This window comes from Meles meles, chromosome 2, assembly GCF_922984935.1.
Source record: "Meles meles chromosome 2, mMelMel3.1 paternal haplotype, whole genome shotgun sequence".
Classification (NCBI taxonomy): Eukaryota; Metazoa; Chordata; class Mammalia; order Carnivora; family Mustelidae; genus Meles; species Meles meles.
This window is the reverse complement of record NC_060067.1, coordinates 166614614-166757720: the sequence shown is the minus strand read 5'-3', so window position 1 is coordinate 166757720 and position 143107 is coordinate 166614614. Positions and strand designations below refer to the sequence as shown.

General features: G+C 52.6%; 1 protein-coding gene across 2 annotated transcripts; it reads right to left on the bottom strand.

Annotated features, from left to right (window-relative positions):
• Positions 1-58034: 58034 nt before the first annotated feature.
• On the bottom strand, positions 58035-142213 carry GFRA2 (GDNF family receptor alpha 2). 2 transcript variants are annotated; one of them, XM_045985348.1, is made up of 9 exons: positions 141466-142213; positions 136006-136320; positions 129798-129881; positions 109751-110105; positions 72419-72528; positions 71742-71882; positions 69696-69868; positions 60342-60395; positions 58035-59208 (listed from the first exon to the last, which is right to left on the bottom strand). In XM_045985348.1, the coding sequence occupies exons 1-9, from the start codon at positions 141503-141505 to the stop codon at positions 59182-59184; spliced, it is 1299 nt and encodes a 432-aa protein (XP_045841304.1). In that variant the 5' UTR covers positions 141506-142213; the 3' UTR covers positions 58035-59181. The 2 variants fall into 2 exon arrangements, with proteins under 2 accessions (XP_045841304.1, XP_045841295.1); XM_045985339.1 differs by having other exon boundaries at positions 58035-59476; positions 141466-142209.
• Between the last annotated feature and the right edge of the window lie 894 nt (positions 142214-143107).

Below are 143107 nucleotides of genomic sequence, written 5' to 3'. Positions count from 1 at the left end.
TGGATAATTGAAGAAAGTTTAATGAGAGTGCTGTTTTAAAATATATGGGAAAGGTTTCCAGAAAGCCACAAGGGATAATGTGTACCACTACCCTAGGCCTGAGCTAGTGGAAAGAGACAGTGGAAAAGCCAGAGAGCATATCACTGTAGGGAAAGGTCCATCTAACAAGAGCTGTGGCAACCAGAAGCAACCCTGCAGGAAAAGAGAGCGAGGAATGCGTACTCCCAGCATCCTCCTCTTCCTGTCCTCTGATCTTCTGTTGGTTCCTTCTGTTGGCTAAACCCAACCTGAAGTCAAAGGGAAGGGAGTCCAGGGAGGTCAGCCTCCCAGAGGACAGAGCAGGAAGAGGTGGCAGCAGAAGGACAGAGGGACCACAAGAAAACAGCCAGCCCAGGGCCCAGTATGCAGGCCTCATGAGTGGTAAGTATTCAGGAAGTCAGAATAGTTGGAGAAGAGGGCTTTCTGGAGGAGGCAGGACTAGGCCTGGGTCCTGGAGGATGAGCAGGCTTTGGGGAGACAAGGAGGGATGACCCTTCAACTTGGACAGCAGAGTCAAGGGCAGATGGCCTGAGCAAAGTCAACCAGGGGGAGATGGGCGGGCCCTCAGGGGCAGGGTTGCCCTGATAAACCTCTGTAGGGACCTTAAAGTCTTTCCTCCTTCACCATCTCTAAGAAATTCCAGCCTTCCTTCCTCAAAAGGCTGGACTTCCGTGAGTTCCCTTAAAAAAGGCAAGGCCTTGGAAGGCCGAGAGCAAAGAGAGAAGCTGATGTTTGATATTCCCACGGTGAGGTCTGAGAGATGGCAAAGCAAGCACATGCTTCATGGTCTTCATTGTACAGAAAGGCAAATGGTTCTTGTCTCTAAGTATAGCCCAGGAGAAAAAAGGTAATAACTACAAGAGTTCTGAGTAAGAATATGGCGTCTTGCATGAGGACTTTACATATATTAGCTCATGTGACTATCTCAACAGATCGGGGAGGAAAAGTTGGGGACAGAGGTAAGAAACACAAGGACAATGAAGACCAAATACGGGCCAGACACTCTACACAATACCGTCCACTTCACAGGTCTGTCATCCCATGACTCCCATCATGCAGAGAAGGAGACTAAAGAGCAAAGGGGCTCAGTGATTTGTCCAAGGTCAGGGCGACCTTAAGTGAGCTGGGACTGAGACCCAACTTCTGATTCTAAATCTCTATATGTTTTCTGCCCTCTGGAAATAATGAGAAGATAATGCAAATCAGCATCAGATGAGACCCCAGACACGTCTGCTTTACGACAGGACAGAGGACTCGGTAATTAAGGCGTTAATTGTTACAGTGTTGGGGAGGATTTGGGCTGCAGGTAACAGGTTCTGGAGTTCAGACAACGGTAGCTAGAACACGTGAGAGGAGGTCTCATAACTAGATGCACCCAATCAGGTTTCCATGGAGACCTAACTCCGTTTCTTGGGAGCCCTCATCCACCCTCTTGCACAGGCCATAACAGAACGCTCCCACCACCCCCTAGGTCCAGGGCTCACAATCAAAATTTCCATCCCATGCAGTCACTGTCCTCACACAAAATTTTGAGAGCACAGGAGGATATGCTGGGTTTAAATTTAGAGTCTGTGAGCCCTGCCAGCCAAGCCCTGCCCGCTGACGGACTGCAATGGTAAGTAAGCTCCAGCTTACAGCCAGTATGGACGGGGCAAAGAGACAGGCATCCTACCAAAGTTAGCCCAACATCTTCTCTTAGTTATGAAGAAGAATGCTCATTAGGATGGACTTTTATTTGTAACATCTTTGGTTTGAAAATGCAGGTCATCATTTCTTATCTAGGCTGTGTTTGTAAAAGAAAAGCACCAGATGGGAAAGGGTCAGTCAGTGTTCCTGATGGATTCACAACTGAATTAGCCAATATGGTTTGTTTGAGCCCAGCTGATTTGGTATTTAAATGGGGTGGGGGGAGGTGGTGAGGGCGGCAAGAGAAAAGAAACCATGGATCAAAGGAGCTCCTACAAGTGCAGGGAAGGTGCAGCAAAGCTGCAGAGTAGATGGGCGGGAGGGGACGATCTTCCATGTCTCTGAATCCTGACCTGTGCACCTCAGGGTCACTGGGGGAGCCTGGCACAGTACCTACATCTGGACCCTGCCCTCAGGGGCTCTAATTTCATGGTCTGCGATGAGGCCAGACATAGTTTTTTGTTTTGTTTTGTTTATTAAGATTTTATTTATTTGTTTGACAGACAGATCACAAGTAGGCAGAGAGGCAGGCAGAGAGACAGGAGGAAGCAGGCTCCCCACTGAGCAGAGAGCCTGATGCGGAGCTTGATCCCAGGACCCTGAGCTCATGCCCTGAGCCAAAGGCAGAGGCTTAACCCACTGAGCCACCCAGGTGCCCCCAGATGTAGTTTTTAAAAGCACTTCATGTGCAACCAGAGTTAGAGAACACTGATATAAATCCAATTCCACTCTCTCTGAACTCCTCACCTCCTTTTCCCTTCTTCCCCATACCTAGGGTCCAAGGGCACACATCCCTACAATCAAGCAGCCTTAGAATCACTGCTCTCAGACTGGTGTGGTGACCAACTGTCCCAGTTTCAAACCGGAAGTTCAGCCACCTGGCAGAGCCCTCAGAGCCAGCAAACTTAGAGTCTGGTCAGCTGACTTCCAGGGTTACCAGCTCACCTGATTGCGACAAATCTCCACCCCCTGGACCTGGAGCTCGGAGACTGCCTTCCTCCTCCATCTTCCCTGTTCAGCCCGGGACTCACAGACCAAGGACCCCAGGGCCCACCACTCCCCTTTTGGCCTCCGGTTCTGGTCCTGGACCCCGGGAACTGCCCAGCCCTCCTGCTGCCCTAGCCTGGAAAGCCTCACACATTTGAAAATGGACGGGTATGCTGAGTGTCCTCCGGTTGGCGGCCCCCGGGCTGATCTGCCCCATATCTGAAATGGCACCCTTGGTGCTAATGTGTTCCTTCCTGTGGTCCTGGGGCTCTAAATCCAGGAGCCATTTACTAAGCAATGTTCGTATTTATTTGTGAAATTATATGGACCTTTATAGCACACTTACAAAGACAAATAAATCCCTGCTCGCATGGCCCAATTTGTTGTTCTAACCTGACACTTTCGTGTCATAATCACCTTTCTCTCAGCTGGTTATGGCCAAGGCTGTTAGGGATTTATTAGGAGCATTTTATAATGTGCTTTACAAGATGTTGTTTGAGGCTGTGGCTTTGTTTATGGGAGAGAGAGCGAGGAAGGGAAGGATGGAGGCAAGGGGGCGGAGAGAAGGGAGAGAAGGAAAGAACGATGAGAGCAGGTAACAAGCTTTTGTGCATCGGGAAGCGTCATCCAGGGGTGAGTTTAATGGGAACTCTCTCTTTCCACCCCCCACACCCTGCCCCCACCCCTCCTCACCCACCACTTGAAAAACTTTGATCTCTCACTTCTGCAATATTATTGATCTTCAGAGGTGGGGGAAAAAACAGCCAGACATCAAGGAGATTTTAAGATAAGACTGGGGATGGTGGGACCTGCTTTATAGCCACTGAAATATCAGCAAGTTTTGCTGGAAATGAACTTTCCCCCCTCCAGCTCTTTCTACCAAAGGAAGAGAAAGCGAATGGGAGGCCACCTTTGCCATGGTCTTCCCAGTGCTTTCTGAGGGCTGGAAATGGCTCCCCTGGTGGCTTACTTTTGCTGAAGATGGTCAGGGAACCCAAATGGAGAGTTTCAGAATTCCCGACAAACATTTACAGGGGGCCTTGAACTGCAGAGCAGAGACAGGCAAGTCATGGTTGGCACCTCTCAGAAGCTCCCCCTACGAGCAAGAATAGGGTGTTTGCAAGCTACGTAGAGCTCCACGTCATGGGTGCTTTTAGAGACTTGCGCCAAAAACTCCAGGAGCCAAAGAGGGGGTAGCAGTTTTGTGGGTCACAGATAAGCATAAGGGCTTCATGCACCTTTGAGCGAGGTGTTACAAGAAGACTAAAGCTTTCTAGAGAGGGACAGGCTTTCCATCAGACTTCCAGGTGCGGAGGACAGAACAAACATTTGAAGGTAGCCACCCATCCATACCCCCTTGTTCAGCACTGCCAGGGGCCGGGTCCTTCCGAGCAGCCAGACGACCACAGGAGCAACGCCAAGAGGGGCCCTGCCGCCATGCCTCTCATGGAGCCGCAGTCCAGCAGCATTTTGCTGAGGCCCAGAGCCAGCCAGGGGAAGACATGAGAAGATCCGGTGAACGCGTGGGCCTGTCAGAGAAGCCTCTGCACCACAGGGGTTCCCAACAAGACTGGAAAGGTGGCCTGATCACCATGGTAAGCTGTGTGTTATATTCTAAGTGGGAAAAAAAGATGTGACTCATTCTGTGTTTTTAAAAGATCCTTGACCTAGTGCCAGTGGACATGCCCAGCACCCACACCTCAGTTTCTAATACAGCTCTCCACTCCAAGGACTCCAGGTCTCCTGGAGACATGGCTGGTTCTAGGGCTGGGTCAGGGAAAGTACTGGATTAGCCCACAGCAGGAAGTAGCCGCAGAAGGTAAGGAGGTGCTCAAAATAACAGACATGGGGACAAGTCATATGGACACAGGAGCCCACCTGAAGGAGCATCCAAAGGCCAAAGCTGGAACAATTTGAGCAGCAAATAAGTAACATAGTATTGAATTAAAATAAATGCCTGAGATTCCACACTAGCATATAAATGATGAATCAATCAGCAAATGAATGAATAATTGAGGAAGAAGAGACAAATCTCCTATATAGAAATCCCAGTGATGTCTGTTGAGGCTCTCCCGTCCAGGAGACAGGTTCAATCCTCCTCCCCACCTGCTTGCCCCCTGCTCTCAGTAAGTCACTTCCAAAGAGAGGAGAGAAGGAAGGAGCCACATGAATGAAGGTTTGCCCCAGCAGGTGACAGGTCCATGCCTCCTGGTAGCCGTAACACTGACAGCACATGGTCCCGGGCCCTTCACCCCTGTGGCCATCCTCCCCAAACCCTAACTCCTACCTCAGCATGAGGGAAACACCAGATAAACCCAAACTGAAGGGCCTTCGACAAAAGAACCAACCAGTACTCCTCAAAACTGCCAAGTCGTCACCAACAAGCAGGGTCCGAGAAACCATCCCAGCTCAGAAGGGCTAAGGAGACATGATGACTCCATGTCCTGTGGGACCCCGGATGGGACCCTGACACACACACAAAGGACACAGGGAAAAACTAGTGAAATCTGAGTGAAGGACACAGCTCAATTAACAGCAAGGTGCCCACCTGGGTTCCTTAGATGCAACAAACGTGTCCTGGTAATGGAAGATAGCAACAGTAGCAAATCCGAGTGGGGGTGAGGGGATCTGTGCTATCTTTGTAACTTCTCCATAAAACAATTGTACCTTTTTGATTTTTTATAGATTTGATTTATTTACTTGAGAGAGAGAGAGAGTTAGCACGGGGGGAGGAGGGACAGAGGGAGAGGGAGAAGCAGGCTCTCCACTGAGCAAGGAGCCCAACTCCGGACCCAATCCCAGGATCCTGGGACCATGACCTGAGCCGAAGGCAGACACTTCACCAGGCCACCAGGCGCTGCCCACTGTACAGCTTTAAAAATGTAAATATCCTTTGCTGTGTGCTGATGAAGCTGAGGGGAAGCAGGACAACCATTCCGAGGGCTGAGGTGACAGTGAGGATGGAGACAGGCGACCGGCTGCCTGTCTGGGTGTGTTCTGGAAGCAGCGGCAGCAGGACTGGCTGACAGACTGAGTGTGGAGAGTGGGAGAAAGCGGGATCGTGGAGAACTATTTAACTGACTGGGACAAGGCATCAGAGGATACAGACAGGAGACAGGAATCCAATGTTGGAGATGCTTGTGGAACAGCTAAATTGAGGCGTCAAGTAGGCGCCTGAATGTTGAGACCTGGGGCTCAGAGGGTGGTACTGAAGATACAATGACCTACCAGCATCCATTTTGTATTTAAGGTGCTAGAAAATGGCGCATCCCTCCAGCAAATACTCTCTGAGCACCTACTGTTTAGCAGGTCCTGTTCCAGGCACCAGAGCTCTAGCAATGAGCCTAGCAAGCTAAGAGGAAGCTGCCATGTCAGGCTGCAGAGCCACAAAGAGAACAGAGTAAGAGGAAAAGGGGAGCTGCCATGATTGGGGGGGACAGATGTGTGAGCAATATGTGGGAGCTAGCCACGCGGATATCTGGGGAAGAGCGTTTGGGGCAGAGGGAACAGCAGATGCAAAGGCCCTGACCTGAGAGAGAGACTGAGCATCGGGAAGAAGCCACGTCTAGGCGCCGGCCTCTGTCAGGGGGCAGGGGCCTCCCCACACCAGAGAGCAAGAAGGCAGAGGGCACGGGTGCAGCAGCCTCACAGATTTGGTGACGGGAGGCAGCGATCGTTTCTGGGCCAAAAGGGGATAATCTTCGCTTTAAAAAGATGAAGTGCGGACCCTTTAGAACGAAGACTGGAGGTCAGGTGGAGGCCGCCTTTGAAGAGAGCGGTAATGAGGTCCTGAGCTGGGAGGCTGCAGGGTGGCGAATGTCCCCTGGCTGCTGTAACAAACTACCAAACCTGGTGCTTAAAACAACGCACATTTATTATCCTACGGTCCTGGAGGGCAGAGGCCCTGACCGGTCTCCCTACGCTGAAATCCAGCTGCTGCAGGGCGGTGCTCCCCCCTAGAGGCTCCAGGGGACAGTCCGTCCTTTCCGGGGGCCTTTTCCAGCTTCCAGAAGCCCCCTGCGCTCCTGCCTCCTGGCTGCTTCCGTGAGCCAGAAGTAGGCATCTTTCAGTCTCTCTCCAGCTCGGCCTCTCTGCCTGCGTCTTCACATTGTAAGAGATCTTGAGATGACGTGAGGCCCACGCCGATGACCCAGTCCCATCTCAGCTGATTAGCAACCTTAATTCCATCCGCAACCTTCATGCCCGGTTGTCATGAGGTCACCCTATTCACAGGCCCTGGGACTTAGGACGCGGACTTCCCAGAAGACTGCATGAAGTACAAAGAACGGGCTTTAACAAGTTACAGCAAGGACGGAGGCTGCCGGCAGGATGGGGAGGGGCGGCCACCGGTGCAGACCCCGCCCCCCACGCCTGCGCCAGAAGGCCATGGGCACGCCCACACCCCCAACACCCCCCCCGCCCCTCCCACCACAGAGTTCAGGTCTGGCAAAGCTGTTTTCAGGATGACAAAGCACTCAGGTTGCGTCCTGACACCACATCCACAAACCGGGGAGACCAAGAGGTGGTAACTGCTGTTTTTGGCAACTGACCCGCTGGAGGGGGGGGGGGGGGAGGGTAAAGGAAGCCAAACACAAGCTGGGCTCCTCAACCAGGGACTGGCTGGACTAGAAAAAGACGGAAGGCACTGGAGAAGAAGCCAGTAGGGACAGAAAAGAGGGGTAACTCCCCACATGCTGGCTCTGGGGGATGGGGGCCCCCAGGAAGGGGACCGCATGCTGCAGGGCCACTCCAGGCCAGTGACTCCGTCCTCTGCTCCCTCAGCTGCGGCCGGGTCTCATAGGAAGATGAAGGTTAAATGCAATGACGGCTGTCAGTGCCTGGCGTGCAGAGCCTGGTACGTGTCCGAACACGAATCACAGGCAGAATCACCCTCCTGCAGCACAGGCACGTGTGTGAACTAGAGACAGGGAACTTGCAGAAAGAAGCACAAGGCTACAGCCTCCAGCACAGCCAAAAGTGGATGCTGTGGCTCTGGCTACAGGAGGGCCTCACTCCCTTCTGTTCCCACTCCCAGGCTGTTACCCACAATACAGACGTTGCTCTCCTGGGGAACGGCAGGGACAGCACAGTGGGCAAGGACAGGGCCATTGGGCACCTCCCAGGAGATTCAGCTCAGAGGCTACCTCCTCCAGGAAGCCAGCTAGGTTAAGTGCCCTTTCTCTGTCCTCACAAGACAAGCAGGCATAAGCCCTCTCTGTATATTTCCAGAGTGCTGTCACTGTCCATGGGTCTGTATGCCACAGACCCTGTGGGAGGGGCAGGAAGTCATGAGCAGCCTTGGGGTTCCATCAGATAGCAAGATGTTTCCAATCAGATAGAGGGAAGCTCCATTTTTTTTCTGCAGGTCGGTGGTTTTTAAGAATTCCCTACAGACTTAGACGCCCACAAAAAATCCTCAAGGGCGAACGTGGGGCCTCCTTCATCTCTGTGTCCCAAAACCTAGTTGTGGGTTGCTTCACTAGGAGTTCAAAGGAGAGGGAGGGAGGGACATGGAGAGGGAAAGAATGGATAAGGAAAAAAACATGTATGTGGGTTTTCCTGAACCTAAAAGAAGCATTTCAGGTTTCCACAATTGTTGTAAGTAAAGTGCTAAGCCCCTGTTCCCTCTTCTGGGCTCAAATGAGTAGGGCCACACTGGGCATTTTCACCAAACAGGATCCAAGACTCATGGCCCTGCCCCCGCACGGCCAGGACCTGCCCCCACCACACTCCATCCCAAGAGCCCTCCAGATCCTCAAGTAAGGCCATAAACACAGGGAGAGAAGAACAGAGGCTAGGCCCCCACAAAAGCCCCAGAAATACCCCAGCCAGATCCCCACCTGCAACAGCGCCAGCCCCAAGGTCAGCCAGCAGCCACGGCCCCGCTGGGTCCGGGCAGGAGCCCGGAGCTCCCACAAACCACCACGGTTTATCCTCCTGTTTATTTATATTGGGTTTAGCATTATTATCATTACTGTAATTTTTAATTTTCCTCATCCTCTCCCTGGAAATGATGCCACAGGGAAATAGTTTTACTTTAATCAGATGGCCTAGCCTATGGGAACCTGAACAAGCCACTGAACCACTGCAAAAACGGATCATCTGTCAACCTGACCAGAAGCCTCCGGCCACCTCCCAAATCCTGGAGGCGGCTGCTGACCCTCCCCAAACGTTCCTGTCACTAGGTTGTCCGTCATGAGCGGGACCATGTTCCATGCCTTTCTGAAGGGCCTCCGCAGCAAGGGCCACCTGGGTGGCTCAGTTGGTTACACGTCTGCCTTCAGCTCCGGTCATGAACTCCCAGTCCTGGGATCAAGCCCGGTGTCCTGTTCCCTGCTCAGTGGGAAGCCTGCATCTCCCTCTCCCTCTGATCCTCCCCACTGCTTGTGCTCTCTCTCAAATAAATAAATAAAATATTTTCAAAGGTCGGGGGAGGGCTCCACATCAATTCTCAAAGTCACCTTGCTCAAATCCTGTGACACAGAGAAAGCAAATGCTCTGAGGCCCATTTAACAGATGAGGACATCGAGGCAGTAGGCAAGCCCTCTGCTTCCTAGAGCTGCGAATATCTCCTCCCACTACCCCCACACACTCCTCCTCCCTTTTCTCCCCCACCCAAAGAGGCTCCCTGGTATCCCCCATTCCTACTCTGAGAGGTCCTAACCTCGTCGCCCAAACCTCAAAAAATACACACACAACTGGGTGTGCAAATGTGGCTTTCCAAGTAAACGAAAAAGGGTTAAGAATCATTGTCCCATACCCTACTCAGACGTTGTGCCTTCAGCCCACCACGTCCATCCCAGTCAGCCACCCCCCAGGTGTGACAATCACCATCAAGTCCCCAGGCAGGGCTCCTTTGGGGATTGATCATGAAGCAAGACCTTCCCTGTGGCAGTTGTTTGAAAATGTCCCCGTGGGCTCAAATGTGAGGAGGTGACTGAGGGAGAGCACGGAGCGGAATGCCATTGGCAGAATTCATGGTTACTCACCACTCCCCTGGAAATGAGAGGCACCGTGCGGCACACGGGGCCACACAGGGAACCCCAGGGTGGGTCAGGAGACAGGGACAGTCACAGCCTTTCCTGTGTGTCCCATGTTCAAGGCAGGCCAGGCCGTGGAAAATTGCCTGGGCCTGGCTAGCTTGGATATGTCACTGGTGGACTGTGGGCTCGGGGGATGGTGTCCAGTTGCCTGGTGCCTGACCCCAGGGCGGGGGTTGGGGGGGCTGTAGGGCAGGGGGATATGGGCTGGATCAAGGACATGGTGGGGTATGGACTCTGGATTGTCGGTTTGCATGCACAAGGCGTGTTCACAGGCACGTTATCAGCTAGCGCTGGGAGGGGCCGTCCCTCCCCAGACACTAAGACCCTTCCAAGATGTGGGACCATCCTAAGCACAGGAAACGTAAACCAGGATTGGTATAGCAGTGAGGGGGATGGTTGGGGGGTACAGGAAGGTCCTGATGCTCATATACACTCGGCCTCTATGCCGGGGTCCGGCTGCCAGACCAGGAGAGCCCTACCCACCCTCCGCCCTCTGCCCCCACACAGAAAGCCATCCTTTTCATGCCAGTTTTCCTTCTGAGCCCTATCTCTTATCTGACCTTGATTTCACTGGGATGAGGATGGAGCGGCATGCAGAACAGCATATAGAGACAGTGTGACTTGCTCTGAGTCAAACCCTGCCCCATGGGCCTCCCAGAAGTCGCCAACTCTCCCCAGACACCATGTGCACTTAAGGGCACCCTACTGGGCCGTGGACCTGTCTATGCCCCCGGATGTCACTGCTGCCCTCAGGGAAGGCCCACAGCTTGCAGGGGCACCGTTGCAAACAAGCTTCCAGGCCCGGCTGTCTGCACCCAGCGTCTCCGTCTCAGCTGCCGGGGTCGGAGGGCAGAGCAGCAACATGCCTGCCTGGCTTCCATGAAAGCTGCGGCCACTTACACACACCCTGTGGCTTTAGGGGTCCCAGAGGCCCTTCTGCCTGGATGGCTTTGCCTCCCCATTCCCTGGCAGCTAACATGTGACACCTTTCATTAAGGCTTTCCTTTACCAAGCTCTGTCCAACCTTCCATTTCTCTGTGTTCTTGGTAAAATGAGGTTCATTTCTTCGTGCTGAGGAGGAATTGGCTTTGAAGTAGAGCAAACTGGGGTTCAGAGCTCCACAATTCCTCGACAAGTTACCCAGCCTATGGAGCCTCGACTTTCTCATCTGTAACATGGGAATCCTATCCACCTTGTGGCACTGTTGACAATCAAACACGACAGCATATGCAAGAAGCCTGGCATGTAGCAGGTGCCTTGAAAGAAAGTAACGGCCACCTTTGTATTCCTAAAGCCCATTGAAACACAGGAGCTGAAGGCCTCTGGGGCTGGGAACAGCCTGGCCACATCCCTGGGGGAAAAGGCCTGGAGGGAAGACCTGGGACCACGTGCCCCTTTCTAGTCTGGCTGAAGATGCCCCTCCTGACACTGGGGCTTGGCCTACTCATGCTCACTGGATGGGCTTGTGATGCTACAGCTAGACCAGACCCAAGCTGGGAGCCCCAAATGCCAGCCAAACACCCCAGCCTCTGGATCAAGGGTGCATCGTGTCTGTGTACAAAACAATCCAATAGGGTAATAATTAATAATCATCTTTGGCTGGTGAGTCACACATCGATAATGTAGAATAGATGATATAATTGCATCGTGTGCCTAATTATAGACTCCAGTGACAATAATAATAGGACTAATTAACCTGGAAAACACTGAACACAAAGGGATCTGTGGCAACAAACCAACCATCCAGGGAAACCAAAGCGCAGAGGAGCAGGACGCTGCTGGCCGGTGTCACAAATGAGGAGCCTCTTCACAGCGAACTCCAAGTGTCCCCAAACAGGGATGACACAATGCTAGCCAGCCACTTCTGGAGGAGCTGTTCTGGCCTCCTGGCTGAAAACGCCCGTTGTTCAGGGATCCCTGTGGTGGAAACTGTCTCATAAAGGACCCGGTGGAAGTGGTAGCAGAACTGGAAATCTGCCCAGAAACAAGCATCCCTGTGTATCAACAGCCTTGTTCATGGGCCTCCACAAAGGCACAGACATGGGGCCATGCTCTGCATTTTGGCGTGGGAAGAGTGGCTGCCTGGGGAACCCTGGAACCCCTGCGCGAGGGCGGAATGCAGCCGTTCCCGTCTGGGCGCGGTGGCTGGCTGGTCAGGGCACGATGCCTAGCCCCTCCTTGCAGAAGATGCCCTCCCCACTCCCTGCTAGGGAGCGGGCCCTGTGACCTCCGCAGGATGCAGTCAAGGGCACAGCCTTCCGGAGGTCATCCAACCTCCAAGGCCACCCAAGGGAGAGAGTGGGGAGGTCACATGGGAGGCTTTGGGGAACAAGGTTGGGAGTGACAGATTGGGCAAATGTGGCTCCTGGCTGGGCAGCTGCCACCCTACAAAGGCACTAAGCTGTGGAAGGGAAGGATGAATCTATGGTAGATCTAACCATCTCATCGCTTCTCGGCCTTTTGGCTAAGATTAAGTGTAGATCTAACCATCTCTGCCATGCTGTACCTGGTATTGTCTTATATCAACAGGCAGGAGACTTGGCCCTGCCCTACGGGACGGTGGTGGGGGGTAGGCTGGGATTTGAGGGTAGAAGTACGCATCCACCAAGCACTTATGCATTTTTATGCATTTATGCATCTCCCATGTGACAGGATGTCAGCACAGATGGTAGCATTTCCTGAAGACTGGAGCAGGGCTGCCTGCTTGTTAACTGAGGCACGAGGTCCCCGAATCTCAGTTTCCCCTGCTGTGACTTGGGAATCAGTGAGCTGGGTCTTGCCAAAAGGAAATGAAGTAATCCACATAAAGCTCTGCCTGGTTCACAGTATGTGTCCTGTAACATTAGTTATTGTTACAATACATTTACCTGATTGAATTTAATCCCACAACAACCCACTCCAATAAACTGAAAGAAACTAACTATGTTAGTCAAGTATATACGCCATTAAGCAATAGAACCAGGAATTCGTTCCATGTCTAACTGACTAATAAGAAACCAACAGAGCTCTGGGAGTCTGGAGAGAGGGGTGTATGGGGACCCCCAGGAAGAGTCTGGTCTATTAGAAGAAGCCCGGGCTAGAACACAGGGTGATCAGAAAGCACTGGACCCAAGCCCCCACCAGTGACAGGCGAACAGACTAGAGAAGGGGACAGGAAAGAGAGCTGGTCCTGAAGTCCCCAGGACAAGGGGAAATGGGGAAGGTGCTCCCTTAACTCCACTGAGGGGGCCCACCGCCCACTGAGTAGCAGTAATCCCTGGGGCCCCTCTCCCAGCAGTGATTGCCTCTTTACCAGGAGTCTGTTGCCAGTTGTACTTATTACTATTGATTATGCAGCTAGATTAAAGATTATGCAAAATAATAAACTAGAAATGAGAAAAGGAAGCTAGTGATTCCAAGTGCAGCATATTGAATGCGCCTTGATGAGGAGTGGCGTTCAAATGTTGTTAAATACGGTGGGGCTAAGCCCACTAGAAGAATGGGGTTTGGGGAGCAGGGCAGGGAGGTGGCGAGAGTAGCCATAAAAATCCAGAATTCTGCATTTATGTTGTTTTGCATGGGTCTCGAAGTTCGTGCTCTACTTTCATAAAACCCAGACTAGGCTTGGCTGGTGCATCACAGGTGCGGCTGATGTCAGTAAGATGGAGGGAACTCTCATTGCCAGACCCGCATTCAAAGAATAGGCTTGACCCTTCGGGGAAGGATTGGCAAATAAGTGCACAGTTAAATGTTTCAAGTTAAAACAAAATGCTTCTGAGGCATACATATCTCTTTTGCCACAATACCCTGCTTCGGCAGTCTTTCCGGATTCGTGCACCAGGCTCGGAAGGCTGGGCTCCAAGGGATAACATGGGCTGGAGAAGCCTGTCTCACTCTTCTCCCTGGGATTTTTCTGAAATGTCCAGCAGTCAGGGAGTCTGGTGGCCTAGCTCGGGGATGTGCCTTGGGGTCCTCTTGTCCTGGGGACCTCAAAGCATAGTCTGCCCCTCAGTTACTATGCTAATCACAGACCTTACCCTCTACTTAAGACTACATAATGCCCCTGGTACCCTGCTTGGTCCAGCCCCAGGGCAGATGGTGCTGCCTCAGTGTCTTCTGCCAACCCCAGGCGAGAGCCTGTGCACACAGCACACAAACCCTCATTCTTCCACTTGTTCATTTGACGAACATTCATTGAACAGCTATTACATTCAGGGATGACCTCCGAAATGATGAAGATGGTTTCTGTCCACTGCCCAGTGGAGGAGACAGTAAAAGATGATAAAGTCAATGAAAGCAGTGCTAGAGTAGATGCTAAGTGAATAGAGAGGCAAGAATAACTCAGGTATCGATCGGTTAATGTCACTGTTATGGACCATCACATGTATGCATGCACACACACACACACATGCATGCACACACACACACACACCCCATTTCTCCAACCCTGTAGCAGCTCCCAGCTGTCTCCAAGATACTCAGAGTATTAAACTCTAAACCTCCAGAAAAAAAATGCAGCAGGAGCCTCGGCGGCTGGGTCAGGAATGCCTCCTTCCAGCACTGCCGTTTCTGGGGTTGCAAGCAGCGTTGTGCCTGCAGACCCAGAAGCAGCCCACCTAAGAATGGCTCTTCCTCTGACAACCCAGGAATTTCATCAGGACTCCTTCTGCACCTGGCTCCCCAGAGAACAACAGTCTGACCGCATCACTCCTCAGATTGAAACATTTCAGTGGTTCGACCCCTAAAGAGCTAATTAAGTCCCTTGCCCCTTGACCTGCTGTGGACGGCTCTCCAGGATTTGTTGACTTCTTCACCTCTTCTACAGGCGTTTTCACCTCTAATTCCAAGCCACTGTTTTACACACACACACACACACACTCTCTCTCTCTCTCTCTCTCTCTCTTTCTCTCACAGACACACGTCTAACGCATCAATGCTTCTATGTATAATTTTCCCCCTGGCCAGGACTTGTTGGCGGTGTTTTGTTTGTTTGGCTGGTTGGATGGTTTTCTTGGTTTAGTCCTGACTTCTCTTCTCCACTCTTCATGAGCCAACTCCTGCACCATCTTTTCTTGGAGGCCTTCTGGAAGCTCCAGTCCCTCCAGGTGCCCATAAAATCCACTGCCTATCCCACTTGTTCTTCTCCATAATATATTAACATCTCTATGCACACTCCTTGAGGATATGAGCTTCTGGCTCTCATGAACGCAGAGCCCAGTGGGAGCTCTGCCGGTCATCTAAAGCAGACAACCCAAGGCTGAAACCCATGTCCTCCATGTTAAGGAAGGAAGATTCGGATATCATCAGGTAGTGTCCCCACTGGGCTGGAGAGTGAAAGCACGAGTAGGAACCTCCCCCCGGGAAGGTGTCCTGACCTACTGACCTGAATACACCGGCAGCTTGGTAGGCAGAGCTCAGAGGAAAGGATCTGGTCAGTTTACTGCAGCTCAACACGACACCCTCACACCCACACTGATCCCATCCATCTCTTTCCATGTTTGCTAACCTTCAGTTGGTAAATTGCTTCTCAAAGAGTGAAAGGAGCCTGTGGTGCCCAGGTGGCACAACCTTTCAGTCTTCTTGGCAACTTCTTGGCAACTGTATCTCATTGTATATTAATAAATCAGCATTCGGACTTCTCAAGACCTTTGTGAGCTGAGCAAGTATAAATCAATTGGCCAAGCCTGACGTGCCCCTGGAGAAAGGAAGATGCAGAGCTCCTGAATCTCAAAACAGAGACCTGGGCTGCCCAGGAGGCAGACTGCTCGGAACTGACCCATTCCCCCATCTGTACTACCTGTATCATGCACCAGCTCAGTGAATAATCACACAACTCCAGATGCAAAGTAAACCAAAGCAGCCATTGAAAGGAGATCACTCACCATGGAGCGCAGGAACTACAGAAGCTTAGAGATTGCCTAGGAAAGCCTGGGCATTTCATCACGAAGAACTGGAAGGGATGCCTACAATGAATTCTAATAGATCTGGGTAGCGAGAAGAATGTATAAGAATTCTGCTCACTTGGGCTTACAAACGAGTGTGGGAGTTACATGGTAAAACAGAGAGAAATTGAACTTAAGACTCAATAGGCAGGGGTTCAGATCCCAGGTCTGTTACCTACTAGCTATATGGCCTTGAGCGAGTTTCAGGACATCCTCTAAGCATCTTTACTTTGTCTCACTGAAATGAAATTGAGGATACCTATTACACAAAGTCATGGTTAATTGAGATATTATATATACCCTGTGCCTCATATATACACAGAAGGTACTCAGTAATTGTGTCTTTACATGAACCAAAAAATAGGAGAAGGACATAATTAAGGGCTAAATTGTGATGCCCACTGTACATACTGTCAGAGTTCAAGAAAGAGTCAACACCACTGGGAGCTTTGTGTGAAAAAGATGCATGGATTTAGGGAGTGGTCCGCCTGGAACCCTCTAGAGCTATTTCACACCCATCAAAAAACCATCCCAAGCCCCCACTGAGTCCTGCGATGAAACCAACTATTTCATAGCCCACCCCTTCTCACCCCATTATGGGTTGAATGGTGTCCCTCCAAAATTTGTATGTCAAGCTCTAACTGCCATAATGTGAACTTATTTGAAAATAAAGTCTTTCCAGATATAAATTAGTTCAGATGAGGTCATACTGGAGGAGGGGGGCCCCTATTCCAGTGTGACTGGTGTCCTTTAGAAGGTAGAACTTTGGACACAGAGACTCACACAGGGAGAGCCCCATGTGAAGGTCAGAGTTAAGCCTAGAAGCCACTGGAAGCCAGGACGGTGGCCTGAAATACCGCCGTCCCAGCGCCTACAGAGGGAGCACGGCGCCCCCGGCACCATGCCCTCAGACTTGCAGCCTCTGTAAGTGTAAGTCCGTCAGTTTCTGTTGTTGAAGCTGCTCAGTTTGTGGCACTTTGTCATGGCAGCCCTACGAAACTGGTCACACCCATGCCCACCACCTCCATTGCTATCCTGCCCTGAGGGGGCACCAAGCCCAAGCCAAGGCAGGGAGGACGACAACAGAAACTATGTATTCTCTCTCAGCTCAGCAACTGCGGGCTAAGAACCATGGTCTTCGTCTCATACTGGCAAGAAAGAGTGGAGAAAGTCCACACTTCAGGTCCACAATTCCTGAAGACAGAGGCTGGGTGGCCAGGCATGAAAGCTTGGGTGGGCAGCATCTTCAAAGTCTCTGGTCCTCTGTGATTCTCCAAGTCCACTTCAGCCTCCTTGCCCATGGCTGTCCTGCCTTTGTTTAAGCATAGAGAGTTGAACAAAATTCATTATCTCTTTCGTTGAAGATTCATTAAAGGGGCACCTGGATGGTTCAGTCGGTTAAGAATCTGCCTTTGGCTTAGGTTGTGATCTGGGAGGAGTCCTGGGATGGAGCCCCTCTAATCAGCGGGGAGCCTGCTTCTCCCTGTCCGTCTCCCTACTGCTTGTGCTCACCCCTGGGCACGTGGGCGCTCTCTCTCTCTCTCTCTCTCTCTCTCAAATAAATAAATAAAATCTTTTCTAATTAAAAAAAGATTTCATTAAAAACAACTTTGATCGATGCCAAGTTCTTCCCATACAGAAATCCAGTTCTTTCTTCCCATAATTTCATCCCTCACCCTAATATTTCTGCTCCCAGAGGTCATGTGGAAAAGAAAAGGAAAAATCCAACAGCGCAACTTTTGGGCAGCTCTTCCGGTTCTTGAAGACTGAGTGTGCCTCTCCCCCCTTAGTCTTTTCTTTTCTCAGTAGAACATCTCTTCCTACTCACCTCCTCCCTAAAAGGCAGGTGGCCAGGTGTTACACATAATGGAAGCATTTTACTTAGCCCATGTGTCTCGATTACTATTCCTCCTGCTTTGGGAGTCAGAGCTGGGTTTGTCAGGTCACACGGACCCCGTCCCACCTCCTTTCCCAGCCCGGCTCACATTTGGTGACAGTCTACTATGAGGTAAGCACTGGCAGTGGTTTGGGAGCACTGAGGGGTTAGGACATAGTATCATTCACACTACAAGCTCTTAGCAGGCAGGGGGACCTGGACTGTCGGTACAATGTGGGGCAAAAAAGCATCTTTACCCAAACAGGCAGTAAATGAAAGTTACAGAAACAAACAAACAAAAAATCAGATACCCTCCAATTGACGTCACGCTCCCCAAAAGCTCAGTTAAGGAAGAAGAGGGAAAACTGAATCGACCTGAAAACCACCCTTGACCTCATTTTAAGATTCTTTTTTTTTTTTTTTTTTTTTCAGTCCGATACCCAGGATCCCTTCTAAGGGGTGTAAATTCCCTGAAAAGCCAGATCTTTTCAGGACATGAAACTGTTGGCTGCCCTTTTGAGGACTGAGAGCAAAGAGCTCCAGAATTTATGCACTACATTAAGCAAGATGCCTTGGTATCCAACTAGGTTAAATTGCTTTCTATATTTAAATTGCCTGCTAGCTGGTTAGATGTGGGAGCCACAGCTGTGAAATGGATAGTTCCAGCCAGTAAATAGAAAAGCATAAATCCTAATGGATTAATCTGTTATAATTAGACAATTCTGGATGACTCTGACACGGAGCCAACTTTTGGAAGAAACAGGAGAGAGGTGGGGTGCCTGGCAGGTGAGGGGGGGGACGTGGCAAAAGAAGAGAAGGAAGATGAATGGTGAGGTCTGAGGACCAGAGGAAGGTTGACAAGCCACAGCCAGGAATGCTGAGAAAAGTCTGGGTTGGGGGGACAGAGGGTTTGAAGAAGTATTCCTCTCCGTAAAAGAAATTCACGCCAAAACCAGATATTCAAATTATAGATAAGAAAGGAAATACAAAACAATGGACTCTTCCCTTTCTCAGCCTTCTCCTTTAACCTATAGAAGTTCTTTCCTTCTACTTCTCAAAAGGACAATCCTTTTGACAAGTTTTCTTTGGAACTATTAGAACTCTCAAGCAGCTGGCCTCAAGCTATGACCTTGCCCTCCTCCTGCAACAATTCCCTCTGGCCAAGACCAGGAAACCCTGAGGAGAGGAAACACCCAAAGGGACAGGGGTTCCATTCACCACCCCAAAGTGAGCAGGGGTGAATGTGAGCAGCTGAGGTCCAGGTAAGGTGGACTGGAGGATGGAGCTGGCCGTGTGATGAGGGGAACAACCCAGGGAAGTCCCTCCTCGCTTAGATCAGGAGAGGGAGGATGCCTAGAGCATAAGGGTTTGTTATCTGGGTTTCATTGAACTTAAGGTCTTGTCAATTTGGAATTCCAGGACAGTTTTGAATGCCTGGGTGCTCCCTGGGGCCATCTTCTTTCTCAAGACAACCTCGAGGACCAGAATGATCTCCTCACCCAACTTGGCCACCCTATTGTTCCTTTTTCCAATACAAGCATACAAGCCGTTGCACACAGCAAGACTGGCCTCGCTACTCAAAGAGACCTCAGAGAGAGAGGAGCTAGGGAGCTAATGGGGCTCCTGATAAGGAATAGGGACTAGAAGCTACATAGGCTCAGAGTTTCCTAAGTAACGCACACACACACACATGCTAAGGAGGTACAACTTTGGCCTTATCTGGAGAAGAAAGAGAGACACTGACAAGATAAACAAGCCTAACAAGTTAGACAGCAGGCAATGGTAAAGAAATAAGCTGGATTCTTAATTTAGTGACTTACTAGGGACACTGAGAGCCAGGAAATCATAGCTGGGCATCATTTTGAGCAATCAGAGCCTGTATTTTGCCAAGTCTAGATAGAATGTGTACCAAACCAAGTCTCATACCTACAGTGATACTCTTCTGTAGTAAAACAGATAAAGTACCTGTTAACCACCCATCTGCCCAGAGCTATGCAAAACTGTAAATCCAGAGCCAGGTAAATAATCAGAAATGAAGAGAGTGGAAATAAGACATGAGCAGCAAAAAAAAAAAAAAAAAAAAAAAGCTTTAGAAATAGAGGCCATGCCTGCTATAGGTTCCCAGATCAGGTGTGAACAGCCCTGGGCCTCCATGTGGGGCCATGGGGAGAGGGTGCAGGGCCAAAGTGTGGGTGGACGGTAACGAACTACATCCAGCCTCTCTCTGTCTCTAACACCTCCGTCTCCTGCTCCCGTCCGTCCTCCTGGTGAGCCCGGAGGGTCACCCTACCCCTTATAAACAAAACAATATCCTATTGAAAGAACACTTGAGTAAGGATGGTATGTCCATGTCTGGGAAAGCTGAATATTGTAAAGAACATTCCATTCTTCACATATTAATTTACAAAATTAGTGCCACTCCAACCCAAATTCCAAGGGAATTTTTTGTCTTCAAAGCTTAACTAAGTGATTCATTGGTCTTCCGTAAAAATAAACATGCACTGATTCCCTAAAAACATTACAAAAAGTAGGAGTGATAAGAGGAATTTTCTGTGGCAAGTACTAAAAACTGGCCGGAACAACAGAGATCAAATAGCATGGAACTGATAGAAGGTTCCACACACATTCACAGAAAACCCAGGTGTGTAATGAACCACATGACAACACACACGTATGAATGTATTTTATAAGTAGATGCCACCTTTAACTTGTCAGGAAAGTGTTATTTGGGACATTTGGTTAATTATCTAGTAAACAATTGAAATTTTATTTTCATCAAAATTAATGGATGCATTAATTTTATAACCTAAAAATCATAATAAAATCATAAAATAAGTAGAAAAATACAGGTGAGAATTTAATTCATCTTGAGGTGGAGAAGACCATCTAAGTAGGAAGAGAACGACTGAGAAAATGTTCCACATGCAAAATTAAAGTTTGTGCATGTCAAAATCCCTGTTAAAACAAAGGTAAATGACACATTAGAATAAAATAAGGATATCATTAAACAATGCTTTTTACATTATTTATAGAACTCGTATTTAAAAAGAAAAAGAAAAACAGCCAGTTAAAAAAAGGCAAAGGATCACTATGTAAAAATAAAAATGGCCAATAGACATTTCTAATGATAATATTGGTGCTGTAAAATGATCATTCTCAATCATTGCTGATAGGAGTACAAACTGATTAAAGCAAAACAAAAAAGAACACACACACACACACACACACACAAATGTTCTGGAAAGTGATTTGGCAGCATGTAACAAGAACCTTACTTCTAAGACCGTCTCCTAAATAATCAGAGATACAGGCAAAGACTTAGAAGCAATGTCTTCTATTGAAGTATTATTCACAAGATAAAAAATTGGAAATATTAGAGTTCACTAACTGGGGACTGATTTAAAAACACAATGAGCACCTACAAGGTGGGTGATTTAAGATGAATGGCGTAGGGAAAGGCTCAAAGTAGAAAATCTTAAATTTTTATAAAAATCAGAGCAGACTAGAAAAGTAATAAGAATTCTGTGATTTTTTTTTTAATAAAAAGCAACATATACATAGAAAAGAAGCTTAGAAGGACTTCTTTCGAATTTTAACAGAGGTTATCTCTGGGCTGGTAGAAATGCAGTAATTTCACTTTTTGTCTCTAAACTGTTTTGCATTTTTCAAATATAATACACTGACCACGTTCTACCTCTGTAATTAGAAATTTAAAGCAATCAAGCTTATTTATAAAAGAGTAGTCCTCCACTGTTCCAGAAAGAGAAAAAAAGGGAAAAGCTAAAAGCTCCATCTAAAAGCTCTGAAACGGCCCGGATGCTTCCTCCCCAGGCTCGGAACAGAGAAACCATGGCTTTAACTCGGGCTGTCAGCTGGATTATTTGTACCCGTGGCCACGCTGGTTGCTCACTCACCTGAAGGGAGCACCCTGCCGGATCCCCTCCTGCCCTAAATAAATCAGACTCCGCAAGCCAAGCCTCACTGGCTGCACTTACCCATGTAAATTAGCTTGGTTTGATGTTCTTAATTGCAGGCGCACGCGCGCGCGCACACACACCTGCTGTCTCCCCGGATGTGGTCGGCGCCCACTGAGCTGTCACCATCCCGGACTTCCATAACTCAAACCCTCAGCTGGGTCCACTCTCAGGCTCACACACACCAGACTCCCTGCACTCCCTGTATACACTCAGACCGCACTGCCTGGAATGCCATGCCCCCTCCCGTCTGTCAATGCACACCCTACCCACGCCCCCACCCCTGGGGAAGTGGTTCTGCCGTTCCCAGCCCAGACCATGGTGGGCCTACTCAGCACCAGCACAGTGCACCAGGGACGGAGATGGACAAGGCCCACACTCAGTGCCCACAGGGAGGTCAGCATCTAGTGCAATAGACACACAGATGAAGAGATCATTTTGAACCCAATGAGAAGGGTGCTGTGAAGGAGATAGATGCTGGATGCTAAACCATCATGGAGGGCTTCCTGGAAGAGGTGGTGCTTGAGCTGAGTCTAGAAGGACATGTAAGGAATCAGTTGGGCAGAAGGAGTGGGAGAGTCTCAGAGAGGGAACAGACTCAGTGCAAGCTGGAGTATGGGCAGCAGAAGCTACAGGACACCCCAAACTGAAAGTCGGCATTCAGGGAACAAGAGGCATGAGGAAAGGATCAAAGGAAGGAAAGAGGCTGGAGACTCAAACAAAGACCAAGTAGTAGAGAACAAAGTATGGTGAGCTGTGCAGAAGAGCTGGGTGTGGACCAGGACCTCCACCAAGCTGTCTCTCCCTCCCCAGTCCCCACTGGTCTGCCCAAGAGCATGGTCTTGGACCTGGCTCAAGAGAAACAGCTCTGCATCACACTGAGTCGGCTATTCTGACTGCAACTTCTCCATACCTCCCTTACTTCCAGGTTACTGATGCCTGGTCTGGGTTCTCATGCATCTGAACCACATGTAGGGGGCTGCCAGCAGCAGTCCTCCACTTGATTGAGGTCATCCTCATCTGAACCCTCTCCAATCAAGCTTTCATCCTCAAGATCCTCCAAAATGGTGCCCATCGATGTCACCAATGACCCCCACATTACCAGAGCACATTCTAGTGCTCTTCAGCATCCAACACAATGCTGACCACACCCTTGTCCCTGATCCACATCTTCACCAGCCCTCCAGGACACCCCCTCCTTTGTAGTCCTCCCGTTCTGCTGGGTCCTCACTCAACCTCTTTTTCTGGTTCCTTCTCCTACAGGACTCTCAAAATGGTCGTGCCTTAGGGTTCAGTACTTGGTCTCTTTTCTAAGGTTTTAATACTATCTTTCTGATGACCTAACTCCTGAATTCTTACTCATATATCCAAATACACAAGGGCCTATGTGAAATTCCACTTGGACATCTAATATGCATCTCAAATTTCACATATCCAAAACTGTACTCTCCATCTTCTCCCACCCCCTCAGGAGCCCATTACCCACGGTCTTCCCTATCTTTTTTTTTTTAAAGATTTTATTTATTTATTTGACAGACAGAGATCATAAGTAGGCAGAGAGGCAGGCAGAGAGAGGGGGGAAGCAGGCTCCCTGCTAAGCAGAGAGCCCGATGCGCGGCTCGATCCCAGGACCCTGGGATCATGACCTGAGCCAAAGGCAGAGGCTTAACCCACTGAGCCACCCAGGCACCCCGGTCTTCCCCATCTTAATTGCTAACAATTCCATCCTTCCCATCACTAGGGTCAAAACCTTCTAGAAGGAAATATAGTAGATAAGTTTCAAGATACTGTGTTAGGCAAAGACTTCCTAAACAGTTTACAAAATGTACTAACCATAAAGGAAATACCAGTAACATTACAAATAAGAACTTCTGTTCTTTAAAAAAAAATCCTTAAGGAAGTGAAAGGCAATCTAGAGTGGGAAGTGGTATTTTCATTGTATATAATCAACAAAAGATTGGGGCACCTGGGTGGCTCAGTCTGTTCGACAGCATGTTTCAGCTCAGTCATGATCTCAGGATCCTGGGACTGAGCCCCAAGTTGGGCTCCCTGCTCAGCAGGCAATCTGCTTCTCCCTCTCCCTCTGCCCTTCCCCACCACTTACGCTCTCTCGCTCGCTCTCTCTCAAATAAATAAATAGAATCTTTAAAAAAAAAAAAAAAGCCTTGTGCCCATTTTTTTTTCCATTTTATTTATTTTTTCAGCGTAACAGTATTCATTGTTTTTGCACAACACCCAGTGCTCCATGCAAAACGTGCCCTCCCCATTACCCACCACCTGTTCCCCCAACCTCCCACCCCTATTTTTTTTTTTTTAAAGAAGACCTACCTCCCCGATGTCAAGCAGGGAAAGACAGGCCACCCATTTTTTAAATGGGCAAAAGACATGAACAAGCATTTTACAAAAATATACACATCCAAATGACCAATAAATACATTAAAACCTGTTCAATTTTATTAGTCATCAGGGAAATGCAAATTAAAACCACAATGAGACATTGCTGTACACCCAGCAGAAATGCTAAAACTGGAAAAATGCAGACAATACCATATGCAAATAATAATGTGGAACTGGAACACTCAGACCTTGGTGGTAAGGGAGTAAGTTGGTACAAATACTGTAAAACTGCTTAGCAATATCTATTAAAACTAAATGTATTTGTATATCCTATGACCTAGAAATTCCATGCTTTAATATACACTCAGCAAAAATGCCTACATAGGCAGCAAAAGTCAGGTACAGGAACAATCATAACATCATTATTTGTAATAGCAAAAACCCGGAAACAGTCCAAAATGTCCATGGAGATTAGATAGGATAAGAAGTTGCGGGACAGTCACGCAGTGCGATATAGCAATGAGGGAGAGTGAATTACCACTACCTACGACCTCATGAATAAATGTCATAATTTCAAGAGAGGACATCAGACAAAAAGAGTGCATTCCATGTGATTGCATTTATATAACATTTTAAAGCAGATGAAATTAATTTATGGTGTCGTAATTCAGATTTATGGCAACCTTTGGGAAGGGGCAGGAGATCATTTCAAAGGAGTGCTGACAGTGGTCAATTTCAGGGTTTTGATGGGGTTTACAAGAATGTGTTCCCTTGACCATAGTTTATCAGCTCTACTCAGGATCCTTAGAAGTAAACCCTAAGGGAGGGGGGCTCCTGTGTAACAGGTCTATGGAGGGGTGCTTGCAGACGGAGCTTGAGGGAAATAGGCAGAGCAGGGAAGGAGCTAAGCAAGTATGTACTTTCAAAGGGTCATTGGCTTCCGCATGGTCCACAGGAAATGCTGTGGCAGGAATTGCACCATGGATTTGGTCTCACCATGAGGCAAGGGAATTGGCCTTTTGTCCCCAGGACCAGTCAGTTATCAGCTGGGAGAGGACCAGCTGTAAGTTTCCAGGTGCATGGCCGCCCACTGGCCAAGGGCAATGCTTTATTGGTTACTGTCATCTTCTCTGCCCCACCACACACACACACACACACACACACACACACACACACTGCCCAGGACATTGGTCTGCTTTGTGTCTCTAGCACCTAGATCCATATTGAGTTCTTCAGGCACATGGTGGACTTAGTACTTGCGAAATGCCTGAGCCTCCCCCTCCCATTTCTCTTGGGACATTGCACGGGATCTCTGGCTCTCCCACACTAATCCTCTGTCAAGGACCCTCCCTGTCTCTGGATTCCCACCCTCAAGGCCATGTGCTGCACCAGGCAACTGCTTACCATCAGCCATTCAGTGTGACAGTTTCCCCGTCCCAGAAAGTGCCCTTTCATGGGTCACCCCTTGGGTTCCAGGCTCTAGGAGAGCACAGAGCATGTTTTAGCGATCTCTTTTACTCCCCACAGTGCTGGGCACGGAGTAGGAGCCCAATAGCAACTACTGGGAAGGATGAACAAATGTCATTTAAATTTAATTTAGAAAGTAGCTTCTGCACTAGCTTTAAAAGAGCTAATGAAGGTATATCATCTTCATCCCCAAAAAGAACGCAGGGGACTTCAACAAAATTTCCCCTTTGACTAGCAAGCAAGTTATAGGTGAAAAGTAATGGTAATAAACTGCCTGCAGCTCATTTAAAAGTGCACCCGGTGCTCATGCACAGTTGGCCGGGGATAACCAGAGGTGTGGAGCTGAGGTGAGAGGTCACCCGCGGCTCTCAGGGCAGTTGGAGACGGCGTCCCCCTCACTATGATGGATGGCAGCAACCTTCAGCTTCTAATTGCTCCCAAAGAATTCATGTATGATTCAAGCTCCAAATCACACACATGGGGAGAGGAAGGACAGAAGCCAAGGCAAGAGGTTCCGTCAGCAAAATTGGAATCACTTGAGAAATGGAGGAGGAAGAAGCCCCCCGTCTTTGCTGCCCTATAAAAGCCTAAGTGATGTATTTTCTTCCCCGGTTGACTTTTTTTTAAGTGTCTCTCTCATAAGCTATTAATAACTAATTTCACAATCGCTGCATCATGTGATAGTCATAAAATATTGCCTGCACTTTTTCCCAGCAAATTTTAGTATTGAGCCAATAATTGAATCCAAATTATCTATTAAGTTAATTCTTTAGTAGACAATATTTTACACTTGAAGTCATTTTTCACAAGTATTCCAGAATGAAGTAATTGTGGAATTAGCAATGACTTTTTCCCCCTCCTGAGCAAGTAAAAATAAAATCGCTGGGTTCAGCCTGGAGGGTGTCAAGCTGTTATGAGTTTTGTTTATATGTTTCCTCTTCTTAGTTAGAGCCAGCTCTGTGTCCTCAGAAGTCGCCAGGCTGACGACTGGACATTGCTACTCTATAGTCCGTTTCTTAGCTTCAAGTCATCTGGGGACCACTTCATAGGTAGTCACATGTCACCCTTCTCAGCCAAACTCTGGCTTGTAATATTCATCCTTTTCGGCTTTTAAGACTGGTGCAGAGTCAGCTTGGGGAATCCAGCCAAACCACACATCCCTTTCCTGAGATCTAACCTCCCATCCACAGGGATGGACCCCTCTACAGATGCTTGTGCCAATGACCCTGTTCCACTCCTTCACAGTCTCCCACCTCTGGCCACACAGGTTGGAACAGGGTAGACAGAGACCCCCTGGGCCAATCCGATTTCCTTCCTCTAAGAAATTGAACTTAGGTCAAAGAAGACCAGCCAGTCTCTGCTGGTCCTTTAAAATAAGGAAGTGAAATTTCCACTTGCTTTGCACAGGGTCTTTGCTCCACAATCCCCAAATCTTCATGGATCTGGAGGGGTGGGGGTGGGGGAGGAGAACAAGAGCAAGAGGGAGAAGGAGAGTGGAGAGGCAGAGCATGAAGGGAGCACACATGAGAGAATGTGATGTCCCAGAGGGGCAGGATCAGGCACAGAGCCCGGATCCTATTCCAGCCTCCATGACAGCCTCCATCTTCACACGGCCCAAATAAAATTTGGGGGTCTTTTGGCTCCTGTCTTATTAGGAGGACACACTGGAGGAGGAGGAAAAGAAGAAAGAAAGAAAGAAAGAAAGAAAGAAAGAAAGAAAGAAAGAAAGAAAGAAAGAAAGAAACCTCACGTATGTAAACATCCAAAGGCCCAAAGAGGAACCATAGCTCCTGACTGAAGGTCTTGAGGATTAAGGGAAAGGAGGCTCTGCCTAACAATACCAGCAAAATTCCTAAAAATGCTTTTAACAATCTCTTCCACATCAGGGGTGCTGCTCAGACCTCACCACCCCTTCCTCCTTCGCCCTCTACCAAATACTTCCAGAAGGAGCACCTCGACCTCTCTCTTGTGGAAGCCACCACCATCTCTCCCTCACCGCCAAACCCTCATGACTCATCCACGGCCCCCCACACAGCGAGTGGGTGTCGCATAAAGGACCTGCTCGCCGGCAAGGCACAAGCAAGGTACATGACGCTCCGGGAAGACTTGGGACTTCACATTTGCGTCCCTGTCACAGCTAGGATCAAGTCCCCGCTTTTTACAGAACTGAGTTAAGTAATTCTCTGTTAAAATCAACTAAAAGGGACTTGCTCCAAATATCCCTGAAAGCTGGCCACACCTCAGCCTTTGCCCCACCCGCAGAAAACTGCATGAGACTTGGACCCAAATAAACATGGGTGCAACATGTCAGCTTAAAAAATAAACAACGAAGCTCATGTTTCTCCGTTCAGTGGGATGCCACCGTAGGCTTGGGGAAAGCAGCTTTTCCAGAGTCGAGGAAGTTCCCTTCCATTCTATTCCTAGTTTCCAGAGAAATTGTCGTATGGACGACTACTGTTATAAACGCGCATTGAAATTCATCAAATGCTGTTTTGCAAATCTTGAGCTAATCATATGATTTTTTTTTCTCCTTTGGCCCATTAATGTGGTGAATTGCTAGACTTTCTGCTGTTAAACAACTCGATATTTTTCACAAAAACCCAGCATAATTGCAGCAATTGTTTTTAATACGTACATTACCAGCTTCCGTTTGCTAATGTTTTATTTACTATTGTTTTCATCTATTCTTGCAAGTGAAATGTGCCTACCATTTTTTTTCTCCTGTCCTAGTCTGGTGTAAGAGGAAAAATTAAAACAACTTCGTTAAATGAATCAGACCGCTTTTGCTTTTCTTTTCCTCTTTTCTAGGACAGCCTCTACAAGATGGGGGGTATTTTTTTCCAAGAATGCTCTGTGGAACGCCACTGGAACGCGCCGTCTGGGCTCCCGGCTTTAAAGGGAGGGGTTAGTTATGATTTTAATTTCTTTACTCATTACTAGTCTGCTGAAGTTTTCTTTTTGTTCTTTGCCAATTTTGGCATTTCTCATTTTCCCAAAGAGCTATCCAATTCATCTAATTCTTCAAATTTATTGGTGCGTCATAATATTGGTTTGTAATATGATTTCTTATTTTATTTTTTTTAAAGATTTTATTTATTTATTTGACAGAGATCACAAGTAGGCAAAGAGGCAGGCAGAGAGAGAGGAGAAGCAGGCTCCCTGTTGAGCAGAGAGCCTGATGAGGGGGCTTGATCCCAGGACCGCAAGATCATGACCTGAGCTGAAGGCAGAGGCTTTAACCCACTGAGCCACCCAGATGCCCCTGATTTCTTATTTTAAGAAAATCCTTTATGTCTGTCATTTTCCTTTTTCATTCAGCTTTATTTATGTCCTTTTTTTTTTTTCAGTCTTGTCAGGGGTTTATGTAATCTTACGGATCTTTTCAAAAGACCTACTTTCAGCTCTGCTAAGCTTCTGTGATTTTTAATTATCATTTGCCCTTCATGTGTTTCTGTCTTTACATCCAGCATTTCCTTTTCTTTCTTTCTGCAGGCTCCCTCTGCCACTACCTTCTCAGGCCCCAGATATGAGTGCTTAGCTCATATGCTTCCAGCCTTCTAATAAATGGATGTAAGGCTACACATTTTCCTATATATGCCGCTTTATCTTTGCCCCACTAATTTTGCCATATGGCTTATTAATTTAGTTCTAAATATTTTGCACCTGTCTTTATTATTTCTTCTTTAATCTACAGACTTCTTACTAGTGCCATTCTTTAGTTTCCATACATACCCGTTTTGGATTTATTTTATTGATTTCAAGTTTCATCATATTATGGTCGGAGAGCATCATCTGTATGATGTCAGTCCTTTGGAATTTACTGAGGTTGACTTTGCGCCCTGATTTATGGTGAATGAGAATGTTCTGCCTATAATCAAAATAATGTTCCTTTTCTGTTAATTACAGTTCTATGTGTGTGAGACTAGACACATATATAAGCATATGCTTAATAATGAACAAATTGTTTCATGCTTCTGTACTTTTAACAAATTTTGTCTGCCTGCTCTACCAACTTTTGGAGAAACATGTTAAAATATTCAACTAAAATATTGATTTATCTGTTTTTCCCTGTGTTACTGCAGCTATTTTTGTATGTGTGTACATGTGTAAAAGTACTCACATACATCTGAAGGTGTATTGTAGATGGGGTATACTTTTTCACGACTGTTATAGTTTTATGATCTTTCATTCCTTACTGAATAGTCCTCTTTTTATTTTCTCATAAATTTTCTTTTGTTCCCATTTGCCTACTATATCTTATTCTACACCTTTTATTCCCATCTTCTTGTTGTGTCTCCTATAAAAAGTATATTTCTAAACCCTCGGTTTTTCAATCCAATTTAAGATTCTCTGTATTCTGGATTATGAGTTAAATCCATCTATACCATTGTAAATCGATGGTTATATTAAGAATTGTGTTTGCCATTTTACTTCATGTTTTCTATTTTCCTTACTCTTTCCTCCCTCCTTCCTCTTTCCTGCCAGATAGATAAAATTTTCTGCTGCTAGTTTGAAAGCTCTACATTCTATTTTTATGTTTCTGGCACCAAGTCCCTCTAGTTGTTCATGCCAAAAATGGCATTGTCCTTGAGTCCTCTCTTTCTCTCACCAATTCATCAGTCTATCCCACTGGTTCTCCCTTCAAAATACATCCGGAACCTGACCCCTTACCTCTCACTGGCTCTGCTGACACCGCCCTGCTCCAAGTCACCCCTGTCTCTCATCTGAAGTCATGCCATCGCTTCCCAGCTGCTGGTCTCCAGTCTTCTATCTTGGCTGCCTGGAGCCCACTCTCAACTCAAGGACAGACTGATCCTTTTAAGATGTAAGAGCACGTCACTCCCCTCCTCGAACCTCCAAAATCTCTTCGTGTCACTCGGAGCAAAAGCCGCATCTTTACAGTGGTCAACATGCCTCCCCATCTCAGACAGCCTCTTCTATCAGTCTCCTCTTGGCCCACTCCATTCCCACATGATGGCTTCCTTGGTGTTCTTCATACATGCCAGGTGTGCTCCTACCTCAGGGTCTTTTCACTGGCTCTTCCCTCTTCGGAGAACATTCTTCCCCACACATCTACCTAACTCCTCCCTCACTTTCTTCAGGGCTTTGCTTCAGGACGTGAGAAGGAGACCTGCTCTGCCCATCCTAGTTAAGTTGTAACAGTGCCCACCCTAGCACTTCTGATCCCCTTTATACTGCCCTATTTTTGCATAGTACTCAGGGACTTGTATTGTTAGTTCATTTATTACACCTACAGAGTTCTATCTGTCTTCTTGCACCCCATGAGAATAAGAACTTTTGTCTGTTGCATGAAAATGTGTTGTTGAGATCTCTGCCATGAGAAGCATAATTGACCAAGTCTGAGTTCTGCCCTTTGGGACCCACCACCACGTTCACATGGAGTCCACACTCCTCAGGGACTGTTCCTAGCCAGCAGCTGAGCACAGCAGGCACCAAGGTGGGCCCAATCCTGCGAAATGCAAGACTCTTCTGAGGGCCAAATTTGGTTCAAGGACTCCCTACCAGCCAGGCGCAACCAGTCCTGGAACTGTGCTTTGGTTGGAAGCTCTTTCCACCCCAAGCCTCCTTCCTTCCCTCTCTCCTGCAGGTTATCTGGCCTGCATCACCGCATGAAGGCTTTCCCTGGCTTTCCTCATTCCTTCCCCAGGAAATCTGATCCCACTGTGGCATTTTCTTATTGGACCTGGACTGTGTCTGTTTTCTCCTCTGCTATACCCAGGTGTCACTTGTAACAGGTGTTCAGTAAGCATCTGTGAAGTGCACGTCTCATGAAGGCCAAGTGCAAGTCAGTGGCGTTCCTCTTAGAGCCCGCCCTCAACCCCAAGTCAGCACTCCCTCAACTGGGGTTTGGAATAGGGAAGTTGAAAATCTGTCCTTTACAAACTGGTTCTTCTGACAAGTTGGTTAGCTACTTGCTCAGCTAGGATGTTCCCAGGGTCCTACTAAATAATCATAACCAATACTTCCATAGTAGTTTTGGATGTAGAAAGTACCTTTACAGATTATCACATAATCTTCACCCCATTATTTATTTTAAATTTGGTAAAAATAAACACAGAGAGGTTGAACAGCCCAAGATCATACCACAGAGCCAGGCTTTCAAGGAGGTGTTTTTGTCCTGGGCCCATGATCCTTCCACCATATCCTACGGCCCAGAGTGAATGAGCCCCAGAGTGGGAGAAGAGTAAAAGTTAGTGACTTCTGGAGAAGTTTAGTTATGGGTTATATAGGCTTGCTGTTAAGAGGCAGAACAGGCCTGGAGAACCATCTTGGGGGCAGGCCCCATGCTCATGGCTCTACGATGGGGTGCTCTTCGTTCTCCCTGGAGTTGAGTAACTGAGCTCCCATACAAGAAGCCATTTCCCTGGGCTCTAGGAGTGTAGAGAAGACTTAACTAAATAAGAGGGTAAATAGAAAAGAGACACAGAGGGCATGCAGGCTTCTAATCAAACCTGGGAAGTAAGACTGGGCGTTGGACAGAGAAGCCTCTAGAATAAAAATTTTTCAAAAAAGCCCTCTCCTCACCCCCAGTTGAAATGAGGTGAGCTCTCCTTCATACCTGCCATCCTGAGGACATTCTTGCATTCAGAACAGTGGGGCAAAAGTGTTCAGCTAACTGTGGATACTTAAGAGCAGGGGGTGTGGGGCAGGGGACCTAGGAGTGGGGACAACACTGATGAGCCCCCAGCAGGCAATGTCAGTGCTCTGATAAGGGCCCTGCCTGGCCTTCAATCTCCGAACTGCTCTAATGCAGAGCTGTAACCGTGATCGGTGGTGGGACAAACCTCTGTGCTACTAACCAAATGAGCCCTTCTCTCCTTTGCAGCCTGGAATAGAAATTGCCAGTCTCTCTTCTGCTCCAGCCCGGATCCCCAACCCCTGAGGCCTGCATGTGCTTCTTGCCAGCTCCATAGCCCTGGTTGAGCAAGGAGGCCACCAGAGCTTCTCAACCCACCTGCAACAGCACACTAGTGGGGCAAGAGTGGTTACAGTACATGACGTGGAGCCCTGAAGCCCTAGTAGCACCTGGGCAGGGGCTGCCCTCTGGTTGCAAATACCCTCCCGCATTTATTCTAGAATTCCCTACTGCTGTTATCATTGTCCGCGCATGCCATGAGACAACCAGGGAGGGAGGGAGGGAGGAAAAGATGAAGGCAGGAGCTGTAGAGCTCTAGTTGAATCTCCTCCTCCCTCACCTGCCACTGATGCCACCCGCCACTCATTCATTCATTCATTCATTCACCCAATTAAAATATATCAGTCATCTACCACATGCCGGGCACATTCCGGCATTCTGTAAATGCTTCTGCCACAGGAAGGCATCCTCTGCCACTAAGAAGCTAGCAGGTGTGGGCTTTGGACATCTATCTAGAGATGAGGGGGCTGAATAGAAGCTGGTCAAGGTCCGTGTTAATTCTGACATTCTCCATTACGGTGGGGAAATTTGTGGGCTATCAGCACACTCTTCCATTTCCTCTTTGTTCTCCTCCCCACCCCCACTCAGATAGCTTGGTCTTTCCTTGACCACTGCCTCAGGAAGAGGACAAACACATCTCTCTGGAGCCTCATCCTGTCTCTAGAATGTCACAATCTCGTGTCCCTAAGTCACTGAGAGTACCCCAGGGTCTACCCAAAGGACTGAGGGTCGAGGATGCCCTCCCTTCTTTCTAAATAACATTCCCCCGGTACACAGAGAAGAGGAGGTTGACATCTGAAAAGGAGCAGGGGTGACCCGGCAGCAACCTCATGGGGTGCTGTGTAAGGACCGCTGCGAGGGTGACGTCTCAGTATAGACCTGCATGGTCAGTTACATCAAACACCGGAGTGGCCACACGTGCCCCATAGTTTGACCCAGGATGACTAACTTGAGACCTCCCATGTGGCTGGGGAGCAGGGGAGGGAGAGGATGGCTGAAAAACCCACATCCTTCCTGCCTCAGGCAAGATTGGCTCAGAATCTGGGGCCGTGGATGGGATGGGGCCCGAAAGGGGCCTGCCCAGAAAGAGCTGGTGAGTGGAACATGCCAGAAAATGCCCCCCAGAGGCAAGACTCCCCAGCCAGCCAGCTCCCTAGAGAGCTCCCTCTGAGGCAACCACAGCCTGTTTGGATTTTTGCCCGGGGTTCCCCTCACCCCACAAAATCCCTTTCTTTAGATCCCTCCATCCTCCCAGCAGCCTTCATTCCTCCAGGCTGAAGCCCGTGTCTGGGCAACCTTGGTGCTAACCCACTGTCTCTGCCAGCAACGACTACACCTTGCCATCAGCCTGCCAGTCAACCGGCACAGGGCTCCCCCAGGGAACCATGAGCCTAGCAACCCCGCTGTGTCCCAGTGTTGAGAGTTAGATAGAGCCTTGTCTTCTAGGCTGCTCCTGCCCTCGCCAGCCTGTACTGCCCCTCTCCACCCCAGCCTGAATTTTGCTTAAAGGACGTTCCTGTCTGGGGAGCCCAGCCAAGCCCCCCAGGAGCTGCCCCTGGTCCTCTCTTGACCTTATTGTGTAGGTCTAACGACCTAACAATGTAATTACATCCCCCTTCTAAGCTGCCTGCCCAGCAGCTCCTGGGGAATTATGCACTACTTAAGGGGAAAGTGCTGCTAATAGAAAGCAGTAGATGAACAAGGGCTGTCGCAGCCCCTCACTTCCTTTCCTTAATTTACAACAAACCTCTGTTTATTGAGCCAGTAACATATTTGAACACTGACTCATAAGAGGCCCTTCTCGCAGACACTGTATATCTGGCAAATAATTCCCCTTCCACCGAGGTGTGTGCAGAATTCGGCCCAGGCAATTTACAGGGCTGTTCGGGGAGGGGCGGACCAGCCTGCATAGCAGCTAGGGGTGCCCTGCCCTGTGGAGGGTCCGCTGTGAAGCGTGGAGTCTAATCCCCACCTCGCGGGCAACTCCAGGAGGCCCAGTGCTCTCCCACTGGTGCCGGAAGGCCGAGGTGCAGAGGGAGCCCCCGACTTTCTAAGGGGTGTCTCCCTACTAGCGCTTCTGTGCCTGCTCTCTCACTCTCCACCAGCTGCATGAAGAGGGCCAGGCAGGTGCGACCATGTTCATTTCACAGGTGAATAAACAGAGGCCCCAAAAGCAGATGGTCAGAGTGGTTCAAGGTCACAAAGCTTTTTGTTCATCATTTGTCCTGCACCGTAGGAGGATATCCATATCTTCTTTCTTGAGAAAGGGCAAGGAGAAAAATTAGCAGCTGCTCCTCAGCTCCTTCCCTCTGGCTGGAGGTGTAGCAGAGTGTCAGTGCCTGGTTGAGAGAGGGAACTCACCATAAACAGTGAAGATGGGAAGACAAAAGGCATCTAATTGGCCTTAGAGCAGGTTATGACAGGTGACATTAAAAACCAGCTTGTCTCCCCAGCCTGTCACCCTCAAAACCCTTGAAAAGCAGCAGATAATTAAACCTCATTACCAGGATAAAAGAATGCCCTCTGCCCCAGCCCCGCCCTCTGCACACACACATACGCACATGCACGCACACACCATGTGGGCACACGCACGTGCCCACACATGCCCACACATGCATGTGTGTGCACCCCCCACACACAAACCCATTACTCTCTAGGAGATAAACAAAGAGCTCCTGAGGTTGTCCCACATTTCAGGATATGACTATAGGGGGCTATACTCAGGCCCAGTCCAGCCCAAGGAGATCCCTTGCACACAGTTGTCCCCCAAAACCAGCCCCTGGCACCTCAAAATCACAGCAGACCAGGGAGGCAACAGAATGAGGCAGAGAGTGTGGAGCCCAAGTTCCAAGGGTCACTTGCTAACTTTGTTACCTGGGTATTGAACTCTCTGAGCTTCAGTCTCTTCAACCATGAAATGGAAAGTATAGCAACCATACAAGGGTTTTTTTGTTTTGTTTTGTTTTTTTTGAGGATCAGGTGACATTTTAGACATTTAACACAGGGCCTTGGCATAGAGTTGGTGCTTCGTAACTATTCAACCACGTCCCCTTCCTCTTCATTCTTCCTTCTCTGCTAAAATGTAACAGCTCATTATCTCCAGAAAGCTTTCCCCTGGGTCAAGCTCCCTAGAAACGGATCCCAGCGTTCCAAGCCAGGATTCATGTGGAAGCGACTTCCCAGGGATGTGCTCCCCGGAGAAATCTGTAAGGAGGAAGGAGGCAGGGTGAGGGCAGCTCGGCCAGGTCCAGGAAGGTAACCTCAGCATGGCTCTCGGGGACCATTTCACACCCGAGATGTGCGAATGCTGAGGCCAGGAGTGAGCTTTATACTCCTGTACTCCACAGTCATGGACAAGAGCCCAGAGCAAGGGCACGAGGAGGCGCGCTTCCCGGCAGTTTGGGAAGCAGCTCCCAGACCCCAGGCCTACCCTCGTCAGGCATTGGAAGCTCACTGGAGCCAGGAAGGGACTCACAGAATCACAGTGTGGGTGTCTGCGGGATTGATGGCAGAGGGAACCCCCACTACTAATCAGTTCCAGACTGCCAAATGGCGCGAGGCCAGTATCACCAAGCACGCCCGGGTGAGCAAGGGCGATCCCTAGTATCCAGAAGGCATCTTGTCAGCATTGGTAAAACATCTGCAGACACTCTCTGATCCTCTCCTCGGATGACTTTTCACCGAGTGAACAGGGCAGATAGCATTACCTTCTTTTACAAGGAAAGTGAGGTCCAGAGAGGTGGGATGAATCACCCCAGGTCACAAAGCTAATTAAGAGCAAACTTAATCCAGGTCTCTGGACTCCCAGCGCCTCCTCTTTCCATAAATAGTGTTCAAGCACACACACATGCACACACGCACGCGCACGCACGTGCACCCGCATGTTGATCTCTACATGAGATTCCAGCTGCTCTTCAACAGGAAGGAGCAGGTCGATGATTCAGAAAGGAGAGGGGCTGAAACTAGAGGAACCAGAGACACGAGAAAGGATCCTTCCCTCCAGGACGTGCAATTCTCAGCTCCCTTGTGGGAGGTGGAAGGAACCCCAGGGAGAACGACTGGGGACTTCCCATCTCAACGTGCACTTTTTCCGTTTATTTGCTCTCCTGGAAACATCAGGATTCTGCAGGCACACAAACATGGTGGACAGGAAGGAGTGAGTGGCCTCTGCTGAACGCCGTAGACCGCGGGCAGGCCAGGCAGCCCTCGTGGTCCCCCAGAGGCAGAGCGGCCGTGCCCCCACTGACGACAGGCGCCCACCAGTGCGTGTTGAAAGAACACAGGAGTACAAGACACAGGGAGCAGAGCTCTGTGGTGGAGGTCTCGGGAAACAGCAGGCCGTGTCAGCTGGCATGAGAGGTAAAGACAGGGCCAACAAGAGAAAAGACACCCGAAGAGGTTGGGAGGGGGACACAAAGTAAAGTAGGAACACTCCAAAGACACCTCGGCTGCCACAAACTCATCTCTGCGGGCAGCGGTTCCTTGTACCCATGCCAGTCCGTCTGTTTATGTCAGAGTGCTCTGGGCTCTTCCCTATGAGAACGTTCCTAAGCACTCCAGTCTCTGGAGCTTCTCCAGACTTCCCTCCCTGGCCCTTGGAGGACCAAGCTGGGGTCATCAGTCTGGATGTCCCCCTAATGCTTTGGCTCCGGAACCTGGGAGAATGGGCTGCTCTCCATCCAGCCAAGAGACAGTGAGGGGGATGGCAGGAAATGAGCCTGAACTACTGCACACTGGGACGAGATTCATGGAACAAAGTGTCCTTTTCCAGATGGGGTTGAAGCTTGAGCCATTGTTGATGCTCCCTCAGTGAGGAAGATTCAAAGCCACACTGAGAACAGACCAGTGAGAGGTGGGGGGGGGGCAGCCAGGCCCTCCCCCACCGGCCCCCTCATACACGGTCTGTCAGCCTGGGGAGAGCTGGCTCATCAACCCCCAGAGCTTCCTCTTTGAGCCTGCAGATGCGTGCTCTGCTCCGGCCATGGTAGGAAGTCCAGCCAAAGCTGCTCCCTCCTCTAGGGCCAGGGGCTTCCCTTGACCCCAAATGCTCACTACAGAGAGGTGCCAGGCAGGAATGGCAGCCACAGGGGCTCCGGGGAGGGACCCAGAGCAGCCCCCCATTCCACTGGAGAGGAAACTGAGTCCTGCAGAGGAGAAGGGGCACGCCCACCGTCACAGCTACTTCTTCTGTGAGATGTTCTGCCAGTGGGGTGCAGGGGTCACAAGAGGAATCCAGGCAGGGTAGGGTGCTGGCGAGAGGGCGAGAGGGGGAGCCCTTCTTGCCAGCACCACACACCCAACGCCTACCCAGGCCGGGTTTGGCCAAAGTGATCTCTGGCTCATGATTCCTTGCTGTTAGCACATTTTGTTGGAAAGCCCAGGTTTTTCCAGGACACGCTCTCATTAGTCCTTGGGGACTTCAGAGAGAAACAGGAAGGAAACTGACTTTTTCCTCCCGACACCAAAAAAACAAAAACAATAACAAAAACCCACACACAAAAACAACCAGGCTGCAAGAGCAGCCAAGAGAGGGTGCGGCAAAGGGCCAGGCTGCGGAAAACCACAGGGGTGGTTTTCCACCCTGTGGACGGCTGGCCTCCACAGCACGAAGCCCACGTTTCTTTCCCTGTCTTGCCCCCTCTGGCTGTGGGCCCACAGGGAGCCCTCACTGGACACTGCTCAGCCAGAGCCCCTCCGGGTCCTCCTGGCACGTTCTCGGCAGCTGAGGGGCTTCCAGGGCCAACATTCGGCATGGGGGTCTCCACCAACATCTCCCTAACTGCCAGGGTGCATCCCAGAGAGGGCTTCCAAACCGACACCTGAGGGCGGAGACCATGGTCTTGTTGTTTCCTCCGCCTCCATACCTCCTGCGTGGTCATTACTCCTTAGGCTCCCCCATACCAATAACACCCTTACAAAGGAGGCGCCTGGGTGGCTCAGTTAAGCATCGACTCTTGTTTCAACTCAGATCATGATCTCAGGGTCGTGAGATCGAGCCCCACGTCAGGCTTCACACTGGGCATGGAGCCTGCTTAAGGATTCTCTCTCTCCCTCTCCCTCTGCCCCCCACCTCCTGCTCACACACTCTCTCTCCCTAAAAAATTAGTTAATTAATTATAAAAACCATCTTGTAAAAAAAGAAGGGGAGGTTTACATGCCTAGTCAGCAGGGAGGTGAGGCAGCAGAGGTGACCGGCCTGTGGGACACACAGTCTGTGGAACAGGGAGGAGAGGTCCAGAAGGAGAGAAAGGGAGATGGCCTGGTGCCAAGAGAGCCCCACCAAGTCCACTGCACTGCCACAGTGACCCACTGCCTGCCTTTCAGGACTAGGGGCTCCCTCTGAATTATCCCCTCCACCAACGTGGAGGCAGTGCTTCCTGGAGGGAGAGGAAGGACCACTTCAAGCATCTTCCATCAGTTTCCACCAGGTTCCTTGAGCAAGTTTTGGGGGTAGGAGAGGGACATTGCTGGGTGGGTGCATAGGAATAGCCATTGGAGCTTTCAGAATTCCTAGGGGAACAGGCCAGGATAGGAGTAGTTTGAAAAACGATCTTCAAGAGTATAATATTTCGTATTTAAAAACAAAATTAATTTATGTCATTTTCATAATGCAAAACCATGAAGAATGAAATCCAACGTGCTTTTGATTGCTGGAGAAAGGCACCGAATAGTGGTGCTTCTCTGGGGAATGGGAGGACCAGCCCCTTGGGGGAGCAGAGCAGGATCCCTAGGGGAAGGAGCAAGATTTCCATGGCCATCCCACTGGAAACCGGGACCTGGGCTGTGACACTGGGTTAGTCTTGTCTGCCTGGCTCCCGCGGGCACGGATGAGATTGAGCACTCCCCTAGGTTCTCCCTCCAAGGATAACCTGGTGCTCATGGGAAAATGCACATTCCCAGGGCCCATTGCAGATGGAGGGCTGGGCTTGGGATTAATTTTAACAAGTAACTCATGTGATTCTTATGATCAAGCTAGGTTAGAACATACAGACTTCCAGGACAAGTCAGATAAAATATGTATTCATCAAAAGCCCAAACTAAATAAAAAAAGAAACCCAGAGAAACTTTGCCCCGTACCTCCCCTCATCCCCACCACCTTTGATTCAATCCCTGTTCTTCCCCCAATGTGTCTTCATGCAGACACAGGCACAAATGAGAATATATATTCTTCTTTCTTCCCATTTTCCACAGAAGATATGATACAGTTTACATGTTCTCTACCTAGTGTTCTCCACTTAACAAGCATGTCCTGGAGCTGTCCACACATGCTTACACAGAAATTTCCCTCTTTCTCACTGCTGCAGTTTTCCACTGGGTAGACGTACCATAGTGTGTTCCTCCCTTCCCCTGTTGCCAGACGCGGGTGTGTCCCCAGTGCTAGGGCAGCTGCGATGCCATCGTTGTACAAAATGACTTTGTACATAGGTGACGTCACACCTGTGCAGCAGTGTCCGTGGGCTAGACCCCCACAGATGGGAAGGCTGGGTGGAAGCACAGAAGCGTTTGGGATGCGGGGAGACATTACCAGGGCCTCACCCAGGGAAGCATCCCACCTTATACCCCACCAGCAACGGCAGAGGCCGCGTGCTTCCCCACCATTTAGCCAGCACTGTGTTTCGTCAGGATTTGGGATTTTTGCCAGAGCTGAGAGGTGAAAACTGGTATCTCCTGGCGTCGTTGTCATTTGTATTCCTCCCATTATGAACAGGGTGTGCTTCTGTTGGAAGAGGAAAAGACCATTTGCATTTCTGTTTTGTGAACTCGGTGTTCATATCCCTTGTCCATTTTCCTACTGGGTTATGGAACTTCCTGATTTCTCATTCTTGTCATGTTAGAAGGATTAGCTCATTGTGAGATGCATTGCAAATACTTTTTCTCAGTTTGCCATTTGCCTTTTGACTCTACTTATGGTGTTTCAGGCATGCATAAACTTTTTTATTCTTACATAATCAGATTTACCCATCTTTTCTTTTTTTATTTTATTTTATTTTATTTTTTCAGTGTTCCAAGATTCATTGTTTATGCACCACACCCAGTGCTCCATGAAATACATGCTCTCCTTAATACCCACCACCAGGCTCACCTAAATCCCTCCCTTCCAAACCCCTCAGTTTGTTTCTGAGTCCACAGTCTCTTATCTTTCGTCTCCCACTCCGATTTCCCCCAACTCACTTTTGCTTTCCTTCACCTAATGTCCTCCATGTTATTCCTTAAGCTCCACAAGTAAGTGAAACCATATGATAATTGACTCTCTCTGCTTGACTTATTTCACTCAGCATAATCTCCTCCAGTCCTGCCCATGTTGATAACAAAAGTTGGGTATTCATCCTTTCTGATGGAGGCATACTACTCGATTGTATATATGGACCATATCTTTATCCACTCATCCGTTGAAGGGCATGTTGACTCTTTCCACAGTTTGGCGACTGTGGCCATTGCTGTTATGAACATGGGATACAGATGGCCCTTCTTTTCATTACATCTGTATCTTTGGGGTAAACACCCAGTAGTGCAATTGCAGGATCATAGGGTAGCTCTATTTTTAATTTCTTAAGGAATCTCCACACTGTTTTCCAAAGTGGCTGCACCAACTTGCATTCCCATCAACAGTGTAAGAGGGTTCCCCTTTCTCCACATCTTCTCCAACACATGTTGTTTACTGTCTTGTTGATTTTGTCCATTCTAACTGGTGCAAGATGGTATCTCAATGTGGTTTTAATTTGAATCTCCCTGATGGCTAATGAAGACAAACATTTTTCATGTGTCTCTTAGCCATTTCTATGTCTTCTTTGGAGAAGTGTCTGTTCATGTCTTCTGCCCATTTTCTGATGTGATTATCTGTTTTTTGAGTGTTGAGTTTGAGAAGTTCTTTATAGATCTTGAATATCAGCCCTTTGTCTGTAGTGTCATTTGCGAATATCTCCTCCCATTCTGTGGGTTACCTCTTTGTTTTGTTGGCTATTTCCTTCGCTGTGCAGAAGGTTTTGATCTTGATGAAATCCCAAGAGGTCATTTTCACTTTTGTTTCCTTTCCCTTCGAAGACATATCTTGAAAGAAGTTGCTGTGGCCGATGTTGAAGAGGTTACTGCCTATGCTCTCCTCTAGGATTTTGGTAGATTCCTTACCCATCTTTTCCTTGGCTTCTAGATTTTAAATCATAGTTAGAAAGGCTGTCCTCATCCAAGGTGATCTCCGTGTTTCCTTAAGGCATTTTTATGTGTGTGTTTAACATTTAAATCTTTGTTCCACCTCGAGATTTTCCCAATGCATGGTATGAAGCACAGAACCAAATTCATCTTTTTCCAAAAATGGCTATTTTATGGTCTCCATATGCTTTATTTAAAGTTGATCTTTACCATATTGATTTGGTATCTGTATCACCTGTATTATTTATCACCTGATCTTTACCATATTGATTTGATATCAGTATCACCTGTATCATTTACTAATTTCATATATATGTGCTTGGCCCATCTTGGAAGCATTCTGTCCCTTTGTCCCTTTGGTCTATTTTCCTATGCTACAGCCACACCGTTCCAATTACGGAGGTTTTATCATGTTTGCAAGTTGTCTGGTAGGACTAGTCTCCACTCCCTGCTCTTTTTTTTTTTTCCTAGTTATTTCTTGGGGTTTAAATTTCCATATATACTTTTAAATACCTTGTCTAATTCTGGGGGGAAAACAAAACTCATTGGTATGTTACTGGAATTATATTAAATATACACATTAACCCAGGGAGTACTGGCCTTTTCATGATGTGGAACCTTCCCATCCAAGAACACAGGCGGAGCTGGGGGCAGCAGAGATTGAGACTCAGCCTGAGCGTCTGGAGGCCGGTGTGGAAGGGGAGGATAAGTGTGGTGAGCGTGAAGCCTGAACTGACCATGTTTCCCCCGCCCTTCCTGCTAGGACAGTGTTTGTGGCCAAAGTTCATCCCAGCTGTTCCTAGTTCACGCCTATTACTTAAGATTTTTCTGAGAGGACATAGGAGACACTGAAGAAATTCAGCAGGACACACTAATTCCATAATCTCCTAAACATCCAGTTTAGGGTTGAGACAGCTCAGTATCACTGTAGTGATTGAGGGGCAGCGGGAAGGAGCGAAGGAGATGAGTTACAAGTAGTAAACTTGTACAAGTACTAAACGCGCTTCCCACGTGCTAAGACTGGGGAGGAGGTTTTACAAGGAGGGAGAGATTCCCACATGCCCCAGAGCACGCAGCTGGGTACAGCAACTTGCAATTCCTTAATGTGTGAGGTGAGAGGCTACAACACTGACACCAAAGGGGACCATATGCAAATGGGTTTTAAGTTTTAAAGGTGAAAAAGAAAGGCATTGTTGGATATCAGAGATGGGCCTCAGCACAACGTTGGGATCCATGGACTTAACTTTCCCCTTATCTTTCCACATAGGCCCTCCCTTCCATCCATATGAGACTTCCTCCAGACATACGAGCCTGCTATTAGTCCTGGGCCTGTCATAGCCAGCCACACCAAACAACCCAGGGTGCTCCACGGCAGCGCCAGCTCTCATCTCTCTGCACGTCCACACAGGCTGTTCCTCCTGCCGGGTGCCCTTTTCCCCAGGGTTGCCTGGCATCTCTTGCCCACTCTTCCAGACTCAGCTCAAGCACCCTCTGCTTCCGTGAAGCCTGAGCCAACAGCCGCTGATGCTCAGCCTACCCTCGTGGGGCCCTCCGGGGCTGTGTGCTCTGCACGCCCTCTCTGAGCACCTCCCCTCGGCTGTGCCCACACGGTGTGCTTTAAGGATGACCTCCCTGCTTAGACTCTGAGGTTCTCCAGGGCAAGGTCTTCATCTGAATTTCAGAGCTAGATTTACCGAAAACATCCAGTCTGTGCATGCGCCAATGGACAAGCTAACAAGGCAATAAACAGGAGGCCGCTGCTTCAAATCCTGGCCATCTGCCACCACCACTCACGACTAAGCGACCTCGGATGAGGTATTAAACGCATCAGCCTCAGTTTCCATGCTCATGAGATGGAGAGAATGATGCCAACTCCTCACAGGAACATGAATAGGATTAAATAAGATAACGCAGGTAAAATGCCTAAAAGGCACTCAATTAATGTTAGTTACCATCGTTGGCATTAATGAGATCTTAGATAATGAGGTGTGAAGCTGGGGCTCTATGTTTAACAAGAGAGTGCTGGGCTAGCTTGGGCTGACATTTCCTGTAGGAGAACTCTTCCTGCCACACTCTGCCGCTTGCCATAAACGTCCCTGCTCCCGCTGAGGCCAGAGCTAGGTGTGTTGGGCCCCACCAACACAGACCCACTCAGGGGATTTCGGGGCTTGAGCGGGGGCTCAGGAGCCACTGCTTCGGGGACACAGAGCACCACAAAGGTTCAGAAGCCTGACTTAGAGCCCCAGTGGCACACGGAGCCCAGCAGGCCAGAAGCACAATTACAGCATCATGGGCTTTCTGGAGCATTCTCAGAAATGCTTACTGAACAGTCAACCCCATCTTCACATAACGTCCCATCAGAAAACCGCTGACAAAGGCCTGGTTATATAACTGAGACTATAAATTATTAGCACAAATGTTCCCCAACAGAAGTAGCAGAAACTCCCCCTAAGGCCCAAGTCATTCTCCAGAAGGACACCACAGAGAAAGTCGCCCACAGTAAGCCCAAGTATCAGGAAAGGGTTTCCTCCCTGGGACAAACTTAATAGAAAACCTTCAATGTACGGCCTGCCCACCCAAATGACCTAAGTCAAAGCCTGGGGATCTTCCCGTGGGGCTGCCCCATCTTTCTTCACTCTCCGGGAGGGGGTGGGGTGGAGGTTGGGGGGTCTTAAGAATTCATGGCACCGGCCTCCCATGCATGCGAAGGGGGAGTCCCCCTCGCGGGCTGGCCCATCGGGGACTTTCAAGGCTCGTCCTCCTTGGGCTAACCCCGGTCAGCCCAGAGTGGGCTCTAGATAAATAGTACTGAATGAATACATTTTTCCACATCTCAGGCTCCGGGCCCATAGGGATTTCCAGAAGACCAGGAGAAGAAGCAGGTCATCGGGGCAAGGCGGAGGGTGCACGCAGATCACCTCCCCCTGCCAGGTGCCCGTCTGCCTCCTTGACCTCGCACCGGCCCCTGGGCCTCCATTGCCTTGCAGGCCCCGCTTACTGAGACTGGCTGTGTCTGGGGAGAGAGGATTCTTCCAGGTAAGGGTTAACACCCAGCTCTCAGCAATGTGGAGTGAGTTACCGCATAGATTATAAATCGGTGAGGGCTTCATAAAGAGCCACTGAATAAATAGGCTATGCTTTTAAAAGCCCTTGAATGTGGGTTTGACTTTATACTGCAGCTTGAATTTGGAAAGTTGCTAAATGCCAATCCATGCGTGCGTCTGGGCGACAACTCCGATCAGAGGCCTGTGTGCACACACCACAGAGCTTCAGGGGCAAACTTCAGAGCCTCTGCTCCCGTGCCGCGCCACCCCCCAGACCCTGCCACGTTAATGCTGTCTTTGGCTACACTGCCTGTCAGAGCTCTTGACTTTGAACCCAGCCCCAGAAACAAATCAAGGCCTTCAAAGCCAAGCCTCCTGTCTTTCCCTGACACCATCAGCCCGTGTAAGCCACGGGCAGAGGTGGCCCTACCAGAAGGCCAGGCCCTCTCAGCTCCTGCAGGCTGGACTGGTTGGGATTCAGGCTCTGAGCTTCTTCAGAGCAAACTTCAGAGACCATGCCAACTGCTAGATACAGCCCCTGGAGGCGCTCCCACCAGGCGCAGGGCAAAGAGCCCTTAACCAGTCTCCCAGCTGCACTTTCTACTCCAGCCGTGCCACTGGCTGGGTGGGGGATCTCCACCCCAGCACTTGACCTCTCTGGGCCTTAAGCTCTCGCAGAGAATCCAGAGGAAAACACCCACCGGCCTGCTTCCCGTAGTCCCTGAGAGGATGAAACGAGATCACGGCTGTGAAATAGCACTTCGGAAACACAGAGCTCCAAGCCTGTGCCTCGGGTAATTGATGTGGCTTCGGGATGGTACCCCGAAGCCATGACCTGGGAAGGCCAGTTCGGTCCATCCAGGCCAGGGGCCCAACAGAGGAGAAGCTGTTCTTGTCTGATGTCTGGAGCCCAGGGTCTGGGCTGGGCCGTCCACCCAGCAGTGTGGCCTGGTACACGCACCTGGACCCCGATTCTCCCACATAAAATGAGAGGTAGACTCCCGACCTCAAGGACTCCTCCCAGGTCCATGTGCCCCAAGTCCGAGAGCCAGACCAGTATTTGTCTGCACGGTGTCTCCAATGGTGTTCAGTAGTTCATTCGGGGCTTTGCAGAACCAGTATGTCCGGCTTTCAGGAAAGGAGCGTCACCCAAAGTACAGCCTCAGGAGCTGCCGATGAAGTTAGACTAGCAGGACACATTGGTGCTTCACATCCCCGCGAGGGGCTCCTTCATCACAAACCCTTGCTGAGCACTCGCCACGGGCCAAACAGACGCGCTTCACCCACTGGTCTTAGTTTCCCACCGCCCTAAGAAGGAAACTGCTTCACCTCCACTTCTATAAATAAGACCACAGAAGGTTGGAGAGGCAGAGCCATGCGCCCAAGAGCACACAGAGGTTAAGCGGCAGAGCTGAGAAAATGCAAGTCCTTCTCCACTCTAGAGTCTACGGTCTGGAGCCCAGGGCTCTCGTAGGCTGGAGCTGTGCACGAGGCACTGTGGCCAAAAAGCGGGTCATTCATGCATTCATTTATTTACTTCCCTGTCCCGACATTATTCCAAAAGCTTCAGAGTTGTGTTTACAATGAGAGGTGCACAATAACTGCAGGAGATCGAAACGTAAAAGATCAAACCCCACTGAATACAAAAGATGGATCCATCTGATGCCTGAACGAAATGTTTTATACATTTCGTTTATACAAGCACTTGTTTAATCGTTCACCTTCGGTCCATGGGCGTTTACGGAGTATCTCACAGATTTCAGATGCCAGGGGTTCTGTGCCCATGTACTGGGCTGAAAGACATACTCTGGCCTCAAGGAACTTACAGCTGGGCGTGGGGTGAGCACATGCGTGAGCCCGCACGCCTACATGTGTATGTGTGTGGGTACGTGCACGCGTGTGTGTACATGTATGTGTTGGCTGCATTGTGCATGTGTGTATGCGTGTGTGTGTGTGTGTTGAAAGAAAGGGAGGGAGGACATCAGCCTGACAGTGTTCTGTCTGAGGAAAGCATGAACACCACAAGCACTAAACTGGGCCTCTTTCCCAGATTTGGGGAGTCAGAGGTTTCCCTGAAGGATGCGTGAGAGAGGTCAGGTAGTACAAGCATTTCAAGCATTACAGCTCCTAAGCACAAAATTTAATTGAGTTTTCTGGCAACCAAGGCCAAAAGGGGAAATACAATCTGCTCCTTCGTGGTCTAACATCAAGGAGGACTTCATTTTTCCTGTACTAAAATCTAAGATAGTATATTTCAGGGACTTTGCCTGTAACAGGCAGCGTCTTCCAGAATGGGCTTGCAGAGAAAGCAAACCTCCTTCAAGCAGCTGTGACTTACAGCGATCACCCAGGAGAGGCAAGAGTAGAATGCCAGAATACTCCTCAATGCACTTATCTACACAGGGACTCGAACTCATACGGTCGCCGTACCTGGCTTTCCAATTCTCCAACCTGGTGCAGCAAGTGAGTGAGAAAGACTTGGGTGTGAACCATGAGGAAATAAGGACCCAAGAAGGCAACCTGTTCTGTTAAGAGCCTACTCTGTGCCAGGCCCTGCCCTACATTTCTTCAAAATAAGGGTCACCTAACCTCTTTTATGGGAGACAAATTGAGACTTACAGAGGTTTGGTGGCTTCCCAAGGTGACTTAGCAGGAGCTTGTCTTTGAAGGAGCTGGAAATGGACCTGGCCCACACTGAGACAGCCCATACGCTCCAGTGAGCCACCCACAGCTCTCACCCATTCGGCTCATTCTAGATTTGCCCGAGCACCTGCTCCAAGCCACTCATTGACAGAAGAGGAAATTGAGGCAGACATAAGGAAGTCCCCTGGACCAGGACAGGGACCACAGCCTTGCCTTTCTGACTCCCAGACAGACACCACCTCCCCCACACCTTTTCCCACAGGCCCAGCAAAAGGCCTTGCTCATCCTAGTGGAGCAGCCCGTCAAAATCCCCCATCTGGGGCAGCTGGGTGGTGCAGTCAGCTAAGCATCTGATTCTTGGTTCCAGCACAGGTCATGATCTTGAGGTCATGAGATCGATCCCGGCATCAGAGTCTGTGCTCATCGTAGAGTCTACTTGGGATTCTCTCTCCCTCTCCCTCTGCTCCTCCCCCTGCTCACTCTCTCTCTCTTTCTCAAGTCCCCACCAATGACTACCCTCAGTGATGAGGACCTCATTAGACCCCTCTGCCCTTTGCCTTTGTCCATCTCAAGGACATTGCCACTTCAATATAGCCCTGAGGGCCATGCATAGAATTCCCCAAAGGGCAAATACTTCCTAGACCCCATTCAAAGGGGTGCAGTGTCGAAATCCTACCCGTCTTTTATTGTGAGGCAATCTCCTCCATGCACAAGGAAGCCAATTAAAGTGAAAGGGGAAATCCCTCTACAGCCTTGCTTCTGGATGCTTTTCTCCCTGTCCACTGTTCTTGTGATTTCTCTCTAAGGTCACATGCAAATAGTCAATGACATTTTTAAAAGCCAGATGAAGGCTTTAGCAAGATTCTTCACTTGTTGTCAATTATCACAGGAAGAGGGCCATCACGGGGACCATTGAAGGAAATGCCCTGGACTGAGGGGTTCTCGGTTGGATTTGAGACAGGAAGGGAGGTGGATAGGCATCAGGACTCCCTTGATGCGTGCACTTCCCCCCCAGCCCGCTGCCAGGCCCAACCATGGTCCCCTAGTCACCTGAGACCTGTGGTGGGTCTGGGTGGCTGCCGGGCTGGACGGAGGAGCTGAGTCTCCATGGTCCTGCCCTGCCTCAGCCCACAGCCCTTTGCCTTATCAGTCAGTCGGCTCCCCACAAAGGAACTCAGGTTCGGTTCAGAAAATTGTCAGAGTGAACAATTCCACCCACCCTTGCTGTTCTGCAAGAAGAAATGTGTACACGTGTGCTTGTGTCTATACCCACTGGGGCACACACCCATCCTCCACTCACAGCAGAACAGGAGCACAGGGAAGAGAGAACGGGGCCCTCCAGCAGCATGCAGCCTGCCTGACTCATCCTGCGTGGAGAGGAGAGCCTGGTACCATGCACACGAGGCATTTTTTGAAGTTGATTGCCAGGAAATTCCAAAAACTTAAGACCCAGGGTTTGCCGTTCCTGGTCCCTGACTTCTCCTTTGTCTTGAAAAGTCAGCAGCTTTGTGACCCCGACAGGAGGCCAGGGAGCTTTGTCTCTGGCCCCTGACTATGGGCCCCTGAACGGCGCCCCTCACACTCTATCACCAGTGGCTGGGGGGATCATTATGATAAAGAGGCTGCTCACCCAAACAGACTTTGTACGAGGTTCTGTTTGTTCGCCAGGGCACTCCAGAACCTTTCCGTTTTATCGCCTTCCTGAGATTGTATCTATGTCCTCCCCATTTCAAGAGGCAGCTGTTGATCTCAGTTGTAATGGCCTGGTGATTTCTAATGAGCTCCTCGTCCCTCTGCCGACGGCCTTTCTCAATCACATACCTGAACAAGCAAGACTTAATTTTCCCCGGTATTATCAGTAGCTCCACGGAGTGAAAAAGCCCCCTGCCCTCTTCCTCTGTCTCTTCATGCCAGGCCCCTCTTTAACCCTTCGCAGCACAGCCTCCTACCCCGGGTGGGTTTTTCCTTACCAACCTCCCAACTTAACTAGGAGCGTGAGGCTGGGTAAACCAGGACACACAGTGATTTGGAGGGACGGGATGGAGAAATCCAGATGTGTGCCAGCTTGATTATAAAATAAGCTTCCTGCAGAGGAACTCCCCTGAATTTGTTTAAAACAGATGTTCGCGTCTCCATCGGCGGCCAAAGGATCTCCTTAGACACCCTCATCAAATCTGGCCAGCCGTAAATCCATGCTGCTTCACGCGCTCCACGGAAAGTTCCCTTTGTCTTACCTACCAGAAAAGTTTGCTAAGCAAATTAATTCTTTTAAATGAGATCTCAGGGTATATAGACAACCATCTGAGAGAAGAAGCCATTGCTTGGTGTGGAAGGAGGGGGATCAGACCCACCGAGTCCTGAGCTCTAGGCTCAGCCCTGCTGTTAAGAATACACGGCGTGGCCTTGGGAGAGAATACAGGTTCTGGACTTGTTTCTTTTCTTTTCTTTTTTTTAAGATTTATTTATTTGCAGAGAGAGAGAGCACAAGCCGGGGAAGCAGCAGGCAGAGGGAGAAGCAGACTTCCTGCTGAGCAGAGAGCCCAAAGCAGGACTCGATCCCAGGATCCTGGGATCATGACCTGAGCCAAAGGCAGACACTTAACCAACTGAGCCACCCAGGTGTCCCAGTTTCAACAATAAGGAAAAGCTGTCCCAGGACAGCACTCTCTGGGCTTCTGCTTTGATATGCTAATTCAGGATTCTCTCTGTTCCTCCCACACCCTGTTTGCTCTCAACGTGCCACCTGCACATTCTCTTGGGACCCACTGAAACTCCTGATCTACTTTCTTCCAGTCAATCAACAAACCTTCACTGAGGTTCCCCCTCTGCCAGGCACTATTCCAGGGGCCTGGAGAAGGCAACAGAAAAACAACAGCTGAAGGTGCTGCCCTCTTGGAAGGAGACGGGTCATAAATACTCAATACACATACACTTACATCCACACAGGCCCACCCCAAACACATATGAACACACATACGTATGTACAGTCTGTCGGAAGGTAACGCATGCTTGGAGGAGTGAAGTGTTAGGGAACAGGAAATCCTGAAGGAGGGGCTGAGAGAAGTGTCCTGGACAAGAAAGGACTCATTAACTAGATGACATGTGAGCAGGGATGTGAAGGAGTGAGCAGGGAAGGGAGCTATAATGATTGGGAGAAGAACAGTCCAGCCAAATGGAATAGCCACGGCACAGACCCTGAGGGGGAGCCAGTCGGGCATGTCCAAAGAACAGCAAGGAGGCAGCATGGCTGGAGTGAGTGAGCAGGGGAGAGCGATTGGGAAGGACGGGGGTAGGCAACCAGCCAGATCCCATGGGTCTCACAGGCCATTACAAGGGCTCTATCCTACTACAAATAGATCATATTACTTGTTAAGCAAGATTCTAAAGCTCAGATTTTTTGATTCATTTCGATGAATCTCCCTTGACCACCCATTTCATTCAAACGAAGGGCTTGGCCCCAGCTGATGGAGGGATGCAAGAAAATGCACAAGAAAATTTAGAGAGGCTACTAGTGGGGGAGATGGTGCCTCTAGGGTGAACCACATGGGTGGAGGGAGACTGCCTACCATGCTGACGGGGGTCCCATGGTTCCTGCTCTCAACTCCGCAGCCCACAGATAGGATGCTGCCAAGGGGTAGGACCAGATGGTGGGGGCTGTGCAGGCGGGATATTGGAGATGGAGGCAGAGAGCAGCTAGTTCAAGGATTTTGTGGGAACACATCCCCCAAGTTACCGCTCAGGTGGGCCTGGCTGCTAAGAGGAAGAGCAACCTGACATGAAGGACAGGACTTGGAGCAGGAAAGCCCTTACTTCCCCAGGGCCTACAGAGGCTGAACAAACACTCCTGTGTGAGCAGGTGACACCAGAGAAAACCAGCCCAGTGGAAGACGCTGGAAAGAGGAAGGAGGAAAGACAGAATTGCAGGAAGAGAATGACCATGACAATAACCCTGAGTTTCTGGTCCCCCACAGCCAGACTCCGCTGACCTGCTGAGCCTCACCCAGAGTCAAAACCCACATTTGCCTGCCCTAGGATAGGCTCTGGAGTAGCTTCCACACAAGGACGTGTCCAAGGCCACAGCCCTGGCCCAACCACAGAGGGTGGAGTGAAGAGAAAAGGGGAGGGTCTCTGGGACAGCAGCCCCCAGGGTGGAAGTTGGAGCCCCATCTTCTGCTCTCAATGCCACAGCCCAGTTTGGAAGGAGCTAGTACCAGTCCTCCCACTGTCCTGACGCTGTCAGATTTCATGTCACGGCTGCAAATCCCCGAGTCCACACGGAGATGCCCAGACCAGGCTGAACTGTCCCCAGACGCATGGGGTCTTTGTCCAGCAGACTCAGGGGCAGGTGCCAGGATGCATGGAGAAAGCCCGCAGCTAATACCCAGAGGAATGAGGGTCATGCATGGGCTCAGCCCCATGCCCCCCATGACAGGGACCAAGCAGTCCAGGCTGCTTGCACAAGCTCTCTTCCCACTGCCCAGCGGGCTTTCTAGACTGGTCCTCTCCACGGTTGCACAGGCCCCAGACACTGAGATGCACAGGCCTGGGTGGGTTTGAGGGGCTGCTGAGGGGTCACCCCATCGCTGGAACAACAGCCCCTCTGGACCATTTTCAGGAGCCAATAACATCGCCTCTTCATTTGGAAGAGAAGGTTATTTCAGCAGCTCCCAGGTCGAAATGCTATAAACGAAACTTCTGGGACGCAGGTATTTTGGACTCCTTCGTGTCCTGTGGCCTCACACTCGCCCGGCTTTCTAACACAAGGAGAATTAAGAGCGATTTCAGGTTGTGGAGGTCCCTGAAAAAAAGGCCTTTCATCTTCCACAAAGGATAAAAGTGAAGAATGGGCCAGGCCAGAAGTGTCCTCCCACAAGGATTTGTTCAGCCCGCCAGGCTGGACTCTGGTTTTTAAATGAAGTAGAGTGAGAGCAGCAGCCTTTATTTTAAATTGTCAACCTCGTGCATGAGGCTGGGCAGGGAGGAGAGAAGGGGAGTCCACTGTGCGCCTCGGGAAAACCACGGGGGAGTTTTCCCGACGCCTCTCTTCTGGCTGTGAGAGCTTCCTCACCCCGAATCATGACAGCCACTGTGGCTGGCAAACTCATCCTGTGGAGATATTTGACGAGGATAAGTCACTTCGGGCCTGGGTGGCCCAAGGATAAACAGCTCCGTGACCTCTGATGGCCAAGCAGCATCCAGGTTAGATGGGGATGCAAGTGTGGCCTCCCCACGAAGGGGAGGCATGACCTGGTAGGTGTAGCTCCCTGTGGCCCCAGCAGGTGTCAACTTCCTGGGAAACGCAGCCTTGAAAGGGGAAGAAATGGAGCAGAGCGTGAGGGGCGTCACCACGGCCATACCCAGAACGAGCCCCACAGCAGCCGTCTGAAGCTTGGCATGAGACGCTGGGTGAAAAATGGGAGCAACCAAGCGGGTGGCGGTGTTTATTGAGAGAGAGATGAATTCCGTCTCCTTGGAAGTCATTCTGTGCTGGGCTGGTGAGCTCAGAAATAGCCGGCAGTCATAAAAACCACAGAATCCCACTTGCGGAAAGGAGCTTTGGCCAGCCGTGCCTCTGACACTTACTTCGCTTTGTCGATGAGGAAAGGGGGGACCCCAAGCCAGGTAAGTGACTTGCCGACAGTACCACGAGGGCTCTCGGGGCCCCGGCTGCCACACCCTACCTTCTCTGTGTGCGCGTGCGACTCTTCTCCCCTCCCAGCCCTGGAACAGCAGCTTCCCTTCCTTGCTCTTGGCCACGGCTCAGCTGCAGCACATCCGGGATCCCTTGTGCAAACCAGGAAGTGTGGCCCCTGCTCAGGCCCAGGTTGGGCCCACGGTGGCTGAGTTGAGTGCAGGTGCGTGTCAGCCCCGTCTGCCTGCCTGGCCCAAGGCCCCTACAAGGCGCCAGAACAGCCCACTGTGAGCACAGCCGCTAAGGTACCTGGTTTCCCTCCTCTTTCCCACCTAGTACGGGGCTCTTCCTTCCCACCAATTTCACCTCCTTGTCACGGTTGCCCTTTCTCATCCTCCAACCCCGGGATGATTCCAGCCCCACCTCCCCTCAGCACTCCCGCCACCGCCACCGAAGTTCAGTGCTCAGGCTGCCAGGGATGGAGAGCTCGGTCTCAGAGATGAATTAGAGAAAGGAGTGGCAAACTAAGACCCCTAGGCCAAGTGCAGCCTGCATCTGCTTTTGTAAATACAGTTTTATTAGAAGGCAGTCAGGATCTGTGACTTATATATTGCCATATGAAAGGCCAAGTTGGTAGTTGGCAGCCAAGATGGCAGGACCTACCAAGCCTATGATCCTTACTATCGGGCCCTTTACAGAAAAAAGTTGGCTGAACTCTTATCTGGGGCAACCTTCCTGCAGCTCAGAGAAGTTCAGGGACTTGGCTGGTGGACAGCTGGGCAAACTGCACATGCAGGTCTCCTGACACCCTTCCAGATGTACCCTACACGTCTTGAGGAGAGCCTGTGAGCTTGAACATGGCCAGACTCACACCTCATTGCCAGCCTTGTTTCTACAGGGAAATCGCGAAGGAGAGCCAGTTCTGCTCAGAAAACGTGGACGTGATTCAGACTTCATCTCAAAAGAGGAGCCTGGGACTCCCTCCCCCCAGGTTGTTCCCAAGAACCCATGGTAGCTAAGTTGCTCTGCTCTTGCCCTGGGCCCACTGCCAGGAACCCCATGGGTGCTGACACTGCCCTCAGGCCCTATGATCAGTGCTTCCTGGTCTCCCTCAGTGCTCCCGGCCTTCCACCTCCCTTTGGAGCTGGTGACCTGAGATGCGTTTGCCCTGGTGTCCTTGAGCTGAGATGTCACCGCCTTCATGCATGGAGAGGGGGTGGCCAATCAAAAGGACTCCAGAGAGCGTGACATTTGGCTCTTCTGTAGCCACTGTCCCCAGTGACTCATAGATTGAGTCAACTCTGCTTTACAAATAACAAAGAAGTTTCCCTTTTCTCTCTCCCCACCCCTCCCTCTCTGGCCCTCTCAACCCCAGTTGGCAACAGTTCAAAGAGGGCAGTCCAGGGTCCTAAAGACCACCACGTTCTTGTGTTTGCCACCAGGAATCTGGCTGCTACGTGGAGGAGCCCTGGCGGGCTGGGCAGGTGCCGAGAATCTGCGGAAGTCCCAGGTGATGTGCCCACTAGTGAAGGGAGATGGCCCACCGTGGACCAGGCCCTTGGGCACGTAATCCGAACAAGCGTTGCTGAGGCAGGGACAGCCATCCCCGTTCTACCGATGAGAAACCTGAGACTCATGCTGGACGTGATCAGCCAGCCAGCCAGTGGTAGATCTGTCCTGCCCACTCAGATCTGCCTCACCTCCAAACGTACCCTCTTTCCTCTACACCACGGTGTCCCCTAGGCAAGAGCAGTCCAGCACCCAAGGAGCAGCTTCCTAGATGGTGAAGCTCCTTCGTCAAGAGGCTCTCTTCCAGCCAAAGCTGTTTCCCCAAAGGTCCACACCCATGCCAGCACACACAGAGGTGGACCGCTCCCCCCCACCCTGGAGGCAGACCTGGGACGAGCCTCGTCTGGAGCAGCCATGCCCAGGGAGCACGGTCCTTGCAATTCTCCCCTTCTTGAACCCACACGGTCCACACCTGGATCTCATGAGCTTTGTTCACAGAACTCTCTAACCATGTGCCGGGTAGGCTGGGGAGAGAACAAGCACAGCGATAAGCCCATATTACCTAGAGCCCCCCAGGGGAGGGACTGACTTTGTCAGGCCAGCCGTGGGCCAGCACTGAGCAGGGCACACAGGAGGCAGCTCTGCTGGGCGGCAGCCTGGCCCTGAGTTCGAGCCCCGCTTACCCTCTGTCCGATCTGGGGCCGGCTCACCCCGTCCGTGCTTCAGTCTGCTCGTTGGCAGAATGGGGAGACAGAGCCAGCCTCACTGCGTCCCCGTGGACATGAAATGAAGGCATGATCATGCAGTTTTAGAACCGTGTCTGGCACATGGTGGGGACTTCGTAAGCATTCGTAAATCTCATGTACATGTCTTTTTAAATATCCACATTTTGTTTCAGTTTTGAGCAACGCTATTAAAATCCTCCTAAAATGTTAAATTCCCTTTCTCTGCTCTGTAAGGTGCAGCCCAAAAAAGCACATTAGTCCAGAAGTGGAACATGGCAAATCCGTGTTCTGATTAACTGATGCTTCTCTACTCAGCCCTGAGTCTACAAATCACATCTCTGCGAAGGTTTCAAAGCCCTTTCCGCTCGCTCACTTGTTTTAGGATAGGAGTGGAATGATGAAGTGGCATGGCCGGGTTTTTAGAAAACACATCTGAACTTGGGGAAATTCCAAACGGCCACGTGGGCAGATGGGGCTGCTCCCACCTTGCTCAGATCACAGGGCGGCTCCCTCGGCAGGAAGAGCCGCTGGGTGTGGGCCTCTGTCTGTGCGGGTCTCTCTCCCTGTCCACAGCTGATGCAGAGTTGAGAAGGGCCTTCAGCATCATCTAGCAGAACTTTGCAGGTGAGACAACCCAGGCTGAACAAGAGGATAGCAACCAGCCTTTTTAAACCATTACTATGATATCAACTTATCACCAGCTTTGGCTCCAAAGGACTGGTTTTTCCTTAAAAAATTTAAATCTGTTTCTAAAAGATAAATATCTACTCCCCACTGAGATTTTAAAAGAATGGGCAACAGGCTATGAATACATTAACTGGTATTAACATGGTGGGTGTGGCCGGTTTTATCCCCTGGTATCCTAGCCTACAAGAGAGGGAAGACCCACTGCAACTCACTTCTCAAGTTAGAAAAGGCTGGCAGAGAAGTGGCGGGCAATATACTGGGGCTTCGTGCTTACGTGCGGAAAGGCGAGTCTTTGTCTCCTGTAGGCTTTAGGCAGTCTTTGAGACAAGGTTGGGAACTAGGGCAGGCACATGCACACACCGTCCCCCATGAGGTCCTCGGGTAAGAAGTTAAGCCATCACAGGTGGGCCATCGGACCCGGGGAGCCCAGGGACCAGCAGTTAAGCGGCATAGGGAAGGCTAACCAAGGGCCCCTGGGTGGGCAGGAGCCCGGATACAGGTGACAGCTGGCCACTCCGGCAGCCCTGGAGAAGCTTGGCATCAAGAAGGTCTGGTGGAGACAGCAGGACCCAGCTGGGGCCTGAGGATGGCGTCAGGGCTTGTGTCTTAGAAGGACTTAAGCAAGCAGGGTCAGGCTCAGTCCTGCGACACCTGTGTTGGCAAACAGGTTAGGAAGGTAGGAAGTGGGATGCAGGGAACTGATAATACCCAGCGTCTGGTCTCTGAACAAGGCAGTGGTCCAGCTAGGCAGCCTGTCACTGAGGTCAACTCAGGACCTGGGCGCAGATCACCTGATGTGGCGTCTTCTGTGATCCTGAACTGGCCTTCTTGGATCCACCGCCATTACAGGTCTCCACTGGGCCTGCAGCCCAGTCTGAGTGCTCCCAGCTATGTTAGAGGAGGGCAGCCCAGTGTGAGCCAGGCAGGAGGCGGATGTCTGGGTTCTTGACTGAGCAAATCTGACCCAGGCTGGAAGCTTCCCCGGGGAGGGGAAAAGCGTTCCTATGTGGTCTCAGTCCTGACAAGGTCCTGGGGCCTCATTGCAGACCGATGCGTGCCCCAGTCCCAGAATCCCCCAGGGACTAGTGACAAAGAAAGCACACTGTTCAGACTATGCTGACTGGGGTAAAGGCACAGTGAGCCTACACTTCATGTAGCTGACTCTCCCCAGAATAACCCTAAAATAATCTCAGCTCGATCTTTGGAGCCCCTGCCATGCTTCTCCTGATTCTGTTCCTGCTCCCCTTCACTGAACTGTCCCCAAGCCCAATCTCAACGTCTAGGTCCAAATGTCTAAGTGCTAACTGAGATTCCTTCAGACCATTAAACTACTTACCACTAAGGTAGTAACATTTTTACTCCTCCCAGTTTTATTTACATATTTTGAGAGGATCACGGAGAACAGGAGTCCTCCCAACCACAGGAATTAATATTTAATAGTAAAATTTCAGCTATGTGATACCTGGAAAGGGAGAGGTTTTCAGGCAGAGTAAAGCTGCCCCACAACTGTTCCTCCTTCCTAATGGTGTCTCCGTTTCGTTTCGGGAGATTTCCTCTCCTTCGTTATGCAAGCCAAGAGCTTATTCACACAAGGAATGCCAGACATGACATATTCTCCTCTCCCCTCTTCCACCAAAGTGCAGCAGGAGGTGGGCACAAGGCCCCAGTGCAGCCAGTTGGGCGACACTTGGTGATCCTTCATCCCAGAGGCAGCAGCGTGCTGACCCCATAGATCATGCCTTCTGTCCCTCCAGATGTCCTTTGGTTCCTGCCCTAGGCTCCCCGGGTCCCCCCTCCTTCCACTGATTCTGTGAGCCTTCTCCCCCCAAAGCTTTTTAAGTTCACCACTCTTCGCTCTTCACAAAGAACATGGATTCTCAAGTAAACTTCCCGGCCACGTCTACCCAGAGTAAGGCCAGTCGTGGCTGACCCAGAAGGCCAGATCCCTGCCTTCAAAATCATATACCTTTCATAAGCCAGGAGTCCCAGTGGGAAGATACCGCCAACAGGACCATTTAATGGGACCACCCAGGCAGCCTTAAAACCCAAACAGACCCAAGGCATCAAGGTCAAGTTGTCTCCCGGCCCTCCATCCCCACTGCTGCTTTCTTTCTGGCAATGACCGGTAAGGGGAGGCAGAAGAGGACGGGTGAAGAAGGAAGGGCCCAGCAGGCTCAGCCCGGCCAGGATGCCGAGACCCACCAAGTGGAAAACCATCTCCTAAAGGAGCTCCACCATCCACACCAAAGACACAGGACGGATGGAGACACGTGTGCACATGCACAGACACGCACACAACCTCCCCAAGGCCCGCCAAGAGCCCAGGTAAGCGGCCAAGGGGCGGCACTGGGCTAAGAATAAAACAGGGGAGAAGGCACGCCCAGAGTGAGGCAGAAGGCAAACTGCTTCCTAGTATGTTTATTGGAGCCTTGGCTAAGTATGAATACGGATCAAGAACCCCCCTCCACAGCCCAGTCAGCCCGTCAGGGGCAGAGATGCGGGGAGTCGATCTCCTTTTTTTTTCCCATTATAGACAACATTATTAAAAAAAATAAACTTTACAATAATACATTTTCGCTCATCTGTTGGGGTATTATTTCCATAGTTTTGCTTCTTAAAAAAAGGAAAAAGGGGGGAAACCACACAATATATGTATATGGATGTGTATATACATATATGTTGAGAAAGGAGGCGTGTTATGTACATAGAGTTGGCGTTCGTCTGGGAAATGAGGAGAGAACATGGAAAAGAGGACGAGGGAGCCGAGAGGAGGAGAGAGTTGCAGCCACCAGGGCATGGGGCAGGCAGGTGTCCCACCGTGCCCTTCTCTGCCCCTCTCGGGGCCCCTCTCCCTAGGCTGGGGGAGGAGGGAGAAACCCACCAAATGGACCCACAAGAAACCAAAAGAGCCAACAAAGGATCATTTCTCTTTGATTTCAAAATTCCTGCCACCGAGGAGGAAGCAGCAGCCTTGAGCTGGTGCCCAATCTTTGCTCCCTCTGCCCCAGGAGATGCCCCAGGAGGGCTGAGTTCCCAAGCCCCCCGGAGCTGTCCCTGGCCACCCCCCTCCAGGTCACATCGGGGAGCCCAGTGCCATGCCCTCCCCAGGCCTTGCTGGGAGTTCCCAGGTCAGACGCAGATCCACTCACCCCGCAGACAGAGAGGGTGAAATCAACTCCATCCTCGAAGCCCAGTGGGGGTACCAAGGGACCCGGTGGGACCCCCAGCGGCCAGCTTCACTGCCCCATCCCCCCGACATCCTCTGCCAGGCCCCCCGCAGGTCCCCGGAGTGGGTAGCTGGAGAAGGGCCGACACCCTGCTCCCAGTCCGTATCAGCACAGCCACGAGTCCCTTGGGCTGCAGGGGTGTCGTCGTGGTCTCTTACATCAGCAGGATCCAGAGAGGAAAACACCAGGAGAAAGCGAAGGGCATTTCTTGACCCCCACGCCCTTCCTTAGCGCTGGGTTTCCCTTGCGGAGGGACCTCTGAGCCAGCTCTCAGGCTGCCCACCTGCTTGTCTGTTTGGTTTAGAAAAACTTCTCCAGAGAAGAAACCTGGGAGGAGACAGGTTCAGAGACAAGGTGGGGAAGAAAATTTTTTTGCAAGGTGTGTGTGTGTGTCTGTGTGTGTTTCCATTTTGCCTGGTGGGTGTTCTCATCTGTGTAGTTTCCAGAAATCTCCCGACTTGATTCCCAGAGCCTACAAGGCCAGCTTCAGCATCAGGAAGGAGACAGCGGTCAAGGCAGGCGACGGTGTGGCTCTGCAGGGGCCTGAGTTAGGTTTGATCACCTTGTTACTCCCTGGGATGATATTGGTCGTGAGCTACAGTCAGGCACATGGGAGGGGTGGAGGGACAGGAGCAAAGACACAACAGAGGACAGAAAACCAAATTGAGTCAGCAGGTCTGGGGTCAGGCAAAGAAAAGGACTCAAGAAGTAGAGTCCTTGATCCCCTGCTCTCCCGGGTGCACCCAGGGGCCCTGCTTTGTGCTTGCCTGGAGACGGAGCTGGGCTTCCACGGAGCTGACCTGAACCCTGGGCTCCGGGAGCCAGGGCAACAGTGCCAGCAGTCCCCAGGAAATGGGCTGATGCTGCCAAGTGAGGCAGAGGTCTATGAACCAGAGAGGAGGGGGTATAGTACTAAGATCTCAAGAAGTTCCCAAGGTCCACAAGCACCCTGGAGAGGAGAGGAGAGGGAATAGAGGAGAGAGGAAGAAGGGGAGGAGAGGGGAGTAGGAGGGCAGGAGAGAGGGGAGTGGAGAGTGGAAAGGGGAAGGGAGGGGTGGGGAAGCTCTGTTCTTCCTGACCCTAAATTTCTTTGAATCCCTCTGCTCCATGAAGCTTTCCTGCCCATCTCTGTCTGAGCTCTCCCCTCTTCTAGAAGCTGAAGCTTCCTTACCTCTCTAGCTCTTTAATATCACAAAACCAGCAGAGAGCAGATGCAGACACATGTCCTAAAGAGTCAGGAAGGCTTGAGAGGGCCTCTGCTCAGAGCAGCTGCTTGTGTCTCACCCAAAGAGATGGCCAAGGGCCCCCGCTGCAGCCCTGCCTGCACCCCCAACAGTGAGTGCCCACCCCAACCTAGGCCAAGAGCTCAACTAGCCCGGCCTATGCAAGTGAGTCTGAGACTCACTGGAAACACCCGCTTCTGGTCCCCACACCCATCCCCCACTCTGCCCCTCACTCACCTCTGTGAAGCACATGCTTAACTCTTTGGAGTTATTGGCCTTCAGCCCCTGTTCCTGTGGAAGAGAAGGTGCTAGTAAGGACAGGCCACCAGAGCTGGCTCTCTGGCCGAGCTTTGTCCCAGGACTTGAATGAGACCAAATAACATATGGCTTTGTCGTCCACCATTGGCATCATTGAGCACAGGGTGTAGGAGAAGATACTAGCTGAATCCCAAGTAGCAAAAAGGCCCTTATGCCTTTTTTCATACCATCAACACTTAGGTCCTGCCTCCCCTGGGCTCCTGGAGAAGAGATTCCTAACTCTGCTCCCCAACTTAAGGCATTAGGTATTAATAAGCCATTTGCATGTCTGTCAACACTCAGAGCTCTTTGATGAGGCAGAGACCACGGCTTCTTTTCCTTGCGTTGGGCAGTGTCTGGCTCATCACCCCAGCTCAGCGAATGCTCTCCTAGATGCATGAAAGGATGAATCAATGAATGAATGTCATAGAGCAGAACGGGGATCCAAGTGCCAGCTCCAAGAAGATCATGAGCCCTTGTCTGGGCTTGTGGGAAACAGAACTGTAATTGATTAATGATGTCTGCCACTGGTGCAGGTGAGGAAGACACGGGCCACAGGGCCAGGTGTTGGCCATGCCACCCTAAACAGATGTGTGGCCCGGGGGAGCTCAGTGGCCAAGGCAAGGAATGAGAAAGGAAGGCTGGCCTGCTGATGATTCCAGGATTCTCTGCTCCTGGCATAACTGCTTGGATGCAGGACCGGACAGTGTGCAGGAGTAACCGTCCTTTGTTACCGTCATCATAATGATCCATGGGAACCAGCTGGGGGACATGGTGTTTCTACCCTGGCTTCGAACGGCTTGGTTCCCAAGGCCCTTGCGGAGAAGCTCTGGCCACCAAAAGCACTGGGAAGCCCAAGAAATTATTCCTAAATTGCTGCTCTTGGCCAGAAGTATCAATAATCCCTTAAACATCACAGGCAATCTACCACCCAGGGCATCTGGTCAGCTAAACAGGACCCCAGCTGTCACACAGAGGCCAGCCAAAATCAAAGTCTCTACCAACAGTGGAGACGTGAGCACGGGGACGATGAGCAGGAAAGGAAAGGAACCTGTGACCTGACCCAGGAAGATCTCATTCAAGACTACAGTGCCGGTGACTTCAGGTGACAAGACCCAGCCCGGCCAAGCCCCCCACCTTTGTGGGGCCCTTTGGAACCCAAGGACTGGATTCTACCACCCCCACCAAGCGGAGCTCCAGCCAGGGCGGTGGGAGGCCACTGAGGGACAGAGCCTGTCCATCCTGCCTAGGGGCTGTGCTGTCACCACAGTCTTCCACCCAATTGGCCTCCTCTTCAGCAACCTGCCCTCGGGCACCCCCCCCCCCAGCAACTCGCAGCACCTGTGGCATTTTGTGCCACGTGGCCCAGCACGCCCTCTCCCGCCTTGTGTTCTTTCCTGCTGTCACTCGTTAGGTGGTCTGGCAGGCTTCTGTCCCCTCCAGCACAAGTCCTCTTCTGGTGTGTCCCCTCCCCCAATGTCACTCACTATGCAACCTGCGTAGAATCAGTCAGTCCGGATCCACGCCCTCACCCCCACGCCAACCAAACTAACTCTGTTTTGGTGTTATGCGTTGGAGTTACATGCAAAACCAATCTTAAAAAATAGTCTAATACTGCTTCAAAAAAAAAAAAATTAGGTTTGAGGAAACAACTGAACTAAGTGACCTCTGAGGCTTCTGCGGTGGGACGCCAGTTCTCAGGGTCCTTGGCACAGCTGCGGCCCCCACTGGCTCTGGAGGGCAGCACCCCAGGTTACCCGGCAAACAAAGGAGCATGGGGACACCACAGGCTCAGCCCATGGGGAGGGGTGAGATCTGAATGACACCCTGAGGCCAGCCATTGGCCTATGGCTGGGCTTCCCCTCAGAATGAGTGGACTCTACAGGCTTCTCTTAAAAGCAGAGAGGAGAGGGGGCTGGGCCTAAATATTTGAGGAAAAAGGAGTAGGGGAGGAGCAGGAGGAAAGAAGTCAGGGAGAGAGGAAGAGAGTAGCTAGAAGGAGCCAAGGAGCACAGACATCAGGGAATGGGGCGGGGGAGGGGGGACAGGGAGGAGCAGGTGGAAGAAGACAGACGCACGGGGTAAAGGAGGCACTGAATGGAGAGGAAGGGAGGGTGCAGAGGAGGAAGAGGGTAATAGAGGAGGAGAGGAAGCTGCCCAGGAAATGTCTCCTCACACCCACGTTAACAGGAGAAAGGGGCACAGCTCCCCGGGCCAGCCCCCAGGCAATCCAACCCCAGGGGGGCCCCTGGCAGGAGCCACAAGGACTTTGGTGTGAGAGGACTGGCCTCCATGAAGACCAGGGCTAGGACCCCTAGGCCTGCCCCACATCACCCACCGGGCATCCATCATCCACAGCACGGACCTAAGTCCTTCTGAATCAATGACGAGTCAGTCCAGCAGGCTCCAGGGCCGCCTGCCACACGCTGAACTGAACGTGGACTGAACACGAGGTGACACCCGGGGCTTCCTCCTGCTATCCTCAAGTACTTCCTTCGGGTGCTCGGAGATCTGGCTCACAGACTTTTGTCCTTACAGACCCATCCAGCCTTTCCCTGTTAAGCCAAAGGGTCCTAATGCTTGGTGTTCACCCCCACAGGACCACTCCCGAACCCGAGGAAGGAAGAGCCTGAGAGGGCAGAGCCCCGGACTCAAGTCGTGTTTATCCGGTGACCCAGGCAAGTCACTTCATCCCCTGTGATGTCAATTTCGCCATCTATAAAATAGGGCGAGATCAACGCACCTCGCTGACCCACGGTGACGATTAAGGGAGACAGGGCACACGGACCAGCAAGACCCAGCACCCGCGTAAGGGCTCCTTAATTCCACAAGGTGTGAGGCTGAGCCAAGCTTGGTTCTGCGTCCTAAGACAGGGCCTCTGAGGAAGGCAGGCCCGGCCCAGGATGGCGCCAGGAGGTGAGAGCCAGGGCCAGCTGGAGCCCAGGGCTACCCTGCCCTACCTGATGGCCAGAGAAGCAAAACGCAGGGGCCGTCCAGGAGCACCTGACTTCCAGCAGACACAGAGCGGAAGCTGAAGGCTGCAGCAATCTCCCCAGGGGCCACCCTGAGACCCTCACCCAGCCCTGGCCACATAGAGCCGTGTGGGGGTTTGCCCACCAGCTGACCCTCTCTGAAAACAGCCTGTGGGCGAGGCGCAGAGAGAAGGTTCCTCCACCTAATGGCCAAGTCACTGGTGGCTCAGATCCACTGCCTCTCTCGCCCATCATTAACTTTCCCCCACGGCTCCCGCAAGGGGTTCCAAAGATGAATGACTCACAGCGCTGCTCATGCCCTAGTGAGAGAAATAAACATCCACACAAGTCACCTCAGGGCCAGCTCAGGAAAGGGGAGCAGGAGAGGCTGCTCCCTGCCCGAATCTGCCAGGCCGCAGGCTGCCCTCTGAGGCTGGGCCCCACCAAGGCTGCCTGTGACACCCACCTCACCTAGTTTTCTTGGACTCCTATGCAACAAGTGTAGGGGAACAGAGGTGAGTTGCTTCAACCCCTGCCCTGCCCCCAGCTCCATCTCTGAGCCTCTTCTCTCCTCAAGGCCAGCTCAGGGGCAAAGGGCACAGGTCTGGGCTGCAAGGATGGCAGGGGGCAGAGCCTTTGTGCCCTTGGCTGTAGCGAGGGTTGCCTCCAGAAGGACTGGAGCAGCAGGGAGCACTGGGGGACCACAGCAGGGGAAGGGGCACAAACACAGAGGGAGAATGGCATCAAAGGCAAAGCTGATCCTTCTAGAAATTTCTCCCAGAGGGGTTTTTCCCAGGCAGCTAGAAGGAATTACTGTCCTTCTCTTTTGCCCTGCCCACCTCTGTCCCAGCTTCCAAAGCTGGGTCTGGCAGTCCCAGGACCCTGCCCGTCTGGCCTAGGTGCCGGGGACCAAGTCCAGTGTTGCATCCATAGGAACACTGCATCCTCTGCTTCTGTTCCTGGCCCCGGTCCCAGAGCTCAGTGTCCTTGGCCACCTCCCCTTTGATAGGCCCACCTGGTAACTCACGCCTCTTCCCTTTACTCCTCACCCACCCCCCATCTAGCCCTCCCATCTTGCCTATGACCATCAACACTGACAAAAATCAAACAGGTCCACAGGTGTCTCCCCCTTGCTAAACAATGTCTCCCTGTGGTCCCAGGTGGAGGTCTTCCCACCACTGAGCTCATCCTCCCACCACCACACTCCCCAGTCAAAGGCCCTCAGGGGCCCCTCCACACTCCCCACTGCAGCTTGATCATCAAACTGTCTTCCCACCCGTCCTTCCCACCTAAGTACCTGGTGTTCTCCCCCAAACCAGAGCCCGAGGTTCCTCCGGACCAGGGGGGCAAGCAAACATTTTCTGCGAAAGGCCCGGTTCGTGAGTATTTTAGGCAGCTCTGCCCGTAGCACATGGATAATGTGTAAATAATGGGGTGTGGCTCTGTGCCAGTAAAGCTTGATTTATCCAACAGGTAACGGGCCAGATTCCCTACTGGCCCCGTCCTGCGCTATGCAGACCGCGTGCCCTTGCTCCCACGTGCCCCTCCGCCTGAACGCCCTCATCCAGTCCACCCCAACTCCACTCCAACACGCTCAGCCCTCCCTGCTCTTCCAGGCCTAGCAGCAGGGGAGCTCGGCCCATGAGTTCTCTGCTTCCACTCCCAGTCCAAAGCAGCCCTCCCTCCTCTGGATCCCACGTCCCTTCGTCAGCCTTCCTGGTATGCCGATGGCCTCCTCCCCTATTACCTGAGCAGGCCTCGTACCCATCCTGCAGTGTGGAACCAAGGCCCTGGCCCAGTGAGCTGGGCAGCCTCGGAGCCTGGATCAGAGTAATACGCAGTGAGGATCCATGTTGAATAAGTGAATAAAGGTCCTGGTGGATAAATAAATAAATGACTCCAAGGGAGCCAGAGCAAGGGAAGAAAAGCAGGAATGCATTCAAGTCTTTCAAAGCTCGGAAACGAGCCGTATTTGCACATCGGAACAGTCGGACCATGGCCAGACCTCTCAGTCCTCCCACTCTGATGCCCGCGGAGCTGGGCACTGGCTGAGAGGTCCATCCTGACGGCATGAGGAGACAAAAGCGTCTGCGGACTGCTGAGGCCCTTGTAGGTGTGTAGTGAGGGGGGCTTGGGTCACCCCCTCCACATACATTTCTAATGCCCCCACATGTGATGGGAAGTACCAAGGGTAAGAGCAAAAACCGGCTGGAAGAGATAAAAAGATCAGAGGAGACTTTGTTGCCAGGGCCCTGCAGCCCCAGGAAAGGTGAGACTCCAGGGGATCTCGTGGGTCCCTGCAAAGTGGCCCAGAGAAAACCACAGGGAACACCAAGGACACTAGAAACAAACCGTAGCAGAGAAAGCCAGAGCCCACGGCCAATCTCCCTGCCTCCCCCATCCGCACGCACCACCCTGGTCCAGGCCCCATCACGTGACAGAAGAGCCTTCTGGACACTCTTCACGGGTCCTCCACAGAAAGACTGCTTCACCTCCCTACCCTCATGGCAGGCACACAGACGGCCGCCATGAGGAGGATAGCAAGACAAAGTGGCTTACAAGCAAGAAAGCACACAGAGCCTGTTCTAGAATGGACAGTGGGAAGTTCCACTAAGCCCCACGAACTGGGGACACTGGGTTCTTTCCCTCAGCCTCTCTGGAGCACCTGCTCAGCACCACGCAGTGAGCGCTAGGGTACACAGGGCAACAGAGAAGGTGAGAGGCAGTCTCCATCCCTCAGGGATGTGTACCCAGGGGAGGGAGCAGAACCATCATAAGGGGGGCTCAGGGGATGTGAAAGAGGAGCAGAGTCGGGGGAACACCCCAAAAGGTGAATCCAAGTAGGCATTTCGCTGCAAGGGACTGGCAAGTGCACAGGCCGGCATCTTGCTACCACAGTTCTCAAGCTGACCTCAGGGGACAGGCTGGCTGGGCTTCAGATCAAGGAGGGAACTCACACAGGGATGTGTGGAAGCACACACAGAGGCAAGGCCAGAAGGGACAGGGAGGAACCATTTTGTGGATCCTGCCATGCTTTCTTCAAGTTCTAGAGAGTTCTGGCTGGCAGGGCTGCCTGGAATGGGGCCACAGCCAGGAGGGGAAGCATATGAGAATAGGACTCAAAACAGCATCCGGGAGGCGCAGACACAGGGCCAAGTCGGGGGCCTCCCAGCTCCTGGCTCCTCTTTGGACACCCATGTTTTTCTCAGTAGCACCCTGACATGGACAAGAGCTCTTCGGGTTGCAGACCCCACCCCACACCATGGGAAAGCCCTCTGGGGAGCCGATCTGGAGGCAGAGCCCACACAGTACAGCCGGGGGACACTGTCCAGGAGCTGCAAGCGGGGGGCTCTGGACAAGTCACTGTCCCCGCCCAGCTGCCATCCTTTGGGGTTTGAGAAGGAGATCTCAGAAGGTCCTCTGGTCCTCACGTCCAAACGCTTATGTGGGTCCCCAACTGACTGCCATCTCTGTCAGTGAAGGGGGTCCCTAAGGCTTCCCCAAGGGCCTGCGCCTGTTGATGGGAAGGAAGACGAAACAGGTAAAGTGACCTTGCCTCTCCCTCTCCAGGGGGTGTGTGCCACACACCCTGGCCTCTGCCACCCTCACGCAGGGACCCCCTTGTAGCTATGGGTGGCTGTCATCCTCAAAGCCCCCATGGAGGCCACCATGCAGCCTTTCCAGCCAGCAGAGCTGATGGAGAGGGCATGAGTGGGGGAGGGGCAAACCACCCACACCAGCCTCCAGCGGGAAGGAGGGCAGGGAGGGGGTTATTCACTCTGCCCTCCCAGCATCTGGCCCACAGCAGTAGGTGCTCACTGAAGACTGGTAAGAGCAGAAACTGGGCCCTCCTCCTTCAGGATCCATGAGAAGGAACCAGGAATGATGGCTGGTATCCCCCAGCCCACCCCAAGGGTCTGTATTTCTTCCTTTCCTCCTGGAAGGCTCATTCTCTGCTGTCCTGCCCACTGTGACTTAGTCACTGGACTGTGAGTGGGCAGTTACAGGGACCAGGCCTGGGGAGCCCCCCGCCAGTCAGCTTCCCCTGCCCAGCCCCCCCCCACGCCCGACATCCTTAACACCTAACAGGCCTTGAGCTCCTCCATACCCACGGTGAGTCACAGCAAACATCCTGGGATAGGTCAGCAGCCACCTGCTGAGTCAGCATCTCCCCGTGCAAGCCGGCCCCGAGGGGCTCAGGCAGGCTGACAGTGCCCCGACGGACATGGGGGCCAGGGCGGTGTCTGGTCATGTGACGGGGGCCCAGCCCTGACCAGGGATCTGCCCGCCTCTGTTCTAGCATGAAATTGAGCTGGAACTTGTGGGGCAGGCCCCCGAGCCCCCACCAGCAGCTACCCAAGCATGGCTAGTGTAATTAGGAGCTGCCCAAGGGTGACACAAACCCCTCAGCCCAGATCCAGAGGGGTGACCTCGTGGAGGGCCGCAGGGCACGGAAGAACCCAGGCTGAGTCCCACATGTGGGTATTTGAAGGTCAGCTGTTACAGCACAGAGGAGCCCACCAGGAAGGAAGCAGGTTGGGCTTCCCAACAAGGACAGGCACCCGCACCTGCTCCCGTGGTTCGACGGGTCCCAGGGCACCGGAACGCCTCCCCCAGGGCTGCGTCCTGATCAAGTCCTCATCCTGGCACTGGGGGGTTTCCAGCTTTACTGAGGTTATGACTGACCATCAAAACTTGTATATATTTTGGGGCGCCTGGGTGGCTCAGTGGGCTAAAGCCTCTGCCTTCAAGCTCAGGTCAGGATCTCAGGGTCCTGGGATGGAGCCCCACATCTGGCTCTCTGCTCAGCAGGGAGCCTGCTTCCCCCTTTCTCTCTCTGCCTGCCTCTCTGCCTACTTGTGATCTCTCTCTGTCAAATAAATAAATAAAATCTTTAAAAAAAAAAACTTGTATATATTTAAAGTGTACAACCCGATGACCATATACACATACTGGGAAATATCTACCACAAGCCAATCAACATAACCATCACTTCACATCTTTACCATTTGCCTTCTCTTTCCCTTTTTGTGGTGAGGACACCGGAGGTTTGCTCTCTTAGCACATTTCAAGTTCACAGTGCGACACCATCAGCTACAGTCCCACGTCTATACACCTGTCCTGCAGATCTGCCTCGCCAGGCAGGACTGCTCCTTTGTAGGGAAGGGCAACTCGGGACACATTCCCCCACTATATCCCACCATCCTCAAGCTCACTGATGTCCTCCTCTGCCCTGATATTCTGCACGAGGTCCTCTTGTACACTCTGCCCTAGTGGTGTGTGTGTGTGTGTGTGTGTGTGTGTGTGAGAGAGAGAGAGAGAGAGAGATAAAGAGAGACAGAGAGAGAAAGTGTATGTATGTGTATGAGTATGTGGGAGAAAATGTGTATATGCGAGTTAAGTGTCTGAGAATGTATGTGTGTGTGTGTGTGTGTGAGTGTGGGTGTGTTGTGTGAGTGTCCGTAGGTATGTATGTGTGTGTGTTGTGTGAGCATAAGTGATATATGTGTGAGCGTGTGTGTTCTGACTGGAACCAACCTCCTAAGCAAAGAATCCACTGTAGCCACTGGCATGAAGGCCAGCCGGGAGAAAGGCTGAGTGGGAAGCCCTATGACGTGCCCCCACAGTGCCACCTGTGTCCCCTGTTGTGGCACTGACCACAGTCCATGCCCAATGCTCACTGATTTGTTTGACCCCTGATGAGACCATAAGGGCCACAAAACCCAGGACTGTGTCCTTTTCGTTCATCAATGCCTCCCTTGCCTCTCCCACCAGTCCTGTACACAACGCGTACCTAACACATGCTAGGTGGATCGATGGACGGACATACGCACAAGCCAATGAACATCAAGGGCTCTGGAGTCTGATGTAAGTCTGAAATCTTGTTCTACCACTAACCAGCTGTGTGACCTTGGGTGTGCTACCCAACCCTCCTGGGCCATTTCCTGTGTGTAAAACAAGCCCAACACCTCGCTGTGTGAAAAGGCAATGATGTAGGTAGAGAACGTGCTAGCACAATACCCGGTCAGTAGCAGATGGCTCAGAACGGTAACCCTTACACCTCTCTGAGTCCCGGGGCATCTAGCACAATCCTCTGATAGGACAGGTGCTTTGTGCTTGTAAGGTGAATGCCCAGGGACCGTATACACAAAAAACCAGCCCCAACAGTTGCACCCTGCCTCTTGGGTCCCAATCCAGAGGAAGGAACTCATGCGTCCGGGCCCTGGCCCCCGGTTCGCTAACGTCTCACCCCCGCCTCTGGTGTCATGGTGCTTCTCTAGGCCCTCAGCCTGCCCCAGGCTACAGAGCTGTGCCCCCTCACCTGGACAGATGTGCAGGTGGTGATGACGCTGGTCCCCAGGCTGGTGCTGTCACTGAGGTCATCTGGCAAAGAAGGCGCTTTCTCCACCCGAGGGGCCTGTGTGGCCTGGAATGAGGGGTTCTTGGGGGACAGGTTCACATCTGTGCCATTGCCAAAGGCCTGGATGGCATTCCCTGTGGGGGGAGAGAGCAGGTAGGCGCAGAGGAACAGGGGCTGCTGCTCGCATCCCAATGCTGCCTTCTCTAGAGCAACCCAGAGCCAGGCACAGGCTGTGGCTTATCCAAACTTACCTTGTCCAGAGCTCGTTTTCAGACCCTACGGACATGTCCCATGCAGAGAAGAAAACACCAAGAGGAAAAGACAAGAAACCACAAGAGAAAGAAATGTGGAAGAGGAAGGGAACAGGGGAAATGGATGTGGGGAGCCTGGACGGAGGCAGCAGGCCGGGTCCGGGGCGGTGAGCGCCAGCTTCTCCAGGGCACCACTCCCCTACACCAATCCCCTCATCCCCCACACCCCCCCCCCAGTACAGGTTCTCCTGGCTCCTGTACTACCTCAGATGGTTCTGGGTCGCACTGCTGGCATTCCAGGAGCCCCAGACTCAGCCCTCCTCCCGGGGTGGCCTCCCCCACTCCCACACCATTAGCACAAGTGCACTGAGGATTAAATAGTGGGACCTCTCGGACAAACCCATCCCCAAGACTTGACCCTCGAACGAAGTGCCAACAGACACCTGCACCTCCAAGTCCTATACGCACCTCAAGGTCATCACGTCCACACCCCAACTAGTCATCGCTCCCTCCCGTTGCATCACGGCTTTCTGGCCTCTTTGAGGGGTCAACTCTCCCACCCAGGTCCCCCACTATGCCTCCCTAACTGCCCACTTGCACTAGGGAAGCCCACCTCCTAAATATCCATTCACTCCCTCTCCCCCTCCTCCCCACCACTGTTCCAGTTCAATCACGCCCCCCTCTCTGCGAGCAGCATCTCTGCCCTCTGAGCACACTTGCGTTGGGCCCCCTGTCAGAACCACATCCTCACCACCCGCCCCGCACCAGGACCAGGCAGTGGGACTTCTGCAGTGTGGGTCTGGAACAATGCTACCTTCTGATACCCCTTCAGCGGCCTGCACCCACCTCCGCCACCGACAGGACCACCAGACACTAACATCGTCAGGACTACAAGGCCCTTCTTGAGAAGGACTCCCCCTCCCTGTCCAGGCAACTCCAGGCATCCTCACGCTCTCTAGCAAGACTAAGGGGTCTGCAGGTCCTATAACCACTTCTGCCTAAGGTGAACCGGCATGCCCCTGCCTCATCAGCAGACAGATGCCCTCTGTCCCTCAACGGGCCAGACTCTGAGAAGCCTCCAGGGTCTGGAGAGCTCCTGAAGAGCCCAGCGCAGACCTCCGCCCTAGCGTCATTCACCCCTGTGATCATTCACTGTGATCGCAGTGACCCCCTGATGGCGTGCCTCCGTGAGACTGTGAGCTTCTTAATGACCGGCACTGTGACTCATCTCTCTGAATCCCCAGTGCTATAAAGAAAGGGAGGACTGACAGATGTGGGGGAGGAAGAAAGGACAGAGGAAGGGAGGGAGGGGATTTTCAAGTGCATGGAAGGCAAGGCTGTCGGGCTGAGCAGATCCAAACAGGTGGGACTTTGGCTAGCCTCCCTCTCTAGCCTTTTGAATAGCAGTCTGATGACTTGAAAAGAAAAGTCACCAGTTCTAAAGGGGAGTGGATCCTTAAAGGGAGAAGTGACAGATGCTGAGAAGAAACCCGGCTGAAGCTGTCAAGAAAACAGATCAGAAACTTTTGATCTTGACTTGACATAGGTTCAAGGCCTCCAATGGTAAACTGAGGCTGACCTACTGACCATTCAGGAGGACAGGTCTCCAAGAGCACAAAACCCAAGGTCTCTATAGGTTGTTGGGGAAGCCCCAGCACTGAGCACTCCAGTGGAGAAAGAAGGGGATGGCTAAGGCAGCCGCACACGGGGCCCCTCTGGAACGTCAGGGCCACGGGGAGGGACTGGGAGGACTTACGGAGGCACGGGTTCTCAGTGAAGTCCCTGAGGAACTTCTCACACTCCTCCTCCATGTTCCCACTCCCACGACAACTGCACCAGGGGGACACCACGATGCCTGTGGGGCTGGAGTCCACGTAGTTGGGTGTCATATCAAACCCTGGGCAGGGAGGAAGGGAAGGCAAAGGAGAGAGGACAGTAAGCCTTCTTTTTGGGACCCAGGCCCCAGACACAACAGAGAGCTGCCTTCTCCAGCAAGCAGAGCGAGCATTCTAGAACCAGGGAGACTAAGGCTTGCATCCTGGGTTTAGATCCCAGGGCCCACATTTATTAGCCAGGGGAAACTTCGCAAGTTACTTGACCTCTTGAAGCCTCAGTTTCCCCATCTGTAGAATGGGGACACCAACCCCTCCCTCGTAAGGCCTGTTGTGAAAATTAAAGTAAGACAATCTGCGTATACCGCTCAGTGCAGTACCTGGAATGTCCGAGCCATGCAATAAATGTTACTTTCTCATTTCAAAAGCCTTATAAGACCCCCAGGGCCCCCCACCCCACACTAAAGGGCTGGCCTGGTTTCCCACAACAGAGAAGTGCAAGCTCAGGCCATCCACCCTCTGGCCCTGAGCCAGGCCCCCTGCCCATGGGGGGCAGGCAGCCAGGAGCCCCCACGAGCCCAGGTGCACGGGGACGGCTTACCAATCATGCCAGCGTAGGAGCCCAGACATGCCTGGTAATTGTCGGCAGGGCAGCTGGTAAGCGTCTGGTAGGAGGCACGACAATTGGCGTGGAAGTCTGCCAGCCGGGACCTGGTGTCAGGAGAAGACCCAACAGAGAGAACGGTTTAGTCTGGCTGCCTTCCCACCTTTTCTGCGGCAAAGCAGCTCCTCCTTGCGGGTCCCCAGGGCAGGAGGAAGCTAGGAAGATGGAGAGGACGAACATGGAGGTGGACCCAAACCGCTGGGGCCTATGGGCTGGGAGCTCCTTGAGGGCAGGACTTCCTGGAGAGCCAGGGACACAGCTGAGGCACGGCTCCGAATGGATCTTTCAGTCAGAGGAACACAGACAGAACTTGGGGTAGGATTGCCAAGAATGTCCGGGACCAAGGCAGGAAAGTGGGCTCACTCTCTGCTTGGCCACACTCCTGGGTGACTTTGCCCTAGGCCTTCAACACATCACTCCTCCTGCCTGCAAAACACACACAGTCATCCCTGCCTTGCTCCCTCACAGGATCCATCCGAGGGTCACAGGAGCCAGCCCCCAGGCAGGTGAAAAAAAGAGTTCCCCTAGGGTTGAAACACCCATGGGCTTTCTTGACTGGCCTCTTCTGAATTGGGTCAGAGCAAAGCCTCCCCTGCTGGCTCTCCTCCTGCTTCTCTGTCCCACGAGGGCAGAATCAGCCCTTCCTTCCCCTGGTGACATAACCCACTGTCACCCTTCCCCTCTGTTGGCACCTGTAATACTACTTCATAACTACACAGGCACCTCCCTCCTGGACCCTGAGCCGCCTGAAGGCAGATGCTCTCTGGCCCAGGTGTGTCTCCAGCACCTGATGTGCAAGGTCCCACAGAGCCCAGGGCACCCAAGTCTAACCTGCCCCAGCACCCTGGCTCCCATCAGCCTGGGCTGGCGGTGGCCATCCCACCTCCAGTCATCACTTCCTATAGGTGAGTGCATTTTGCCATGGGTTCCTCCTGTATCGTACCATTTGTGCCTTGTAGCAGCTCTAAACAGGGAGGAATAAGGTCTTGTTCACTGGTATTTTCCCAATGGGCACACAGTAGGACCTCAACAAATACATGCTCCGTGAGAAGGCTGTGGTAGCTACGGGAAGGGACAGAACCCAGCCCTTGAAGCCCTGCCCCCACTCTCTCCACGCAATACCTCACAAAGCCATCCCAAAGGGTGCCCCAAATTCGGCCGCCCTGGTCCTCCACTGGAGCCCTGTCCCGTCTGAGAAAGGAGTGGGTAGACAGAGACAAGAGGTTGAGAGGAACACCCTCAGAGCAGACAACCGGATGTGTCCCATCACGGGACACATTCCAGTTTGTCGGGGGGGGGAGGTTGGGGGAGAGAAAGCTCCCCAGAAGAATTCAACCCGGGGATGCTCCGGCGTCCCCAGACCCTGCAGCCCACAGAGGTGTGGGAGACGGAAGACGAGCAACACACTCACTGGCCAGGGCCCTAGGTTCTCACTTCAGCTGTACCCCTAACTCACAGGTGACTCGGGCAAACCCTTCCTTCTCCGGCACTCAGTTTCCTTAGTTATCCAGTGAATAGAAAGTGCTCTTCGTAAAAGACGTTTTCACTGTCTGGGCAGATGAAAAAGCTCTGGAGGGAGAGGGATGCTGCTGCTGTTTGCACAATGATGTGAATATCCTTAACGCCAGGAAGCTGCACACTCAAAAATGGGTAAAATGGTCCGCTTTATGTAATGTGTAATTTCCCACCATAAAAAAATGACTGACAGAAAGACACTTCCGCACTCATCCGTTTATCGTTCAATCCTCACCCACACTGAGACCTGAACTCTGAGACGGGACACACAACTGCGGTTACTGCCCCACGTTACAGAGTTGGAAGCTGAGGCTCGGAGAAGCTATTGCCCGAGATCACAGCTCCCACGCAGAAGCCCTTGACGGGTCCTTGCAAAGATAACATTCTGCATCCCAGAGAAAAGGAAATCTGCGGGTGTCCTCCCTCTCACTCCCACCCAGGAACACATTCTTTATTCCTCACCACCCAGCCCCAAAACAGGGAGAAGCAGCATCTCTAACCAAGGCTTCAGGTTCTGCAGAGTAAGACTTGATCCGGAGTGGCAGGAGCAGCGTGTCCTACTGTGCGCCCTGCGGGTATGCGAAGGTGCTCTGACCGTGTGAGCAGGGTGGCCTCTGCTCACACTCCAGTCTCCCAGAGACCTGAGGGTGGGGGCAGGGACTTTACTGGGTGGAGGGGATTTGGAGGCACATGCTGCGGGCTGAAGCGTGTCCTGACTCCCAGCACCCGTGATGGGACCTTACTTCGGAGTGAGCTCCCTGCAGGCGTGACCAAGGTGAGGGCACAGTGGTTAAGAGTGGGCCCTCAAGCCAACGACAACTGTCCTTATAAGAAGGCAAAAGGGACACAGACATAGTGAGAACGCTTGTGAGGATGGAGGCAGAGACTGGAGGGACACATCTGCAGGCCCAGGAAGGCAAGGACCGCAGGCAACACCCGCAGCAAAGAGACGGGCTGGAGCAGATTCTGTCCTCGAGCCCTTCAAGGGAGCAGGGCCCTGCCGGCTCCTCAATCTGAGACTACTGGCCCCCAGAACTGTGAGAGATTAAATTTCTCTTTTAACCCTCTCCGCCTGTGGGACTTTGTGACAGCGGCCCTGAAAAACTCCTACAGCCCCTCTAGGGACTTCATTGCTCACTTTAGCCAAGTGCCTCCTCCCTCCAGAAGGAGCCAAGGGCACATGGTCAGGCCCAATGCTAAGGAGCTCTGCCAGGGGGACGTGGAAAAATAAATAAATAAAGCCAGGATGGAGCTCTTGCATGGTGTGAGCAAGAAAGCTAGATAATAAGCAAAGCCCTAATTTCCATCTCCTCCCTACCAAAGAGGCATTCAGGTCAACTCTTAGCCCAAATACAGGAGGGCACTCCTATGCCACTTGCTCACGCTAAGCCTGATTCCCTCTCAGTGCCTCCCCAAGGCCCCCTAGCAGCCCTTCCCCAGGAAGCCCTTTCTGACCACCCCCGCTGGGAACAAACATTCCCAGAGTGGCAGACTTCCCCGATGTCTTCATCCTTCCTCTAAAAACACACTGAGCCCTGCCATGTGGCTGGCAGACTACGGATGGGAAGGGTCTGCGGGTCAGTGCGACATCAGAAAGAAAATCCCAGCTCCTGGGGTCAGGACAGAATGACCACTAGGCCAGGACCCAGGACTTGATGAGAGGCGCACTGCCCACCACAGGAGACCTAAGGGAAGCCTCCCAGGCAGCTCCACTCCACATGGGCACACATGGCCTCCTCCCCTTCTGCAAGGTGAGTTTTCCACTCACCGGCACCGGGAAGCTTGAGGATCTTGCCAGGCCCCACCATCCATGAAGCCTCTCAGAATGTCACGAGGCCCCAGAGGCTGGAGAAGGCACAAAGCCTGAGAAAGGAGAATGTGACTTGTCTACAAAGAGAGATAAGAGATGAAAGAAAGGGAAGCCAGGAACTGGAAGGTAAAGGAGCCCCAAGTGAGGGTGGGGAAAAGACAATCTGGCTGCCAGGAGAGGAGAGAGTATCTGCCCGTGGCTGTTCTCTCTCACTCACTGTTCTCTCTCACTCACGGCTGTGTGACCTTGGGCAGCCTTGTCATGTCTCTGAGCAGTGTCCTCAGTTATCTAATTGGGTGAGCTGTGCCTGCCTATCTCCCTCACAGGGCTACATTAGACAGCTAGGGCACTTGGAGGAGGCGTCACATTATCTTCCTTCTCTATCCAGACATCTTGTCCCCAGCACTGTGCCTGTCAAGCACCAGCAAGTGAAAACAGGGAACAGCGTTTCCTGTGTCTGGGAGAAGAAGAAATACCTGTTCAGCCTGCTGAGGTGGGTCTGCCTTCGATAAAAGGCAACCTGGGAGAGAATGCCCCTCCCCCGTCCCTCACCACGAGGCTCCAGAGTCACCCTGCTGGCCCCAGGAGCACGATGGCCTCCCTACCCACCGCTACGTTCCGTATCACTCTGAAGACACAGGAAGAGGAACACAGGCCCCCGAAGCCAGACAACATGCACAAAACTCCTTCACCAGACCCCTCGAAGGCCATGGCCTACTTCCTGTAAGCAGGCCTACGGGCTCCGTGCAGAGCCCATGGAGGAGAGGAGATAGGCCCGGACCCCACAGCCAGCAGAGGGGCAGGTAAAGGGAGGGCCGTGGCTAGACCTTCTGTTCCCCCATTTCTCCGTTCCCAGCGTCAAAGTGGCCTTGGCAAGAGAGAGGGCCAAATGGGGCCCATTAGGAGGATGGCGCGTCCAAGGCTCCAGAAGGCCTTTGATTGCTCCAACTCTGTCTGCCCCTCAAGGCAGGCTGAAGTCCATGGCAGCGGCTCCCTCTGTCAGCATCAGAGACCAAGGCATGTCAATTTCCTTCAAGCCGGCAACACGCGGACTCCAAGTCCCCTGCAAACCAGCCCGGCGAATGCTTCCAGCCCAGCCCTGGGAGATGCGTTCTCCAAGGCAAATGTTATCCTCTTCCTAACACAGCGTCAGCCAGCTGGGGCTCCCTGCCCCATCCTCAGGCCTGCCGCCGTGTTTCCCTGCAGACACTGTGAGGTCAGCTCTCTGGACTCTGCTCTCTTGGCTAGGAACAGACTTGGTCCTTGGCACACCCCCATCACCCAGCAAACTTCTACCTTTAAGAATCCCCAGAAGAAGGATGGCATAAAAGGAAGCACGAGAGAAAGAGAGAGACAAAGAAAAGCCCAGAGAGCTAGCAAGAGAACCAATATGAACACCAGCCAAGTCCCTCCCAGTGAGACCAAGTGAAGACGGCCAAAGGAGCTGGGGGCAGCAGGTGGCTCTGTCCGAAAACCACGAACCCTCCGTGGGCTGGTGGCAGCAGCAGCTGTAGCCTATTCGATCACCGGCAAGCGGCAGGAGAGGCTCGGAGAGACACTTGACCCGCAGCCTGATGAAACAGTTGCCAGATTAAATACAGGATGTCCGTTCAATTTGAAGTTCAGGTAAACAATGAATGTTTTAGTGTAAGTCTTTCCCAGGCAGTATCAGGGACATACTAATGTTAAGCCGAACACAACTAATACTAATACTAAGCGGTTTTTCATCGTTCATCTGGAATGCAAGGCCTGAATTTTTATTTGTTAGCTCTGGCAACCCCCTTTGACAGGCAGATGTGTTCCCGCAGTGGGAAAAAGAGGCAAGGCCGGATGCACAAAGATCAACCCACACAAGCGGAAATCACCCAGACGGAGAGGTGGGGTAGACTCCCTGCAGGGGACTGGTTCTCAGAGTGTGGTCTGCATCAGCGTCCACTGGGAACTTGGTAGAAATGCAGATTCTCCAGGTGCAGCCCAGACATGCAGCCACCGTGCTTTCACAGGCCCTCCCGGTGAATCTGCGGTACACTGAGGTTTGGGGATGTGGCCATCGGCACAGGCTTTAGAGCAGGGCTTCTGGGGCCCCTTCAGACCTCACTCCCTGTCTCAACTGTAAATATCCCCACCTCGGGGCGCCTGCGTGGCTCTGTTGGTTACGTGCCTGCCTTCCGCTCAGGTCACCATCCCAGAGTCCCGAGATCAAGCCCCACATGGGAATCCCTGCTCAGTGGGGAGTCTGCCTCTCCCTCTGCCCCTCACCCCATTCTCCTACTCACTCTCATTCTCTCAAATTAAAAAAAAAATCTTAAAAAAATTTTTAAAAAATAAGTAAGCAAGTAAATAAAAAAATAAATATCCCCACTTGGTGACCTAGTCAGGGAAGAAAGTAACACTTCAGGCCACGACCTGAGAAGGCTCTTGGTGACGAGGCAAAGAATGCTTGTGTTCATATACACACACGCACACATGTACATCAATCCCTACACAGACACGCACTTACACTTGGATATACTCTTCTCTCTACTTTGCTCTTAGCCAAGAAAAAGTCCAGACACCTGTAGCGCCCTTGATCCAAAGTATAAATACCTTCCCAAACACATAGGGTTTCTCAAACCTATCTACCCTAACATAAGAAAAGGTGAATCGCTCCACAGAATCCCAAAGCATTCCAGTGCTGGCCAGTATGTGGCTTCTGGTCTGAAGTGCTTGTCAGCTGCCCAAAGTTCCCATTTATCAGATTATACCTGTTATGCTGTTGCCATGGAAACCAGTGGGTTTCTGTTGGTCTTCTATAGAAGTGAGGAAGGAGAAAAGGAAGCTAATATTTATTGAGAACCTATTACGTGCCAGACACTGTTCCCTCGATTTTCGAAACAATCCCGCAGAGTAGACGTATTCCCCAGCAAGGCCACGGCAGCTCTCACACACGCCACAGAGCTCTATGCCCGCCAGCCCGCACACCAAGACCAGGCACCTGCTAACAAGGACGCAGTCTTTCCTCCGGCTCTGCTGTCACGAGCCACCACGGCGGATGATGATTCCAGAGGCAGCCACCAGCCCTGCCTCATGCAACCGAACAGGGCACTTGAATATTTCATGGAGGGGAAAAGGGGCTCCCAAGAAGTGCAAATTACTCATGATGGGCCTCATAGACAATTTATGGGAATGCAGAGAAAATGACTTTAATAGACGCAAGTGCCTCTGGAATGGCTTTCTGAGGTCCCCTCCAGCAGTGCAGGGCTTGCCTAAGTGGGTTCAATGTTATGTGACACTGAGAAAGGGGAAAATGGATTTCACCCACGTGGCTGCTTTCTGACACCTCCGGGGCTCACCGTGGACTTGATCCTCCGTCCTTCCCAGGACACCGCCACCACTGATTTCATGAACTCAAGTCCCAACCTGGCTTCCTTTCCTTCTGTTTATTCTTCAAGTGTGCAGTGAATATTTATCTATCTACCCAGAATAGCAGCTCCCCGGGGGCGGACTGAGGGAAGGGACTTCTTCCTTTCTAGTAAAAACTGTCAACCATGGCTCTCTATCGTCCTGGGCCAAAGGTGGACACGTGACCCAGGCTGTCCCCAACCCTGACTAGTAGTGGTTTAGGGATAAGGAGGTAACACAAGCGAGGCTCAACAGGGTCCTTCCCTGAGGTTTTCCTAATGGAGCCAGCAAGGAAGGACATTCTTTTCTCTCCAGTTATGAGACACCATCGATGCGAGCCCAGAAAAATCGGGCCCACAGTTCTAGCCTCACGGTCACAATAAGATAAACATCCGGCTAACCTGCAGAGAGAAGCAGAAACAAGAGACGAGGAGAGATGGAGACAGGCCTCTTCGTAGCTGAGTGCTGGCATACACTCCCACCCTTTCTGTATTTCACTGGAAGCCAATAAATTCCTTTGTAATTTTCTTAAGCTAGTTGGGGCTCTGTCTCTTACAACAGAAATATTCTTGACTAATGTTTAGCTTTAAACTAATGTTTAGCTTTACTCTCTGATTTTATATGCTCATCTCTGTCCAAGTTAAAAGCAACCAAAAAGGCATACACTGAAAAGGACAGAGATCAAAAACCAAACCCACAAATGTCTGGCTAACCCATGTGAAAGGGCCAGGCTTGCAGGAGCACCTTAGCGAGAGCTTTGGAAAACAGATGCTAATAAAATTCACGAAGGAAAATGGACCTGGCCTTGGATCCTTTCCCCAGCTTCACTAGAGGGGAATGGCTCGGACGGATCAGCCATAGAAAGCTGCATTGCTATTAAAAATGACAAGGATGTAGATTGTGCCAACATATGAAAATTCAAACATGAAATCACGTGAAGGGATTAAAAATCAGGAGACAATACCGTCTGCTCACCCTGGTTGCAAAAACAGGGGGAAAATGGTAAATATACAAACTAATGAGATCCAGAAGCAAATTCCAAAGATGCTAATAGAAGACACTGCTCCTTACGTTCTCTTTTAATAAAGTTGCTTTAAGATTGTAATTATTTCTTCAAGTTTAATTGAATGAGGCCTCAGGAATCCTGAGTTATTATAAACAATGATGTTTCTAAGCCTTCATTTAGAGAAAGTATTACTGGTTCCAGGAGCATTAGCAAATTTAACTGACCCTCTGTCCCAAGACAAAGAGGCTGACAGAGAAAACCTACCACCCCAGAGAACCAGCTCCGGGGCATCTCCAACACTAGGAGCTTACAGGTCTGAGACAGAAGCTGGTGCCAGGCTGGGAAATGCAGACCAGGCCCTTCTGGATACAAACATGACCCCAGTGCAGGTTGCCACACATGGAAATGTTGGCTCTCCCCACCACAGGAGGTCCTGAATTCTGCAAGAGCCCTCGCCCCTCTCCACCCCAGCCAGAAGCACACTCGGCCCTAAGGTCCAATTTCTGACATCTCACCTACCGACTGGGTTTGAGGCTTGGCTTTAGCTACTCACTAGCTATGTAACCTTGAGTAGGTCATTAAACCTCCATCTCTTCACTGGAAAATTGAGGTAATGATAGTATTTACCTCATATGGCCATGGAAAAGATTAAACGAGATGTCCAACGAGCAAATGTATGTAAGGACTTGGATGGGATGGTGCCTGGCACGTAGCTTGCTGCCGCCGCTGTTGAAATCAGAAAACCCACGATCCATTCCCAAGCGTGCAGCACGGTGCAGAAGGCACCTCCCTTCCGGCCCAGGCATGTAACATCTCTGATCTATTAACAAGCACCCCCCGTATTTGTCCTGTGTCACACAAAGTACTTCTACTAACATGCCCACATTTTACCCTGACAACAATTCTCTGAAGCTGGCATTATTACCTCCGCTTCACAGATAAGGAAACAAAGACCTAGAGAGGTTAATTAACTCAGTTACTATCACAGCAGCAAGGCCGGAAGACTGAGCTTCAAATCTTCGCTCCGAAGCCAATAGGTTTTCCCTTCTATCACGCGGCCCACCCCATCAGCCTCCATCTTTTTCCCAACCCACCACCCCCTCTCCTTCTCCCAGCCTTCTGAAGCCACAGAACTCAAGGGGTTTATTTCTCTCTGGTGTCACCCGAGGAAATCAGTGGCCTGCCACCTTGCTCCTTGGCCTCCCTTGCCATCCATCCTGGAGATCCCACAGCACCTTCTTCTCCCCTCCAGGTGAACCCTGAGAGCATCCATAAGAAATGGCCTGATGAGTGCTGTGGTTGGAGCCGCTGTACCTCCAACTGACCAGAAGCAATCAGCTAGACCCAGGCCACCATCAAGAGACAGCGGTGACAACCACAATGGCCAACCCAAGCCTGCTTTGGGAGAGGATCGGGAGGATCTGGATGGGTCTCCCACCTAGGGTCCAGAGATGGAAGCCAAGACCATATCCGTCTCCCCAAGACCATCACTGGATATATTCCTTCATGTCCTCTGAAAACACAAGCAGATGGCCAGATATATTTTTCTCCATTTTTCCCCCCAATCCTTTCACCTAGGTTCCAAACCTATTATTACCCAGTAAGAAGAGAAAAGAATTAAACATATGCATCATTTGATTTTAATTGAAGGACTGTTCTATTTCATTGAACTGCTAAGTAAGCTGAACAAGAGATTGTGTTTACATAAGCAAAGCCCGAGTCACTATAGACTTGCTGTCACATTAAGTCAATACTTATGAAGGCTCTCTATTTAATTATTCAGTGAGGATTGACTTATTATTGTGTTAAGAGTGTGGTTAGCCTTGAGCTAGGTAGCCAGCCAACGGAAAGATTTCTTTAAACTTTCTCTGAATGCTGATATGGTTCTTGGTGGTTTAAGGTTAGGTTTCCTCTCTCTCTCTCTTTCTCCCCACCACAACCCTCCTCCCTCTTGCTCCAGAGCAAAAAGCTCCAGATCCACCACCCTCCAGTTGGCGGCAGCAGGTGATCCTGCAGGGCCAGGCACCAGGCAAGGTCCCAGATCTCAGTGACCGGCCATTCACATGGTCTTCCTAGGGTTAGGACGACCTAACATTCCTAACCTTCTAGGAATTAGTCCTGAGACGCTGATCCCTGAAGTCCCATTAGCTTACTTCCTCTGCTCTTGGTTCTAGCAGTTCCGACATTCATTCTTCCCCTTCCTGATGATGAGGACCTCCTACTCAAAGACCTAGATCTCTCCCTGGCTTTGTTACTCTCAGCATTTCCCCTCCCTTCAACCTCCACAGAATGTGTTTCTTGGCCTCTGTAATCCATCCAAACCCTATTATTCCATGGCATATTGTTACAGAGACTCAGAGAGATTCTACATCAAATAACATTTCCTGAAACATAACATATGGGAAAAATCCAGAGGTAGATGCTTAGCCTAAACCTCAGAGCAACGGAAGAGAGAAAACAGCATCTAAGAGCAAAATCACCTTCAAACCCTAACTCTGCAAATTATAAGGGGTACGATCTTGGCTAAGTACTCACCCCTCTGTGAGCACCCTAATGCATAAAAAAGGTCTGGTAGTTTCTGAAAAGGTAATCGAGATTCCCATATTACACCTAGGATTGCGCCAGGCATGCTAGCCTGCTAGGCTTTTATGAAGGGTCCATTGTGACCCATTGGGGCCCCACTGATGCCCCAGGCTTCTTCAGTCCATCATGCACCACCTTGATCGCCACCCATAATCTGGACTCCACTAACATCTACCAACTCACCCCTCCTTACACTCCTCCTCTCTCCCACCCCAGACCTTGCAGCAATACGGAAGAGCACACATTCCCCAACCACGATGCTTCACAGACCCTTATCCTATGGAGCTGCTTCCACCAGGAACACCATCCCCCCAACCATGTCCTCCCTAAACTTCTCCCAGTTCACCCTTCTAAACCCAGTTCAGGTGCCAGCCCTTCCAGAATGCTTTCTGTGAATGTTCTGCTCCAACTCTGAACGTGTTTCACAAACTCCAATTACTGAACTTGCGCCGCCAAGCATATCATAATTTATACTTTTCATATCTGTTTCTCCCATTAAAGTAGGAATTCTTTCAGAACAGAAACAATCTTATTCATGTTTGAATCTTCAATGTCCAGAGTAATACCCGACACCAAATAGGGACTCAACAGCCACTGGATGGAAGGAGGAAGGGAAGGAGGGAGGGAAAGATGGATGGATGGATGGTTAGGTGGGTGGGTGGAAGACTGGGTGAGTGGTGGATAGATAAGAGAGTAGTTAGGTAGATGGATAGATGGATGGTTAGGTAGACAGATGGATGGTTAGATGGGTGAGTGGATGAATGAATGCGAACTATTCTGGAAGCCTGGAAGACTTCCCTCAAAGCAGGAAGAGCGCCAAGAACTCTCTTAATACCTCCTCCTGAAAAATAAAATTACTCCAGATTTCTAGCTGACAGCACGGCAAAATGCATCAACATTGCATTAACTTAGGAAACAAGAAAGATAGCCCTTTAGTGGGTCTGTCTTCCTCCTCCTCCAATCCTGGTGGTTGTTAGGAATTTGGAGAAGTGTCTTCACTATCTCTGGTAATAGCCATCAGCTAAAAGAGGCCCCAGTGGCCTGCAAGAATTAACACACATCCTTAAGCACCACTTTAACATGAAGAAGTGCCTTGGGGCCCTAGAGAGAGCAACACAATGGGTCCCTGTGGAGCAAGGCTGGGCAAATTGTCCATTCTCAAACAAGCAGAAGGGCAAAAGGAATCCGTGATGGGGTCGAGTTTTGGGGTCAAAATGCCGCTACTTACACGCCATAAACTCTAGAACTATCACTGTCTCTCTGAGTACCTAAGCGGCTCCGCGATACCTACACGGAAGAGTGGTTGGAATGAAACCACATATGCAAAAGTGCTTTGCAAAACAGAATTCACTCTATATATGCATACTCTTGTTTTTTTCCTTCGGCTTAATAATAAAAGAACAAGGCAGGACTAAAGCACCCAAATTCTCTTCTTCAGCTGACTCAAAAAGACCAGGTCCCAGTCAAGGCCGACAGCCAGACCCGGGGACAGGAGAGGGCTGGGGTGGCAGCGTAGGTAAGAAGCCAGCATACCCCAGTCTGTGCCCACCAGGAAGCAGGAAGGACCCCGTGTGCTTGGGGTCTGCTCTTCGAGAAGGCTGGGAGATCACAGCCTCGGAGCCCCAGAGCCTGCAGGGCGTCCTCAGCCCCTTCCCCACTGCCCTCCATCCCAGGCCTTCTAGAGCAGACTGCATCGGCAAATATTCTTCCAATCAGGCAAATATCTGGGCAGCTATGTCACCACTAAGAGTCTTTCTCATTATATAGACTAATGAGAACGCTATGCTTCTCGGGAGCAATTTATCAAGGCAACATCCATTATAAATGACGTTTTTCCTGAACTAACAAAGAATGTGAGGCTGGGGAAGCTGGTTAAAAGGCAATGTTTAGCTGATTCCAGAAATCATTCGGAAATTAACGACCTACCCTCTTGCTGGTCAGTGTTCCCTCTGTGCTCCAGCTCCCACGCGGAGCACACCTGAGCCCACAGGCTGGGGAAGGGGAGCGATGCTGGCTCCCAGGAACACCCTGCCTTCGGAGGGGCGTGCAGTCTTGAGCAGCAAGCGTCACTGAAGCATGGAAGACCAGATTATTTGTGGTCCCAACTTGCTGAGGCAAGATGAAAACTACAGCAAACTGCAGTTGCTGAACTCAGCTTTTTTTCTTTTTCTCCCTCCTTTCTCCTTCGCTGAGGTTAGTGTTTTACAAAAAGGGCTTTAAAAAAATAAAATCTATAAACGAGGGGGTTCCAACCTGTCAGCTTAAGGTCAAGCACACAGACTGCAGCATCCAAGGAAGAGAGAACACGGGCCGTTCGGTTCACCAGCAAGCAGGACACTCACCCACACATCCCCATGGGCATGCCCACGCGAGGACCCCGCCACCCGGACAGACACACACCCCACACCCCCACACACAGGTCCCTCCCCTACGCCCTGACTTGCGTGGGTCCTCCCTGTTGCTACCCTCCAATGCCAAAGCAAGTGACAACTTCGTTCCCCTCTGATGTCAGAGGGCCAGGAGCCATGCCCCTTGCTGACCACAGGGAGATGCAGTCTTTCAAAGCGTCAGTGCCTGTCAGGTCCTCCCAAGGGAAGTGGGTGGGATGGAGATCAGAGGGACACGGCAAACCACTCAGAGAAGCAGATGGCCACTGGGTCCCACTGGGCTAGTCACTGGCCCCCCAAAAACCTCTACTGTAAGTCAATGAAACATCAAGACCCTCAAGTTCCTGAGAATTTGAACCAAAGTACCTGGCCTCATCTGAGAAGGAGATAAAGGGGTCAGATAGACATGCCTACTTGGCAAGAAAAAGATGGTGATTCCTATGTGAAGATATAATGCCAGGTGAGGAGTAAGAAGACCCCTGTGAGCTCATCAAGCAGTTAAATGAATTTATCTTAGAATAAGCAGACTCTGGGCCAAGTCAAGTTTCTCACTGCTTCTACTAAGGCTCTCACACATACCCTGCTCAGCTCTGCCAGGGCTTCGAAAGTTCGAAGGATGCAGGACAAGACACGGGAGTAGACTCAAGTAAGGGCAGCCCCAAGAACAAAGGGAAGGCCATCATAGCCAACGGTGGGATGCGGAGTCTGAAGGGGATCCAGCAGTGAGTGGGAATGAGTGGATTCCTGAGGCAGTCTCTAGGGTGATGTCCCAGAGTCTGGATGCAACAGAGGGCTTTCCAGAGCACCCGTGCTCCAGCCCAAGCAGAAGAAAGTGCCTGAGGGGTCTGCTACAGACTGAATGTTTGTGTCATCACAAAATGTGTATGTTGGAACTTCATCCCCAGTATGACAGCACTAGGAAGGTGGGGCACAGTGGGTGAGAAATCATAGACAACCACCTACACCCACCAGGAAACAAGAGGGCCCAGGGGCAGTCAGTTTCCACTCAAAGAGAGCCACAAGAGAACTACAGCACAGGGACAGAAGTCGATCAGGCTGATACGTCTGACCCCAGGCCCCAAGAAGCAGTCCTCCAGCTTCCTGCCCAGAAAAGTAGCCCAACCCAGCAGGAGAGCCTGATGGGGTCCACCTACAGATGGTCTTCCAGGGGACATGGTGTTTCATAGTGCTCTTCCTTGCTGTCCCTTGGCCTTCTGGACATCCTTATGGGCAACCTGTGTCTCATCTAGGTATTGCTGGTGATGTGAGTGTCCAGATAAAGAAGGAGTAGAATCTACCACTGCACTGGAATGGGGCGTGATGCGTTTTGATATATATGAATCCATGGGAATGGGGAAGGTAGACCAGTTGTATAGCTGACAAAGAGCTACTCTTTGAATACGCAGTTGATATGCTCCTCTGTAATAGTGGGTCTGCAGCTACTGGGTCGGTACCCAGGCTACAGAAGAACTAGATACCCAGGCCTTCTCAAACCAGAAGGGAAACTGGGAATGGCAATTTGAGATCAGGTGGCTCATGATCTGTAGGCCAAGGGTCTGCAATGGGTGAAAGCTGCTCTTTTAATGAAGATGTCCAGGACCCCCAAACAATGCTAAGTTGACATGCACAGAACTGAATATAAATGAAATTAAAAAACAATCATACCCTGGAAGGCATTCAGGAGTTCATAGGATGCACCAGACTCCTTAGCCTCCTGATCCTGATCCACCTCTAGGCTCAAATACTAGGCATTTCTAATGCCATCACACAGAGCATCACTCCTGGTAGAGGTCCCTGTGGGACACATCCAACATCTTGACAAGGCTGTGACAGAACCACAGCCCACACGTAACGTCTGGACGCCAGCCTTCCCACTCACCCCCCTACAGCAGACCTTCTCAAAACCCATCCCTTCTGAGCCTTCCTGCTCTGAAAGGGAGCAGAGAGGGGCAGCAATAGGCACGAGAGAGAATGAGATGCCACCCCAGCTTCCATCTTCAGAGCAGAGAGCCAGCCAGCCGGGAGAAGTTGAAGAGTCAAGGGTGAACACCAGTAAGTACATCCCAAAGGAAATTTCTGAGCTTCTCCCAAAATTGAGACCTCAGAGCTGGGCCCCTCAAATCCAGTTCCTGACAAGGAGCTAGACTGGCAGCCGCCCTGCTCCTCCTCCATGGATGTAGGCTGCTGTCACAGCAACAGGGGCCTGAAGAGGCTGAGAGGCTTTCAGGCCCAGGGCCAGAGCAGAAGTCCACTTCATGGAAGCCCAACACCCAGCCCAAGGAGAGGGAGAGCCACAAGGGAGCTGAGCCAGCCCAGGCACTCAGGATCGGAAACCTAGACCTTGAGAACCTACATTTTTATGCTGTTTCGTTTTTTACAATTAATCCCTCTCAGTCTTGCCTTTGCATGTACTGAGGCCTACCAAACTCAGACTAAATAGCAAGAGCTAACAATCTGGAGTGCTTACTATGTGTCCACTAAGCACCCCTGAAAGCGTTACCTTGTTTACCCCTCACAACACCCTGAGACAGGGACCACGAAACTCCCCACTTTCTAGAGAAGGAAATCCAGCCTTGGAGACAGGAAATGACTGGAGGTCTGGCTGGGAAGTGCTGGGGCAGATACAAACCCAGACAAACCCAAGGCTGCTGATCCTTTCAGGGTTTGGTGGGCTGCTCCCCATGGGATGGACCTTGCCCTCGGGGGTTGGCTATGATAGTGGTGGTGACATCCAAGAAAGAAGCCCCAGGGCAGGGAGCGGGTCACAGGGGCAGAGACAATGCCACCTGAGCTTGAACACACCCCACCTGCTTCCCACCTGTCCCCCCGAGTCACACCCCAGCTCCACCCAGAGGGCCCTGGACTTCACTGCCAGGAAAAATGTACGCCCCCGCCCCCCGGACTACTGCACACCTGCTCTTGGTCTCTGTCCTTGAAATCATGGCCTTTCTCCAGCTCCCCTCTCTGCCTAGGAAGTCACAGTAACACCTCACTCCGAAACAGACCCAACCTGTGCTCTCCCAGCCAAGCATCCTGGTACCCACTATCTCAATCCCACTCTCTCTCCTCAGAAAGCCCCCCTCAGGATTTCCCAGCCCTTCCTGAACAGCACCTGCCCATCTGAGCCCCCTCCTACCTGCCTCTCATGGACTATGAACTGTCATGACCTTTACCAGGGCCCCAGCCCCTTGGGGGGGGGGGGTCACAGTGACAGCAGGAAGATGGCCTTTCCCTGGCTTATCACCACCCCAGAGAAGTGTGTGTGCCCCCATGCATGAGCATCCTAGGGCTTCCCAAACAGATCACCGCAAACTGAGTGGCTTATAGTTACAGAAATTAATTCCCTCCCAGTTCTGGAGGCTAGCCGTCTGAGGCCAAAGGTCAGCGCTATCTTGTGGGCCCTGGTGGCTCCCAGCAGCCCGTGTGTTCCTTGGCTCGCAGCCCCATCTCTCCAGCCTCTGCCTATCTCCGCTGGCTTCTTCCCAGCATGTACTTATGGTTGCTCTCCCCCTGTCATAAGGACGCCCTCATCCAGCATGGCTTCAGCTAATTACATCTGCAACAACCCTATTCAAACAAGCCCACATTCTAGATTCCAAGCGGACGTGGAATTTGGGAGGGATGTTCTTTGACCCATTTACACTCACCAATCACCCAACCCTTACAGCAGGTGCTTGGCTTCCCACCACCTCCCAGCTCGGTTCAGATGCAGGCTAAGACCCCAGTGTGTGCCCAGCCTGGCTCACCACCCCTCCCAGGGCAGCTTTCACTCTCCAGGACATGACTCTGCGGTCCACCCAGGGATGGCCCACTCCCCTGTTCCTGCTGGGGGTCTTCTCTGGGAGCCACCCTGGTGGGCCAGAATCCCTCCAGGACCAGGTCCCCAGGACACTCCAGGGAAGCAATTCTCACTGTGCTCTCCCCATTCCCTGGGTGCTTCCAAGAAAAGACAACTACAGGCCTTAGCCTCACTTCCTGCAGGTCCTCAGACTCCAATTCTATGTCCCCTGAGGGCCAGGTACGCGCCAGCACGGCAGTCAGAGAAGCCATTCGGGACACCATTTGGCCGCCAACTCGCAGTAATGGGCCAGCCAGACCCACGCAGGACTGTCACCCCTCTTTGAGACAAGCACTAGCCTCCACGCTGGGCCTAGCTCAGTCTTGGAGGCTCAGGACCATCCATCTGTCCCACTCACACCACAGTGTCTCTTCACTGACATCCCATCTCCAGTGACCGTCTGGGCTTGCAGCAAACACTTTGATTGTTTTCCAAAGGATGAACAAGCAGAGGTCATTTTCATAGTAAAAATGCCAGCTGGATATTAGAACAAAAGTTCTTGGATGCTCCGTGCGAGTCAACAGCAGATACACCCAGGCCACTCTCCCGCCCCAACACACTCCATCTGCCATGGGAAAAGAGCCCTGGAGAACACAGAGAATGCGAAGACAGGGGCACATGAACGGCCCCTTGCAGGTGGATCTAGGAAGGAGAGTCATGACTGCATGTCCCAGGACCTTCCCTGGAGCCCCCGTCCAGCACTGACCATGGGCACGTGTGCCTGTGTGCTTCAGTTCTGAACCCTCACTGCTGTGAAGACAACCATCCAGGGAGCCAGATGAAATTGGACTTCTGGACCCCAAATCCAGGATTCTGTTTCCACAGGTTTTAGGAGGGACCCGGGAATCAGCATTTTTTTTTTTAATATTTTATTTATTTGACAGAGAGAAATCACAAGTAGGCAGAGAGGCAGGCAGAGAGAGAGGAGGAAGCAGGCTCCCCACGGAGCAGAGAGCCCAATGTGGGGCTCGATCCCAGGACCCTGGGATCATGACCTGAGCCGAAGGCAGAGGCTTTAACCCACTGAGCCACCCAGGTGCCCCCGGGAATCAGCATTTTCAGCACAGCTAATAGAAACAGGGGCCACATCTGGGGAGACAAGGCAAAATAACAGTGAAAGCACAGCCCTAGGAGTCTGCCTGCTTCAGGCTTCTGCTCGCCTTTTTAGCTGTGTGCTCCTGGGCAAGTCACTGAAGATCTCTGGTCTGGGCATCCTTCCCTGAGCATAGAGAAATGGTAACAGGGCCTGCCCCAAAGGGTCCTTAGAACATGTGAGGATGAAAATTCCTAACCCAGTAACACGGCGTCTAACACACAAGAGCTCCATCGATGTCACCTGCCTTCGAAGGCCACGTCCTGGGCAAGGCTGGCCTCCCTGAAGGGGTGGCAATCCAGCCTCAGCCCCTTTGGGCAGCCTCGCTCTCTGGGGTCTGAACAGCAGAGTCGGGCACTAAGGCCTGTGCCTGGGTAGTGGATTCCAAGTGGTGGGCACATGGGGCGGACAAGACCAGAGCAGGATGGGCTCTGGCTGGCCCCAGAGAGCATGCTGGGCCCACAAAGCGGGTGACTCAGAAGCACTCACTCCCCATGTGTATCTTCCTTTGCCTCCCCAAGGCTTTATTCACTGTCCCTGAACATCTCAGCTGATCCCAACTGTGACTGGGGATACCAGCGGGTGTGGAGGCACCACCCAGCCCCAGAGGGGCTGCCGACCCCTTCACCCAGAGGGAGGAGTGCTGGCCATCCGCAGACGATCCCTGGGGTAGGGCCCCAGGAGACAAGGGTGGGACGTAGAGTCCCACCCGCCCCTCCTCCTCGCGTTGCAGATTTCCTCAGTGACAACGGTGGAGAGTGCGGGTTTCATCACGATGAAAGGAGGCAATTCTGCCCAGAAGTGGCCCCTGCGGTTCAGAAACACTTTGGAGGAGCGCGCGGACAAAATCCGCAGACAACACACAGACCCACTCCCAGAAGGAATTCCTCTTAACTCGTACAGACGCATCCATTCCCTCACGCCCCTCCTGTGACCACATACTTCTCCCCAAAGGAACACACACCCCGAGTCTCCTTCCCTCCCACTGCCACCCGAAGGGCACAGTGACCCAGGCAGAGTCACCAGGGAATGACACTCTCTGGTGTGCTCTTCCGAGATTTAGGAGGCCACCTCCCACCCCGCCCTGCCTGGCCCCCATGTTTCTGAGTCTGGGAAGCCCAGATGCTACCAAGAACGGCCTCCAGGACTGCAGACACCCGTTCACACCTAGAAAACCTGGACTGAGATATGGCGGCACCCACGAGGCCCCGGAGAGATGAGCCGTCATGGGCCACACCACCCGGAGGACTCGAGGACAGGATGGGCCCACAGGCAGAACCTCCCTGGGCAGGACGAGGAGGGATCGTAAAGGCATTTTCTCAGGCTGTCAGTGTTGTCGCCCCAGAGGGCATAGAGACCAGTGAGCCCACTCCTCTCACTCCAGAAATGAAGCTGTTGCCCAGAGGGGCAAGCAGCTAACCCAAGGCCCCTCTTTCAGCTCCTGCGTGGGGGCCAGCAAAGTTTGAGCCTCACAGATCAGGGCAAAATACAAGGCCCTCTCCTAATGGCTCAGCAGCTCCAGCACAGCCTCACGTGCCCCGGGATCTCTCTGTCCCCCACAGCTCACACATCCACACATGCACAGCACCCAGAAACACTAGCCACCCACGTCTTCTCACGCAAACATACGGAATCATAAGACAGATGTCAGTGGAAAACCCGCAGTTGTTTTTTGTGTTTTTTTAACCTCACGGAAAGGCAGAAACTTTATGGATGCCCTCAGCCCAGCGTTCTCCTCAGATCAACTACTCCCTCTCTCTGCCCCCAATTCTAGAAATAACACATACCAAATTATGAAACACAAAAGCTGGGATGAGCGTCATTTCATTCATCCCTGATGTTTTCTGACAAAGGAGCAAAACCCCGACAGGTCCCCTGACATCCCTGAGGGTTCCCAGCAAGAAGGGCTGATGTAGGGGTAAGGACCCAGGCATTCTGGCCGAGGCCTCATTCCTTCCAGCAAGCTGCCGCCACCAGTCTAACTCACAACCGGCCTCCTATTTGAAATGAAGCTCTGACCTTGCCCCATTTCCATCTGGTCCTCACGGCACCCCTGCCTGACACGGGCATTGCTGTCACAGGCACTGACGCGGCGCTCACCGTCACGGGGTGGGGAAGCGACAGCGCCAGGAAGCCCACGCGGCTGCGCGACCCCACCGGACACCAAACTGCCCTCATCACTATCCCTGGGCCCACGGGCAGTGACAAAAAGGGTAAAATTTTGCTGTTACCCAAGGTCATCAGGAAGAACAGGACAATGAGGATTTGCTCACATTCTTTTGCAGAGAAAACAGAGGGTTTGCCTATCCTTATCCGTCTCAAGAGCCAACTCTAATTCCAAAAAGTCTTACTATGCTCTCTTGTCCCTTTTCCAAAGTCATCTCACAATATATATTTTTAATCTGAAAAGGCTCCAGCACAACAGTGTTTCTGTAGGTCACTCGTCGGGCAGGCTGCCAGGAACACGGAAGCCGCCGGCATGGAGTGCAAAGTTTGCACATCGAAACAGATATTTTACTCCTACGAAAATCCTTTCTCTCTTCCCTTGGAGTCTAATGGCTCCTGGTGCATACGTAATTCTAATATATTGGTGATCTGGTTTTCTGTGCCACGGAAACCCCAAGAACGAGAAAGGATGACAGAAGGAAACTCCCAGGGCAGACAGAACCTTCAGCAGGAAATGACAGCAAACACGAAGAAGGAGACGGAACGCCTGGTAAAGAAAAACACGGTAACTCAAAATTCACAGTATCTGGGGCTAATTAGTGCAGGGGCAAACAGTTCTAAGTCAGGGACACCTGAAGGCATCACTGCGCGTTGTCCACACAACATAATTGGGAGTCACAGAGAGCATGTGTCATCGAGAAAAGGAGCAACCACCTTCTATGATCTCTATTTGAGGAGAGAAGGAGCTTTCGAGAACTCAAGTGCTCCCTGCCCCTTGCACTGTGCCGGGCCCTGGGCTAGACGCAGGGGTATGTGAACGGGCCCCGGTGTGAGCTGGGCAGACACACACCAGGAATGTGGCAGAAAAGGCAGCAGTGCCTCACGTTCCTCGAGGTGCAGCAGAATATGAATGAAGATGATGAAAGTTGTTTTCCTTTCCTCCCTGCACACCCATGTGCCCCTTCTAGAAGGGGAGCAGGATTCTGAGGCCTGGAGGCCTGGGCGTCCCTGCCACTGGAAGGCCTTATGTCCAGACACCTCATGCAAAGCAGGCTGAGAGCCAGAGCTGCCCAGGGCTTGGCAAGCGGGGCAGGAGAGAGCCAGTCCCCTGGGCTGGACGAAAGCTGGGGCCACTGCCCTGCAGCCCCGCACAGGGAACACCTGGAGCAGCGAAACAGGGAGCCCCATGGCCTGGAGGGCCGTGACCCTGGGCAAGTCTACAGTCAGTTAGGTTTACAGCTGTGGTGGCACGGAGGTACCCAGCAGATGCTGAAGGACCCAGGCCCATGGTGCAGCCAGCAGGAGAAGCACCACCACAGGCTGAAGACCAGCCTCCCCTGCCTCTTCCAGCTTCCCCACCTGAGGCTGGGCTCCTGCGTGCCACAGACAGGGAAGCTCCATTAACTGGGACTGCATTTCCTGCTGGCCAGGATGGGGAGCGGGGAACTGTAGCTGGTTTAGAAATATCAGGAAATGCGATCTGACCCCAGAGTGTTGTGGAGTAAAATCCATCCACTTTACAAATACAATGCATCCTAAGAATAGCTCTCACTGGTTGGGGACAAAGTCGTGTCGGGAGCAAAGGCAACAGAACACGGCTTCCTGGAAGACGGAGAAGCTTCAAAGAGGGGATGACCTCCAAGGGTCTGGAGGGCACTCTCCGTTTCACATAGAAACATCCTTGTTGGGGGTTGCAGAGGGGGCTGTCCCTGCAAGACCCCAGAGACAAGGCAGGCTTGAGCACACGCTGTCTGGAGGGAGTGCCGGGGAAGGGGGCGCAGAACGGGTCCGAGGCAGAGGGCTCAAATCCCAGGCTCTTCAGGAACCCGAGGCAGGAGGGCCCCGGGGTTTGAGTGCTTGAAAAGTTCATTCTGAGGACTTATCTGATGGCTGCTCACTGCCAAGGTGTTTGATTGCAAAATCCATTTCCAAATGGCCTGCTTGTCTATGAGAAGCTACAAGAGCTGTATATCAGGAGCAGCCGTCCTCCCAAGGTTCCACATCCCATCCCACCCGCCAGCGTCCTCAGGCTGTGGCTGCCCTAGCCCCCCTTCGCCCTGCCCAGAATCTCCACAAATCACCAGGCCCCTGGCCTGCCCACCGCCCAAGCTCAGGAGGGTCACTCCTCCTTGGAGTGAGATGACAAGCCCTGCATTTATCCACAGTATGTGGTTGGAACAGAGGGCTGAAGCCAGTCCCACCACTGTGGGCCTCTGCCCAGCACCCCACACCTGAGGACATGCCCTCTCAATTCTCCATGCAGAAAAGAGACGAGGCAGAGAAGACCCTGTCTTCTCCCCCATGCACCCCACCCCATTCGAACCACCTGGCAGGTTATCCCAGGCCCAGCAGGGCCCACAGCTGAGCTGGGGGGCCCCTTGGAAACCCTGCTCTAGTTAAAATACATCTATCTGCAGCATTCAGAAAATAGCTATCTACAGCATTGCTTTCAGCTATAATGGAAAACTGATGGCTTTTATCTCCCCAACTTTATGACTATTGATGGGATAGAGGCTGAGGTTTCATGACCATTTAATAGCCGACCCTGTGCAGTTAGAGGAGCATCAGAAAGCAATGAAAGCGCCGAGATGATTGTCTGGCAGAGAATTCTCCGCTGAGGTCCAGGAAGCAAAACAACCACCCTCCCCAGGCTCCAACAGAAGAAAAAAAATCAAAGTCATCATCATTTCTGTTTCTCCCCCCTCCTTTCTGCCATTGACCTCTGGGAGGTTGATCCAAAGGGGAGAGAGGAACGGGGGACAAGAGGAACGTTGTCGTGAGCCCTGATGAAGAAAGGGAGGGCGAGGGGGCCACTGACTGATGGACTCTACCCCCTGCCCACACTCCGTCCTGCCCAGCCTTTAGTCTGCCATGGACTGGCTGGGCTTCTGGCCGGACTGCAGGGGTGCCGAACTGTCTGATGGGCTCCCTGGGAAAGAACTGGAAGGAAAGGAAAGGAAGGGCAAGTCTGGTCTGGCCCATGATCCAACTGGTCTTCAACCTTCTGTCCACGGCCAGAAGCCAAAAGCCATTTCAGGGCTCTGCAAGCACTCGAGCCCCAAGCCTTCCCTGATGTTCCGGCCCTTCCCAGGTCTGAGGGGATCTGCCCCATAGCGCCATCAAGGCCCACCTTTCTCTCCAGGTTACTGGCCAGGGCTCTCTCTGGGGGTAGGGGTGAACACATCATACTATTTTTTTAAAGATGTATTTATTAGAGAGAGAATGCGCCCACATGTGAGGGGAGAGGGGCAGAGGGAGAGGGAGACTTAAGCAGACTCCTCTCTGGGCATGAAGCCTGATGCGGGGCTTGATCTCCCAACCCTGAGATTGTGACCCAACCCGAAACCAAGTGTTGATCACTCAACCGCCTATGCCACCCCAGTGCCCCAATATCACACTTTCAAATGTGCAGGGAGAGGATACTGGGCCGGCTTCTTTGCAGCATTACAAGCACCTTGACTGATCTCTCATTTTCTACAGCAGCCATGTAGGTGGACAGGACAGATGTGATTCTGTACAGGACAGATGTGATTCTGTACGCTCGTCTCAGTAAGTGAATGGAGGCTCCGAAACATTCCATGTCCCAAGTGTGGGACCCTGGTTTCTGATTCCCTGTCCAGTGCACCCACTGCCGAGCCAAGATGGGGCAGTTTGACCTGACCTTCTGCCTGGGGTCTGCCCCTCCCTAGCTCTGTGGCTTCGGCAGATGATTTCACCTCCCTGGACCCTGGAGTCTTCATCTATAAATGAAATTTTGTTGGGATTAGTTTCAAGATCTCCTGCAGCTCTATTTCCAAGTGGACTCCTAGATCATTGGGGGCTCCACCCAGACACAATTTCGGGCACCAAGACTTGTTCTTCCCATAGCTGCCACCTTCTAGACAACACACTTTTCTTCTATCAATAGGCTGAGGAACACTAAAGACACAAAAACCAAGCCCCTACCCACCCCCGCCAGCCCCCCTTGCTACACACCATCACACCAAGGTCCTTCCAAGCCACCCTTCCTTCAAGCAGCATAGAAGAGAGGAGGGTGCTCAGGCCAGTGGATGGGGACCTCCAGGGCTCTCCCTTCCCTCCTTTAAGTTAAGGTGCTTAGGTTGGTTCTCTCTCTGAGGACCCCTCTACCAGCCCAGCCTCCTCAAAGACACAGGCCTTAATTAAAGCAACCAGAACACAAAAGCAGGAACAGGCAGAAGAGGTGGTCAAAGTGTCTCCTCCCTCACGGGGCTTCTAGGGACCCGTTCCCAGCAGGAGGAAGGAGGAGGCTGGGGGCCCCCAGACCTGGCCACCTGCCCAGCTTTCTCCCCACCCTGGCTACCACCTGGGAGAGGACAGCCCACCTCTGCTAGAAGCACAGCTCTACACCTCGGTCCATTAGCAGGGAGAGCTGGCGGCTTAATCGCCTGGCTGCAGCAGCCCCCAGGTCTTCTGAGCTCACTGGTTACCACTCGGTAGCTACTAGTGGATTTCTCAGGGATTTCCAGTCATTCCTGCTGGAACTAGGGGAGGATTAGCAAGCAGCAGGCAATGATCCTTGCTTAGTTTACTTAAAACTCCCCCAGAGAAGCAAAGCACTTAGGAAAACCAAGTGGAGAAAATACACCTCCACCCAGACCTTCCTTCCAGGCTCAGCCTGCCAGGACTCTCCAGGCCAAGCCTCTCCGATGAGCCCTACAGCCTCTCGCTCTCAACATCACCAGCCAGCTTATTTTTTAATGGTACCCATACCAATTCCTAAAATTTTCCATGTTGGGCATCATCTTTTCTTGTCTTTGGATAGCTGCTGAAGAGGCCTCTGCATATTCCATTCTAAAATTCATGGGCTCTATTACAGTCCTCTCCCTGCATACTGCCTCTCAGAAGCTAGAGGAAACAGACCACACTCTCCTTAGGGACCTCCTCCGGCCGAGTGAACCCAAACCCACAAAGAGAAGCTAGTCACAAGCACACATACCCACTGTAGAGACCCTGCTCCATTCCAGTCCCCTGCCCTCCCCTCCACCTTGAGAAAGTCCTGAGTTGGGCACCTGAGAGCTCTCGGGGGGTCTTGCTCCCTGGTACCCCCCCTCCCCTCCAAGGGCCTAGAATGTGTTGTCCCCTACCCCCCCACAGGCTTGGATCCCGACGAGGTTCTCCCACAAGAAGAGGGAACACACACGTGTATGAAGAATGAGTGGGGCGTGTCATCCCCAGGGACACAAAGCCATAGGGAAAACCAGACCGCCATCAAAATCCAGGAAACCTGTACATACGGAGATGTTGACAAAGGTTGAATGTTAACAGTATATTTAGAGAAAAAAATAGCTTACAAAACAGCATGCACCACATGCTTTTTGTTAAAATATGTGTATGCGTATTTTAAAAGTCTGGAAGTGTATTTTCTCCAAAACGTTTGCCATGGCTTATTTCAGGGTGTTAGAGTTGAAGATGATCTCTACTTTTTTTACTATGCCTATCTTGCCTGAACGATGTGTTATAGTCAACACATATCACTTTTATAATCAGCAAAAATGGTACAGTGAATTCCATTTTAAAAATTAGGGGAAAAAAGAGAGAAAGGCAAGGGGAGGACCCCTACTGGATCCATGACCCATTCTCCTCACTGGGCCCCAAGAGCCAGGAGATCTGCATCACACCTGCTCAGAAGGAACCTGCAAAGCCCATCCAACTTGACACTCATCTGAGGTCTGATGAGGGGCCTCAAGCCTCTGCTTGGTGCCTCTGAAGATGGGGAACTCACTACCTAAAAAAGCAGCCCATCCCAGTTTGCAGCAAGGTCTCACACAGTCCAGTAACAACAAAGGGCAGAACTAGGCCTGCAGCAATATTAGGATTTAGTATGACTCCTAATCCAGGACCCTTCTCACCTGATTCTGTTTCTTCCACTACTAAGCAACAAGTTCGGAAACGCCTGAGTCTGCTGGAATTAGGACGAACAGTGGGAGCCTGGGAGGGGCTCAGGGAGACCCTCTCTGCTCTGTGTCTCCCCAGGGCATCTCACACACATGTGTGCACACACATACACACAGACTCACACACAGACATGCATGCACACACACACATGCACACTCACTCTCTGCTCTCCACCTGTGGCACCTTCTGCTGCTCCAAGCAGGACATTTCTCCCTGCCCGAAAAAACCATGCCCAGTCCTGCTTCTCCCTCCTGCCCCCTCCCCAGGAAGCTTCTGCCCCCCCGGGGCATCCTGCCCTCCCTTCCTCCCAGCCGCAGGACCCTGACTCCACACCACCTCTTCTGTGGTTCTTCAAGACGCAGGGCTCCCCTCCTCTGAACGCCTACGGCAAGCAACTTAATCCTTACATCACTTAATTAAGTGGGGCCTCCTCTTCGTATTTAAGGTTTTCACACATGTGAGTCTTGTCTCCCCAAATGAGCTTATAAGCTCTTTGAAGGAACTAATGTTTACGTCGTGCCTATGTGCCAGGCCCCAAGCTCACTGCTCTTCCTGCCTTACTTCCCTTAATCCCATAATCTCGATCCCCAGCCCGGCCTCCCACATACACAAACTCTTCACTGGATTTCCACCTGCTTCCAACAACAGGTTTGAAACCCAGATGCCCTCCCTCTCTGCCTAGACCTCCTCTTCTTCCTCTCGTCTCTCAGGTGCTGCTTTCACCAATCTGCAGACATCCGGACCAGAGACCATGGCATCAATCTGGACCCTCCCTCCCTCCGGTCCCGGTCCTCTAAGTCTCCTGCAAGTGACCTCTGAAGGTCTCCAAAGCCCGTCTCTGATCCGGCCCCTCCACACTAGACCTCGGCCCCGGCCTAATCTCAGGGCCCATCACAATGTAGTCCCAGCACGGCTGTCTCCAGCCTCACTCTCCTCAGACTGCTGTGTACACAGTAGCCCAAGAAATCTTTCCGAAAACCCCAGGATCATGTCATTCTCTTGCTTAAAATACTTCACAATTTCCCACTGTCTTCTGGAGGAAATCAAACCGCGCTTCCACGGGGCCGCCACTTAGTAACGCATACATTCTCTCTGCAAGGACCGGAGGCCTGCCTCCCCACGCAAGCCTATCCTTCCCTCATCCTCGGCTCAGCTATCCCCTCAAAGCTGCCTTCCGCGAGGCCTGGCCCTCACAGCCAGTACCAGGGTGGGCCTGCGGTTCACGTGAGCATCCTGGGCGCCCAGCACCCACCGGAGCCCCGCTGACTGGTTACCAAGCCTCAGCATGGTGTCATCACGCTACTGCCCTTATCTTGATGAGGAACACAGAGGCTCCATGATGTTGAAGAAACCACCCAAGCTCACACGACTGCCGAGGTGGGGATCTGAAGCCAGGACTGTGGCTCCAGGGGCTTCGTTCCGCCCTTTGGAGAATACATCTGGGAAGTCTTTGCTCGAGCCAGTCACAGTGCTCAGACAGCCCCCACCATGGGCCAAGCACTGGAGAAGGGCACACTCAGAAAGACCCCCTCCAGACTAAAGCCAGGCACCATGTGCAAGGCGGTCTATGCAGAGCTACCCCCAATTTCCCTACTGCTGCATAATGAAGAGTGAGTATCTTATTCTTCCGTCAGACCCAACTCTGTGTCCTGCTTCTACTCTAGGTGAGTTCACCAACGGTTGGTTATCAGCTTCCTCACCTCCGAGATGCTGGGAGAGCAGGGCCATCAGCATGAGGGCTGGGAGTCTTCCGTAAGAGCCCCCAAAGGGCCCTGAGGGGGACAGCCAGCTCCCAGATACCAGGAAGAAGAAGGAAAGGGCTGCCTCTGCGCTGGGGATACCACCCCAAGAGGACAAAGCACAAATCCTGGCTGACCACGGAAAGTCCCGTCCCACCCCCTGAACACCACGGAGAGGACTGCCCAGGCAGGTGGCCCCAGGGGCTCCTCTCAAACACTCCTCAGTGTCATGGTGTATGCCTCCTGGCTGAAGAAGCTGAAAAAGCAAGGCCCCTTGGGCAGCCCCGGGCTGTCTTCTCTGGGAGGATGGGTCGTGTCCGTTGATCAGAAAAGCGTGGGGCTTAACAAAAGATCTCTTCTGATGTTTTAAGGACCCTTTCAGTCATGGTTAGAAAACCTGAGTCAATGGAAGCCATATCATGGCTCCTCAGAGCCCAGAGAGGACACGGAAGGTGGGGATGTTCAGGGTTCTAATCACAGTGCAGTGTATGGGTCAGCATCAGAGACCATCAGGCAAATGGGGCCCACACCATGGGCTCTCCCCAGGGCTGAGAAGCCTCAGAATCGCAGACTCCCTCTGGCCAAGGGTGTGGCCCCAGGCCCTGCAGAGTATGATGGTGGAGCGACTGGGAGTGCCCATGGGGCAAGTGACCCCCCCCATACTTCTCAAAGCCAAGCCAGTGGGTAGGTGCCCCTTGGCTGAACAGACAGATGAGCAACTTCTCCATGCCGCACATGTTTGCTCTCCTTAAGGAGCTATCCCAGGAAGCTCTGACCAGCCGATTGATGAATGTTTCCTTAGCTCTGATCAAGTTTTCATAATCTCCTCTTCCCCCAAATTGCTAGAAGAAGTCACTAGTGCCTTCCAGTTTCCCAAATCCAATGAGGAGCTATGTGTCTGTCCTCATCCTTCTAGACCTTTCTAGACCTCACCTTTCTGGATCTTTCATCTGGCACAGACATCTACTCCCTCTTTCTCAAAAGTCTCCTTCTGACCCCTGGGGCACCATAGTACCACCACCAACCCCTCACCAGGCACTTACAGGTGCCAGGCACATTCTCAGTGCCTCTGTCCAGGCCAGCCTCTCCCTAGGAGACCCTGCCCATTGCCCTGGCCTTGAATACCAGAAATATGCTAATGACCCCCAGAATTTATAACCCCTGTCAAGCTCCAGATAGGAATGTCTCAAAGGCATCTCAAAATTAACATGCCCAAAACGGAATCCCTGATTTATCTCCCTGTCCAAGCCTTTGCCATCTCAGAAAATGGCACGATCACACAGCAAGCTGCTCAAGCCAGAAGGCAGCAGGTTATCCTTGAATTCCCTCATCTCCTCACTCCCACATCAAGGTATACCATTTCCATCTCCAAAATACCTCACATTTGCCCACTTACCTCCCCACTCACGGTCACCTCCTGGCCCAAGCAGCCATCACCTCTGGTCTGGTGATACCAGGATAACTTCTTCCCGGGCTCTCTGAGGCCACTCTTGCCTCCTCCCTCGGCTCTCCGCACAGTAACCGGAGTAATCTTTTCATATCATGATTTTAGTAATGTCACTAGTGGCTTCAAAGCTTCCTTCTAATTGTGCTCAGAAAACATCCAAATTCCTTGTTATAAAACAAATATGTCATGGGATATCACATACAGCACGAGGAACAGAGTCAATAATATTGTAATAACACTTATCACGGCAAGCGCTGCATAACGTATAGAATTGTCAAATCACTGTCACGTTCCCAAAAACAATGTAACACTGTACGTCAACTATACTTCAATCTGCAACAAAATCCAAACTCCTTGCCGTGGCCTGCGAGGCCCTGCATGACCCAGCCCTGCCTCCCTCCTCCCACCTCCCCGCACTCCTCTCTCCCAGGTGCCCTCTGCTCCAGCCCCGCCAGCCTCCTGTCATTCCCCCGCAATGCCAAGCCCCCTCCCTCCTCCAAACTTCTGCACAGGCTATTCTCTGTGTGAAATGTTCTCTCCCATCTGTCTTACCTCTGGCTGCTCCATGCTTCAGGTCTCGGCTTAAATGTCATCTCCTCAGATAAACTTTTCCTGACCCCTGACCAAGTAGTTCCCCACTTCCTTCCCCATTATCCTCTATTTCTATATCTGCTCACTTTGCAAACTTTTCCTCCAACCTCCACCATCAGACTATATACTCCGGCGGGGGCAGGGACCATCTCTACTATGTTCTCCAGTAAGGACCTAATGTCTAGCACAGGGCCGGGCCCCTAGTAAATATTTGTTAAATAAACAAGTCAACGCCGTAGTAATATAAGAATGTAAGAAACCAGAGACCTCACTGGGAAGATAAAGTGTTAAAGGAAAGTCATGTGATCGCTGCCCCATGAAGGATACAGACTAGTTCAAGAAAGCATCAGTAGAAGATATAGCTAGGAGATGAGGACCAAGCAGGGCTATGAATGAACGATAAGTCTTCATGCCTTAGATTGAATGTTCATGTCCCTCCAAACTGATGTGTTAAAATCCGGATCCCCACTGTGATGGCATTTGGAGGGGATTCTGTCATGAGGGTAGAATCCCATGATGGAATGTGTGTCTTTATATAAAAAGGAGGAACATTGGATCTCTCTCTGAGTGCACATTCCAAAGGAAGCCGCATGAGGACATGACCCCAAAGAGGGCCCTCTCCAAGAACCTAACCATGGCGGTACCCTGATCTCAGACCGCTAGCCTCCAGAACTGTGAGAAAGAGATGTCTGCTGTTTCCGCCCCCCAGGCTGTGGTACTCTGTTCCGGCAGCAGCAGACTGAGACGCTAATGAGCAAAGCAGGAGAGCGCCCGCATCAACGAGTGCAAGTGGAAATAACCAAGGAGCCAGTAAATGGAGCAAGACAGGGGCAGCCAAAGTGTGCACTGGTCCTATGCCAGCAAACACACACACAACTGGAGTTTGATTCCTCTGGTGTGACCAAACCTGGGCTCCTCAAGAGGGAGCCTCAGCTCAGCAGGGGGTATGTCACCACATCTCTGCGGGGTGGGAGCTTTATGGAGCCCAGATGCCTGGACAGCAAGCAAGCCTGGAGGGGAAAGGGGAAAAGGGAAAGGTACTCGGGTCCCAGCCATGCTCCGTGGGCAGAGCCGGAAGATGTAGACTAGACACGCAGGTGGCAGCTTCTCGCCCTGTTTATTTTCCCAGAGCCTTCAGCACAATAATGTTCAACATTCCAGCTGGGTCTCAAGGCCCACAGGAAATTCCAAGAGGAGTCATTTGGGCATCCTTGGCCCACAGCCCAGGGGCAAGCAGGACCCCTACTGAGGTCAGCCACCGGGACCAGGGCAAGAACGGGGTCCCCGGTGGGAAGATGGGTTTTGGGGTTGCCTGCAAGGCTGAAGATCCTAATGCTGCCCACGTAAGAAGTCTCCCTCCACTGGCAAGGAAGATGGTGACCTCTCTACCCCACAGCACTCCTGGGCACAGCTTTCCTCTGGGATAAGACAGGAATTTTCAGTGCTGAGCTCTGCTCAAGACCAGGCAGGCCCCTAAGCCAGGATCGGGTGGGTGTGGCTCCTCTCCACAAGGGTTGCTCTCAGTGTAACCAAAGTGACCCAGGGAAGACCCGGTAGGCAGCAGAGCAGAACTGTGATGGCAAGAGAACTGGCAGGAACTCGTAAGTGCCTAAGGGCAAAGACGTCCGCCTACTTCACTAACTCTCTAATCCCCGTACAAGACCTGGCCCACAGTGGGGAAATCAATAAATAGCTGTCAAATGAACAAAGGAATGTCCCTGCAACCCCCACTCCTCTGCTCCGAGTGACCCACTGGGCCCAGGCCTGCTGGCCGGAATCCATCAGGGCAGCCATTTTCTCCCTCCAGTGCCCGTGGCTGGCATCTTGGATCAGTCACTCCAGTCCTCCAGGGAGCCCGTCCAAGTTGGCCATCCAGAGAAGGCAGAGGTTTGTAAGCTTTGAGAGATCAAGAAACCCTCTGTGGATCTCATGAAAGCCACACATTTCTCTCTGGAACACACATGCAAGACTTTGTATATGATTTCAAGATATTCAAGACCTTCTCCTCTGAGAGAAGGGAAGGCTTGGAAGCCCCAGAGCCCACACGCCCCCTGCAAATAATCATGTGCTGCTATTTAGAGATAACCCACTAAAAACATCAGCCAACGGATTATTCTATAAAGAGTCCAGAGGATGCTGAGGAACCACTCCAGGGAGCCAAGAATCAAATGCGGACGTGTCCATATACACCGCCTACAGGCACCAGACATGCCCAAACTGAGCAAGAGGGCGAGCTTGCTGTAAGGACTCCTCCCCAATCCCTGTGGACAGCCTTGGTGGAGGGGACCCCAAGCCCTCTACCTTCAGCAGTCCTCCTGGACAAGGACAGTGGCCACTGCATGGAGAGACCTAGGCAGCTCCGGGCTGGAGTCTATTTATACACATCCTCAGCCCCCGGAGGTGAAATTACAGCCCGGGATGTGGCACAGCGCCAGCACCGAGTTATTTATGTCCTCTCCGTAGACCAAGAGGAACAGGGCATTTCAGAGAGCCTCTTCCAAACAAGGCCTGAAAGAGACACCGTTTACAGGACAACAGACTCATCCTCCCCACAGCTTCCCAGCCACACATACCCCGCCCCCATGCGCTCACACACGCCCAATCCAGGCCATCCTTACAGTGAAGGTAAGCGGAGAGTAGCAATCAAAAGATTGTGTTTAAAGAAAAAAAAAAAAGTAGGTCATGGCCCTTAGCGGGGCTGGGGCGAGAGAGAGAATTGAGCCAAATTCCATGGATTCATTCCAAGAGATTCTCCAGGCTTTTCAGACTCCATATCAGAACACTGTAAAAGGAAAAGCCTCTCCTGGTCTGACGTTTACAGCTCTAGAGGCTCACGGGATAGGAACCAGACAAAGGCTAGAGACAGGGTATGCAACTTCTGGGCCATTTGGAACCTTGGTTAGAGTAGGAAGCTTCCACACTGATCCTGGTCCAAAGAACCAAGGGAGGACCCTGAAATGCCTCCCATTACCGCCAGGCCTGCAAGGAGATGTCCTTGTTTAACCAAAGGCTTCTTTAAACCCCAACGCCTTGTGGTTACCGACATTTCATAAGACGGCACAGCAAAGTCTGTTAAATATCACCCTGGGGAGGGACAAGGCCTGCCTCTGGGTAGAGGCTCTGCCTCCCTAGAGCAGACCAACAGGCCTGCTTTAACATAGTGCCCGGTGAGGTGGGCTCTGGCAGAGCTGCCCCCCAGGAATGCTGGGCCAATGTTCCCCCAGCATAGCTGGGCCTGCTCCCCCATGTTCCTTGGCAATACAGTGAAGGGGGCCAGCCAGGCTTGGGTGCACAGCCCTGGAGCCCAGGGCAGGTTCTGAGAGATGCCTCCAGGCAAGGGTCTCATTCCCAAAGAGTCAGCTCAAAGAAGCTTCCCCATGACCCCCATCGAAGCCAGCTTTGTCCATTAACGTATCCAGGAAAGGAAGGCTTGGAGTCTCCACTTCCTGACCCAGACACCCCAGCACTGGGCTCTCCCATTTCATGGTAAAGATTGCCACCTGTTGTGTCCACCCTGGAGGACACAAACCTAAAAGGACCCAGTGCCAGGAAGGGAAAGGAGGGTTCTCCTCCCTGGATATGGCGGAAAATGAAGCCTGGGCTGCCTCTTCTCTACATGCCGCCCCCCAAGTCACCCATCCCCTCCTAGGCTCCTCCATGGACATGGGGAAAGCGTCCATGGGTCAGTAAGTCAGGCTTGCAGGTGCCTGGAAAAACAATCAGCTCCTCTCCTTGCAGGCCTGCCCCTGAGTCCTTCAAATCTGCCCTCCCAGATCCTCTGCCCCGAGGAGGTGTCTCTGCCGTGTCCTCTTGTGCCGAGAGCTCATCTCTCCAGATATAGAACCTCGAGAACAGCAGAGGCAGTGGGAGAAGGCTGCCCCAGCAGACTGACTCACAGACCTGGAGGGGTCCCTGGAGACAGGTGAGCATCCCTCTGTGATCAGTAAAGACAAGGAGGGCATAAGGCGTGAAACGGCCCATCCAGGACCACCCGGGAGATCAAGGGCAGATCCTGCAGCTTGAGGGTGTCCATGACGACCACTTCTGTCCACCACCATCACTCTGTCTCACCCGAGGGCACCATTCCCACCCTGCCTCAAGCCTCGATGCTGACCGGTAAAGCTGCCCAGAGGACGCCTGCCCAGACCAGAACAATGTTCCAGGCCCTCCTCCGACCCTGTCCTTCCACTCGCAGGACCACACTTTACAACCATTCACGGCTGGGGGCTGGGCAGGGAGGGGTGGAGGAATGACCTGGTTCTAGACCAGGAGCTCATCCTGTCACACCCTGGAGTACCTATAACATATCCTTGACCCGGTTCAAACATGCAGAGACTGCACTGTCCGTGGGTCCCACGGTGCCTGCTGTCTCTCAGTTTATGTCCTGAAGCACAGTCTCCCCCACCCGGCTCAGTGTCTCTCGGACACCATCAGGCTTTAGTTCCAGGGACGCCTCATTCCTGACCCTCCCAAAGCTTAAGGCTGTTGAAACAGCCCCTGCTTCTATGATGTGAGGCTTACTCCCCAAACTCTTGTTCCTGGCTTCCCCCGCCCCTAGGAAAACAAATGAAAAGCCCCTCTGGCTCTTCAAAGGACCCAGAGTTTCTGTGAGCCTGAAATCACCCTGCTCTAAAGTCTCCCCTCTCACGCAAGGCCGCAGACCCCTGGGAGCCACACATGTCGTCCTTCCATAACAGAGGACTCATGAAGGGGGTCCCGGGACTCCTCTGTTACCACTCCTCCTGGAGACGGCTGCGGGGGACTTGCCCACTGGCCACAGTTTCCCCAGCCCATAAGCAGGCACAGGGGGCCTTGGCCTGTCACTGGCCTGTTGCTCCCGGGCTCAGACTCAGCAGCGCTCTGGCTCCCTCCCAGGCCCAGCTCCTTCCTGGCCTATCTGTCACTGCACATACACTGTGTGAGGTCGCTGGCAGGTCATGTTAGCACCTAGAACAAGGGAATCCATCTCCTTCTGAGAACCACGATGCTCCTTTCCATCATGTTTTGGGACTCATGGGGCCCATCAAGGCCCTGCTCTATCCCAATCCACCGGGCTCTGAGCCCCAGTTCAGCGACCACTAGGCCGGCGGCATTCACTCCTGACCTCCTTGGTAGGGCCCTCACTTTCTTCTTCTAACCATGCTCCTGTTGTATGCATAGTTTCATTTCTTTTCTTTTTCAAGATTGATTTATTTATTTTAAGATTTTATTTATTTATATGACAGACAGAGATCACAAGTATGCAGAGAGGCAGGCAGAGAGAAAGGAGGAAGCAGGCTCCCCGCTGAACAGAGAGCCCGATGCGGGGCTCAATCCCATGACCCTGGGATCATGACCTGAGCTGAAGGCAGAGGCTTTAATCCACTGAGCCACCCAGGCGCCCCTGATTTATTTATTTTAGAGAGGGAAAGAGAGAGAGTGTGTGTGTGTGTGTGAGCAGGGGGAGGGAGAGAGGGAAAGGGAGAAAGAATCCCCAGGCTAACTCCCTGCTGAGCACGGAGCCCGATGTGGGCTTGATCCCAGGACCCTGAGACGTGACCTGAGCTCAAATCACTAGATAGCAGCCAAATGGACGGAGCCACTCAAGTGCCCTGCATAGTTTGTTTTAAATGGCCTCAATCAGTGTCTATAGGTGATAAGGCCTATTTTTTTAAGGAAGCAAGAGAGAAAGGCCCACCTCCTTCACAGCTCTCCAGAGCCTCGGACTCAACAACTTGTTTTCCAAAGCCAGCCAGCAACCCCCCTTCATCCAACATGGCCCCCGCACTCCCCTGGTACAAAGAGGCCTCCCTTCCCTCTGCAGCCTCTGCCTCAGTACTCCACTTGTGCCTCCTGCCAGGCCAGACCAACCACAACTGGCTTCTACCCTCCACTCACACACTCACTCACTCACACAGATTCACACACTCCCTCACACATACATACCACACACATACACTTTCCTAAACTCTCACACTCTCACAGACACTCCCTCTCAAGTCCACTCACACCATACATGCACATACACACCATGAGGCATCACATCGCAGTCACTCCCTCCCTCAGGAACCCCCTTCTCTTCTGCTATCTGGGCCACTCTTCCCTGGCTGTCCTTCTACATGTGAGCCTCCCTGTCACAAGCCCCCCATCCTCTGTCCCTCCCTGAAGAACCTGTGTGTCCAGCAGAACTCTGACTCACTATCCACACCAATGGCTTCTCTTATCTTCAGGCCTCTCCAGCCTAGACTCCCTCTTCGGCTCCAACAACACACCCTGCACCATTCCACCCACTGCTAGAGCTCTAACCACCAATGAGGTGTCCAACAGCTCCCAAACCCACTTCTCCACTCCAGCCGCTTTACCAGGCATGCCCCCAAACATAGCCAAGGGAATGGCAACAGACCTCTAGGCACCACAAACGCTGCATATCCAACCCCCGCCCCCCCCCACACACACACACTGAATGGCTCCTTCATCCCATAGTTACTTGATGAAGAAACATGGTGGTCATCATTCATTTATCCATTCCAGTGATGTTTGTGGAGTGCTCACCATGTGCCAGGCTCTCTGTGTAGGATGAGGTGTGGCGTAAACAAAACAGAAATGACTTGTGCCCCCAGGAAACGAACATTCACCCACTCACCCAGTCCTGTCAAGTCTACTCACCAATCATATCTGAAATGGTACGCTTCTCTCCGCTCCCACAGCTGCCGGCACACCAGCGTCCAGCACATCGTGAGCAAACTTCTGTTTCTCCAGCAGCCCCACTTGTGGCCTCCCCAGCCCACTGCCCTCACCGCGTGCACCCACCATCTGCAGCGCCCCATAAGGCCAGGCTCTCCCCTACAGCCTCTGCACATGCTTTTCCAGCCAACAACACTCCAGGGCTTCCTCCTTCTCATTTTTCAAGTTTCAGCTCAAGACCCCCTTCCCTGGGCCCCAGGCTGAGGCAGATGTCCCTCCCTGATGCTGCTCATAGGAGAGCCTACAGCCATCACGTCTTTGCACTGGGACAGCTGCCTTGTCCATCCTCCCTTCCAGACTGGCTGTTTCTCTCAGAGCACAACGTTCGCCTCTGCAGGCCCTGAGAACGGAGTGCTGGTTGCAACAGGAGCTAGATAAACACTTAAGAGCAAGCATAGAAGACAGAAGAACTGTGCTGGAGCACATTTCCACTCACCGGAACGACAACCGAAAAAACCTTCCCATCATTAGGCTACCTACACTTACTAAGCATTTCCTCTAAGCCAGGCTCTGTGCGAAGCTTGGGGCACACATCCCATCACCTAATCTTCGCAAGGACCCTGTGATATGGGCATTGTTAGTCCTGTTTACAGGTGAAGGAGAGCCGACAGGAGAAAGGTTTACACCTTGCTCCCAGTCACACAGCGAGGGAGCAGAAAGTCAAACCCGGGCAGTCAGACTCAGACCCGCACTCCAGGGCCACACCAGCCTGGCTCAGCCTGCCGTTAGGAGGGAGCTACATCTGTGATGTAGAAGAGCCCCTTCCTGATGGCCACACCACATCCCGGGGACATGAGGTGGGGACTCCCTTCAGAGGTGGGACCGAAATCACTGAAGGTGCCTCCTTAGTCCAGGCTCTAGGGGTGTCTGATTTGAAATTCTACGCTCCTTGGCTGGTTCACCTTGGTTTCGCACGGTGCTAAGCACGCGCTGAGCACGGAGCCAGCAGACACAGCACAAGCCCGCACGCCAATGAATGAACGAATGAATGAGTGGCCGGCAGTTTGGTCTGCACGAGTCCGCGTCCCCAGGGTCGCCCAAGCGCGGAGTCCCGACCCGCGGCGGCGCGCTTACCGGCACAGGTGGTCCGTCCGGCAGACGCTGCGGAGGTCCAGGCAGTTGGGCTTCTCCTTGTCCTCGTACGAGCAGCTGGGCAGGATGGTCTGGCGGCGGCGCTCGGCGCACGCCTGGTCCTGGCAGGAGCAGAAGAGCATGCGGTAGGTGTACTCGCTGGGCACACGGTCGAAGAACTGGCGCAGGGCCTTGTGGCACTTGCGGCGGTTGCAGCGCTCGGCGGGCGAGATCTCGCGGTTGCAGATGGAGATGTAGGAGGAGCGCAGCTTCTTGCAGTTGTCGTTCAGGTTGCAGGCCTTGGCGGCGTCCAGGCAGTGGTTGCTCTTGGCACTGACCGCGGGGTCTGCTCCTGTCCCTGGAGGGGGAGGGGAGAGCAGGTCACAGGCCGGCCGGGGGACGGAGGCCCACAGCCACCTGCTCCCTGGGGACACCTCCCAGCAGTCATGATGCCCTTCGCCTCAGTCTCCTCATCTGTGAAGTGGGGACACCTAACAGGCAGCTAGAATCAAATGAATGACTAAAGGGGTCCACCACACGCTTACGACAGCCCCTGGTACAGAGCAATTGTACCTGTGGGGAGCTCTGATGAGGACTGTTCATTCTCTCTTGTTTAAAACTTACAACTAGGAGCACCTGGGGGGCTCAGTGGGTTAAGCCTCTGCCTTCGGCTCAGGTCAAGATCCCTGGATCCTGGGATCGAGCCCCGCATCGAGCTCTCTGCTCAGCAGAGAGCCTGCTTCTCCCTCTCCCTCTGCCTGCTTCTCCCCCTACTTGTGCTCTCTCTCTAGCTCTCTGTCAAATAAATAAATAAAATCTTTAAAAAAAAAAAAAGTATCACAACCAAAATGGCAAGCAACTAGGGGTTCGCAGTCCTGTTCACAAACGCAGGTAACAGAAAATAAAGTGACTGGCTCTAGTCCGTACAACCGAACAGCAGCTGAGGCAGGACGGGCCCCCAGGCCCCCAAGCATCCAGCAGCTGCACATTTGAGCAGGCTTCTGGTTGGGGTCCTGCAGGCATTCAGGGAGGGACAGTTCCCATCACGTGATCTCCAGCAGCCACCACCACCATCAGGACCACCAGGACCACTGAAACTATCCCTACACGTTTCAGAAGGCCCCAAGGCAGGGGTGCTGCAGGGGCCAGTTGGTCCAGAGGACCATTACAAAGGATGGTGCTGGTGGGAGTCCAGCGGGACGAGGGAGAGGCTAAAGGCCAGCTCGGACTATAACACGGCCGAGTGCATAGCCAGCCAAAGGGTAGGCACGCTGGATATGGTGACTTCGGCATCGGTGCCGCGCCCTTGAGTTTGGTATCACTGCCCGTGCAGTGGAGCGTCTCGGACATGAAGCAGGATTCTCGGGAATTCCCAGGCTCGCTCTGTGGTGGCTACCCTATCCCACAGGTCTCAGCTCTTCTAAGGACCAGCTGCCCCTCCCCTGCCAGCCGACCTCCACCCACAGAGGGCCTCTGGGCCATCCTAATGACAGACAGAGGAGGGAGGAGGGAATCCAGTCCGTGCGTGCCCACCTGAGATGTTCGGACAGAGCCAGACGGCAGATCACCTAACCCTACCTCTTGATTTCGCAGATGAGGAAACTGAGGTGCTAAGTGGGCAAGGGCTTGGCTCGCATCACCCAGCACACTGGGAGTAAACCAGAGCAGGGACCCAGGCGTGCCAGCACTGTGGACACCATCGGCTTAGCTTTCAGGGTGAGGAAAAAGGAAAAGGGTGAGCTGCACCTTTTTCATTTGTTCTGCATCCACCCAATAAAGTCTTGCCAATACTTAGCACCACCCCTGTTGTGGTGTTGGGAAGGACGCAGGGTGAGGGAGGCTGACAGCATGCCCCTCTCCACACAACCCCCACCCCGTCCTGGCCAGCATAGGTGCCTGAGCATTCCAGCATTCCTAGTGCTCAGGTCTCTGGTCATTAAAGATCTACCACATCCCCCTCTGCACGCCCTCTCTCTGCTCGGTGCTGTCAGACACAGATGTGCAAGGGCTGGTCCCAACTCTCGAAGGGCTCACAACTCTAGCTAGGAAACCAAGAGACAGAATGGCGTAGCATAGTGGTTAAGACTGGGTGTTCTAGACCTGAGCCATCTTCACTGCGTCCGCATAGCCCTGCTCTGTGGCTTTGGACAAGTGACTAAATCTTCCTTGGCCTCAGTCTACAAAAGAGTACCTCCCACATAGCATTGCTGTGAGCATGAATGAGCTCATTTTTTTCTCTTGCCTGCATGGTAAACTTGCCCTGTCTGTGAGATCATCCCCATCGGCTCTTACACCACCGGTCTTTAAGGGAAAAAAAGCCTCCTTGTGACCACCACACCCACCGTTAAGGTACCACCTTATTTTTCTGCTTCCTTGAAAGCAAAACCCCTCAAAGGAGTTGTCCATACCAACAGTCTCTTTCTCCCCTCCTGGTCTCACTTGGACCCACTGCAGCCTGGCATTGGCCTCCCACTCTTGCCAGTGGTCAGGGATCCTGGGCCTTCCTCTTCCTCAGCCCATCAGGACACTAGACACAGCCAATGGCCCCCTCCGGCCCCCTTTCCTCACATCCGTCCCCTCTCTGCTGGTCTTCCTGTACTCACCTGAGCAGCCTTCGGCCCTCTCCTCTAGGGTTCAGCCCCCTCTTCTCTCTGTGTGCCCACTCCCTGGGACCCTCATGGCTTGTCCCCACCCAGATCTCCCCCCAGAACCCAGATCTGTATGTCCAACTACTTGCTTGCCCTCTCTACCTGAAAGGCTGACACCCACATCTCAAACTTAATCAAACCTACGTGTTCCCCATGAGGCTGTTCCCCAGGCCCAGTCCTCCTCATCCCTCTGAAAACAACTCACCCTCCCGGTAGCTCAGGCGAAAATCTTAGTACATCCATAACTCCTCTCACATTCACACACCACGTCTGAAAAACCAGGCAGTTTCACCTCCAAAATACAGGCAGAATGCAAGCATTTCTCACCACTGCAACTGCTCCCACCACTCTACAAGCCATCCTCACCGCATGCTGGCAAGAGCTTCGGTTCCTCATCTCCCTGCTCTGCCCTTGTGCCCATCCCATTCCCTGCCTCAAAGCAATCTTCTCATCACATTTGGAGTGAACCTTCTAGAATCCAAAGCAGAGAGATAATGTTCCTGGACCCCAACGCTTCTAGTGGCTTCCCTTCTCACTCAGGGTATGGCCTTCAAGGCTTTATATCTGTGCTGTCCAATATGGTAGCTGCTAGCCACACGTGGCCATGGAACCTGAAATGTGGCTAACCCAAAATGAGAGGTCCACACCAGATTTTGAAAATATCCACAGGTTTTTAAGACTTGATAAGAAAAAAATATATATAATAATGTAAAGCATTTCATTAATAATTTTTTAGTTTGACTACACAGTAAAGCAATAATATTCTGGAAATACCTTAAACAAATATATTGTCCAAATTAATTTTACTTGCTTCTTTTTACTTTTTTAATGCGGCTACTAGAAAACCCAGAATTATATAGGTGACTCATATTTCTGTTAGCCTGCACTGTTCTAGATGACCTCACCTCCTACTCCTCCTGGTCACGTCCTCCATTCTAGCCACAAGGCAGAATGCTCTTCCTGGACTTGCTCTTCCTGGACTGTGCCCTGACCTCAGGGCCTTTGCACTTGTTTCCTCCTCCTAGAAAGCTCTCCACCATCACCTTTCCTCATTTCTTTCAGGTCTCTGTTCAAATGCTACCTTATCTGTGAATCCTTCTGGACCACACTATACATAATAAGAAACCACTCCCCTTACCCCTGCTCTGATCTCTTTTTCCCACAACTCATCACTGTCTACCACAGTATATGCTTCCTTAGTCATTTGTTTGTGTCAAATACAAACTCCATAAAAGCAGGGGCTTTACTGGTTATACTCACTGCCGTATCCATATTTCCCAATGTCTGGTGCATGGTAGGTGTTGAAGACAAATTTAACAAGTGAAAGAATAAATGTACCTAGAACAATATTTAATTCCTAACAAGTACTCAAAAGTTGTTGGCTAATGTTATTAAAGAAGACAAACTGACGCAGAGTCAGCAATAGAGGTCAACATAAGACCAAGTGTAAGCAAGTATCAGTGTGGCCCAGAAGGGTGCAGATGTGGAAGTCGGGGCACGATGGACAAAGACAGGGCCTCCCCCAACACCCTGCCAACAACAGCCCCACAAAGGCCGAAAGAGAAACTTTCCCTCTCTTCTCATAAAAACAAAAGGGGAATTAAAGCAGAAAGAGAATCAAGGTTGGTTTTCCCACTCACTGGATAAACAAATCTTTTCTGAAGGCCTACTGTGTGCCAAGGAGTTCCTCAGAGACCCAGCTGGAAACAAAGGGCCTGAACTGTGCGCCGGGAAGTCAGGGTGCTGTGGGAGCAGAGAGGAAAGCATCGTGCCTAGACCAGGGGCCACGGAAGCAGTGGTATCTGAGCTGAACCTACAGGATGAGTCAGAGGAAGCAAAAAGAATACAAAGCAGGTACCGGTCTGAGTCAACAAAGAGCTGGGCAAAAGCTGAGAGGAGCTGACAGCAATTCAGGAACCTGGAGATGGAGACTGAAAGAGGGGCCCAGGAGAGCAGAAGACGGGCTTGACCACAGTGGGGTGCGGCCTCCCAAGCAGTCGCCCCGAGCTGAGGCCACACCATCCTGCCCAGGGCCAGGATCCAAGGACACCCGTCTGCACAAGGGCCGTTCTGGGGGTACCCCGTCTACAAAGCCTTCTCTCCCCCCGCCAACCAGGCTATGCTTCCACGTTCCCTGCACCCGTCAGGATGCCGGGCAGAAGGGAAGAGCCAGCAAAGCAGCCTGGGGCGGAGGTGGAGGGGAGCAAGGACTGCGAAGGCCCCTGAGAGGAGCAGAGCGACTCAGCACATGGAGCAGCAGCTAATTCAGGCCTGCGGCTGCTTTTAGGTTCCCCAGGTGCTCTGCTCCTGCTCCTCTCAGCGTGTTCCTGAGCTAATGCCGGAGTAATTACAGCCTCAGTGCCTTCCATTTGGAGCTTGAATAGTGAAAGCTTGTGCTAGGGGGTGGGAAATGTAAACCCCTGGGCCAAAACTTGGTAAATTTCCTAGAAAAAACAATAAATGTGGCAACTGTAACAGCAATTGCCTAGTTTGAGGGGAAGAGGCCCCTTCCGACCCTCCCGGAGTGGGTGCCCACCCTGGTAGAGAACGGCCCCTTCAAATCCTTCCGGAGAGGGTACTGGCCCTGGTGGAGAACACCCCGGAGGCTGGCCTGGGCTCGGCTTTCCTTTCCAGCAAGGAGGCACGTTCCCAGGGCAGGCAGGCCGACCAGACAGCCCCTTCCCACGCGCCCTGCCTCTCTCTCTCCACCACTGAGCCACCTCTCCCCAGCTCCAGAAGGCTTCTGTTTTCTCTTCCCACCACTGGGGGAGGAAGGAGGGAGTGCTGGATTGCAAACACCAGCCTCCCCCAGTGTGGGGCTCAGCCCCTTGACTGAAATGTCCAAGGGGTAGGAAAGGGAGGCCGCTGCTACCCCTCCCCTCACACTCCCCCACAACCCTGGCAGAGACCACACAGGACCTGCGAAGGCCTCAGGAGCTAGAAAGGCACATAGGCCTGGGCCAGCCTGCTCTGCACACTCACTCTGCTTACCCCACACACATTCAGGTCTCCTGGGCCTGCTGAGAGGAGCCCAGATGGACCAAAGAGTCAAGGGAAACAGCTGCCCCAGAGAGAGCGAGGGGAAACTGAACCAGGCCTGGCACTTTCCAAAGCCTTGGTGAACACAGCCTCTGGGCTTCAGCCCCTGAGAGACACACCCGGGCTTCTTCCAGCCCTCCCTCCCTATCCTCCCCTGAGGCCAGAGCCAGGGAAACAACCATGGAGGGGCTCCCTCACCCCAGCCAAGCCTCACCTGCCTCCCCTCCTTCCTCCTGGGGAGCTGCCCTGAGCCAATGACCATCAGTCCCTAGAGCTTAAAACCAATATCCTCGAAATAAGTGTATGACCTTGTAAGGAGCCAAGTCTGCCTTGGTCCACCTCTGTCATTTTGACCACGCTACCGGTACCACACATACAAAGATTTAATTAATTTCTCCTTTAAAGAACTCTCTTAATACATAAGTAAAATGTTTAAATTCTTTAATTAACTCACTTTTTAAATGTTTTGAAGATTTATTTATTTATTAGAGAGAGGGCAAGTGCCCTTACAAGAGGGAGCAGGGAGGGGCAGAGGGAGAGGGAGAGAATCTCAGGCAGATTCCACACCAAGCACAGAGCCCCACCCCAGGCTCGACAACCCTGAGATCATGACCCGGGGGGAAACCAAGAGTCAGACACTTAACTGACTAAGTCACCCAGGCACCCCATTTACATTTTTTAATACCTACCCAGATTTATCCTAAATGATAACATCTATGTTAGTTCTGGACTCTTCTATTATGTGTTAAAAATGCACTGCTATTAAAATAAAAATGTGTAAATAAATAAATAAATAAAATAAAAATGTATATTCCTCGCCCATCTCCCATTCCAGCAGCCTTGTGTGCGCGGTCGGAGGGAGGTCACTGATTGACAGCTGAGGCTTTTCATCTTCCATGCATTTGGGAGTCACCCGAAGTGCCCATTACATGCAAACGCATGGGCCCCACGGCTCCCCATCAAGAGCTCTGCGACGGTGCCCAAGAATCTGGATTGTGCAAGCTCCCCGGTGATTCTGAGGCCGCCTTCCCAACTTGCGGGACCACAGACTTGGAGCAGGGGCTGGGCTGGCATCACCCTCCTCAAACACACAGACTCCCGACCCAACACACCGTTTACCAAACCCACCCTCAGCAGAAGGCAAAGCACTTTGCAGATTTCCCGCGCTCTAGCACTGACAGCCCTCTGTGGTCACCCCCCAACCCCACCAGGAAGCGCATCAAGGCTGACCTTCCAGGGGCCGACAGGCCTCCCACTGTGGGAGCAGAAATCGTAAGAGCGAGTGTGGAGGGCGCTCTGTGATTCTTGCAAGCCAGCGGGGCACCAGGAGCTTCTGTTCTGCTTCTGGCCTTCCAGGAAACTGCCAGCCTGTTGCTTACCCCTAATCTCCTTTCCGGCTGCGGTGTCCAGCCACAAGCCCACCCCGGCTCCCTGGGCCATACTCTGCAGCTCTGCCACTAGAGCAGGAGTCCGAGGCCTGATTGTCTCTGCCTCTCCCAACAGGTCAGTCCCCAGACAAAGCCCAGCCCTCTCTGGGTCTTACTACCTCACCTGGAAAATGACAGGTATGGACTTCTACATTTTGTGATTCTCCTGCCTACCCTCACCCCCCATACACACACACACACACACACACACTCACAAGTAAGATATGAGGGAGTGAGGAAGGGAGTGCAGGGAGTGCGGAAGCTCCTGTCCCACCTCATTTAGAATCAGGCTAGAAGGAGTTCACCCTGGCCCCAGGCAAACCCAACATGTATACTCGCAGAAACGCGCTCATGAGTCCTAGGGCTCACAGCTGCACCTGCTTCCTCCATGCCCAGACCCCAGGTCCCTGTTGCCTGGCAGTCAGTCACACAGCTGTCAGTCAACAAATATTTTCAGGTATTGACCCCATGCCCTAGAAACCCAGCTGTGAACTGGGAAGACAGAGTCCCTTCTCTCCAGAGGCTTTCAGTCTAGTGAAAGACTGGTAAATATATATATATAGATACATATATAGATATCTATATATGTATCTATATATATATCTATATATGTATCTATATATATATATATATGGACAAATAAATAAGTGTTGACAAGTGCTGTGAAGAAAATAAACTAAGGGAATTCCAAAAAGAATAAATGGGGGTTGGGAGGGCCTGTCCTAGGATGCAACATCCAAGCTGGGAGAGAATGGTGGGCAGGAAGAGTGAAACATGCAAAAAAAAAAAAAAAAAAAAAAAAAATCTAGGGTAAGAGAATCCCAAGCGAAAGGAAAAGCAGGTGCAAAGGTCCTAAGACAGGCCTGAGCTTGGTGTGTTCACAGGCCAAAGGGAGGGTAAAGGGGCTGAGGTTTACCTTAATGAAGCACAAGTAAGAGAAGCCACAGGCGGTAGCATGGGTACTGTAGTGACTACAAAGACATCAAACACTGAGCCCACTGTGCATATAACTCAGAGAAAAAACCAAGAGGGTGAGCTGGACACTGAACAGGAAGAAAGAAATCCAGGAAAACCCTTAGGTGTTGGGCCTGAGCACCAGGTGGATGGTGGAATCACTTGGGAAACAGGAAAGACCTGGAGGGGAGAAGGAGGGCAGAACTAAACACATCATGATGTTTTCACTTGAAGTGTGAGATGCCTACGAGCTGTCCAAGTGGAGACGTTGAAACGGCAGGAGGACACATGAGTCCGGAGTGCTCAGAGAGGTTGCGTAACCTGTGACCCTCACTCTGTTAGCTGGTAGCCCAGCAAGGTCCTCTGCCTCCCAGCTGGGCCAGAGCTCCTGCTCATAATCACCAGCCAGCCCCGAGCAGAGATGGGCAGGGACCCTGGTTAAGCCTGTAGAGCAAGCCTCGGGCCAAGGGTAAGTTTCCGTTAGTTACTTCATTATAATCTCATTCATCCTGGCATGTAAGCTCCAGGAGGGCAGGAGGCTTTGTTGCTTTTGTTCATTTCTCCAGCTGTGCTCCACAGGTACAGGTGCTCAGTATGCCAACGTTGGGAGTGAGTGGATCTTGAGGGGCAGCTGCGCATGGATGGCCCATGAGACCGAGGGGGTGGAGGTGATGGTGTGGGTGGCTGGAACCCAGTGGGGAAGGTGCACTCCCTCTAGCTCCCCACCCGTCCTGTCTTCCATCCAGCCCTATTTAGAGTGTATTTTGTCTGTATCTCCTTGTCGACTGCCTCTCGGTTCACCCTTATGTCCCTAAGTATTTGGACTCAGTTGAATAGTTGTCCTTCTCTTTGAAGCTCTTGGCTTGATTCCCAGGACCCCTGACTTCCCACCACCACGTGGTGCACACCTTCCCAGCGTCCACTGAATGATGGTGCCGAAGCTCTGTCCTGAGCCCATTCTCTTCTTTGGCGTCCCCTCCACCTAGGCCACCTCATTTAGTCCTACGGCAGCAAGCGGCCTCCATGTCAGTCATGCTGTTTTATGCCTCTAGCTCAGACCTACCTCCTGCACTCCGTTTATTTTCCTCATCTGCAAAATGAGAATGTGAACACTGCAAAATGTGCAGCCTGCCAGCACATAGGACAGTGCTAATGATTAGACAGGATAAGGTAGATAAAAAGTCCTCTCGCGGTTTCCAGAACACGGCACACGTGCCATAAATGCTTGTTTAAGAATGTGTTCCCCACCTGGAAAGATCTCCCCTCCTCCCATCTCTCCACGGTCACATAGCCCTGCAAAAGAGACTCACCCCATACACCTCTTGCTCCAGCCCCACACACCACACCCCACAAGATAGAAGGGTGCCCAGTCTCCTCCAGAAGCCTAAGAGAGCGGGAACTCCAGGCTCTTCCTCACCACTGAGAGTGGCAGCCGGGAGCCCCATACCATCTGCATGAAGTGGTACCTCAGCTTCCCCAAGAGATGACCTTGCCAGTCCCAGTGCCTCGCCTGCCAGCCGTCTGGCCTTACTCAAGGCCCAGGGATCCAGTGGGACCGCCACCTGTGTCCCCGCCGCTGTGGGTGCTGCCCTCCTCAAACCCGCAGCAGTCCCCAGGCACCCCCGTATCCTCAGCCTTCCCTGGGATCTCCCCCTCATCCCCAGCCCCACACAACACGCAGCCACCCCAGCACCCTCCAGGGTCGGCCGTGTTTTTGGAAGCAGGCCAACCCACCAAAAGTCCATTTGACGAATGGCAAATTCACTGAAAATCAATTCCAAAAATCGATTGCTCTTGAATATCATTTTATATTTTGTCAAATCTTAACCACTGTCAGAATTCTTTCCCATTCTTCAAAAGCCTTATTAGTCTTAATTTTGTGTTTTAAGCAATTAAAAATTAAAATTTCATTATTTCACATTGGAAGGGAATTTTTCAGCCACTTTCGGGGGCTCTGTGTCTTTTTAAATGTAGTTTGGAAGGGGTTTTTTTTTCCAACTAGAATTTTTACCATACTCACACCAATTCCTGCAGTGGTGTGTTAGCTTTAATTTTGTATTTATAACAATTAAAAACCGAAACTGAAGCATTTCATAGTGATGCGATTCACCTAAATCCTTCATCAGCATTTTTTATTTGTGGTGAATGGATGGACGCAGGATGAGAAGCACCAACCACAAGCTAAAATTTTTTTACTAATTATGAAATACACTTCTCTCACCATGAGAAGCCCTTCTTCACCAAGGAGTTCCAAAAAGCCACCTACTGCTGCTGTTTGAACCTCCATACCTCACATCCTCTCTTCCATCCTGCCCAAATCAAGCTTCCAACCCACGGCCCCACTAAGGACAGGATGTCCGGTCAAGGTCATTAGTGACCTCTATGCTGCCAAATGTAAATGTCTCTAAACTTCTCTGACTTGACCTCTTGGCTACATTTGGCATAGCTGACCCCTTCCTCCCACTTGAGACCTGAGCTTCTCTTGGCTTCCCCCCACACCCCTGACTCGGTTTCCCCTTCCCCATCAGCCCTCATCTCAGCTTCCTTGCTTGCTCTTCGCCCCTGCATGGAGAGCCTGGCCTCGCTTGCTCTCTGTCCACACACTCTCGCTAGGTGACCTCATGGGTCCACAGCTTTAAATACCATCTACATGCTAACACCTCAAACCCCAATCTCCCCTCAGAACTCCAGGCTTACATCCAACTGCCTACTGGGCATTTTCAGGCAGAGGTCTGACTAGAACCTCCACCCTACTGTGGCCGACGGAGGACTCCAGGTTACTGTCCCCCAACCTCTCCTTCCCTGTTCCCCATCCTAATACGTGGGAGTACCATCGCGGGTCAAGCCTAAATCGCCAGTTGTCCTGGGCTCCGTCCCACGCCAGATCCCAGATCACGCACCCTCTCCTATCTTAGGAGTCCAGCCAGTGCAACAGCCCCTAACTGCTCGCCAGCTTCCTCCCCTGCCCGTGCCCCTCCCTGCCCCACGATCCACTATCCCTAACACAGGAGTAAGCTTTCCCGAGTAGAAATCATACTATGCTACTCAAGTGATTAAAATCCTCCAACGTTTCTCATCACTCTTAAAATGAAACCCAGAGTCCTTAACTTGCCGGCCGCAGCCCAGGGAGCTGGCCCCTACCTGCACCTATGCCCACCTCCCCGTCACTCACGGGGCCCCAGCCACATCGCCTTTCCAGGCTCCACCCTCCCGAAGGTCCTTGGGACCTTCCCCTAGATGTGCCCTCTGCCATTCCCCAGATTCCATGGCTGGATCCTTCCTAGGAGCCCGATTTTGGCCCTCCCCATTGGGAAGGGCCACCAGCCACCTCTGTCCCAGCCTCCTATTTAATCCTGAGTGGCATTCATCACCATCTTTTTGTTGGTGGTGCTCTTCATTTGTTTGTTGGCTTGTCTTCTGTTTTTCTCTGTCTCAGGCAAATTGAAATAAGCTCCATAAGAAGCAATGACTCCCTTGTCTTGTTCGCTGACATACCCCCGGCCCCTAGAACAGGGCACAGCACACACAGGATGCTTCTGGAGTTTGAGGGATAAATTCACACACACCCCACGTCTGCGAGATGGGATGGAAGCATCCAGAGTTCAATGATGTAACCTCCAGATTGTAGGAAGCCCCAAAACACACATATATAGGTTTAGTCCATTAATTACTTTTGTTGATCACGTGAAAATGGCCTTCCCATCTTCAAATGGGAAAATCTCCCATCCCTTCCCTCTGTATTCACCCCTGCACCAGTGTTCCCAGGGCTCCCCTAGGAGGCAGGAAAGAGGGCTGAAGGCAGTGACTGTTCCACTGAGGGAAGGGCCACATCAACCCTCTCCACTTTCCCTCTCAGGACACACACACACACCCCACATGTGCACACCCTCAGGTATACATACCACTCCACACAAACACATGCCACACATACACGGCCCCCACATATATCATACATGCCACATGCACATACCACCTCACAGACACACCCCAACTCACACACACCACTCCACACACACACATAACATGCTCACAACACACACCACCCCCCACACATACACACACACCAACTCACACACACACACTACCCTGCACACACACCACCACCCCCCCACCAACTTATACACACACACCATTCCACACACAAACACATAACATGCTCACAGAACATACACACACACACACCAGCCTCCACACACTCTGACCTGACCCCCTTCAGACCCATTCCTTTCTCTCCACAGCTTTGGGCTTAAAGGAGTCTATCAACAGATATGACAATGAATCTTGGAAAATAAAATAAAATGAAATATTTTAAAAAAGGAAAAAAAATTCAACAGATATGGTTGGAAGGGGCAGTCCCAGGGCAGTTAACCAAACCCTGCCTTACACCAGGATAAGTAAGATGAATGTGGTTCATGGCTAAACCAGAGCATGCTTGGGGGCCGGGGGGTATGTGGAATCTTGTAGAATCATCTCAGGACTCTGAGCTCTGAAAAGCTGAGCGACCCAGCCCAGAACTCCCCCCACCCCCGTTCCTCACCACTGCTGGTAGAGCCTGTCTTACATACCCGAGGAGAAGCAAGTAGGTGCCCCTAAGAGATATTATTTTAAAAGTACCAGGAGGGGCATCCGAGTGGCTCAGTCAGTTAGGGGTCTGACTCTTGATTTTGGCTCAGGGCATGATCTCACAGTCATGAGATGGAGCCCCTCATCAGGCTCCGCCTTGGGTGTGGAGACTTAGGACTCTCTCTCTCCCTTTCTTTCTGCCCTGCCCCCTTAAAAAGGGGGGAGAAGGTCTGCACCCCAAAAACCTCACCCCAACCATGACATCTCAAATCCTACCATTAAAAAGCCTTCCTTTGGGATTAAACTTTGTTCTCTCCAATTCTTTACTTCCTTCCTTCCTTCCTTTCTTTTTTCTCATAGCAATTTCTTCTTTAGACACAAAGGCAACAAAACATGATGTCACCAACACCCTGCTCACACCTGAGGGCAAGCAAGTCCTCCCCCCGACTGACAGGAGCTGAGGTCACCCGCACTGATAGGAGAGAGCAGGAAGGGAACGGAGGGGGAAACACCTCACCCTCTTGATGGCGGAGCCTGCCTCCTCCCAGTCTCTCCCAGCTGCTGACCAGCACAGCGGGAGTCACTGGGCACCTGACTCCATCCACACCATCGCCTCCCCTCCCCTGTCCCCACAGGCCCTGTCCTGCCACCCCACACCCTCTCTCCCTGGCCAGGCGATGAGTTCTTCAGGAGAGGGGAGGTGTAAGAGGTGGCAGAGCTGCAGCTAAAGCCCAATTTTCGTTGACACTCAGAGTCTCTGACAGCTGTTAGGAGAAGAATGTGATTTTGAAATTTAAATAACACGCTTCTGCATTCTGCTCAGGGAGACAACCTGAGGATAAGCAGTTTATCGCCTAAGCCACCATGCAGGGGGGCAGGGAGAGAGGCTGCCTGCTTCCTCAGCTCCTCCCCTGCCTTCTGTCCCCAAACCTCCCCCACGGCCTCCTCCCAGGGGCTGCCTCAGAGGGGGGCATCTGAGAGGCGCCAGCCAACCCGCTGAGGCTCAGCCTGTAAAGCCCTTTCTTGCCAGCCTCCGCTAAGCGACCTGAGGGGAGGAGGGGCTGGGGGCACAAAGACTCAGGCACCCACTCAGAGGAGCCAGGGAAAGGAAGGAGCCTCCTGAGGCATCTGGCAGAGCCAAGCCAGGCTCCCACTCTGGCCACTGAGGTGTCCTTCACAGAGGCCGGACTCTGGAGCCTAGGACCTGACCCTCTCCTGGACCCCTCCCCAGGGACCCAGGTCCCTGAGCCAGGCAGTCATGCAGAGCCCCGTCCTGGAGAAGTCCAAGGCAGGAGTCCCAAGCACAGAGACCCCAGAGAGGCCAACCTCCCCTCTAACACAAGGGTCTCTCTTCACTGTCCTCAGAGCCCACGGGGCCCAGAAGGTGTGTGGTTCCTCCATCACCCTAGCTGGGCCAGACCTCTAAGCCATGACGCTGCCAGGAATGGCGTTCCCAGAACCCCTCTGTCCTCTTCCAAGCCGCCCCTGATTTACCCAGGCTCCTTGAACTCTCAGGACGGCCCTTGGTCTACACCACCACCACCAATAAGCCTCCTAGCAGGTGTCTAAGTGGGTGTCTGCTCACCCCACCAGAGAGTGGGGTCTATGTCTGGGCCTGGGACACGAGTCTATGTCACTCTAAAGCAAAGTCTGATGTAGTATCTGGAACACAGCAAGCTCAATGCTTACTCAACAGGCCGCCCCCACCACGAAGCACTTATGAGCATCCCTCCCTTCCCTAAGCCTCAGATACTCTGAAGATGTGGCACGCAGAGGCCCCTCAGACTTGCTTGGACCTCTCCACCACATGCCTTGTGCGGTCTAACACCCCCCGGGAACCATTAGCTCCCTCCCACCCTCAGCAGTGACGCCCACAGCCTTCACCCAGGGTGGCCCCACACCACGTGCAGAGCTGTGCACGCATCACCAATCCCAGCAGGGCAGGCACCAACCGCTCCATTTGATGGGTCAGAGGGATCAGGTGCCCCACCCTGGGGTCACCCAGCTGATAGGGTAAGGCCAAGATGCAAACTAGCTCTAGCAGGCCCACCAAGTTCTCCAGAATCTTCTGTGGATTTGTATTAGGAGCGGGCGCTGTGCAAAGCACCCACAGGAATACGAGAAGCGTGGATGTGTAGACACAGACCAACACCCTCGATCACACTCATGCCCCCAGCACATGAGAGGGCTGTGGTACCAAGGGGAAGGGTGGCTCTTCTCTATCAGGCGCCACCTGCCAGGCTTCTTGCCAGGGAAAGGGTTCCCTCCACTCCTAAGCACCCAAAAAGGGGACCAATGGAGCCCGAAACATCCTTAGGCCTTTCCTGCCCCTATCCAGGCAAGACGGTCCCCCCACCACAGAGGCTTACTGGTCAAACTGAGGCAGACACCACCCACTGCATCTTCCTCCAGCCCACAAGAGTTCCCAGGCCCAGACATTTCACTAGGCTCCATGTGTCCCCACCCCTCCAAAGTGTGGCTCACCAAGGCCAGGATGCCTCAGCAGGAGCCCCCAGGGCCCACTGTCCTGTGAAAATTGCCCAGTCACCTCCCACCCCAGCCCCCACCAAGCCCTATCATGGGTGGGAGGCCGCCTCACGTCACTGAAAGGCTTGCAACCATTTCCCAGATGCAAGCTTCCAGGCCAACCACTCCAGAATAAGTTTTAAATAGCTACACATTTTAGTGCAATATCCCCACACTGAGTCAAGCATTTACCTGCAGGATCTCATTTAGTCCCAACAAAAACACTAGAAGGTAGGTGTTTTTATTGCCGTGTAAGAGGAAACCAGGGCTTTGAGGCACCTGCCTGAGACAGACCCTGGGCAGGTTGGTATCAAGGACTTGAATCCCAGTCCAGTCTGTCCCTGTTCTCAGGGTCTCCATTTCCTTTCCTGCCAGGAGAAGAAGTGGGCCTAGGTGATCTCTAAGTCCTTTCCAGCTGCAGAAAAGACATGTTTGCATAAACATGCTCCAGGCCCAAGCACCTGGTAAGGCCCTCGGGGGATGCGGAGCCCCTTGGAGGCTTCCCACTCTCACCAAGAATGCACAGCCCAGCAGAGGCAGCCATCACCTATTCTTTCTCCGTGGTTATGAGGGAAACCATTGCCTGGGCCTCCCAGACCCTTCAGCCTCAGAATGGAGAACGGAACCCTTCCACCACCTCTCTCCACCTGAACGGTCTCTCCCTTCCCTAAGAAGACATTTTTCTTGCCTGTTCCATCCTCTTCTGCCTCCCCACGTGCGACGAGCTGGGGTGTGGTATTCATGGGGTCACGGACACCTGGGGATGGAGCGGCTCTCGACTTCAGCCCCGACCCAAGCCCCTGTTCCCCTACTGAGCATCCTCAGCACAGGCTGGATAACTCTGTTACTCTACCTACATCCTTTCTCAGCGAATCCTCAGTAGCAATCCTGCCCGTAGGGATCCCGTTCCCACTCTACAAACACAGGCACTACAGCTCAAGAAGGCCCAGTGAGGCCCAAGGTCACACTCCACTAAGCGGCCAGGTCAGGATTCAAACCCTGGACTGCCCGCCTTAAGGCCCACACTCTTCTCGTGCACTGGGCAACTTCCCGAAGCACGCCACTTCCTGCTTGCAAACGCAGTGAATGGCTAGAAACAGGAAAAATCTCATTCCGCATGAACTCTTCCTTCCCACCTGGACGCCTCCAACATCACTGCCGCCCTGGTTCAGGGGAGAGCCAGCCTGCTCTCCTCCCAGCGTTGGACTCAGGGCTAACGCGACACCAGTAAACCAGCCCTAGTCACTGATCCCAGGGCCTGTCTTTGAACTAGGCAGAGAGGAGGGGAGGCTGGTCCCTGCCCCAGAGCCTCTGGCATCAGACAGTGCTGGAGGAATCCTGCCAGCTTTTTTTTGCCAGCAGATTCCCAGTGGGACTTTCTGAGAACCGCAATAGAGAGAGGAGGCCAGAGATAAAGAACACATGTTCCAGGAGGCCCCAGCAACAGGGACCCAAATTCTTAGACACTAGATGTGAAGGAGATAGTAGCAATGGAACCCGAAAGCTACAAGAGCACTGTTTTATGAGTCCCAAGGGCCCTGCCTGGGCGTAGTGTGGCCCAGAAGGGGGCCACAGAGACCCCATGTTCCCTACCCACAGCCTTTCCATGCAGAGATGATGGAGGAGGCAATGCACAGCCAACTCCAGGCCTGTGCAACAGGCTCCACCCAGAACTCGGTGGCAGCCTCAGCATGCCAGAGCCCCAGTACAGACCTTGGCTCCCGCAGGCCAGACCTTCTCAGCCAGCCAGCCACAGCTAGGTGACATGTGTGCCCAGATACTGACCCCACGGGGCAGCCACAGAGAGGGCCAGGTCCCCCTGAGCACTAAGATGATCTGCTCACTTGTGCATGCCACCCGATACTGCCGCTCTCTTTGTGCCTTGGCGGGGAAGATTGGGGAGCTCTGCTCCAAGCTTACATCTTCCTTCTTCAGAAAAGAAACGCAAGGTCTGGAGCAGGGAAGTGACCTGCCCACAGCCCCTCAGGTGATCTGTGGCAGAGAACGCACTGGCACTCGCCCTGACCTCCCAGCTCAGCGTCCAGCCTTGTTTCTGCTCTGCACCCCACCCTGGCCCACTTGGTTTCTTGCTGGCCTGGCCAGAGCCCTCTTCCCAGCTCTGCGCCCAAGCTTCCCAGACGGAGCCACCCATGCACCAACTCTGGGGCTACTCTGGATGAGTGGGGTCAACTGAACAATGAGGGGGGGTTGTCACAGACCCCGAAGCTATGCCCTCTCCCTGACCCCAGGGATCCAGGGTCATGTGGGGTCTAATTTCATCTGGGCAGCAGGTAAATGAATCTAGTTCAGTGAAATTGAGATCCAGTAACTTCCTCATTTGTCAATAACCTTACCCCGCGGAGTATCAAGCCCATTACAAAAAGATTTTCTGCTTGAGGGATGCCTGGGTGGCTCAGTCGGTTAAGTGACTACCTTCAGCTTGGGTCGTGATCCCAGGGTCTTGGGATCGAGTCCTGCATCTGGCTCCCTGCTCAGCGGGAGTCCGCCTCTCCCTCTGCCTGCTGCTCCCCCTGCTTGTGCTCTCTTGCTCACTCACTCTCTCTCTGATAAATAAGTAAATAATTTTTTTTAATCTAAAAAAAAAGATTTTCTGCTCAAAAGAAGGAAAGATGTTTAGTGGGAGCCCGGGAAGCAGACCTCTGACCTTTACCCTTCAAGGAGCAAGCCTAAACGATTTCTTTGTTGGCGGGAAACCCAAAGGCTCCCACTCCTCCAACAGTACCCAGCTGGCAGGGTGGGAACTGGGTACATCGGGGCTGGAGGGCATCCCCACTATAGCACATATTAAGAATGTTCTTAACCTGTATCTGAGCCCCAAGGCCATCTCCAAAAGAGTGGCTTGAGGTGGAGTTCTAGCCAAAACCAATCAGGATCACTTCTGAAGTCTCCATTCCATCACTACCACCACCAAACACCACCAGGACTCAAGGGCAAATCTAGATGGTCACTCTTTGGCCAATGCCTCCTTTCTCATGGGGTTCCAGAATTTCCCCCACCAAGTACATATGTACCCTCCCGCATCAATCTCTTAGATATCACTCTCTTAGAAATTACCAGATTTCACATATTCTCAATGGAACCAAGGGTGCAAAAATTGGATCTTGGGTAGGCCAAAAAAAAAAAAAAAAGTAGGTATTCCTTGGTATTTGCTCTACACTATATTGTACCCACCAAATTCATATGCTAAAGTCCTAATCTCCAATGTGATTGTATTTCCAGACAGAGCTTTTGGAGGTAATCAGGTTAGGTGAGGTCATAAAGGTGAGAAGGTAGGGCCATGAACAACAGAAATGGTGTCCTTATTTAAAAAAGAAGAAAAGGAAAGAACTCTCTCACTCTCTCTCCCCTTCCCTCCCTCCTTGCCACCCCTCACCCCACCCTGTGAGGATACAGTAAAAACGTGGCCATCTGCAAGCCAGGAGAAGGGCTCTGGCCAGAAACCGAGCCCCACCAAACCTTGATCTTCAACTTAAAGTCTCTATGAGGTAATACATTTCCATTGGTGAAGCTCCCCAACACGATATTTTGTTAGGGCAGCCCGAACAGACTAAGATGGTATTTCTCTACAGAGAATTGATTTTCCTCCTTAGGGGGGCAATAATGGAAAAAGGAAGTTTGAAAAACAGTCTCCTAGAGAATTCTTCATTTGAAAGGGTTTAGGGTCTCACTGGAGAGCCTTTCATTTCACAGTTTCAGAGCGCTGTTTCTCAACTGGTGGCAGTCCTGTCCCCAAGAGACATGTGGGACATCTGGAGACATTTTCGGTTGTCACAACTCAGTGTGCTACTCCTGGCGTCCCATGGGTAGAGGCCAGGGACGCTGGCTGAACATCCAGCGATGCATGGGAATGGGACAGCTCCGCCCACAGGAGAGCACTACCCAGGTCAAAACGCCAACAGCGCTGCTGTTGAGAACCCATGGTTTAGAGCAAAAGAAACTTCAGAAGGCTTCACATACTGCCACGAAACTTCCTAGAATCCCGAGGTCTGGAGCCGTGAATGGAACAGGCCCCCATGGCCACCTCAGAGCCCTAGTGTGAACCAGAACAGGCCCCCATGGCCACCTTGGAGCCCCAGTGATGGCTTCAGAAGGTTCTCATTCCCAGCCCCCTCCCCCAGAGCGGTTCCCAAGACTAGAAGTCCCTCCCCAGGGCCCGAGCAGGAGCGGCTGCCCTGGGCCTGAAGGTCTCCCAGATGCCAGAGGGAACAGGCCAAGGAGAAGGAACAACAGACTCATCAGACTCCTACACAAGGACCATGGCAAGCCAAGCTAGAGCTCCAGAGTCCTCTCATTTCCTGGGGCAGGCTGGGGCAGGAGTGGCAGGGGAACTCAGAGGCCTCTCAGTCGTGCTCAAGAAGAAGAGCCCTCGAGGGAAAGGGAGTCCAGGAGCGGAGCAGAGCGGAGCATGCCAAGAGCCACGGCTAATGACTCCTGTTCCGGCCCTGGGCTGTGCTACCCAGCAGCCCTTTACAACCACTGGCTCATCCAGACTTCACGCCAGTCTGAGATATGTACTCTCCCACTGTGCAACTGAGGAAACTGAGGCACAACAAAGTTGAACAACTTGACCAAAGTAGAATTCCAAAGTGCAAGAGTTGGGGACTGCAAAGAAGGACACCACAGGACAAGAAAAACTCGGGGAGTGACACCAAGTTTCCGATTCAAGACCCACTGCAGGGTAGACACATTCTACGCAATTCCCATACGTGCTCCACTCCGCACACAGCCTCGGGACTAGGTGTACGGTTTCTTCTTTCATAGACGAAGGCCCAGAGCTCAGAGACACGGAAAGCCTTGCTGGTGGAAGGCAGAACCGGATAAAGACCTGGGTACCTGGGAGGACTGGAGAGGTCCTAGCACGAGCCCACTTACCTGAGAAGATTGAAGCAAGCCTGAAGATGTCCGAGAGACGGGAGGTCACCGGCTCGTAGGGTGAGGCTTCATAAAACTCCTCGCCTGGAAGAGAGAACCAGCGTCAGGCACGGGCTTACGCCTCCCACAGTGCCAGACAAGAGCGAGCGACGCATGGGATGTTGAGCACTCCGCACACATAGGTGAGCTCTTTCTCTCCAACTGGAGTAGAGGTCCCCCAGAGCAAGTCGGTACTGCTCACACTTCCCTCTCCTGACCTCCCTGCATGTCCAGCCCTCTTCTAAGGACTTCCAAATGCTTCCAGAAATCAAGCACTGGGGAGGTGGACAGCCTGCAGAAGGCCAGGCATAAAGCAAAGGATTTGAAGCCAAAGGCCCTCCAAGATTGTTCAGTACAGCTTCCTCATTTCACAGGAGGGGACTCTGAGTTGGCCCAGAGAGGTAAAGCAACCTGACTGGGATCACACAGCTCCCTGTGGCAGAGCTAGACTAGAATCGTGTCCCCCGGCTCTCACGCTTTGCCCAGGCCACCTAAGGGCCCAGAACTTCCTCTTTGCTTCCGGTCACGTCACCAGAAGGGTCTGACTGGAGGGGCTGAAGGTCGGCTGAGTGGAGGCCTGACCACCCCCCCCCAGCTTGTCTGACTGACTCCCCACCTCCTCACTCCCTGCTGGGCCTCCCCACCCCCTGCTAGCTTCTCAGATTTCCCCTCGGGCTTTGGGGTGCCTCAGAGGCTTGGTGAATGGGAAAAGCAAGCAAGTGACAGGAGATAAATGGCACAGGGATGCCCAGGAGACCCAGCACCTCCTCGTCGGGACTCCCGCCCCCTCCGCCAACACCTCGGCAGGAGAGGAAATATCCTCTTGAGACGTCACTGTGAGGAGAAATCAATGGGTAATCACTCAGACTGTGTGTGTGCACTGAAGGGGCGGAGGAGACCGGTGACGACCCGGAGTCTCACACATTGATTTCCCATCCACCCGGGGTCTGGCACCTGAAGAAGAGCACACGTGCAGTGGCATCCATGGGGCTACTGGCAAGAAGGGGGGACTTCTGGGGACTTCCCCAGAAGAGGGGACTTGCAATCTGCCTTTAAGGGGCTCATCAGTCAGCCCCAGGAAGTCCCCCAGAGGCCAGCACTCCAGGCTTGCCGGCCCTCTGCTGGTTCACAGAGCAAGGCATCTGTCTGCTAGCAGACCCCCCAAAATTGGTGTAGACCCCAGATATTCTTGATATTCATTCTCCCCTGGAGAACAGGCCCCCACACTTCACTTCCCCTCATAGGAGCAAACACCCCTCAGGCCCTGCGACACACATCGGGGCCTGAGTGCTATCTGCCCACTGACATCCTTTCAGGCCAGTCTCCAATCCCACCTTCCCTGGGACTGTCCAGGCCTGGACAACCTCAGCGTCCTCCTCTCTACCCACAGGCACCGGGGAAACCCCCGGCAGTGGTGGTGTTACCAGCCATAGCTATTTGTTGGGGTCAAATAATGCAAATAATGCATGTTTTTGTAATAAAAGTGGTGTTATACTGAGCCCTCTGTGTACCGGCACCACTGAAAGCACTTTTGGTCTAGGAACTCCCTTCATCCTCTTAATATCTCTATGAGATAGGCACTCTTCCTCTCCCTGTTTTATTGCTAAAGAACTGGCCTGAAAAACAGTATGGAGGTTCCTCAAAAAGTTGAAAATAGAGCTACCCTACAACCCAGTAATCACACTCCTGGGTATTTACCATAAAGATTCAAATGTAGGGATTTGAAGGGGCACGTGCACCCGAATATTTATAGCAGCAATGTCCACAATAGCCAAACTATGGGAAAAACCTAGATGTCCATCAACAAATGAATGGATAAAGAAGATGTGGTATATATATACAATGGAATATTATGCAGCCATCAAAAGAAAAAATGAAACCTCGCCATTTGCAATGATGTGGATGGAAGTAGAGGGTATTATGCTGAGCAAAATAAGTCAATCAGAGAAAGACAATTATCATATGATCTCTCTGATATGAAGAATTTGAGAGACGAGGCAAGGGTTTGTGGGGTGTAGGGAGGGAAAATATAAAACAAGATGGGACCGGGAAGGGAGACAAACCATAAAGACTCTTAATCTCAGGAAACAAACTGAGGGTTGCTGGGGAGTGGGGGGTGGGGATAGGGTGGGATAGGGTGGCTGGGGGATGGACATTGGGGAGGGTATGTGCTATGGTGAGTGCTGTGAATTGTGTAAGACTGATGATTCACAGACCTGTACCCCTGGGGCAAATAATACATTATACGTTAATAAATAAATAAAGTAATTATCGATGGGTAAAAAAAAAAGAACTGGCCTGAGAGGGTACAGAGATAAATAACTGGCCCAGCGTCCCACAACTGGTGAGTGGCAGAGCCAGGTTTTGAACCCAGGCAGCTGGCTCCGGGGTCCAAGCACTTAGCCAGATGTAGTCGGTCTCCAAAATGAAAAGTTTTGATGAACCTAACTGTTCTTAAACAAGTACTGCTGCTGTTTGACTTTTCACAGGGTCAGCCTATGCCAGCTGGATTGCTCCCCCAGCCCAGGGCCTGTCCTTCACTCCCGCACCTGGCACAGCGAGGCGCCTGGGTATGGATCAGCTAGCATGAGTGACTGCAGAGCTGGCGGGGGAGTGTCCGGGGGGAAAACAGCCTATTCCAGGACTGGTTGGGAGAGGCCCATCCTATTTAAGTCAACTCATGCTGACCTGCTCCTGCAGCAGAATTCACCAGTGGGAAATCGGAGACCTGTTCCCTCGGGCATCCTGGCCACCAGAATGACCCAAATCTAGCATGTCAGATTCCTGGGCCATGACCTGTGGGAGGGGCCCGTGCTCTTCACATCTGAAGCACCAGAATGACCCTGAACCTCAGTGCCACCTCTGGAGAAGGCAAGAAGCCTGGTCACCAGTGCCCCGTGGAACCATCAAGGGTACCACCCCCCCCCCATGGAAATACTGGTGGTTACGGTGGTGGTGACAGAAGGGAAAGTTGAGCCCCAGGCCACAGCATCTCCCAGGGCAGCTGCAAAGGGGGCTTGGAAAAGGAGTCAGGGCTCCTGGTTCCACCAACCCTCCTCCCTGCACCTCAGCTTCCCCACCAAAGCGGGAGTGGGACAGAACGATCTGTAGGTCCTTTGCAATTGGGATTGTCTGGGAGCTCAGCAGAGGGCACATCCCTGCCACCACCACCTCTGTCTGCCACTGAGGTTCTCAGACTCTGCAGAGTTCAGCCTCAGGTGGAGGGAGAAGGTGGGGCCCACCCTCCAGGGCAATCACATCCGTGGGCAGGGGCCAAGGAGAAGCTGCAATCAGAGTCCAACACAAATCTCTCCTCTCCACTATCCCCCACCCTGCCCCAGGCCCAAGCCAGGTTATTAAGTGTTATTAAGGAATAGGGAAGAAGTGCTTGCAGCCTCCCCCAGGGAGACCGCTCATCCCACACCGTGAATAATTAACTCTCGGGTGGATCCTGTCACTCACAGGAACGTTACCTGCTGTTAAAAGGCCTCTCAGCCTCCCTTGGCCAGCTCTAAGCAGAAACTACCTCTGGCTCCCAAGAGCCAGGAATGGGGGCGGGGTGGATTCTGAGGAACAAGAAAGCAGAGGCTCTACTTTTGGAGGATTGGCCCAGGGGAGGTTCTCCTAGCCCGGAAGCCGGCCAGCACAGGGACCATGGCTGAATCAGCACTCCCCCACCCACCCCAATTCCGAAGCACACAGTCGGGGCTTCAGAGGTGTTTGCTGAGTAAAAGAACCAGCAAGCCAGCTCACGCCTCTCCAGTCCCCCATTCCTGGGTTCAGAGGGCCCTGAATTCAGACCACAGGGCGTAAAGCCGGTGATGTGTACCATCGTCATCCAAAGGCCCCGCAGCCTGGCTCCCACCAGTAGGGGCCTCGCTGCTCTGGCCAGAGGGTGGCAAGGCTCTCAGCGGACCCACCTGTCTCTTCCAGCTGGCACTCCCTATCCCCTCCCCAGGCTGTGTGTCCCGCAGCCCTCCGCAAGCCCACCCCAAGGTAATGCCCCACCTCCTCCGGGGTTGAAACTGAAGGCCTTGGGAAAGAAAACAAGAAACTAAACAACCCAGCCGCGGGCTCAGGGACGTCGGTTTTCAGGCCCTGCGAGGCCTTCTCCCTCACCTCGCAGAGAGTAACGGACACCAGCTTTGTGGCACTGTTTCCCCCTCTTTGCTCACCTCTAGTTCCAGAGCTCGAGGTTGCTAGGAACGGGAGACTGATTCAGGGGAATCACTTTGCTATTCACGGTCGTGACACTGTTCACAATGACATGCTTACTTTACTCCCATATTCACGGCGTATTGGAATCATCTTGGTCCCTGATCAGAAACCACTCATTCTCTGGCCCCGTTTCCTCCTTCCCTCCAGCACCCTCCATCTCAGGCTAAGCAAGGGTACAGCTCCACGGTGTACCCCTGTCTTCACCTCCACACCTCCATCACTACTGGCCTCACCTTTGGATTCAAGCTGCTCTACCCTCTCACGTCTCTAAAAACAGTCGTCCTTTGTCCTCTCTCCTCTTCATGGCAAAATTCTAGAAGTGGTCCACAGTCACCATTCCCAGCTCCCATTCACTCCCTAACCAGGCTTCTGCTCCCAGCAGCCACTTGCAGAGCTCACCCCAAGGGCACAGAGACACTGCCAGCCCTCTGTCCCCGCCTCCTCTCAATGTGCGCACACCCGCTGTATGTGCAGTGCGGCTTACCCACCTGTACTCCAGCCCTACAAGGATGGCTGTGTGAGGGTCGTGGCCAACCAAAGCCACATGCCCCAAAATTAAGGCGTCATCTCCCTAGCCTCTCCTGACAGGAAACCTTCGCTGCCTCTTGTAAATGGCCTGATCACCCACCCTGTTCCCAAAAGAGAAAACTGCCCCCCTTGACTCCTCTCCCTTCACCAAGACCTGTTAGTTCTACCTCCTTGGACCCTGCCTCAGTCCTGCCATGGTGCTCGGGCAGTCACCATGACCCCTAGCCTGGATCACAGGAGGAGCCTCCAACCTACTCTCTCCCCTGGAACACAGGAGCACTGTCCTGAAGCCCAGATCACAGGGCCTCCCCTTGCAGGGCTCCCTGAGGCCCAGCCGGTCCACACCACTCCCCTCTCCTCACCCATCCCCACTTTCAACTCCCAACTTGACTATACTGAGTTACTTGTAGGTCTGCAGGTGAGTTTAACTCCCTCCAGGGGGCCTTCGCCCAAGCTCCCCCTCCACCTCCCACACTTCCCGTATCCCTCCGGATGTAACCGCAGCTCACTCCTTAGTCTCGCCTCGGAGGCTGCCTCTTCCAGGAAGGCTCTTCGGATTTTCTAAGATGCTGCCTTGGGGCTCCCACATTACCAGTGCTTTCCGACAGCACTCATGCCACCAAACGACAGAAAGCCCCTCACTTCTCTGCACCATTCCCCCAACTATGAGCTCCCTGAAGGCAGAGGCGATGCCAGCTTATTCTCGTGTTCCCACAATGCCTTGCAGATGATACCCTCTCAATAAACAGTTGTTGCACCAACAAATGAACGTCTGACCAAGGTGTCCCATCCTTCTGCACTATATGCAAATCCTCCACACTGTGGTCCTGAGGGGGACACCAACCGGGAGCCAGCTGTTACGGGAGAGGCAGTTGCGGGTTCCACCTCCAGAGCTGCAGGGGCCTGCTGCCCACACACTACTCCAGGCCCTGTAGAAGGGGCCTAGGCCAGCCCCAGGGTCAAGAAGCCACCTGCAGAGCAAGCCTCCTGGCAGCAGGAAGAGCAAAACTGGGACTGCCCTCAGCTCAGAGCCCAGGGCTTGGGGGAGGGTGTGGGCAGGGGCCGGTCTGCTTGGTGGCACAGCTCTGCCTGCACTCCATCTGCTGCCTACCCTTCTCTGTTACCGCTTCACAGTCCGTCCATCCGTCTGCCCATTCATCCATCCATCCATCCTCTCCCCAACCAGGACTCCCTTCCTTTCTCCAGCCTTTTTCTCCTTCTCCCTCCTGCCCTCCTCTACCCCCAGCTGTCACTCCACCTCCAACAGCCGCCCTCCCAGGTGGGCCAGCAGCTTCCTCTGGGTTCTAGGCTCCTCTGGCAGGGAGCGATGGAGCGGTTGCCAGCTCCCTCTGGTACCAAGTCTGCCCCTGAACCCAGGCCCCCACCCGCCTAGCCCCGCCCCGCCCCCCGAGGCCCCGCCTACCCTCGGTCAGCCCCAGGTGGATGCTCCAGTAGATCTGCAGACACTGCAGCTCCTTCTTCATGCCCCGCTTGCAGCGACAGTCGTACAGCGGGCTCTCCTGCAGGACCTCCAGGGCCGCCTGGCACTCCTTGTTGGCCAGCATGGTGTTGCGGTCCCGGCCCGCCAGGCACTGCCGCAGCGTGCGGTAGCGGGAGCTGCAGTTGGATTCCGCGGCGCACAGCTCATTGGCCCGGACGCAGTCCACCGGGGGGCGCCAGCCGTGGAGCTCAGGGCCCTGCGGGGAGGAAGGGCTGGCCAAAGAGCGGAGGGTCTCGTCTGGGTGGTGGGGAGGGAAGACAAGCATGAATGAGGGCCGCCACGACCTCCGACCCAAGATGCAGGCCTGGGGGCTGGGGCCCTTCTGGGAACTTCGCACCCATCTCACGCCAAAGCACACCAAAGCCGACTCCATGCTACCTTTCCCCACCACAGAGCGGTTTCCGAGGGAGAGCCCGGAATGGATCCCCAAGACACCAACATCCCTCCTCAACCCCAAAGGAGACCTCCTCGAGCTGTCATTGTGCTCTGGCTCCACTAGATTCTCTTGCAATCCCACTCGGTCGCTCCTCAGCCCTGGGCCCAGGAGCTGACCACAGTAAAGCCGGAAGACCCTCGAGCAAGACCACAGAGGCCAGAGAAGAATGCCACAGCCTCAGCAGAGAGCTGGAGGGCTGCAGGGCCTGCCCAAGTGTGCAGAGGGGGACTCTCGCTTTCCTGCTGCCGAAGCCTCCATCCACCTCAGTTCCAGCCAGACGTCCGGCCAACACGCTGGGTCAGACCGGGAAAGCAGCGGGAAATAATTTTACCTTCCTAGTCCATTAGGGCCTCAGAGACCACAGCATCCAGCTCCAGCACTCCCCCCCCCAATTTTACCCTGGGGAAACTGAGGCCTAAAGAAGGGAGATGACAACTCAAGGTCACAAAGGGCCCATCGGACTACTGGCCTGTCCATTCCGAGTTTCCAGGCTCTAAAAGAAGACCCCAAGAGACAAGCCTGAACTGGGCCTGAGGCAAGCCCAGAATGGGGCAGCCACCCCTTTCCATTCCAGCCTTCCACACCTCCCAGTCCAACGCCACCCTGGCTGAACACCTGAAAACATGCCTTCTGTGGCCAAGTTCCACCCCAGTCCTGCAGAAAGAGTGCTGCAGGCATAGCTTTCCTCCCAGTGTGTGTGTGTGTGTGTGTGTGTGTGTGTGTGTTCGTCCTGACGGGCTTTTCTCATCTTTCTCTCACACACTTCTCTCTCTGACTTCCTTCCTTCTGAGGTCTATTTCTCCATCACCTTTGCTCTTTGAATAGCCCTGTGCTGGCGCGCTCTCTGTCTCTCTAGCACCACCTACTTCTTCTCTCTCCCCTTTCCTCTCCACCCTTCTCTGAAACCCTCTCTCCACTCGGTCTCTCCTTTTTTAATTCTTTCCAAAAGCCGAATAATAAGCCAATTTGCAGCTGCAGAAGGGAAGAGCTTCCCTCCCTGGAGTCTGGCCTTGCATGTGGAGCCTCGTCTCTCCAAAAGTGAACAGCCACCCTTCTTACCCGGTACCCTCAAAGCATCTAAACCCATCTAAACCCTCTGAAGGAAGAGGCTCAGAGGGAAAGACTCAGAAGTGAAGGACAGGGAGGAGCCCACTGGTCCTGTCAAATCAAGCTCCCAAAATGGTTTCCTCTAGACAGGGACCGTCTCCCTTTCCCCTCCAGATCCTGCCCTGGAAAAAGCCCTTCCATATGCCAGAGCCAAGACCGCCTTTTCCAAGACCCAGGAGTGACCTGGGAGGCTTCCTCCATTCCTTCCAGCCCAAAGCATACTAAGATCTTGGGCCAGAAGTCCCCTCCTCAGAAGTCCACCGAATCTGCCCTTCCCCTCCCCTCATCCCTACCCAGAAAGGCCACTTCTCACTCCTTCCCCCAGGAGGCCCGGCGTAGGGGGGGGAGCTACCATAGGGAGACAGCGACACCTAGAGGCAGAGCCCTGCATCACCAGCCCGTCACTCTAGACTGCTGCTGAGGGGAAAGGACTCCACCACTGGAGGGAGTCGACCTACCCCACAAGAAGAGGAAGTAGAAGAGCAAGGGGTAGGCCTGGAGTGGAAAAGCCCATGAGGGCCAGAGCAAAAGATACTCCCCGCATTGACCATACCAATGGCTTAGGACAGGGAAGAGCTGAAGGCTGTGGCCAGGCTGAGAAAGACCAGAGAAGAAGCCATCTGGAGAGGTGTCCTCCGCCCAAGCAGAGGCAGCAGCTTTGTTTCCTGGCTTCAGCAAATTCCTAGGTCCCCGAGCAGGACTCAGTGCCTCTGGGCCACCCAGGAGCAGCTGGGCTGACGCGGCCTCACTTGCACCTGCTATCCCCACCTAGCCAGCCTGCCTGCCTGCTAGAGCCTCAAGAACGACCCAACCCGGGACTTCCACGGACTTCCCCCCAGCATCCCAGCAACCTTCTCCCTTCCCACCTTGACTGTGCCTGAGGCTGCACTATCTGTGACAAGTTAGGACACTGGCCTGGGGGATTGGGGTAAGAAGGACACTTACCCTGCCTGCCTTACAGGTGGGTTCTAGAGCCCCACAGGACAATCCTCGCAGCATCCTGGGCTCCTGGGCCAAAAGCAAGGGCTTACCCCCATCTCCCCAGTGATGGGGGATGCTCTGCGGAGAGCCAGTGTATCCTCTCCCCAAACTCCCTGGCTGCACCCATCCTTGGCTCTTTTAGTTGGCGTCATGACCCCCAGAACCAATCAAGTCCAGCCAGAGAAAGAGATAGCAACTGGGAGCCTTGGGCCAACAATTCTAAAAGAGTATAAAGGTCAGAAGGCATTCCGGTGCGTCCAAATTCTAAATCAGGAGAAAACTCAGATCCATCAAGAAAAGACAAGTGGAACAGCTGCTACAGAGACGAGGGGGGGACAGAGAGACTGCACGGAGCTACAAACACCCACCCGCACTTGAGAGCCCCGCAAGAGCTAGAATGCACACTAGGATCCCAGTGGGAAGTGGGCTCTCTGACCAGCCCTGCCCCCAAGTGACTTGCCCCATCTCACTCTCTCTCTGGGTACATCAACCTTAGAGGTCAGGATGACTGGGCCAGAAAGGCCTCTCTACCTCCAGGCCTCACTCGGAACCTTGCAGGGGGCACACTGAAGACCCATGTTCCTGGCACCACACTTCACCATGCTCCCACACGCACACACGGAAACTGCCTACCCAGGCTCAAGCTTCCCAAATCCTCTCCCCCCAAGTGGAATTTCCAACCAACTCCCAAACGGCGGGCTCCTTGCCAAGGAAAGTGGCCCCGAGGCCGAAGTTTCCTTACTACCAACCCATCCCTTCCTCCTTGGCTGGCCTAACCCAGAGCCTTCTAATATCTGGTGGTCACTTCATTAACCCCGCCCCCCGGTTCTGGAAAGGGGCATCTCGAGGGAAGGGAGCTGAAGGGCTCTGACCAAAAGGACTGTTGTCCCCAGCTTTTACTTCTCCTCTCACCTCTGTCTCCAGGGTCTCAGACTCCAGGTGCATCTCTGACACACAAAGACACACACACACCCCTATATCATGAGAACAAAGTCAACTCCGTAGCCCTCCCAGCTGAAAAATCCTGCCTGCAACATGGGGCCTAGAAAGGACTAAGGGGCCACACCACTCTTCTCCACCCCAGGACTTCAGAATTCACCTCTGAGGTATATACATGCAGCTCAGCAGCAGACAATCTGGCTGCTTTTCCCGAAATACAATTTTCTTTTCTTCTTGGCCCCAGAAAGCTGGGTTTTCAAACCAGCAGTGGGAGAAAAGGTCAGGTTTTATAACAACCCCTCCAGAATGAGAGCCCACTTACAGTGGGTTGCCAGGAAGGGCTGCAAGCTCACGGTGGGCCCCAGAGCCCCTACCCAGTTTCCTCCCACAGACCCTTCCACCCTGGAGACAGCTGCCTCTGGCTTAGGGGGCAGGACCCGTAAAGGCCACACCCTAGAGCAAGGCCAGGCACCCAGGGGAAAGGCAGCTTCTGAGAGGGGGCAGAGGCAGGGGGTGGACAAAGGGTCCAGGGCCAAACCAGTATTGACTCAAATCTCTTATTCAAGCCAGGCACTTACCAGACCACCCACATCTTTCTGTGCTGGGCACCTACCCCCTCAGACCTTCCCTTCGCCAATCCTCCAGGAGAGAAAGGATACAGTCCTGACCCAGCCAGGCAGCCTGGCTCACCACAGGCTGTGGGCAGGCCAGGGGAGGAGGAACAGCACCCACACTCAAGTAGATGTGAGTACCCTCAACACACTCATTACCCAGCTCCCTCTCCAGAGCACCTACCCGGGGCAGCCGCCTTGCCAGGGACTCAGGTCAGCACCAGGCCTTGCCAACACCTTCTTCCTCACTTCCACTCCCAGAATGCTCTCTCTATACCCACTTCCCAAGCAGCTGGGATTTCACATAGCACAAAAGGGCGTGAGGGGTTGGGGATTCTGGGTGGGAAAGAGAGTGCCCAGGGTTCAGGGCACCAGGCAACCTCTCCTCCTTGCCCCTGGAGGAGGGGGCTTATACAATAAGCAGGTGGTCTTTGTTCAGATCCCTCTCCCTCTCCCCCTCCCCCCCAACTCCTCTCCGTCTTCACCCAAGGAAGCAAACTTTGACCTCCCTTCCTCCTTTTCCCACAAGCTACAGGGTCCCCAGGCGGCCAGAGGTGGTGAAGGATAGGTAGTGAACGGTTGCTCACAACCCTCCACTCCTGCCCACGCATCTGGCTCGGGTCTGGCTGGGAGGGCGGGCAAAGGGTGGGGAGAAACTTGAAAAGTATTCCAGGGAGCGGGGCCACTGGAAAGGGGTTCGGAGAGAGGGAAGTGAGATGCATTTCCCAAAGGCTGATTGGCAGGTTAGGGGATGGTTGCCAGCGCTGCCCCCACCAATGTCCAAGCAGGAGATCCTGGAGAAACCCACGCCGTCCACCGGGATCGATCCGGGAGCCGACCAGAAAGATGGAACTGGCATGATTTTTCTCTCCGTGACACAGAGCCTCTCCCCACCCTCCTCTCTTTCAGATCAAGAGTTGGAATTCTTTTTTCTTAAGTTGCCGCAATTTGAACCCAATATTTTGAGAGAAATGAGTGCTAGCATTGTGTGTGAGTAAGCGAGGGTGCGTGTGTGCGTGCGTGTGTGCGGCGATGGTTTGGGTGTTCCATGTCTCCTTCCCAAGCCCCGCGCGTAACCAGCCAGCCGCGGTTCGCGTCCCTCCGCCCGCAGCCTCGCCGACCCGCCCCGCTTGGTTCGGCAGCGCCGGGGCCCGGCTCGCTTCGCGGCGCGCTCTCCCCGCCGGTCTCCAGCCCGCGCCCCGCTCGCCCCCCGCGTTCCCAGCTTCTCGCCGGCGACCGAACGCGCGACCCCGCGCGGCCCCCCAGGCTCCGGCGGACAAGCTGCCCTCCCCGCCCGCAGGTACTCACCTAAAAAGAAGAGGAGGCAGAAGATGTTTGCCAAGATCATGTTAAATAAATCCCACAGTTTTTTTGTGTCTCTCTCCCTTGGGTAAAAAAAAAATAATAACAACAACAATAATAATAATAGCCAAGCAGTAATAATCAGCCCCAAATCCAATGCGGAGATTCCAGCTAGTCCACCCGATAAGGATCCTGAGTCCTGCGATTCTCGCCTCTGGCTGAAGGGGGTGGGGGAGAAGGAGGGCGGTGGGCTGCCTCTCGACGCCCCCCTTGCCCACTAAAATCAAATATACACGTAAATGAGGATATATCTGCTTTACAAGCCAACAGCTTGGTCCTCGCTCTGTCCTGCCCTCCGCTGGTCCGGGAAGGCTCGGGTCCCCGCGGGTCCAATTCCCCTGCGCTTCTCAGGAGCGGACCGGGGAGGTGGGGAAGAGGCGATTTGAGAGTGAAGGGCTGGAAGGAAGCAGCGAGGGTGGGGGTCAGAATAAAATGCAAATGGGAGAGAAATCCACCGACGGGTGTTAGCGCCAAGCAACAATCCAGTGGGAGCTTCGAAGACGAGAGCCCGGAGTCGCTTCTTTCGCACCCAGTCGAAGAAAAGATTCAAAGAAAAAAAAATCTTCTCCCGCTAACCCTTGCTCGTCTCACTTTTTTCTAATGGAATTCCAGTGACCGTGTGTCTCTGCGTGCGTGTGTCTTTCTCTCTTCGCTCCCTCCCTCTCCTCTCCCTGGCTCTCGCTCTTTGCTCTCGCTCTCTCCAGCTCTCCCTCGCTCTCCTCTCTCCCTCCCCCTTCTCCCTCTCTCACCGCTCCTCCCTCCGCCCGCCCCCTTCCCCCTTCGCGGCTCCCTTGCCGCGGCTCTCGCGCCCGCGCCCCTCTTCTCCGCCCCGGGCTCGGCGCTCAGGCTCCCAGGCGGCTGGCGGCGCGGGGCGCGGGAGCGCGGCGGAGCAGCAACACTCTGCAGCGGCGGCGGCGACACGGCGGTGGCGGTGGCGCCGGGGAATGCTGGACGAGAGGAGTGCTTCGCCGCTGACTCCTTCTGCTCCGCCGCCCGCCCTTCCCGGGACCGACCTGCTGCCTTGGCCGGAAACTGACCGGCTCCCGGAGCTACCGTTCAAACCCACCAAAGCCTCCGCACCCGCCTTCTCCACTCGCAGCGCAACACCGCCCTCCGCGCACCCCCCCCCCCCGCCGTGGAAGGGCTGAGTCCTCCAACCCCCACTGCCCCTGCCCCCGCCGCCTCGGCCCACGGGTCCCGAAAGCCTGGGGAAGCTCCGCTGAGGCCGAAGGGCGTGGAGTCCAAGACACCCCAGCCATCCCGGAGGCATGGGAGGGGGGGAGGGGCGCTCGAAAATCCCCGGCTGGGTGGCCAGGGTCTAGGGAGGGGCTCCACCCTCCTTGGGCAGATGCGTCCTTGGGCGGGAGAGTCGAAGCAGAGCTTCTCCCCGAAGGCGCAAGAGAAAAGAGGGACCCCCCCACCCCCACCCCATCCCACCTCCAGCGCCAGCCCCCAGCGTCCCACGCAGCCTGCCTGCCCGGGTCTAGCCCCTAGCACGCTTACACGTATGCTCCCCACCGGGAGCTCGAGAACTTTCCCCACGCGCCCCCTGCGCCCTCGGCCCCCTCACTCCCCGGCGTTGCAGCCC

What these genes read in the sequence shown, in the direction of transcription:
- GFRA2 (XM_045985339.1), bottom strand. Translation starts at nt 141,505, where the DNA reads ATGATCTTGGCAAACATCTTCTGCCTCCTCTTCTTTTTAG. An exon ending in CTGCCTCCTCTTCTTTTTAG is followed by an intron (nt 136,321 to 141,465) that starts GTGAGTACCTGC and finishes CCCACCACCCAG; the next exon opens with ACGAGACCCTCCGCTCTTTG. An exon ending in TAAGCATGTGCTTCACAGAG is followed by an intron (nt 59,477 to 60,341) that starts GTGAGTGAGGGG and finishes GCCTGACTGTAG; the next exon opens with CTCACGACCAATATCATCCC.